Source organism: Neoarius graeffei, chromosome 17, assembly GCF_027579695.1.
Source record: "Neoarius graeffei isolate fNeoGra1 chromosome 17, fNeoGra1.pri, whole genome shotgun sequence".
Taxonomy (NCBI): Eukaryota; Metazoa; Chordata; class Actinopteri; order Siluriformes; family Ariidae; genus Neoarius; species Neoarius graeffei.
Genome location: NC_083585.1, coordinates 4434297 through 4578475, shown reverse-complemented (window position 1 = coordinate 4578475; position 144179 = coordinate 4434297). Strand labels below are relative to the sequence as shown.

At 43.4% G+C, this 144179-nt stretch overlaps 1 protein-coding gene across 1 annotated transcript; it reads left to right on the top strand.

The window, feature by feature from the left end:
- Positions 1–59554: 59554 nt before the first annotated feature.
- On the top strand, positions 59555–123766 carry LOC132901314 (zinc finger protein 271-like). The gene is made up of 6 exons (XM_060943627.1): positions 59555–59723; positions 86204–86375; positions 89993–90264; positions 116733–116800; positions 116971–117149; positions 120667–123766. Exons 2-6 carry the CDS (start codon positions 86216–86218, stop codon positions 122913–122915), a joined length of 2928 nt encoding a protein of 975 aa, XP_060799610.1. The 5' UTR covers positions 59555–59723; positions 86204–86215; the 3' UTR covers positions 122916–123766.
- The last annotated feature ends 20413 nt before the right edge of the window (positions 123767–144179 follow it).

The window sequence follows — 144179 nt, the reverse complement described above, 5'->3', positions numbered from 1 at the left end:
CAGTCTCCGTTTCCGCAGCCCTCAGCCTCTCACATAGCTAGGGTTACAGTGGGGGGCTAGTCCTCTGGTAACCACGAGAGTTTAACTCCCCACTCGCATCTGTATTGCAGCATGCCTTGCCAGATGGTAGTAGGTACCATTTTTATAATAGTCTTTGGTATGACCCGACTGTGAATACACTGTGTGCACAATTATTAGGCAAGTGAGTACTCTGACCCTACCATTATTTCTAGGCATGTTTTCCAACCGCAAGCTAGATACACTTGAATGCTAATTGGATTTAAGCATTCTCAGGTGGTATTTATTTGTGTAATGAGGGAGGGTGTGACCTAAAGTCATTAATACCTTATATTAAGGTGTGCATAATTATTAGGCAGCTTCTTTATCTCAGGCAAAATGGGCCAAAAAAGAGATTTAACAGACACTGAAAAGACAAAAATTATAAAATGCCTATCAGAGGGATGCAGCACACTTGAAATAGCTAAGCTATAGAAATGTGAGCACAGAACAAGCAAACGTTTTGTTGCAAATAGTCAACAGGGTCGCAAAAAATGTGTGGAGAAGAAAAGACACAAATTAACCGCAAAAGACTTGAGAAGGATTAAACATGAAGCTACCAGGAACCCATTATCCTCCAGTGCCACAATATTCTAGAACTGCAACCGACCTGGAGTGTCCAGAAGGACAAGGTGTTCGGTGCTCAGAGACATGGCCAAGGTAAGGAAGGCTGAAACACGACCACCACTAAACAAGACTCACAAGTTGAAATGTCAAGATTGGGCCAAGAAATATCTGAAGACAGATTTTCCAAAGGTTTTATGGACGGATGAAATGAGAGTGACTCTGGATAGACCAGATGGATGGGCCCATAGCTGGATAACTAATGGACACAGGGCACTTTGACTCAGACACCAGCAAGGTGGTGGAGGGGTAATGGCATGGGCTGCTATTATTAAGGATGAGCTAGTTTGACCATTTCAGGTTGAAGATGGACTTAACATCAACTTCCAAACCTACTGCCAGTTTCTAAAAGATACATTCTTCAAGCAGTGGTATGGGAAGAAGTCTGCATCATTCAAGAAGGCCATGATTGTTATGCAGAACAATGCACCATCACATGCACCCAAGTACTCCACTGCTTGGCGAGCCCGCAAAGGCCTTAAAGATGACAAAGTAATGACATGGTCCCCTTCCTCACCTGACTTAAACCCTATTGAGTACTTGTGGCCCCTTCTTAAGCATGAGATTTACAGCGAGGGAAGACAATACACCACTCTGAATAGCATTTGGGAGGCCGTGGTTGCTCCTGCACAAAAAGTTGATCGTCAACAAATCAAAAAACTAACAGACTGGATGGAAGGCTCATGGCAGTTATTGAAAAGAAGGGTGGCTATATTGGTCACTGAATATTTTTGAAATGCTAGAAGTGTTTATTTGTTAATTCTGAGTTGTTTATTTGTTACACTGAAAATTAAAATAAACAAGTGAGATGGGAAACTTTAAGCTTTTCATTTAGTTGCATAATAATTCTGCACACTAAATGTTGCCTAATAATTCTGCACACTTATATATTCCCCTGAGAAGGCCTAAACTCCCCTTTCCTTTGTTAATCATTCTGGTTTTAGGTTTATTAACAATTTGGATTGACTGAGAGCACTGTATTTGTTCAATGATAAAATTAATCATCAGGAATACAACTTGCCTAATAATTGTGCACACAGTGTAAAACTCACGATCTCCCGATCGAGAGGCAGACACGCTACCACTAGGCCACTAGCCAGGTAATATTCTGAGTGGTCATGTAAAATAATGTTTTTTTTCACAACACTATGTGCAATATTTTTCCCCAAAATATGTGCAATATTTACTTTCACCATTAGGTTAGTCTTTTGCATAACTTATTTCTACTCTTAGAATGCTAACCGGGCGGTGTAGTGGTTAGCACTGTTGCCACACAGCAAGAAGGTCTGGGTTCGAGCCCTGTGGCTGGTGAGGGCTTTTTTTGTGTGGAGTCTGCGTGGGTTTCCTCTGGGTGCTCCGGTTTCCCCCACAGTCCAAAGACATGCAGGTTAGGTTAACTGGTGACTCTAAATTGACTGTAGGTGTGAGTGTGAATGGTTGTCTATGTGTCAGCCCTGTGATGACCTGGCAACTTGTCCAGGGTGTACCCCGCCTTTTGCCCGTAGTCAGCTAGGATAGGCTCCAGCTTGCCTGCGACTAGGGATGTTAACCGATAACCGTTTGACCGATGGTTGACCAAATCAATGTCAACCGGTTAATTTTTTTTTGGTTGTCGGTTAAAAAAAAAGAAAATCAATCGTTTTGAAGCTGCTGATTCTGGAGCGGAGAACCTGGAATTCTGTGTTGTAAATGCTTGGGGCATGCCATGCGGTGTAAGGACAACAGCTGACAAATCAGAAACACCCATTCAGTCATGTCCCACCCTCCCGCCCCAGTTGAAAACAGCTGACAAATCAGAAACACCCATTCAGTCATGTCCCGCCCTCCCGCCCCAGTTGAAGACAGCTGACAAATCAGAAACACCCATTCAGTCATGTCCCGCTCTCCCGCCCCAGTTGAAGACAGCTGACAAATCAGAAACACCCATTCAGTCATGTCCTGCCCTCCCGCCCCAGTTGAAGACAGCTGACACTCGGCGAAAGAAAAGTGTAGACACAGGCTTTTTAGCTTACAAATTACTATTGTGTGGGTTTTTTTAATTATTATTAGAAGGCACATCGAGTTTAGTCCTGCCTTGGCCAGTGCATTCTGAAAGTGTGTTTCGGTCTGTAGCCAACTATGCATGTTATTGCAGATCATATCTCTCCACACAAACTAAAGGCGCAGATGCTGACTTTTGGAGGGAAGGGGAGAGAATGAAATGACAGCGGTGTCTGAGGGGGAGTGACAAACGCAGCTTTTATGTCTGTGAGCCAAGTCAGTGACAGCTTCAGAGCAACTTCAATACCATGCAGTAATGGCATGTTGACATTGGTAATGGCGTTATAACGATTGTAGCTAATTAATTAGATTACCCGGCGTTATAACAGCCTTTATTTTAACGCTGTTATTCCCATCACTGAATGTTATGTACTTCTTCTAGCACTTGACTTTATTTTCAACGCCATCATGGCCAACTGAAACTGTCTCTAAGCTGGAGCCATTTGTCCTCCGCTCCAATACAAACCCCTCGACATCAGTGCCGCGTTTGACTAAATGTTTCGCGCTGTAGAAAAGGTAAATGTGAGTGGAGGGCAGCGACTGGGAGTGAATGTGCGGATGCTCGCGGTTAGATTTAGAATAGATTCTAATGCAAACGGCGCGCCTTTTGGCGGATGCCGCCTTTTTCACGGCTGAATCGTGCAAATCCGATTTTTTTTGGGGGGGGGGGTTGGAGTGTCTGAATAATTTCATCAGAGTAAATTCTGTATTAAAATTACTAAATAAGCAAATGCCGTTACAGTCCATGAAACATAGGAAGTACGAGAAGAAAACAGTAAATCAGAAAGCTGCACACATTTGCGCAGCTTCCGCGAAAACGTGCGCAGCTTTCTGATTTACTGTTTTCTTCTCATACTTATACTTCCTATGTTTCATGGACTGTAACGGCATTTGCTTATTTAGTAATTTTAATACAGAATTTACTCTGATGAAATTATTCAGACACTCCAACGCCCCCCCCCCCCCCCAAAAAAAAAAATTGGATCTGCATGATTCAGCCGTGAAAAAGGAGCGCCGTTTGCATCCCTAACTCATAGGTTAACCGACTTTAACCGGCTAATGAGGCTCGGTGTTCGGTCAAGATTTTTTTTTTAGTTTTCGCCATCCCTACCTGCAACCCTGTAGAACAGGATAAAGCGGCTAGAGATAATGAGAGATGAGATGAGAATGCTAACCATCAAGGCACTGGTATTTGCATTTTCTATTCCCCTTATGTAATGTACAATATTTCTATTATTGTTCTGTTAGGCACTATTTTTTGGCATTTCATCCTTGCACAGTTCTTATGAGGTCCCCCCAGCTTGTACTGTTGTATTTTAACTTATACTGTTTTGTTATAGAGCGACTTCTGGCACAAGAATTTCCCTCAGGATTAATAAAGTTTTATCTTACCTTAGCTTATTAACAGTACCATTCCTGGAGGTCCAGAGTCCAAGAGTTTAATGATTTTCTGGTTCAAAGACACTTGATTCAAATCACCAATTAAAGGTGTAGTCAATGATTCTAATCTAATGCACTTTGTCAAATTCAAATGGAGAAAGGGGGGCGGTAGGAGTGAAAGCAACATTAAATCTGGCACATTTTAACATGCTGAACTCCACAACATAATTGCATTTTCAAGAAGGAAAGATGGCTGAGAAACAGTTAAAGCGGAGAAGGTCAGAAGAACAAAAAAAAGAAGTGCTTTGAACAGACAAGGGCAAAGATTAAGGTGATGAGACTTCTGAGAAGAAAACCAGGGACATTTTCAGTTTGGCAGTGAAAATATCATTAAAACATCTAATGTTTTCAACTTTGTAATAAAAAGGTTTTCAAAATACATGAAAACCATTTCTGGTTTTCATGTATTTTGATCATGCATTGGATAAAAAGTGGGATTTTCCTCACTGAGTGCACTGTAGGCCTATTCTGCAACTGCTTTAGGTTAACATTAAAAGCAATGTGAAAATCTCTGGTATGGGTACATAGTTTAGATTTATAGATGCTTAAATTGTAGGCTAGCTGAAATAGATGTTTTAGACCCATGAAAGTAAATGTATGTATGTATCCCCATCAAGATAGATGAAGGGGACCTTGAACATTTTGCCTCTCCCTCTGCCTTTGGTGGCAATGTTCGCATCTCTCTCGTGCGTGCTCTGCAAGCGTTGATGTGGCCAACAAACTGCCTCGGTGGAGGAAGTGCCACCATCTGACTCTGTCCTGGGTTGCATTGTACCAATCTTGCTGCATCTGGAACAGCTTGAGATCTTCCTTGACACAATCTTTCCAGCATTTGTGTGGTCTGCCTCTTTTTCTGTTACCGTTGACTAACTCACCAAACAGGACCGTTTTGGGCAAACGGTTGTCTGGCATGTGGCAAACATGCCCAATCCAACATAGTCTACTTTTCCTGATGGTTATTTCTGTTGGTCCTGTGCCCACCCGGGTCTGTATTTCAATGTTTGTCACATGATCTTGCCATCTGATGCCGAGGAGCTGACGGAGACATCACTGCTGGAAATGAAATGCTCAATCTTCCACAAGTGGCGTGTGTGTAGCCCATGTCTCACTGCTGTATAAAAGTGTGGGTGTTATGATGGCATGGTACACTAACAGCTTTGTCTTGATTGTGAGCCCATTTCTGTCCCATACTTTGGATTTCATTGATTTCATGCTGACTTTGGAGATTCTGTTGTTGATTTCTCTGTCCAGCTGGCAGTCATCTGAGACAGTTCCTCCAAGATAGCAGAATTTGGGTGACACTGTAAGGGGGGTGTTATCCAGTGTCACTGGAGGGGGCTCATGGCAGAGCTGATGAAGAACCTCTGTCTTTTCCTTGCTGACAGTGAGACTCCACTTTTGACAGGAGGAGTTCAGGTTGTTGGTGAGATTTTGGATTGCCTGGGCTGTGTGACTTGCAAAGCCAGTGTCATCAGCATAAAGAAGCTCACTAACAATAGCTGTACTAGCTAGTTTTGTTCATGGGCGCAGCAGATTGAAGAGGTCGCCGTTCAGACGATGTCTTATTCCTATGCCGTCCTCTGGTGGTAGATCTTTAGTGGCATGTCTGACAACAAAAGCAAAGAACAGCACAAACAGGGAGGGAGCTAATATGCATCTTTGCTGTAGGCCACTGTTGACATCAAATTCATCTGTGCTGTCACCTCCAACTAGTACAGTTGCCCTCATACCTTTGTGGAAGCTTTTGATGATCTTTACTATCTCAGTTGGAATGCCAATCTGAAGCAGAATTTCCCACATTAGGTCTATTTATGTATCAAAGGCTTTGACCAGGTCAATGAATATCACGTAGCGCTCTTGTTGCTGCTCTTGGCACTTTTCTTGCAGTTGGCAAAGGACAAACATCATGTCCACTATGGAGTGGCCACCTCTAAAGCTGCATTGGGCCTCTGGTAGATGTTCTTCAATGTTGGGCCATATTCTATTGAGGATGATCTTGGCTATCAGTTTACCCATGATGGAGAGGAGGGTGATGCCACGATAATTTCTACAGGTGTATTTACAATTCTTTTTAAACAGTTTCACCAGGGTACCATTTCTGAAGTCCTGTGGGGTGGTTTCAGACTCCCAGATCTCTTTGAGCAGGTCATGGAGGCTTGAGAGGAGGACAGGACCACCATGCTTTAGGACCTCAGCTGGAATGGCATCAAGGTCAGGTGCTTTACCGGTTGCGAGTTGACCAAGAGCTGTTTTTAGTTCCTCCTCAGAGGGTAGAACTTCTAAGGAGTGGTCAACTTCTGCTTGAGGGATGTCATCTAGGACACTCATGTCAACGTGGCTGGGTTGATTTAGGAGACTGGAAAAATGTTCTTTCCATCTATTCAGAATGTCATCCTTCTGGGTAAGCCAGGGTTCTCCATGAGGGGTTTTAGAGGTGCGGGCCACCCCCCTTTCTGTGATTCCCACCCCCGTTTAATTTCTGCCGCCCCTTTACAAAAGGAAGCATACCTGCCAACCTGTATGCATCTTGCATAGCCGCTACGAATTTTTACCTCATTGTACGACTGTACGTTTTCACATTAAAAAGTACGCATATCGTCCGAACTCGCATTTCAGTCAAGTTCTCGCTGAAGTTGATACCACTGATCTGTGAGAAAACTCAAAGCCAGAATGGAACACTTTGCCCAATCCCCCCACCCCTCTTCCAGAGCGTGTGGCTCTGCCCTCTTCACCCCCTCCCCTTCCTCCTTCGCGTCTCTGACTTGAGTGCAGCGGTGCAGCCAGGTGGCTAGAGCAAGTTGGGGATTGAAACGTCGGTTAGAGATGTCGTTTTTATATTTGTAACAGAAACGGTTGTGTTTCACGTGTACTCAAGAGCTTCCTAGCCGTTATTTTGTGCATTTACAACACCAACAGTACAGGCTAGTTCTTCATTTAACTTCGAAGCAGTCACTCGAGGTTGCATATTCGATGCGGTAACCAACGAAACCTGATTACAATTCCTCTCGCACTCTCATTGAATCACTATGATAAGTACCACTTTATTGATGTGCTCAACAAAACGTAGCATGTTGTATATCTTAAGGGCAGTCGGTAACTTCTGTCAATGGTAGCCTAGAATGTTTGCAGATGATGTGAAGTCGAAAATTGGTCATCCCTCTTATGAAAAAACCTGCGTGGTACTGCAGTATCAAATGCTTTTTTATACAGTATTACTGCAGTAAATGCAATATTTCGAATGCAAATGCAATAGTTTGCACATGAAAAAGGCATACTACAAAATACTGCAGTGTACTGTATAATGCAATATTTTTACTGTATAATGCAATATACTTCCAACATGTTAAAAAATGCAAAAGTCTAAATCTATTGCATGGGAAATTTGTGCATACCATGTTTTGTGTTGAAAGTGCCTTTTTTACATACTGTATTAATTTAATGTGTTATTTATTTTGAAAGAGTGGCTCTGGTTTAATTTCATTTCATTTGCACATGTATTTAATGTTTGTTGTGCTTTTCAAAACAGAAGGAAGTTCCCAAGAGCCATCAATAACAGTTTCCTAAAGTCTATCAATAGGAATGTTTTACAAAACTGGACTATGTTCCCAAGGTCAATCAATAAAACTGGATTGAAAGTGTGTTTTTGGTCTGCTGGTTGTGGTCTGTGGGGGCGCATGCACGCTGGGTTGGGGTGAGGTTGACGCGGGGGGGGGGGGTACTCATGAAATTGTAAAATTGTACTCATAAAATTTTTTCAAGGTTGGCAGGTATGAGGAAGAGACATCCCTTTGTTTTCTTTGTGACAGATAGCCTTTCTCTGTTGGAGTACCGACAACACGACAACACCCGAGTGTGAAACTCATTTACCAGCAATTAGTTTAGTCAGTCTGACGATTATAGTCTAAGAAAAGCGTTTCACACTTCGGCATTTTTGACACATTGTTCTTGCGCCGGGAGATAACACGCCTTTATAATAACGTGTGAATCGACACCAAGTTCGAGATAACTGATTGTTATTGTCGGCAGAGAAATAAAGGATAAAAACAAAAAGTTCAAAGTTGGTGCAGCAAGCGTGATATTGCCTATAAAACCGTGAGGATATAACCTGGCTGTCAGTGTTACTGTAGCTCTTGAAGTGCGTACACTCTGTCGAAATGTCTCTTGAGCGATTCGGTTTTACGCATAAGCGTTCCACTGTCGACATCGAAAACATCGATCCAAATTGATTCCTCTATTCTAAATGATTACTATTTGAGAGTAGTTTATGCAAATTACATATGTAAATTTATGCAAATTTGTTTCAAGGTCATCCAATTGACCCCCACCCCCCTATATTTTCAATCCGTGGAGAACCCTGGTAAGCCTCACTCCGTCTGCTGAATCATTTGGGTCCAATCCAGTTGTCTTTCTGCCTGATGTGAGTTTGATGCCTTCAAACCCTTGTTTGGTGTTGTGTTTTGCATGGTCCTCAATTTCCATGGCCTGCTGTTTCCACCAATTGTTCTTCATGTGGTGGATTTCTCTCTGGCATTGATTCCTGGTTTCTCTTGTAGGTACAGTCGCTTTTAGAACTACGACAGCCCGTCTCTTTAAGAAACTACATTTCCCATCAGCCAACTTCCGCATTGACCTACGTCATGCCTGGGCAGGATTTCCAATGTCACATCCTCCATGAAAGCATAAGTAATGGAACAATGCTTCCGTCTCTCTCTCTCTCTCTAGTCTGGATTTCAAGCCATCTGGACACAGAGATACCCCACACCAGAAAACCAGATAAAGACGTCTTTTCTTTTCCTCAAGAATCAGAGTTTCGTGCTTTTCTTTCACCTTTGGCCACAGTAGATCCTAGAATCGCGCGATTTTAAACTCAGCTTGAGTTACAGCTGGTTTTGTTTATTCATTATACGTACGGACGGACTGCAGCCCAAGCAGTTAATTAATGTTAGAAGCGACCGGATCCTTCTAATTTTGAAGCGCTGTGCACATTATTCTGATCAGAGACTCTCTTTTCATCACGAGCGACCACGCGTCAGACCAAGGGATCCTCTGCTTTCTACAGAAGCGACTCACATGCTCCACAACGGCGAAACTCCAAAAGTCTCGGGACATCTTCTCATAATCTCACGTAGAGACGAGATACTGAAGTAAGACTGGCAAATTTTGGACATGAAACTAGTCTTAGGAATTAGCTTTATGAAGAAGTGTGAATTTAAACTCAGGAACTGTTTAAGTGTGCACACTGATTTTGTGTTCCATAATTGTTTTTGTTCTCTCAGTCAATTGTTTTAATAGATAGGTTACATGCTTTTCTCTATTCTTTCCTAACACTTTTAATTTCATTTTTACACATATTGTGACCTCATCAAGATTTCAGGGGATTTAGTAATGCTGTAAGCTAGGGGGCTAGCTACACAGAGCTAATCTTTTGTCTCCAACACGTGGTCAACTCCCCCATGCACAAACACACCCTAGCTAGCATTCCTTTGTCTTAGCAACCAAAGCTAACTCTCTTGTGTTACTTATGGCCCTTTTCCACTACCCTTTTTCAGCTCACTTCAGCTCGCTTCAGCTCACTTCAGCCCGACATGGCTCGCGTTTCGACTACCAAAGAACAGCACGACTCGGCTCGCTTCAGCCCTGCTTAGCCCCTAAATCTCGCACCGTTTTGGAGTGGGGCTGAAGCGAGCCAAAGCGAGCCGAGTGAGGATGGGGGCATGAGCAGACACTCCCCTGTGCACTGATTGGTGAGGAGGAGTGTCCTCACACGCCCACACACGCCCTGCAAGCACGCTGGGATCTGTAAACACCGTAAACCCGGAAGAAGAATAATTACAAATTACGAGAATTTCTGAAGTCTTATGCACCTCGCCTCATCTATACACTCTTGCCAGTATCTGTTGGTGTTGTCGGTGACAACAAGCCACAGCACCAAGACCAGCAACACTAACGACTCCATGTTTATTGTTTACTATCCGGGTCGTGAGACTACCGCTTAAAAGATCACTGATGTCATTGTTTGCGCTGCTTAACGACATCACGTGACGTCCACCCACTTTCGCTAACTCCACCCAATGTGTCCACCCACTTCCAGCCAGCACGGTTCAGCGTGGTTGTAGTCGAAATGCAACTCCAACAACCCCGCTCAGCTCGACTCAGCCCAACTCAGCCCGACTCAGCCGCGTTTGTAGTGGAAAAGCAGCATTAGAAACACGTGGTCACCAGGCCTCACACACACAAACACATCTTAATTAGCATACAAAGCTAATCTTTTGTCTTCACCACAACACACACACACACACACACCTCACTGTTTGCTGAAGATTTCAACTGTTATTATTCATTTTTATCTTTGCTATAATAAATTCAATTATTATTGAAACTGTGTGTTTTACTTGTTGTTCCAATACTTTTGAAGTCGCCCAAATCTCAAAAGAATTCCAAGGTCCATATGAGTTATGTAATATGGTAAGTGATCATAATAATTTGGAATATACTATCATTTAGCTGTTTGTAATTTATTATTAAGCACCAAAATTAATGGTATTAATTAATGAGACTGATTCCATGAGTGATTTAATGATTCAATGAGACTGATTTAATAATTATTAATGAGACCTTCAGATTTAATGAGATTGATTACTTAATTACCAATTGCACCTACACTCTGTACCTAGATCTGTTTTGTAGGGTTTCATGCTGCATCAGGGTGGTAAATGCAGCACGTTTGGAAGCAAGTAGGATCTGTATTTCTGTGTTGGTCACATCAAACCAGTCCCCGTGTTTGCGAGTCTGGTAGCCAAGCACTTCTGCTACAGATGAGTAGATGGTATCTTTGAGCGTAGACCACATTTCTTCAACTGTGCCCTGGAGTGGTGTTAGGGTCTTACTGAGCTTGCTTCTTAGTCTTTCTTGGATGTTTGCATGGCAAAGTGGCATGGTATTAATGTGTTTTACCAGTTTCCTCAGCTTCCTCTGCTTTGAGATGTGAAAACACAGATTGAGCCTGGCACACATCACCTTGTGGTCTGTCCAGCAGTCAGCACTTCTGCAAACATGGCAGTCAAGAACATCCGACCTGTGCTGCTGGGTGACTATGATGTGGTCAATCGTGCCAATTTTTTGAGCAGGGATGTTGCCATGTCCCTTTGTGGATGTCTGGATGCTGGAACAGAGTGTTGGTGATGGTAAGTCCAAAGCGAGTGCAAAGCTGCAATAGCATAACCCCCTCTTCATTGCATGCTCTAAGGCCAAACTTGCCAACAACACCTGACCATGTTTCTGTATCTGATCTGACTCTGGCATTAAAGCCACCAACCAGAAAGATGCGGTCTTCTCTTGGGACTTGAGAAAGAGCTTCAGCAAGTTGGTCAAAGAACTGAGTCTTCTCCTCAACTGGCCTCTTGAAAGTTGGTGCATAGGCACTGATGATGGTTGCATGGCATTTCTTCTTCAGAGAGAGTCTGGCTGTTATGACTCTGGAGGACACTCCTTTCCAGCTGATAATACAGGAGTGAAGGTTGGAGCAGATGGCTATGGCTACTCACTCATATTTGGGTTGGTCTTCAGGTCGGCTGGAATACAGGAAAGTATAGTCACCATCTGTAAATTCTCTAGTGTTGGGAAGGCGACATTCACTGAGGCCAACTTTGTCAATGTTTAGACACTTTAGTTCATCTGCTACCAGTGCAGAGTGTCTTTCTGGGGCTTGCTGCTTGGTGTTGTCTTCTGATAGAGTGTGGACATTCCACGCAGCCAGTTTGACCTGCATGAAGATGTTTCTCGGGGTGCACTTGGACCTATCAGGGCCAGAGGGTCCCGTGGGCTTTGCTCCTGGTCTGTCATGGGTGCGTCGACGCGATCCTGACACCTGCCGAGATGTAGATAAAGTATGGTGTTCAAGGTCTTTAGTGGATTATAAGACCACTTGGTTCAGGGTGCTGGCCTGGAACCAGTGGGCAAGCAGGCTGCCCAATTCAGTACTTGCGTTCCAGAGCTGGAAAGATGAGGGTGGATACAAAGAGCATCACAAATCACCTCAGTAAAGTCCTGCTCCAGCCGGTCATGATCTTGGGTTGAGCCAGGGGCTGACCTTTGACGTAATCTGGCCCAGGCATCCGGACAGTTGAGATGTTGAAGAGTGATCCCTTCTGCCAATGGAACAGTGGGGTGCCCAGCACATGGGTTGGATTATCACAGATTTCAGGCTTACCACTAGCTCAGACTTCTGGTGTAGAATATCAGGGATATGGAATCGTGCCAAATAGAAACTAGTCTGTTACATGTGACTGTTACATGTTGCATTAAAGTAAATATATTAAATCAATAAACATATATGCCACCAGTAATGGACAATGTATTTAAAAATATGCAAAACATAACACAATTTAAATAAACAGTTTACTTCAATCCAAGTAAGTTGAATGAATAACTTTAGTTTAGACAAAGATTCTAGTGCAGGGGCGGATCTAGGAAAATGGGAAGGGGGAAAGGGCATCAATCCAGTAAGGCCAGGGGTCTGGGGGCCGCCAGAGGCTCCCGGAAGCGCTGCAGTTTTTAAATGCCTGGAGATGCATTTTGAGCTGTCAGAGACATGTTGTAAATTAAATCTCTTCAAGAAAATTACCATATCAAACATGTTTTAAAAGTAGGAACTTTCAAAACCATTTTATTAGTCACTGAAAATCATACTTTCAGAGTTGCAGGTATATGCTTAGAACATAATTACAAATGATATATGGTCATATTTATGAAAGCTGCATTGTCATATTACCATATGACACACTACAGTGTAGTACACTGACCACAAAACACGTTATATCAATAAATTATTATTATTTTAGCAACTGCAATCAGAGCTCCTGCTCAGGATATTCAATGTACATATAAGACAGTGAATATACCCAGGTAAACTGAGGGAATGTCAGTGGCCACTTAAGACAGAGCTTAATACCGAGATAACTATAAACAAAGACTGCAAGAGTTTCATGTCTATAATACAAAGTTAGTAACTGTAATCTGAGCTCCTAAGTCTCATAGACTGAGAACTGTACAATCATTGTGTGAGTTGCATGTGAACAAGTCCTATAATAAGTCTTAGTTCCCAAGACTCAGGGGATTTCAAGCAGATTTTCTTCAGAGCCGTTACAAAAATCAGCATCTCACAAACCTATCCAGCTGCTGTCATAAAAATCAAAGTGAGACTCACCCCCGAAATGTCCCATGTCCCATGTACATACATAGGATACAGTAAGTACAGGGATACCCCATTTATGAACACGAGCAGTAGCCAGACAGCCGACACATGCATATACATTAAGCCTCCTGCAGCATCTTATCATTTTGGCATGTGAACATGCATGTTAACGATGCCATAAACATAAAAGGATGGCACACACCCTTTACATGTAGTCCACAGTGCAGTCCGGGAATACAGGATGTCATTATGTTGATGCACGAAGTTCCCACGCCCTGTTAAAATCCAACAGGACTTGCCCAGTTTGCTTTTCACTGTATTCATGTCACAAGCAAAAAAAAAAAAGCTAGGACTTACTATTAAATATAAATTTATACCATAAACTCTTCAGCTCAATCCCACATAATTTATTTTGCCTATTTTTTTTTACCTTATTAATTAAAAAATGATGGGCATATCTCGGTACTAAAACTACTTTTTTTTTTGGACAGGAAGACTCGCGCCGGGTGCCCCCCTTAAATTCACATGTCAGTAACTGCATTGAGAGCTCTAGCTCGAAACAGCCTTCAAACTTGGCTGCTCAGAACTACAACAACCAGGAGTGGGAAGACTATGGGCCAGAGGAATGAAGTTGGGTGAACTCTAAGGACATCCTGGACCCTCTCCTAACACAAGAATTCCACAGCCTGCACACCTAACAAGCCGGCACCTAGAGGGAGAGGGTGACCTAGAAAGATAGTTGGTCCCAGAGGGAGCCCCTCGGGGGGGCTGTCAGTAATGGCGTTGAGAGCTCTAGCTCGAAACAGCCTTCAAACATGGCTGCTCAGAACTACAACCAGGAGTCTCAGCAGTTGTAGTTTGCCAGGATATGCTGTTGTGATGTTAGCTATAGTAGCAGGAGACCTGTGAGTATCACTGTCTGGAGCTGGTGTGCTGGCTCTCAAACCATCTCATCCTGTCTGCATGTTAGCTGCACTGCAGCAACTGTAGCAACACTTTGTTAACCCACAACCTAGCTAATGTTTGTTACATTACTTGCTGTGTTGTTCACTGTGTATCATGGTATTTGTCCATACATTTTATGAAGGTTTTTTTTTATAGCCATGAAGACCTAAAAACATAGGTTTGGTAGCACAGTGGGATTATTTGGATTAAATGCATGAATTAAAATGCTATTCTAGGTAATGTTACCTAGAATAGCATTGTTAGCTTAGCTATAAACCTATGATCCTCTCTAAACATCCATCTGTTATCTGTAGCCATTTATCCTGTTCGACAGGGTCGCAGGCAAGCTGGAGCCTATCCCAGCTGACTATGGGTGAGAGGTGGGGTACACCCTGGACAAGTCACCAGGTTATCACAGGGCTGACAGAGACAAGCAGCCATTCACACCTATGGTCAATTTAGAGCCACCAATTAGCCTAACCTGCATGTCTTTGGATTGTGGAGGAAAACAGAGCACCTGGTGGAAACCCATGCAGACACGGGGAGAAAGCCCCTCGCCAGCTGCTGGGCTCGAACCCAGGACCTTCTTGCTATGAGGTGATTGTGCTAACCACTACACCACCTGCAATTTAAACAAAGAGTTAGTTGTTTAAATTGCAGAAGGCACGGTGGTGTAGTGGTTAGCACAGTCCCCTCACAGCAAGAAGGTCCTGGGTTGTCTTATTGCACTGTTTTCAGATGCTGTTTGTGTGCTTATATGATGTTCATTTGATATCTTTTATATTATGTTTGTTTTGCTTCAGCTATGAGAGACTTCATCCTCCTATATTTCTGGGACATCTCCACTGTCAAGTATTGGCTTTCGGTCTTTGTCCAAAAGGTGAGGTAAACTGTTCCAATTAGATATTTGGCTTTTGATTCCTCTTTTTGTAACCACTTTAATCTCTCAATCTGCAGACACTCTGGATTCTGACATTTCTCTTTGGTCAACTAGCCCAGTTGTGCATGTTATTTGCCTCAGCAACATCCATGAATCTGGGGGGGGGGCAGAGCTTCTGAGGGAGCACTGAAGGGACCTGTGTATTTGTTTGGCTGTTGAGTTCAAATATCAACAAATTTTCTCCAGAATCACAGACCCCATCTTTAATTACCAGGTTTATTAGTAGGTGTTAAAGTGGAAAAACTGACCAAATTTAGACTTAAATAGAACACTGCAGTAGCATTATGACTGGGAAGCTGCAAGATTATTTAAATTTGTTAAAAAGGTCACGTCTAGCCTCTGAAGTTTACCGAAAGTGTATGAGTGCTATTTTCGCTCATATATGTTTTGGTACCAGAGCCATTTCTGGATTTTTTTTTAACTATTTTAGCTTACCATAAAAGTATGGCGTGTGTTTAAAATTTTGCTTTTTGTCTTCATAGAATTCTATAATTGTTTTTCTCTCTTCTAAAGTTTGAAATTAGCCAATGCTGGTGTGTAACACTTATCTTCAAAGTTAAATTTATTCCATTGAGTAGTGACTTTGATGATTGACTGCCATGTTTGACTTGGCTCTGGAGCGGTGGAAACTAGCAGTGGAGTTGGAGACAATTCAGAGCAGCTTCTCTCCCCCCCCCCCCCCCCAAATAAACTTTTTTTTTTTCTAATACATAATAGATTCAGGGTGGCACGGTGGTGTAGTGGTTAGTGCTGTCGCCTCACAGCAAGAAGGTCCTGGGTTCGAGCCCCGGGGCCAGCAAGGGCCTTTCTGTGTGGAGTTTGCATGTTCTCCCCGTGTCCGCGTGGGTTTCCTCCGGGTGCTCCGGTTTCCCCCACAGTCCAAAGACATGCAGGTTAGGTTAACTGGTGACTCTAAATTGACCGTAGGTGTGAATGGTTGTCTATGTGTTGGCCCTGTGATGACCTGGCGACTTGTCCAGGGTGTACCCCGCCTTTCGCCTGTAGTCAGCTGGGATAGGCTCCAGCTTGCCTGCGACCCTGTAGAAGGATAAAGTGGCTAGAGATAATGAGATGAATGAGATAATAGATTCACAGAAATCCAGTGCTTTTTACAAATTAAGAGTTTTAATAATGGTTAAAAATGGCATTGAAGACACAAGCAGTCAATCTTATTTTAAATATCCTAATGCACATTTTAAGCAATGTGCCACATATGGAGCTGGATCCTGTCAGTCTATAGTTATATCTATGTAACTTTTAATTATACACTATATTCATTCAGAGGTCTTCATCATAATATATAGCCACATTGGTGTATCAGCATAACTCCCTCCAAAGACATCTAACTGGTTAGAAATAAGGGAGAAGGCCATCTTGAATTAGATCAGAACACTCTTGTCTGACAGACAGAGGGGATTGGGAAAGAGGAGAAACCACATGTTAGGACTGGGACTGTTTTGGCATCTAGAGGCCGCTGTTATTTCCTGTTTTTTGTCTATGTTTGTTTTGGCCTCTAGAGGTCTCCACTGTGTCCTGTGATTTGGGTTGGTGTTGATTGCCTGTTTTCATTAGTGTCACCTGTTTCCAATTTATTTTGTGTATTTATACCCCCTTAGTTCAGTCCTCTTGTCACGGAGTCTTTGTGCTGTTACGTTTAAGCTCCAGTTACCTCTGTTCCGATTTCCTCGTCCATGTCCTCGTGTTCTTTGTATTTTTGCTTTCTTTTGGACTTTGTGGATTTTGTTTTTTGACTTTGTGAATCTTCTGAGCGTTTGGTATTTTTGCCTTTTCTTTTCTAGTTTTTTGGGCTTTTGTATTGACTTTGAACTTTTGGATTTTTTATTTTTTCCCTTAAGATCTTCTGAGCGTTTTTGATTATACTTTTTGGATTTTTGTAAATATTGTAAATAAACCTTTTGATACTTTTTCTACTTCCACCTCACGCCTCTGCATTTGCATCATCCCCCTGGTGGCCTAGTGGGGGTTTGCTGGATTATCACACCAGCGAACCAGGTTTGAATCCCAGCAAAACCCTAACAGAAAGATTCCGTCATGACTGACTCAGCAGAGGCTGCTTCAATTGTCTACCCGGCCAACCTTCAGGGAATTATGGCAGCTTTGACATGCTTCGGAGCGACCATGGAAGCTCATGGATGAACGCTCACCAGCCAACGTGAGGCCCTTGCTCACCATGAGGAACTGCTTCAGCAAATTGGGAAAACCCTGGCACAGCTGACACCTCTGCCTGCATCTCCTCATCCTGATCCAGCTCCTGCTCCAGTGCCTCCCGCCAAACTGTCTCCTTCACCTCGCGAACTCAGCCTTCCTGCACCACAGAGGTATGACGGCAAGCACGGTGAGTGCCGGGAGTTCCTTACCCAGTGCCAACTCACCTTTGAGCTACAGCCTATCATCTACACTATGGATCGCCGCAAGATCGCCTTTGTGATAACCTTGTTAGCTGGTAAGGCACGAGCTTGGGCAACAGCTATCTGGCAGAGACGGGGACCTGAGTGCTCTGATTTTGAACTATTTACTGAGGAGATGCTTCGGGTCTTCGACCAGGCGGACATCAGTACCGACGCAGCCAGAAAGCTCATGTCCATCTGGCAAGGAGGAAGCGTCGCAGATTACGCCATCTCGTTCCGGACGCTCGCAGCTGTAAGTGGATGGAACGAGACTGCCCTGGTGTCAGCCTTCCACCATGGTCTGTCTGACCCCATCAAGGACGGCCTGGCCTCTATTGGATGCCCAAGTGACCTCGAAACTCTCATCTCACATTCTACTCGTCTGGACAACAGGATGAGAGAACGCCGCCAAGTCCTGAGCCCCCCCAGCCTCCCTACCTCTACCTGGAGCCTGTCTACCTTCTCCAGTGACTGTCCAGAACCCATGCAAGTGGGTCGTACTCACCTCTCCACATCTGAGAGTGAGCGCAGAAGGAGGGACAAGTGCTGCATCTACTGTGGCAAGCCTGGTCACTTCCGAGCATCATGTCCCAAACTCTCGGGAAAAGGACCGCCCCGTCCAGCCGAGGGAGGGTTGTGACGGGGCCTACCCTCTCTCCTGAACTCTCTGGCCAAGGAATCTACATCCCGGTCTCCATCTCCTGGGGTGAGTCTGTCCACTCTTGTCAAGCTTTGTTAGACTCAGGGGCGGCTGGGAACTTTATGGATATTCACTTCACCCAAAGTATCAATGTCCCGACTGCACCTCTTGAAGTCCCACTGTCTGTGTCTGCCCTGGATGGCCAAGCCTTAGGTGATGGAAGAGTCACCCAAGTAACTTCTCCAGTCTTCCTCCAGTCACAAGGAAGAAATATCCCTGCACCTGATTCCTTCACCAGAGTTCCCAGTGATTCTAGGCCTTCCTTGGCTTACTCGCCACAACCCTCGCATAGACTGGGTAACAAGCCAGGTTGTGGAATGGGGCCCTGCATGCCATGCCTCTTGTCTGCTCTCTAGCTCTCCTGTGTCTCCTGCCGAGCCCCCTGATCTCACCGAGTTATCTCAAGTTCCCACAGAGTACTGGGATCTCAAGGAGGTCTTCAGCAAGAGCAGGGCCACCATTCTTCCTCCGCATCAGGCCTACGACTGTGCCATCGACTTACTCCCTGGGACTACCCCTCCTCGTGGCAGATTGTTTTCCCTCTCTCAGCCAGAACGCAAGGCCATGGAGGAATACCTGAAAGACGCCCTGGTCTCTGGGTTCATTCGACCCTCCACCTCACCTGCTGGTGCCGGCTTCTTCTTTGTCGGCAAGAAGGATGGGGGGCTCCGACCATGTATTGACTATAGGGGCCTGAACAAGATCACTGTGTGCAACCGATATCCCCTTCCACTGATGTCCACAGCCTTCGACCTGCTCCAAGGCGCCACCGTCTTCACCAAGTTGGATCTACGGAATGCATACCACCTCATCCGTATCCGACAGGGAGATGAGTGGAAGACTGCCTTTAACACCCCGTCTGGGCACTACGAATACCAGGTGATGCCCTTCGGACTCACCAACGCACCAGCTGTTTTTCAGGCCCTAATCAACGATGTCTTGAGGGACATGATTAACCTGTACATTTTTGTCTACCTCGACGACATCCTTATCTTTTCCAAGACCGTGCAGGAGCACTGCCACCATGTCCGCCAGGTTCTACAGAGGCTGCTACAGAACAATCTGTTCGCCAAGGCCCAGAAATGCGAATTTCATGTTCCCGAGGTCTCCTTTCTGGGTTTTATCGTACGGACAGGCCAACTCCAAATGGACCCAGCCAAGACCCTGGCCATCCAGGACTGGCCCACTCCCAAGTCCATCAAAGAGGTTCAGCGGTTCTTAGGATTTGCTAACTTCTACCGCAAGTTTATCAGGAACTTTAGTTCTGTAGCAGCACCCATGTCGGACCTCACCAAAGGGACAGGTGGATCTTATGTCTGGCCTCCTCAGGTAGAAAAGGCATTCAAAGACCTCAAGGATTGCTTCTGCATGGCACCCATTCTGGTCCTCCCGGACACCTCCCAACCATTCATCGTGGAGGTGGACGCCTCAGACAGTGGTGTCGGCGCAGTGCTCTCTCAATGTTCGGAAGGAAAGCTGCACTCCTGCGCTTACTTCTCCCACCGCCTGAGTCCTGCGGAGTCCTGGTACGATGTGGGGGATCGAGAACTGCTAGCGGTCAAATTGGCCCTTGAGGAGTGGAGGCACTGGCTGGAGGGAGCGCAACATCCATTCCTGGTTTGGACTGACCACAAGAACCTGGAGTACCTCCAGCAAGCCAAAAGACTGAACCCATGACAGGCTAGGTGGGCCCTGTTTTTCAGTCGGTTTGACTTCACCCTCTCGTACCGCCCCTGTAACTGGTGCTGGTAGGCCTGTCAATGTGACAGCCGTGAATAACATGGACCTTTTGTTTGATTATGGGTTTGTTTTTGTTGTCTGTATTATTAATTGGTTTTGTTTTTGACTAAGTATATTTTTCTTTTGGGTTGCTTTTTGCTTAACTTTTGTATTGGTTGAATCGTGTATGTCACGTGAGTTGAACATGAACTTATGACCTGGAAGCGCTAAGGCCAGGTAAAGGATTTCAATGAGTTGGCGTGCATAGCGGTGGCTACTTGCCACGCTTTATGGACACTTTATGAACTTCTGCCGCTGGTACAAGGCGTACACGGTAATTTATCTTACTTTTATATTGTATTTTTCTTTACTTATGTTTCTGTATGTTTTGGTTAAATATTAATGTGTGGTATGTGTTGTCTGTTTTGTTGGTTGCCAGTTTTCACGGTGCTCATGACGAGCAAGGAAAATAAAGAGACCAGTCATGACATCAGTTTGAAGTGTGGACCCGGGTTTATTAGTACCAGCAGTAGCTACAGTGAAAACGTCGCCTTCTGACCGAGGATTGCTGTACTCTGTAGTGGGCCGTCCTTTGGTTTCTGCTACCCTTGTTCTCGGTGGTGGGCCGGATTGATAACTCCGGTAGCCATCACGCCAGACCGTCGTGTGCAGTTGGCTCAACTCGCGTCAACTGGGTGCTTAATCGTGTGGGAGCCTTTTCGGTGGACTATGGGACAATTCATCATCATGTCTTCATCTTAGCGGACAGAAAGGACTTACCTGCTTTGTACCCTGCTTCGTCGGACTCTTTCATCTGCCGTGTCACAGGTCGTATATCATATTAAAAAAAAAAATGCTACCTTGGTTAATGTGATGACGGTTCTTTAAAGTGACATAGGAAATGCAATAGACACTTTCTTTTAATATTTCCCAGCCAATGGCTTGTTTGTAGTTGTAGGTAGGTGAATTGAATTCAGTTTGCCCAAGTGTCCTGCTGTTATATGGGAAAGGTGTTTTAAAGGAAAATATGGGTTTATGAGTAAAAAAAAAAGTAACAATTTTTATTGCTTTGTATGCCAACCTTTTTAAGATTATAAAATATCTGTAGTTGAAGAGCCAGTTGATGATGTGCTAAAAGCACATGAGTGTAGTATTTGTGGACAAACCAAAGAAGTGATTGAAGCTGAAGGTGAAAGTGTAAAGAATGTAGTTAGACATTTTTCATGTACCTTGTGCATAGGAAAGTCTGAGACCGAAAGGAAAGAGCCTAGTGCTGCCATTCCACAGGCAAGTGAAATTAGAAAGTCCTCCCGTGACAGGCGCTTAACTCCAAAAATGCAAGAATTGAAAGAGCAGGAACTCTCTCAGAAAGAAAAAACGTTTAAGTTGGCATATGAGAAATGGAAAGTCAAGGTCAGAGATGTAAGATCTGCATTGAAGACATACTGCAATGAGTCAACTTTATTCGAGATGATGGATGAAATGGAGAGGCAAGAGACTGAAATGAGAAAGTTATACGATGACATGCGGCGTAACATTGCACCAAGTCAAGAAATTAGGAGGAGAATTGATGCTTGCAGCGCAGTAACTGCAGACTTTTTGAGATTGATGAATGTACAAGCAACTGAAGAGGACATTGACTTTGATGTAGAGGCAGAGAGGGCAAGGTTGCGTTCGCTGCTCGACAATGAATATGCACGGTCAATATATGGATCTACCGCTTCTAGAGTCACAAAACATGGCCAGCTCTCCGTCCATCCTTCTGAAGCCGGGAGTATTGCTGCTCAAAGAGTAGAGGCGGCCGCACAGTTGGCAGCAAAGGAAGCTGAAGTAGAGATGGAGGATGATATAGAGGCCAAACGTCAGCAATTAAGAAAGCTTGAGCGTCACAGAGATCTTGAAGTAATGAGAGCAAGACTCAGAGTATACAAAGAGGAGGATTTAAGAGAAAAAAGTGAGCAACCTAGCCCAGCATGTGATATGAGCAATTCCAATCCAGTTCCCCCTAGTGCCGCACACCTGACAGGACAAGCTGCAAAGAATGAAACATATCTAGTGCAAGCTCTGCAGGAATCAATGGCCTTAACTCGACTTCCCGTTCCAGAACCCTCTGTATTCTCTGGGGATCCACTGCAGTTTATAGAGTGGAGTACCAGCTTCAAAGTTCTTATAGAAGGACGATGCTTCAATGCAGCAGACAAATTGTTCTATTTACAAAAGTACATTGGTGGCGAAGCAAAGTCAGTTTTAGAAGGTAGCTTCTATAGGAAAGATGAACAGGCCTATGAACAAGCATGGAAGAAGTTGCATGAGCGATATGGTCATTCCTTTGTGGTGCACCGTGCATTTAGGGAAAAACTCAACAGATGGGCAAAGATTGGCGCAAAAGAGTATATTAAGTTAAGAGAGTTTAGTGACTTTTTACAATCTTGTTGCGATGCTATGCCACACGTCAAGGGCCTTCAGGTTCTGAATGACTGTGAAGAGAACCAGAAAATGCTGACCAAACTCCCTGATTGGGTGACAAGTAGGTGGAATCGCTACGTCACAGAAGAATTGGACAAAAGCAAAGACTATCCAGGCTTTAGTGAGTTTTCTGCATTTATTGCAAAGGAGGCACGCATAGCGTATAATCCAGTGTCATCACTGCATGCAATTAAAAATACAGCGGAGAGGACAGCTAGAGAAACAAAACAGTCACAAGCAAATACCTTTGCAACAGATGTGAGCTCCTCAGAAGCAGGTTGTTCCTCGTCCAAGTCCAAGGATGGTGACACTGAAGATTTTAATTCACTTTTGACAACAGTGGCGCCTAACTTTGGATCACTTAAATGTGCATTTTGTGGAGAAAGTCATGCCACACACAAATGTCAGAAATTGATGGGAAGCTCAGAAGAAGAGAAAAGAAAATTTGTGCTTGACAATAAGCTGTGTTTTGCATGCCTAAAAAGAGGGCATATCTCCAGAGATTGCAGGAATAGAGTCACATGTGTGCTATGTAAGAAACGCCACCCTACACCATTGCACAAAGATCGTCCTGTAGCAAATGAGTCTTCACAAGCTGTTCTGCCTGTTGAAGAGAACACAGTCTCACTTTCATATTCTGTTAGTGGAGAAGCAAGCAGCAGTACATCAATGATTGTGCCAGTCTGGCTCTCATCAACCAATACAGAGACAGAGATTCTTGTTTATGCCCTATTGGATACTCAGAGCAGTCATACATTCGTTGATCGAGAAGTATGTGAAAAGCTGCAAATTGAAAAGGAACCAGTAAGATTAAAGCTCTCTACAATGATGGGAGTAAGTTCGGTTGTGGAAAGCCAAAGGGTCAGTGGACTCAAAGTCCGAGGGCTTTCATCAGATTATCCCATCCTCTTACCTCCCACCTATATGAGGGATTGTATCCCTCTAGACCGAGCACACATTCCCACTCCTGAGATAGCTAAGAGGTGGAAACATCTCGCACCCATAGCAGACAAAATTCACGGTTTGATGGAATGTGAGGTTGGACTTTTGATAGGGTATGACTGCTCTAGGGCTCTGGCACCACGGCAAGTTGTTACAGGCGGTGATTATGAGCCTTATGCGATCAAGACAGACTTGGGATGGAGCATTGTGGGAAGTGTGAAGCAGAATACTAATCCTGAGAGTGTGACGGGGTTTTGCCATCGCGTATTGGTCAAGGAAATGCCTTTAGTGACCCCAGCTTCTGTCATAAGAGCCCTGGAACTTGACTTTGCTGATACTCGCATGGGAGAGAGGAGCGTATCACAGGAGGATGTTCAGTTTCTTCAGGTCTTAAAGGAAGGTGTCAGTCAAAATGAATGTGGTCACATTGAGATGCCCCTACCTTTTAAAGCACGTCCTCATCTTCCAGACAATAAGAAGCTTGCATTAATTCATTTGAAACATCTTAAAAGGAAGTTGGAACGAGATTCTAAATTCAAGCGTGACTATGTGAGATTTATGGAAAGAAGGAAGGCTGCATTGACCCTCATTCAGCTTGCACAGCGAGCAGTGTTTGGAGAAGAGATGTGTATGCTCAGCCAAGAGGGTGGGAAGGTCAGTCGTAGCAACCCACTGTACCACCTGGACCCGTTCCTTCAAGATGGTGTATTGAGGGTGGGAGGAAGATTAAGGAGAGCAATGGCACCTTTTGAAGTAAGGCACCCAGTAATCCTTCCCAGAGATAGTCATGTTACACAGCTTGTACTTGCACACCACCATGAGAAAATCGAGCATCAGGGCAGAGGACAAACTCTCAATGAACTTCGAGCCAATGGTTATTGGATTGTTGGTGGTAGCAATGTGGTAGCTCACTACATAAGGAGATGTGTCCGGTGTAGAAGGGCTCGTGGGCCCCTAGAGCAGCAACGAATGGCAGATCTCCCTTCTGACCGCACAGATCCTTCTCCACCATTTACCTATTGTGGCATGGACTGTTTTGGTCCATTTTATACCAAGCAAGGTCGTAAGGTGCAAAAACGGTATGGCCTTCTATTCACCTGTCTATGCTCTAGAGTGGTTCATATAGAGATGCTGGAAGATATGACCACTGATGCATTCATTAATGCTTTACGATGCTTTATAGCTATCCGAGGAGTTGTGAGGCATCTTCGATCAGATCAAGGAACCAACTTTGTCAGAGCAAAAAGTGAACTGGAGAAAGCATTAAAGGAAGTTAGCAAGGAGAGAGTGGCCGCCTATTTGGCAACCAAGCAGTGCGATTTTTGTCTAAATGCACCTAGTGCAAGTCATGCTGGTGGCAGCTGGGAACGCCAGATTAGGACAGTGAGGGGTGTGATGACTTCAGTTCTTACACAATGTGCTGGGCGACTAAATGATGCTTCTCTGCGAACATTCTTTTATGAAGCAATGTCAATAGTTAACAACCGCCCTCTCACAGTGGATGGCCTAAGTGATCCCACCAGCCTAGAACCACTCACTCCAAACCACCTGCTTACCATGAAGTCATCTATTCCGCTTCCTCCACCCGGCAGGTTTGAGAAAGAAGATCTTTATGCAAGGAAACGGTGGAGGCAGGTTCAATATCTGTGTGAGCAGTTTTGGTGCAGGTGGAAGAAGGAATATCTTGCCAACATCTCTCTAAGGCAACGGTGGCATTCTCCCAGGAAGAATATACAGGTCGGGGACATTGTAATCATAAAAGATGAGGAAGTTTCTCGCAACGAATGGAAGCTGGCTAGGGTTTTGGAAGTCTGTGAGAGTGATGATGGTCTAGTACGTAAAGCTGTAATTCAAGTGGGCTCACGGAGGTTGGGAAAAAAGGGTGAGCGTGTTGCCAAGCCCTCCATTATTGAGCGGCCAATACAAAAGTTGGTCATCCTGGTAACCTCTACAATTAAAAGCTAAGTTAAAGTTTGCCATTTTATGGTGTATGCAAGTGACTCTAAACCTTTTGACGGCAGGGTTTCCTGTTCTATTGTAGGAGTTTCAGTTAAATGAAATGTTTGCTATGTCTGGTGTAAATGTTATGAATTTTTTCCTGAAATATTTGCTGTGTTTTAACCATTTTCTACATTGGGGGGTGGAGATTTTAAATGAACAGTGCGATTATGAATTAAAGGTTTCAATTATATGCTGGGTAAAATTACCATTGACTGTGATTTTACATTTTGTGTGCGATAATTCAAGGTAATTTTGGTGGGAGTGTAACTGGTGCTGGTAGGCCTGTCAATGTGACAACCGTGAATAACATGGACCTTTTGTTTGATTATGGGTTTGTTTTTGTTGTCTGTATTATTAATTGGTTTTGTTTTTGACTAAGTATATTTTTCTTTTGGGTTGCTTTTTGCTTAACTTTTGTATTGGTTGAATCGTGTATGTCACGTGAGTTGAACATGAACTTATGACCTGGAAGCGCTAAGGCCAGGTAAAGGATTTCGATGAGTTGGCGTGCATAGCGGTGGCTACTTGCCACGCTTTATGGACACTTTATGAACTTCTGCCGCTGGTACAAGGCGTACACGGTAATTTATCTTACTTTTATATTGTATTTTTCTTTACTTATGTTTCTGTATGTTTTGGTTAAATATTAATGTGTGGTATGTGTTGTCTGTTTTGTTGGTTGCCAGTTTTCACGGTGCTCATGACGAGCAAGGAAAATAAAGAGACCAGTCATGACATCAGTTTGAACCGTGGACCCGGTTTTATTAGTACCAGCAGTAGCTACAGCCCCGGCTCCAAGAACACCAAACCTGACGCACTGTCCAGGCTGTTCTCTGCCACTAACAGGGAGAGTGAAGTCGAGCCTATCATCCCTGTGTCCCGGATTGTGGCCCCTGTCCGCTGGGGTATTGAGGAGGCCATCTGACGAGCCCAAAGCCACGACCCCGGTCCTGGGACGGGGCCACCGGGCCTCTTGTATGTCCCACATCTAGCCCGGGCCAAGGTTCTCCAGTGGGGTCACTCTTCCCCTCTCACCGCCCACCCGGGAGCTTGGAGGACCCTGGACTTCCTGAAAAGACGCTTCTGGTGGCCTAACATGGAGAAGGAAGTAAGGTCATTTGTCCTGTCCTGTGAGGTCTGCACCAGAACCAAGAACCCGCGACAGCATCCCTAGGGTCTCCTGCATCCTCTGACCATTCCCCGGTGTCCCTGGTCCCACGTGGCAGTCGACTTCATCACGGGTCTCCCTGAGTGTCAAGGTAACACTGTAATTTTGGTTTTAGTCGACAGATTCTCGAAGGCCTGCCGCTTCATACCACTGTGCAAACTCCCTTCTGCACTTGAAACAGTGAAACTTATTTTTAATCATGTCTTCCGAGTCTTTGGTCTCCCACAGGACATCGTCTCAGACCGAGGGCCCCAGTTCTCCTCCCGAGTGTGGCATGGGTTCTGCAAGGTCATTGGAGCCACTGCCAGCCTCTCCTCTGGGTTTCACCCACAGTCCAACAGCCAGACGGAGAGGCTCAACCAGGACCTGGAAACCACCCTGCGAGGCCTGGCTATGGATAACCCAACATCGTGGAGCATCTGGCTGCCATGGGCAGAGTACGCCCACAACACCCTGCAGTCATCGGCCACCAAGCTGTCGCCATTCCAGTGCCAATTCGGGTTCCAGCCACCTCTGTTCCCGGACCAGGAGGAGGACGCGGGGGTGCCCTCGGTCAACCAATATGTGAGACGGTGTCGCAAGACCTGGAGCAAGGTCAGGAAGATCCTCATCCAGACCTCCAGAACCAACCAGACTCAGGCCAACCGCCATAGAAGACCTGCCCACGCTTTCCGCCCTGGGCAGCGGGTTTGGCTGTCCACTAAGGACCTTCCGCTGTGGGTGGAGAACCGCAAGCTGGCTCCTCGCTACATTGGCCCCTTCAAGGTGGTGCACAGGGTGAACCCTGTCTCCTACCGGCTCCAGTTGCCCTGGACTCTGAGGATCAACCCCATATTCCATGTTTCCCTGTTGCGGCCCGTACTGATGTCCACGTATGCCCCTGCCCCTAGGAACCCCCCACCCCCCCGCATCTTCCAGGGTCAGACTGTGTTCACCGTGCATCACCTGCTTGACTCCCGCCGGGTCTGCAGCGGGCTGCAATATCTTGTGGACTGGGAGGGCTATGGTCCTGAGGAGCGCTGCTGGGTTCCTGCTTGGGATGTCTTAGATAAAGAACTGTGTCAGGACTTCCATTCGGCCCATCTGGATCGCCCTGGGAATGTCAGGAGACGCTCCTGGGGGGGGTCCTGTTAGGACTGGGACTGTTTTGGCCTCTAGAGGCCGCTGCTATTTCCTGTTTTTGTCTATGTTTGTTTTGGCCTCTAGAGGTCGCCACTGTGTCCTGTGTTTTGGGTTGGTGTTGATTGCCTGTTTTCATTAGTGTCACCTGTTTCCAATTTATTTTGTGTATTTATACCCCCTTAGTTCAGTCCTCTTGTCACGGAGTCTTTGTGCTGTTACGTTTAAGCTCCAGTTACCTCTGTTCCGATTTCCTCGTCCATGTCCTCATGTTCTTTGTATTTTTGCTTTCTTTTGGACTTTGTGGATTTTGTTTTTTGACTTTGTGAATCTTCTGAGCGTTTGGTATTTTTGCCTTTTCTTTTCTAGTTTTTTGGGCTTTTGTATTGACTTTGAACTTTTGGATTTTTTATTTTTTCCCTTAAGATCTTCTGAGCGTTTTGATTATACTTTTTGGATTTTTGTAAATATTGTAAATAAACCTTTTGATACTTTTTCTACTTCCGCCTCATGCCTCTGCATTTGAGTCATCCCCCTGGTGGCCTAGTGGGGGGGTTTGCTGGATTATCACACCAGTGAACCAGGTTCGAATCCCAGCAAAACCCTAACACCACAAGTGTAGTTACCATTAGTTTTTGACCTGTAAGGTGGTGGGGATAAGTAATTTATGGAGAGGTAGAGAGAAATTCACTTGCTAGGGTCCTGCTGAAACAAGGTGCTCTTGGGCTTGGCAATTTATCACCATGCTCCATCAAGTCCCTTTGTTGATCACCAACACAAGCATGCACATTTGTGTACACTTGTTTTTAAAATTCACTGGACTTTTGTAAAGATGCCATATATGTAATGAGTTCAGCTCATGGCTTTTTCATGTTAAATGATCACTTTCAGTGTCAGAGTGCAGGCACTTATGGATGTATGTTCAGGGGAGTGCAGGGAAAACAGACTGGAAACAAAGCCAAAATGCAAGACTAGAATCAAGGTCATGGGACAGGTGAGGGTCAATTGATTGGTAGATGGGGTAATGCGGACAAGAGCTAGAGAATAACGAGAAGGATACAAGAGTGAGGGTAGAGAACACAAAGCAGGCAGTAGAATAAAGGCTTGGTATGACAGGAATGAGCACTGATACTTCACATCGAGTGGGAGAGGTGTTTTATATAACAGGGGCTGATGAACCAGGAACTGAGTGACAGGTGTATTTAAACAGGTGATGGAGGGTGCTGTGGTTCATGGGTGTTGTAGTTCTGAGCAGCCATATTTGTAGTTGGGTTTGGACTGGCACTCTCAATAGCATTACTGACAGCACACCCCTGAGGAGCTCCCTTCAGGAGCTACATTCTTCCTAAGATGCCCCCTCCCTCTGGGTGCAGGCTTGTTGGGGTGTTGGCTGTGGAACTTCTGAGTCAGGTGAGGGTCCAGAATGTCCCTTGCTCCTACCCAGCTTTGCTCTTCAGGTTCATAGGCCTCCCAATCTACCAGGTACTCAAGTTGACCTCTTCTGTGCCTAGAGTCTAGGGTTCTGTTTACCTGGTAGATGGGATCCCCTTCTGGACAAGGTGGTCTGAGTTGAACATGCTTTTTGGACAGATGACCTTTCATGGCAGGTTTTAGGCAGGAGACATGATACATGGGTGACAAGTGACTGTGCAGTGGGAGATCAACCCTGTAGGAGACTTCGTTGATGTGTTGAAGCACCTTCGATGTAGTGTGCCTGTAGCTTCCTACAAGTATTGGGTTCCTTGAGGTCCTTAGTTGACACCCATACCTGGTCACCAGGAGAAGACTCAGTTGCCACTCCTGTGCTTGTTGGCATATTCCTTATGCTTGGCGTTGACAGACTCAATGTGTTGATGAACTTCCTCCCAAACTGACTGGCTGCACAAGAACCATTCCTCCACTGCCTGTACCCATGCCAGTGAGTTGTCCCATGGAAATGGGGGGTTGGTAGCCAAGCATGCACTGAAAGGGTGTTAGTTGTGTAGCAGTGCTTCAGAGAGTTCTGTTCATACTCTGCTCGCAGGATGAAATGGGCCCACTCCCCCTGGTTCCACATGCAGAAGCTTCTGAGGAAACCTATCTCCTGATTAACACACTCTACTTGGCTGTTAGAGTGGGGGTGATATCTGGACATGAGGCTCACTGAAGCACCTAGCCACTCCATAAAACTGGCCCATAGATGAGAGATGAACTGAGGGCCATGGTCACTATGTCCTCAGGGATGCCAAAGTATCTGAATAAATACTGGAACAACAGTTCAGCAGTCTGGAAAGCTGTGGTGATGCTGGGTAATGGGATGAGTCTCAGTGCCTTGGAGAACCTGTCGATGATGACCAGGATGGTAGTGTTATCCTGGGATGGTGGTAGCATACATGTCAACCTATACGGAATGTCCGTATTTTATACGGATTTGATTCAATAAACGTAGTATACGGGCGTATAAATAAAGTTATACGGATTCTTTAAAAAAACTTCAATATTTATTTAGAGCTATAATCAATTCCCACGATGATAAAAGAGCGCATAACATTTGCAAACGTACTGTACACTACAGACAGCCAGTAAAGAGTCTTATGAAATCGCGCGTTATCTTGTAGTAGCGAGACTTCGTTCCACTTTTGATCATGCGCACACTGCATTGCGAGAATCCCGCCAACCGGGAAGTCATAGACATATAAACATTTTTTTTTTAGGTTTCTTTTTTTTTATTAAAGAAAAATCAATTGGCAGTACATTACACAGTAACAAAAAAGATCAATGTCATTACTAGTAATTACAAATAAGCACATTAATAAAATTGTAATTGCTATTGCTATCAGGGAGTTACAGATTTACAGGCAAGTTAAAAATATATACAGAGTTCAGTGCAAGCACTGATAGTCCTATTAGCTTTCAACATATAAACATAGACGCTGCCTTCTGCGTAGAATCATACGTCATCCTCGCCGTCATATTGGATGGGGCAAAATGGAGATTCTTCAACCGTCTCTGGTATAGCGTCTAGACAGTAGCTGAGAATAAAGATGCCTCATTCATGCGCTGTGTTTAACTGTACCAACAGGTTTACCGTCCAAACGAGATCACATGGGATTACCTTTCACAGGTAAGACTGGAAAAATACTTTTCATTGTATTTGGTCATTATAACGTAGTTTTACGAACAGATTTTCCTGACTTTGTGGCTAATATGAAGTCTCGCGCATAATAGCCGCTCGGTGAAACCTGTCTCCAAACAACAAAGTATTTCCTTCTTAACTACGCTGATAACACTTTGTGTTTTTGTCAAACATTGGAGCTTTGTATTCATTCTGAAGGTTTATTGTTATTAATATTGAATAAAAAGTAACTGGGATATATCATTGTTAATTATCATTCAAATTTTAGGTAAATTATTTTAATTTGTATCTTATACGGATTTTATAAGGGAAATACGGATTTTGGAGGTTGGTTATACAGGTTTGATTGACCAAAGGTTGACATGTATGTGGTAGGTCGGTGATCAAGTCGATAGCCAGGTGAGACCAGGGTCTCTGAGGTACAGGGAGAGGGCATAGTTTATCAGCAGGAGGTGTTTGAGGTACCTTGGCTTATGTGCACTCTGTGCATGAAGAGACAAAATGGATGATCTCAGTCAACATATTCTCCCACCAGTAATTATTCTGTAGCAGTTGGTGAGTATGATGACTGCTTGGGTGACCAGTGGCAGGAGATGCATGTGCCCAAGTGATGAGTTTACCTTGGAGATGGTTGGGGACGTACAGATGTAGAGGGACTGAAAATCCGCGATCGCGGAAAACGGACGGAAATTGCGGAATTATGCATCTGAAACGGAATTTATTGTCTGAAATGGAATCTACACATTCTAAGCTTTCTAAAACTTTTTTTCGGTTTAAAAATCCGTTAAGAATTGACTGAGATAGAGACCTGTTAAGGCAAGTCAGTTTTCAGGTTGGTACATGGCCTGTGTATGGTGTCTTGTGAAATGTTTCCATTTGCTGTCACTTGACACTAGATGGCAGCACTTGATTGAGCTACATATTTTTCTTAAATGACTTAAATAAATTATTTTATTAATAAAAATACCCAAAATTAAATAACTAAAAATGATTTAATGATAACTAATGAAAAATATACAAAAATTAGGAGAAATTAATATTTTTCAAGAATGGGTTGTTAAAATGAAATGTCAGGGGGCAGGTTAAAAAAAGGGGCTACTAAAACTTTTTAATTTCCTTGATGAGGGGGTAATAAATACTTAATTAAAATATATGAAATATTTCTTTGGGAGGGGGCAGTTAAATAATTGAATGATGAAGGCTATGGGTGACTTTTTTTGTTATAGGCCTCCCTATAATTTGTGATTTCTCATCTCATCTCATTATCTCTAAGGTACTATTGGTTCATTTATATAAATGATGGTATTTAATTACACAATAAATAATACTGATTTATTTTATATAATAGCTGTTTTTTTAAGTAAAGGTAAGTATTAAGTTTCTAGTTCCAAGATTAAAAAAAACATTTCAAGACAAATAATTTTGTAGTACACTCTGTAGCCACTAGATGGCAACATTTGGTATGAAAAAGGGAGGCAAAATTTCAACATGGCTGCTCCTAAGAAGTTGGGAAGATCTCTCCCTGCTTCACTGGCAGTAACACCTAGCCTGGGCCCGCCCATCCTAAGCGTGACGCAACACGAGGGCCTGTTGCGAGCTTAGTCTGGCCAGGCAAGCTATCTACAGCTCTTCCAAGCTCCCGAAAAATCGGGAACCAATCAACTTTGAGCATCTCCAACGGCCCTGGGTAGAGGCGTGTTCAAGGCACTGACGTAGTAGAACTGCGACCGGAAGCCATAGATTGTTTACAGAATCTATGCCGGAAGTGCTTCATTCATGCTTCCGCATCTATTACGCATAGATGCTGTATTGAAAGCGTTCAATGGGAAGTTCTCATTGAAAACGGAGCAAAGAGCAGCCCTGGAGGTATTTATTGAAAGGAAGGACGTTTTCGCCTTGCTCCCGACCGGTTTCGGTAAGAGTTTAATCTACCAGTTAGCCCCGTCGCATCGCATACGTCAGAGGAAAGAGTGATGTGATTGGTTTAAGCTTCGTCACAGCCTTTTCTGGCTTTGACCAGTAGCAAACTGAGGCATTTCAGGGAGGCGAGTCAACCACGGGCTCTGGGAAACGGTTGGGCTTAATATCTTGGCCAGACCAATAGCTCGGAGAGCTTTGAAGTCGCGTTAGCCAGGCTAAGTAACACCTAAAGAAAGAGTGAGACAGTTCCCTGAAGAATTGTATGAAGATGGGAATACCCTGTTCTGCAAATTTTGTAACCATAGTGTAGATCATGTGAGGCTAGACACAATAAAAGACCATATGAAAAGCCAGAAGCATCTAAGGCGCTGTTTACACATACCCGGGTCTTTTTAAAAACGCATATTTTCTAAACTCCGTTTTCCAAAATAACTTCGTGCACACAGCTGCGTTTTTTTTTAAAATTACGTTTATATTGATCCGCATAAATACGCTGTCAAGAGCTAAGTCTTGCGCAGTCTACCCTCATCAGCCAGGTAATAGAGTGTGCAGGCAACTTTTTTGATGACATCGACAGAAGCACACATGTGAGTACACTCACCCTGTATGTACGGACGTACCAACTCTGCAAGTGACAGGAGTGAGGATCGCGACATTCTGAAATTTTCCTGCCATTCCTCCGGGACGACAACGCCATTCTCAAAATTCTCCCACCAGATAGCAGTCCGTCCAGGTCAAACCCAAAATCGCCGATGCTGGCGGTGGTACAGTTGGGCTCTTTTGGTCACCAGAAGCTCCGCAATTGCTGCCCTCCGAGCCCTAATGCATCTCTGCTGGTCAATGAGCTTTATGAGCTTTATTCTCAAAAGCAAACAGGCGAATATAGCTCTTAATAATAGAAATGCTGCTACTCTGAGTGTTTCCATGCTTGTCATATGTACAATGGTCGCTCTTTTGTGGCGTGAAGATGGCCTAAAACTCCGTTTTGGTCTCTTTACACACAAACGCAAAACGGAGTTTTCAAAAAATCTCCACTTTTGCCGGGGTTTTTAGAAAGAATCGTTTTCAGAGGAAAAAACTCTGTTTGTGTATAAATGAAAGGCACAAACGAAGGCAAAGGTCTGCGTTTTTAAAAATACCCGGGTATGTGTAAATGCGCCTAAGAAATAAGGTAAGATTTCTTTCCTTTTTGTTATACCAAAAAATAAACTAGGATGAAGTCTGCATCCAAAATTAAAAAAAGCTTTGAAAAATAAGCTTAACTAAAATAATTTACTTATTTATTGATAGAAATTATAATTCCATTCTTGAATTTTAACCACAATCTCATCCTCTAACCAATTCATTCAACTCACTATCAACCATTTACCCACCCAAACAAAGACCTTACTACCACCCATCCACTACACTGCCACCTGCAACTACACTTATTTCACTACTTCCCACCTGTCCATCATATAAAGATGGCATCACACATCATAACCAACCACACTACCCACCTACTACATTAATATATTATTGTGAAATAAATATATATAATGCAATATATCTATTGTGAAACTCCACAATAAATCTATATTTTTATTCAATTTCAGCAATGCCAGTCCAGTAGTGCAAGCTCCAGTGTGAAGCAAGTTACACTACCATCATTCGTAGCATCTAAAGATCTCAGAGAAGAGTTTATTTTAGATTTTGTGAAGATGTGCACAATGGCTGACATTCCACTGGAAAAAACTGAAAAAATGATGCCCTTCATCATCAAGCACTGTAAACAAGGAGGGGCTCTACCCCAAAAAAATCTCTGCGACAAGTATATGTACAACACTTGTTTGACCAACACTTCACAGCCATAAAGACGATCCTAAAAGGCACCACTAATATTGCAGTAATAGCTGATGAAACAACCGACTGCAGAGATCACAGCATTATGAATGTTGTATTTGGAGTTGAAGGCAAATGTTATCTCGTCGATGTTGTCCGGATGGAAGCCTGTAATCACTCAACCATGAGCCAGGCAATAATACAGGCAGTGACCAGCTCTGAGGTCAGCTTCAACCACATCACTTCTGTTGTCACAGATAATGCTGCTTACTGTAAAAAGGCTTTCAGGGATGTTCTGTCTGCATTATTCCCAAATGCTACCCAAGTTCTCTGCATGGCACACATTTTCAATCTGGTTGGAGAGGTCTTCCAGAAATGGGGTGATTTTTCAGATGTTTCTACTCTTACTACCATGATAAAATCTGCATTCTTTATGAAACCAGGAAGAAAGTCAAAGTACCTGGCATTCTTGTCTGAATTTCTGCCAAGAGATTTGGTAACCCTACCACCAGTACCTGTTTCAACAAGATGAAACTCTTGGTTTAAGGCAGTGTGCTACCATGCATCCAGGGGCGATTTCTCAGAGACAACAAGGGAAGCCGAGCTTCCCCTAAAATTCTCTCCCCAAACTGCGGCATCTACGACGTTGAATTCTCATTAAAACAATAACTTGCATAACATAATATATGCCCAAGATTGTATTTACGTTCATAACTATCCTGTAACTTATTTGAGTAATGTCTGACGAACTTGCAGTTCGCTATGAGAATCACCTTTGCTGCCAGGCTGTAACCAGCGTTGCCAGATACTGCTGACGTTTTCCAGCCAAAATGTTCAAAACCCACCAAAATGCACTTAAAACCGCCCAATCTGGCAACACTGGCTGTAACCTTTCTTATTTCAATGGGCTCTATGGCTGGCAGCCGGGTATCCGTTGCAGCCTATGAGAGGGCTCTGAACAGCCAATTTCGGCTAGTTGTTATTGGTTAAAATTGACAAAATCGTCACTTCCAGGGAAGCCGGGCTTCTCTGGGACTAAACAAGACAGTGGGAGGGACAAGAAGCTGGGCTGATGAAGGATTATTGGAGGTAGTGTTTGAAAGACATGAGGAGGGCGGGCTCTGTACTTCGGCATCGGCGAGGAACACGGAAGTATGATCAGTCAGTCCCCAGCGGATGTCGAGAAAGTGTAGTCGTATGCCAAAGTGCTGTCCGACTTTCTTTTCAAATAAACGTTTCTTCTCATTGATGTCTCTGTATATTACTCTGTAAATAAATGTAAATATTACTCGTTGTGCTCCGTTAACTTTCATCCATTCTATCAGTTTGATCATTCGCGAATTCACTCGTTTATTTCATTTGTAGTTCAATCTGGTTGTAGGCTAGCTTGAGCCTTATTGGGATCTGCAGTGCTAGCTGCTAACAGAAATTGGTGAAGTCTCTGGAAAGCACAACCAGCTAGTATGACAGGGTCACAGACCATTTTCTGGAAAAGGAGCGGAGGGCAGAATTTGTGTATAAATAGTGTGCATCATATAATGTTCATGAATCTGAAGTGTGTATATTGTTCAGTAATGTTAAGAGAATGGTGGGCTCTGTGTTATAGGTTATACCTGGGTATAATATTCAAGGTTCTGTGTGTTGCATAGCCTACCTGGTTATGAATTTCCAGACTGTGTTGCAGAAGATGTTCAAGGATGTGTTGCACAGCTGGGTGTTGCGTTAAAGACTCTCTGTTGCATATCAGGGTATGATGTTCAAGGCTCTTCGTTGAATAGCCAGTGATTTTTGGATGTTTGATATTTTTGATTAAGGATATGAGGCACTAGCCTGGCAAGCCAGACTATAACATGAAATGTACAAGCAAAAATACTTTCTGCCACTAGGTAGGGTTGTCTAGTTCACTATGCTAATGGGGCACACCTTTCTATGCTTTGATATCCGGCCTACAGGTTTTACGATGAATGCGTAAAATGGGCTTCCCCTGTTTTAAAAACCAGCAGCCGCCACTGCATGCATCACATGTGCATGTATACAATGGCTTTTTCAAGGCTGAGAAATCAGAGAGTATGGCAGTGGATCATATACTCCACCTCACAAGTAAAACAGCTCTGCCTCAGCTAATGCTAAACCTCTCCTTCATAGCTGAGAGCAGCCAAATGTTGATGAGAAGTCTAACCAAGTTGGAAGGCACCCATAAGCCTCTGGCATGTGATGTTTACAATATCACTGAAGATCTCAGACAGTACCTGAGCCATGGGAAAACAAAACACATTTTTGGAGAGAAGACCGATGGTCAACTTGCTCAGATGAAGGCAGGTGAAAAAGCCAAAGCAGTGAAATGTTTTCATGGCATATTCAGCAAGGCTTTGGCCAAGCTGGAAAGTTATCCAGCCTTTCTGCATATCCTTTGTACAAGGCTGTACGCATTTTTGACCCAAGGCAGCTTCCAGTTATCTCCCACAACATTGATGAATATAAAACCATTTCTGCATTGGAAAGCCCAGGAAATGAGCTACTGCAGGAATGGCAGTCATATATGGAGTATAAGATTGAGGATGCTGCCCAGCCATTTTCCATTCAAGACTTCTGGTCATCCATGGTACTAACAAGGTACCCAAATCTTGGCAGAATCGCTCTGAACAACATCTGGGTTCCTGTCTGCAGCGTTGATGTTGAAAGGTCCTTCTCAAATTACAAGCACTTGTTGAATGACAGGCGTGAATCCCTCACTGATGAAAACACCAAACAACTCATAATGTTGTATTATAATAGTGATATTGAATGCAGATTTTAAAGAAACTGAAATTTTCAGTTAACCTTGTCTTACACCTTATCTGACTGTATAGCATGATTTTCTGTTCTAAATAACAACTATACATCATGATGGTTGATGTTCTATTGATTTTTAAGTACTCTGTGATGTTCAGTTGAAATTTAAGTTCAACAATTATTCATTGATGACTGATGTTCACTAGTTTATATGTTAATCACTTATCATGATGATTAATTACTTATAACTGTTCTGTTTTCTGTTTTAAATAATATTCTGTTTTGTATTCAGAGTTTGAAGACTTGGAATAAATGTTGAAATGACAAAAGTTAATGATAATTTTGTTGTTTTATTCAAGTATTTCCATACATGCAGAGGGACAAGTTAACTCTGCTTAACTAACAGGCAAAGATATAAATACATCTTCATAGCAGATTTACAGATGTTGTTTACTAATCAAGTTATTAATTGTAGCAAAATCAAAGATATAAACATCAAATAAAATATAATTTTATTGTAACATATAACAAAGTGGGCTAAATGTTTTTAAATTTTATTAGTTTTTTTCTAAATTAAATATCAAATTATCTGAAACGGAATTGAAATGGAATTCACTATCCTCCGAAACGGAATTTGCTGTTTTTTGAAACGGAAAATCAGAGGCTCTACAGATGGGCAGTTAGCTGGAGGAGTTTGTGGTTGCATTGGACACTGAATAATCTGATGGTTGGTACTTCTACAGTAGAAACACAGGCCCTCTCTCCTCTGCTGATCTCGTTCGGAGCATTTCAGACTAGTTTGTGAAACCTCCATGAGTGTGGGAGCATTGGTGGTTGAAGTGGGTGCAGCCTCCTCCTTGAGTGACCAGGCAACTGGATAGTAGATGGTCCAGCCAAATCACAAGATCAGGGCATCTAAGGTAAGATGTTCATCATGGTATGCCAGCTCACTCAATACAGCAGGGTGGAGCCCCTGGTGGAAAACAGCTTTTAGAGCTGGCTTGTTCCATCCACTGGCTGCTGCAAGAATATGGAAGTCTAGGGTACATCCAGCAACTCTCCTAGATCACTGTGTGATGGTCAATAGGCTCTTGCTGACCTCAGTTCCCTCAGGTCCATGATCAAACATGTTTGAATAGTGCAAGGAAACACTCATACAAGGTTGTGCGCCCCACCACTCCTCCACACCATGCTGGCCCACTGCTTCACCTTGTCAGTCAAGAATGAAAGAAACCTTGCAATCTTACATTTGTCAGAGATGTGTTGGATCATAGCGAAGTACATGGAACACTGAAGCAAAAATCTCTTACAGCTGCGTGCATCCCTGATGTATTTCTCCTGGCAAGGAAGCAAAAGCGTGACACTTGGGGGATTTTGGGGTGCGTTAGGAGGGCCTGTGACATCATGGCAGCTAGCTGAGCCATCTTGGTGTTGAGATTGGTGAGCATCTGCTGATGTTCCCCCAAGAAGTGCCCCCTGAGCGCTCAGAGCAGTTTGCCTTGCCTCCTCTGCTGCATCCATCATGGCAAAGTATCCTGTCAGAGTGCAGACACTTATGGATATATGTGCAGGGGAGAGCAGGGAAAGCAAGCTGGAAACAAAACCAAAATGCGAGACTAGAATCAAGGTCATGGGACAGGCAAGGATTGGTAGACGGGACAATGTGGACAGGGCTAGAGAATAACGAGAGATACAAGAGCGAGGGTCGAGAACACAATGAAGCAGGCAGTAGAATAAAGGCTCAGTATGACAGGAATGAACACCGAACGATACTTTGCATCGAGTGGGAGAGAGTGGGAGAGAGTGGGAGACCACAGACTGTACAGGTCGGCAGCAACTCCTCCAGCACCATCACACTAAACACGGGGGCCCCCCAAGGATGTGTGCTAAGCCCCCTCCTCTTCACTTTGCTGACCCACGACTGCACACCAACATCCAGCTCAAATATCTTCATTAAGTTTGCGGATGACACGACTGTGGTGGGTCTCATCAACAATGGCGATGAGACAATCTACAGGAGTGAGGTGAGCCGCTTGGCCATGTGGTGCAAGGACAACAATCTCTGTCTGAACGTGGAGAAGACGAAGGAGATTGCTGTGGACTTCAGGAGAGAGCACACCCAGCATGCTCCACTATCTATCAACGGTGCTGCAGTGGAGAGGGTGAGCAGCACCAAGTTTCTGGGTGTGAACATCTCTGAAGACTTGTCCTGGAACAACAACACCACATCACTGGCCAGAAAAGCCCAACAGCGTCTGTACTTCCTCCGCAAACTGAGGAGAGCAAGAGTCCCGGCTCCCATCATGCACACATTCTACAGAGGCACCATCGAGAACATCCTGACCAGCTGCATCACCATGTGGTACGGTGCCTGCACCGTGTCCTGCTGCAAGACTCTGCAGCGCATCGTGAGAGCAGCTGAGAAGATCATTGGTGTCTCTCTCCCTTCTCTTATGGATATCTATAACTCCCGCCTCACCCACAAAGCCATCAGGATTGCAGGTGACCCCACCCACCCATCTCACAGCCTCTTCAGCCTGCTGCCATCATGGAGGAGACTGCGGAGTCTCCGGGCCAAAACCAGCAGGCTCAAGAACAGTTTCTTTCACCAGGCGGTCAGGAGGCTCAACTCCCTCCCTGTTCTGCCTCTCCTCCCCCCTCTGCCCCCTGCCACAGATTCTGCTCGCCCACACCCCTTCAGCATCTGACATGTCATCCTCACAGTTCCCCCCCCCCCAACACACACACATATACATACATCTCATCGTTCATTAACACACTGAACTCAGGGACCGCACATCTCACTTTACCTCGCCCATTTGCACTATTCCGCACTACCTCACCTTAACAGCTGCTAGTTTATTCTGTTTATTTCATGTTTCATGTTTACCTGCTATACCTCAAGTGCCCTTGACTGTTTGGTTATTTGTACCAATTTGTGTGTGTGTGTGTGTGTGTGTGTGTGTGTTTAGTCTAGTTCATATCTAGAGTGTTTATACTGTTTATATTGTCTGAGTGTTTAGTCTGTCTTGTTCTTATCTAGTGTTTATACTGTTTATTTATACTGTTTTTATTGTTTGAGTGTTTAGTCTGTCTAGTTCCTATCTAGAGTGTTTATACTGTTTATATTGTTTGTTTTTTTCAATTATTCTATTTTTATTTATTGCATTGCCAGTTTGCACTGTGGGTCAGAGAGGACTGATATTTCATCTGTGCTGTATGTCGAGCATGTATAGCATATTTGACAATAAAGTTGACTTGACTTGATATTTATATAGCAGGGGGCTGATGAACCAGGAAATGAGTGACAGGTGTATTTAATAAACAAGTGATAGAGGGCACTGTGGTTCATGGGTGTTGTAGTTCTGAGTGGCCGTGTTTGTAGTTGGGTTTGGACTGGTGCTCTCAACAGCATTACTGACACAGAGAAATGTCAGGGTGTGCTATTAAAACAGACAAAATGGAGTATTAGAAGTGGAGAATCTGTTCCCCAAGCTAAACAAAAAATAGAAATACTCAGTTTTTTTAACCTATTTAACATAAAATTAGATCATACTGAATGTACAGCTAGATCCTTTGATAAAAAGCTGGGACTGCTGAATATTAGCTCACTTGCATCTAAAGTGCCTATTGTCAATGAAATTATTACTGATCGGGAGTTTAATGTATTGTATTTAACAAACATGGACCAAACCAAATGAATATGTAGCATTAAATGAAGGTAATCCTCCAAGATGCAGCTACACCAACCTTGGATAATTGACAGAAGGCATCACAACTATTTATAATGATCTAAGCACTGCACAAAAATATGGACATAAATTTAATAAGATTGAAGTTCTTTATACTAACATGTATTGTGTATGTATCCACAAAGTCTAGCCACTCAATTCCCCTAATTATTTACAGATCCCTGGGGCCATACTCTGAATTCCTTTGTGGATTTAATCTTGAACCTGGTTGTTTTAGACAAACCATTAATAGTTGGAGACTTTAATATTCATTTTGATAACCGGGAAGACACTTTGAAAGAAGTGTTTGCCCATTCTATATTCAGTAGGGGTTAATCACAATGTCATAAAGGTGGTTACACTCTTGAGCAAATACTAACATTTGGATTAAATAGAGAAAATATAGTCACACTTATACAGTCTGAAGCTACCACAGATCATTATCTCATTCAAAATATCAGTCAGTCAAAGTCCCTTCCCATGCCATGTGGTGTATAGGGCGGTGCTGAGCTTCATTTCCGTAGCCGTCTGCCTCTCGCCTATTACATAGCTAGGGTTGCAGTGGGGGGGCTAGTCCTCTGGTAACCGCAAGAGTTTGACTCCCCACTCGCATCTGTATTCAAAATATATCTGAGCAATAATATATGCACCTTGCCATGCTACTGTGTCAAACTCAGACACTCATGAAGGGATGACTTCATGGATTTTTTTTTCCCAACGGCAAAATTGAAAATATCAAGCAAAAAATTCAGACTATTAATTTAAAGCCAGACAATTTGATAACTATCCCTGTAAATAACAATCAAGCTATATCAGATCAGTGATTAGAATGTTTTACTCACGTTCGCGAAATTTAATTTCATGAATTTCACAAAATCATCAACTTGTTCATGAGAGACCTTCCCTACACATTTCTTCAACCAGATAATACCAGAAACAAACTTCTAAAAATTATAAATATTTCCTTTAGCATTGGCAATGTACTTAAATCCTTTAACCAAGCAGTTATCAAACCCCTGACCTCAACCCCTGTCAGCTGTCTAACTATAGGCCAATAGCAGATCTCTCCTCTACCCCAAGATCTAGGAAAGGCTGTAGCACAGTAGTTATGCTCCTACCTACTGTAGGAGCTATCCTATTACTTAGCTACTGAGATGTTTAACCAAGGATTGATCTGGTTGACACTACACTTTAGTTTGATTACCATAAGCTAGTGTTGCTTCACAGAATCCACAGGCTGTTCCAGTTTACAGGATAAAATTTGTTTTTCTTCTCTAAGTATAAAAGTGAACAATGTCCATTTACAGCTTCCAAAGGACTAAACACAACTTACAGTATACCAAACATGTTCACACCACAGCGGTCAAAAACCCTTTGCACTCTTTGGGGTCAAAATACCTGCTTCTTACCTTTATACCTGAGCACACAAGACATGTAACAGTGACACCCAGTGTTCAAACAGTGACTTAAAATTCATCTTAAAATGTTTCACACATGTTTAACAAAGGGTGGTACAGTGGTGTAGTGGTTAGCACTGTCACCTCACAGCAAAAAGGTCCTGGGTTCAAGCCCAGTGGCTGATGAGGGCCTTTCTGTGTGGGGTTTGCATGCTCTCCCTGTGTCTGTGTGGGTTTCCCCCACAGTCCAAAGGCATGCAGGTTAGGCTAATTGTTGGCTCTATATTGACTGTAGGTGTGACTGTGAATGGTTTTGTCTCTGTGTCAGCCCTGCGATGACCTGGTGACTTGTCCAGGGTGTACCCCACCTCTCGCCCATAGACAGCTGGGATAGGCACCAGCTTGCCTGTGACCCCTGTAGGACAGGATAAGCAGCTACAGATAATGGATGGATGGATGGATGGATGGATATGTTAAACAACATATTTGGTTCCTACACACCTGCCCATGGCGGCACGGTGGTGTAGTGGTTAGCGCTGTCGCCTCACAGCAAGAAGGTCCTGGGTTCGAGCCCTGGGGCCGGCGAGGGCCTTTCTGTGTGGAGTTTGCATGTTCTCCCCGTGTCCGCGTGGGTTTCCTCCGGGTGCTCCGGTTTCCCCCACAGTCCAAAGACATGCAGGTTAGGTTAACTGGTGACTCTAAATTGACCGTAGGTGTGAATGTGAGTGTGAATGGTTGTCTGTGTCTATGTGTCAGCCCTGTGATGACCTGGCGACTTGTCCAGGGTGTACCCCGCCTTTCGCCCGTAGTCAGCTGGGATAGGCTCCAGCTTGCCTGCAACCCTGTAGAAGGATAAAGCGGCTGGAGATAATGAGATGAATGAGATGAGATGACACCGGCCCATATTGTTCATGGCCAGCAGACATAATTCACACACTTTACCAAAAAAAAAGCCAAATAATGTTCTAGCACCCCATGTATAGATTAACATGTCTACATATCATGTACCAAACAGAGCTTTGTCACTGATCTTTTGATACAGTATGTTTTGCCTGTAATCTCATAGACCTCACCAGTCCATGTTTGTCAGGAAAACACCAAAACCTTGCCAAGGGGCCAGGAATCATGAGGAGCTGAAGAATCCATGACAACCACAATATTGCCAGCAGCCAAATTCCTTTTCTTCTGGTTCCAATTTTCTCTCTCTTGAAGCAGGGGCAAGTATTCCCGCATCCATCTTTTCCCAAAAAGGTCTGAGAGGTACCGTACTGCACCTGCCTCAATCATCTTCTCACATACTGGTCATGAGGGCTGAACACACCAGGTGACAAAGATAGTTTACCTTTCAGGAGAAGATGGTTGGACGTGAGTGGTTCCAGGTCATTGGGATCTTCTGAGACCTTGGTAACTGGTTGGTCATTCAAAATGGCTTCCACTTCACAGAACACTGTCTGTAGTCCATCATCCAATCTTTGCTGATGTAAAATCGAGCTGAGAACTCTTCTCACCAGGCAGATCATCCACTCCCACACACAATCATGGTGTGAACCTGCTGGTGGGTTAAAACTCCAACAGATTCCAACCTGCGACAGAACATCTTGATTTCTGTCCTGGTTCAAAGCAACAAGAGCCTCCCTCAGTTCCCTTTCCACCCCATTGAAATTGGTAGCATTGTCTGTCTGACCTTAGGTGTGTCACTTGTCCCCTTCTGCTGATAAAATGCCACAAAGCATTTATGCATGTATCAGTTTCCAGCAAAATTGCTACCTCCAGATGAACAGCCCTGCTTGCCATACAGCTAAATACAGGGGGCTGCAAAAGTAGGTCTACAGTAAGGATTATACACAAACAACAGCAGCAGGACAACTTCTACTTTCAGCAGGATGGGGGGGCCACCACACTTTGCACTCAATGTGTGTGTGTGTGCTACTTGACAAAGGATTTCCCAACAGGTGGACTGGACATCAGGGAGCCATTGACTGGCCACAACGTTTGCTGGATCTCACCGCTATGGACTTCTTTTTCTGAGGTTGTGCAAAAGAGAGGGTTTTCACATGCAAGCCAAGTTCTGTTGATGCCATGATTCAGTTCATATGGGAAGCTTGCCAGGAAATTCATCTCATCTCATCTCATTATCTCTAGCCGCTTTATCCTGTTCTACAGGGTCGCAGGCAAGCTGGAGCCTATCCCAGCTGACTACGGGCGAAAGGCGGGGTACACCCTGGACAAGTCGCCAGGTCATCACAGGGCTGACACATAGACACAGACAACCATTCACACTCACACCTACGGTCAATTTAGAGTCACCAGTTAACCTAACCTGCATGTCTTTGGACTGTGGGGGAAACCGGAGCACCCGGAGGAAACCCACGCGGACACGGGGAGAACATGCAAACTCCACACAGAAAGGCCCTCGCCGGCCCCGGGGCTCGAACCCAGGACCTTCTTGCTGTGAGGCGACAGCGCTAACCACTACACCACCGTGCCGCCCTGCCAGGAAATTGATGCTGATAAAGACCTTTTGTGCCAGTGTGCATGGGTGTCCACACTCAACTAGTAGCCTTGACTTTGCTCCATTTTGGCAACCGCTCAGGGATTAATGCATTGGACCTGAAATGCACTGGGGTTCTTTTCAGTGCAAGTTGAAGCCTGCCTTCATGGTGTCAGCTGGTTGTGTCAACTGACCCTTTTATAGTGTTTGCCAATTAATTTCACCAAGGGTGTCATCTATTTCATTTACGTTACAGAACTTTGAGAATGAGAATGCTGTCAGATTTGTGGAAATCCCTGATTCACAAATGTGGTCCCAGAATATGTTCGGTGCAGTAGATTTGATATTGTTTCCTCATCAAATGCATGCACTTCCCCCAGAACTACTGGTAATTAGCAGAAGAATAGAATGAGGTGTGTCGGGAGAAGAGAAAATATAATAGAGGGCAGCACAAGTTGCTTGGAAACCATCCATGAAGGCAGAAAACCCTTTTGCCTTCTTACACTCACAGCTAATATACCCTCCCCATCAGGGAATCAAACCCTGGTCTTCCGCCTGACAGGTAGAGATACTGGCCACTATACTAATGAGGACAAAGGTCACCACCTTGTATAGATCATGGACAGTTCCGAAAAACTAAGAAATAAAAAACCCAAGACAAGGACTGACCCTTTCAGCCTTGACTTTGCTCCATTTTGGTAATCACTCAGGGATTAATGCATTGGACCTGAAATGCACTGGGGTTCTTTTCAGTGCAAGTTGAACCCTGCCTTCAAGGTGTTAGCTGGTGGTGTCAACTGATGTTCGGTGCAGGAGATTTTATATTGTGTCTTTATTGACAGTTTGTCCCTGCTCAGAGAAATGCTGAAGATTGATTACTTAATTAAATAATAATGTGTCTTTTAGACAGCGCAGCATGTTGTTCTGCGTGGCTCTTGACTCCCATCATGGACCCCGAACGCTTCGGCACTGGCTAAAAAAGGTCTTCAGAGGCTCCATTTCCTGAGGACTCTGAGGAAAGCAAAACTGCCTCAACAGCTGCTGATGAACTTCTACAGGTGCACAATAGAGTCACTGATCACGCACTGCATCACTCGGGCTGCACCTTGGAAGATAAGAAGACCCTGCAGCGCATCATAAAAACAGCTCAGCGGATCACAGGCACTCCACTGCCATCACTGGAAGAAATCCATCACTCCCGGTGCACTTGCAGAGCCAAAAACATTATCAAGGACCCAACCCATCCTGGAGACGGACTCTTTACCCCCTGGAAAGCGCTACAGAACTCTGTACGCCCGCACAACCCGGCTGAGGAATAGTTTTTACCCCATAGCTATCCCACTACTGAACTCACAGCACTCACTGCCTCCGCCAACTAATCCACAGGTCTGAACAGCACACCTCCACTCACTCACTGCTGCTATACTACTGTGCAATACAGCCCATGGCATTTGACCGGTTCTGTATATTCTGTGCTGTATATTATTATATCAACACTAGTGCAATAACATACTAGTACAATATTCCTCTATGTGCAATACTCATGCACTTTATCATATACATAATCTTACTCCTTCATTTGTACATATTACCTCAATAATTCTGAACATCAGCACTATTTAATTTCTCCTAGGTTTGGTGAGAAAAGCAAATGCTAAACATCTTTTGCAATGCTCAGCTGTAATTGTAGAGGTACAGTTTTGGTTTACCTATGGTATTTTGGTCCAAACAGAGTGTACACCTATATACAGTTACTGTAACACAGATTTGAAAAATGATAGGCTTTAACACACCATTTATTGTGAGCATTGTGTTTATAGAAGAAAAAAGGCCTGGGAGTAGACAGTGCTGAGTGTGTTCATTAGAGCGCTGGCTGTATTTTGACAGATGGGTTTGATGTTTTGGATGTTGGTTTATTTTGCCCAACTGGTGAAATGAATAAGATTTCCCTGTAAATGAAACCTGGAGTGTAAGAATGAGGTTAGTGTTGGTGAAAATGCAGCTAATTTAGAACTTCATAGATTTTGTATTAAATTTTGCATTTGAGAGAGCTGATAAAGTAAGGTCTGATATATGTTATTGCATTCCTTTCTGTGCTGCTGCTGGTAACTTAAAGAAGTAAGTGGCATTTTAACAATGCTGGGTCATTTTAACTCAGTGAAAAGAGTTATGCATTTCACCTGGCAGGTTGGGTTACTTTAACAAGGCCATTAATTTAAATTTACGTAATCGTTGGATTCTTATTTCAACCCAATATTTTGGTTATATTGAGTGCAATGCTGGGTTAAACTTACCAAATCAACGACTTGTTGTTTTTTTATTGGCTCCTTGTTGTCCTTAATTAGTCATTAGCCTAACCATTGTTTATTCATTGTTAATCATGGCTAATCTTTAACGATAAATTATTGTTGGTCACTATTAAATTAAACGTGCTCAATCTGTAAGTGTTTACAGCTATATTGGATATACAGCTATACTGGCCTGTGCCAAATACTCTCATGATCTGACCAAATTGTGCAAGACATTACTTTCATTGTACCAGAATTTTTTCCCTCTCCTTTATTATTATCCAAACAAAACACGTCTTATTGTGATTTCCTATAGACCTTTTGCGCACAACCTGATGCATCACGTGATAATTTCACCTGGGTGACAAACAAACACAGTCTTTTGTGCAAGCAAGGCCTGGTCTGTCTTCAATATGGTTCATTTTTGCATTTTTTTTGGTTGTTCAAATCGGTCAAATCGAAAAATAGATAAAAAGGTTTATCATATGCCTGCTATCAATAAAAATGTGAAAAAGAAGCAAATGCTTCAAGAACAATGAAGAAATGAGTGGTTAGAAAGAATGCGACAAGAGGATCTAAGCCTGAAAACTCCAGAAAAGTTCATTAATACCCACGTTTGTAGCGAGCATTTTATTTCAGGTAAGAACTTGGATTAAAAAAAATAAAATAAAAATAGAAAGTTGTAAATCAGTATGGAAGAGTTTGCATAAGAATCTCATTTTATTTCTGTTCGCATTCAGGTTATCTTCTTCATGAAAGTGTTCGAATTTCTTAAAGGTGAACCAGCTTCCTTATTCGACAAGGAAAACCCAGATTGGGCCAACAAGTGAACAACTCTTTCAAAAATTCACTTTTGTTTAATTGTATTGATATAGTGCTTTGAGCGATGAATTGACATAAATGCAACGCCCACAATTCAAGAGTTCCATCAATGACCACATTCAGATTCTGTTAAGGTAATGGTCATACGCGTCCTGTCTTTCATTTGCGATGTGATTTGCTGAACATTTTGCTCATTTTGAGCATTTGTTTGACATTTGAGTATTTACAGTGCCTTGCAAAATTATTCATACCCCTTGAACTTTTTCACATTTTTCCACCTTACAACCACGAACTTAAAAGTTTTTTATTGAGATTTTATGTGATAGACCAACACAGAGTAGCACATAATTGTGAAGTGAAATGAAAATGATAAATGGTCTTCAAAATTTTAAACAAATAAAAATCTGAAAAATGTGGTGTGCATTAGTATTCAGCCCCCTGTACTCTGATACCTCTAAATACAATCCAGTGCAATCAATTGCCTTCAGAAGTCATCTAATTAGTTAATAGAGTCCTACTGTGTGTAATTTACTCTCAGCATAAATACACTTGTTCTGTGAAGGCCTCAGTGGTTTGTTAGAGAACACTGAAGAACAAACAGCATCATGAAGACCAAAGAACTCACCAGACAGGTCAGGGATAAAGTTCTGGAGAAGTTTAAAGCAGGGTTAGGTTATAAAAAAAATATCCCAAGCTCTGAACATCTCAAGAAGCACTGTTCAATCCATCATTCAAAAATGGAAAAAGTATGGCACAACTGCAAAACTACCAAGACATGGCCGTCCACCTAAACTGACAGAGCGAGCAAGGGTCGAAGAAGCATCCAAGAGGCCCATGATCACTCTGGAGGAGCTGCAGAAATCCACAGCTCAGGTGGGAGAATCTGTGCACAGGACAACTATAAGTCATACACTCCAAAAATCTGGCCTTTTTGGAAGAGTGGCAAGAAGAAAGACATTGTTGAAAGACAGGCATAAGAAGCCATGTAGGGGACACAGCAAACATGTGGAAGAAGGTGCTTTGGTCAGATGAGACCAAAGTTGAACTTTTTGGCCTAAATGCAAAGCACTGTGTGTGGTGGAAAACTAACACTGCTCATCACCCTGCACCCACCATCCCCACTGTGAAACATGGTGGTGGCAGCATCATGCTATGGGGCTGCTTTTCTTCAGCAGGGACAGGGAAGCTGGTCAGAGTTGATGGGAAGATGGATGGAGCTAAATACAGGGCAATCCTGGAAGAAAACCTGTTGGAGGCTGCAAAAGACTTGGGACTGGGAAGGAGATTCACCTTCCAGCAAGACAATGACCCTAAACATACAGCCAGAGCTACAATGGAATGGTTTAGATCAAAGAATATTCATGTGTTAGAATGGCCCAGTCAAAGTCCAGACCTAAATCACATTGAGCATCTGTGGCAAGACTTGAAAATTGCTGTTCACAGACGCTCTCCATCCAATCTGGCTGAGCTTGAGCTATTTTGCAAAGAAGAATGGGCAAAAATTTCAGTGTCTAGATGTGCAAAGCTGGTAGAGACATACCACAAAAGACTTGCAGCTGTAATTGCAGCAAAAGGTGGCTCTACAAAGTATTGATGCAGGGGGGCTGAATACTAATGCATATCACATTTTTCAGATTTTTATTTGTTTAAAATTTTGAAGACCATTTATCATTTTCGTTTCACTTCACAATTATGTGCTACTCTGTGTTGGTCTCTCACATAAAATCTCAATAAAAAACTTTTAAGTTCGTGGTTGTAAGGTGGAAAAATGTGAAAAAGTTCAAGGGGTATGAATAATTTTGCAAGGCACTGTACAAGACAGTACGTTCCTTTAGGAATATGCAGATTGGTGTGTGAGAAAATGACCCTGTGGCACTCTGAACTAACATAGCTTGATATCATTGGCCTCCGTCCGTCTTAAAGAGACGATGGGTTTCGGTCATGGTCGGCATCTTCTTTGGTGGCTGAACAAGCCAATTCTAGAGTGGCAGTCTCTGCCACATCCTGCACAACTGAATGTGGTGGTGTTGGCAGAAGGTGCCTTCTGTCGCCGCTGGTCTCTGAGTTGGGATCTGGTAGCTTCAGCTTCCTTCACCCCTGCTTTGACAATTTGTCTCCATGCTGACCGGTCAATCGCTGTTTCCTCCCATGAGTTTACGTCGATGTTAGCCAACTTAAGATCTCTCTTGCACACATCTCTGTACCTCAGGTGCGGGCGACCAGTTGGACGTGAACCGCATTCAAGCTGGCCATATAGGAGATCTTTCGGAATACGTCCTTTCCCCATACGGCGAACATGTCCAAGCCATCTCAGGCGGCGTTCACTGATCGTTGCAAATAAGGTCCTGGAACTGGACCTCTTGAGAACATCAGTTTTTGTTACCTTGTCCTTCCATTTAATTCCTAGGATCCTGAGAAGACACCGCATGTGAAAGGTATTGCGCTTTGCCTCTTGTTTGGCATATGTCGTCCATGTTTCACTGCCATAGAGGAGAGTACTTAGCACACAGGCCTAGTACACCTTTAGCTTGGTGTTTATGGTCAGGTTTTTGTTTCCCCAAACTCTTTTGTTGAGTTTGCTCATAACGGAGGCTGCTTTGCCAATTCTTGTGTTTATTTCAGCATCCAGAGACAAGTTGTTTGTGACAGTGGATCCCAGGTATGTTAATCGATCAGTCACAGCAAGCAAAGAGCCATTGATCGATATTACCAGAGGGCTTGGAGCATCTTGGGCCATCACCTCAGTCTTCTTTATGCTGATTGTTAAGGCAAACTTTTTACAGGCATTTGAGAACCTGTCCATCAGGTGTTGGAGTCCATCGGGTGTATGGCTCACAAGGGCTGCGTCATCAGCAAATAGTAGCTCCCTAAGGAGCACGCGTGTTACCTTTGTTTTGGCGCGTAAGCGGGCCAGGTTGTAAAGTTTGCCATCATGGCAGGTGTGGATGTTGACCCCATCGTCGGAGGACTGGAAGGCATACATCAAGAGCAGTGAGAAAAAGATCCTGAACAGTGTTGGGGCAAGTACACAGCCCTGTTTAACTCCACTGAGAATCGGGAAAGGCTTGGAGGTACTACCCTCAAAGCTGGCAGTGCTTTTCATGTTGCTGCTGAAGGACTTGATTATGCTGAGCAGCTTTGGTGGGCAACCTATCTTCTCAAGTAGCCTGAACCCTCCACTACAGCTTACGAGATTGAAAGCCTTTGTGAGGTCGACAAAAGCAAGGTAGAGGGGTTTCCGCTGCTCCCGACACTTTTCCTGTAACTGTCTCACTGAGAATACCATGTCGATAGTGGAGCACCCCACTCTGAACCCACATTGTGCCTCTGGGTACACACGGTCGGCTAGTACCTGTAGTCTGACAAGAACCACACAAGCGAAGACCTTCCCAACTATGTTGAGAAGCGAAATCCCATGATAGTTGTTGCAATCAGTTCTATCCCCTTTGTTTTTATACAAAGTCATAATATTGGCATCCCGCATGCTCTGTGGCACCTCACCTTCGTTCCAGCATAAGCAAAGAAGTTCATAAAGGTGTGGGAGAAGCGCTGGTTTTCCTTCCTTAACTACCTCTGGTGGGATTGCATCATTCCCTGGTGCTTTTCCACTAGAGAGGGCATCAATTGCCTTCTCTAACTCTGCCATAGTAGGCTCTGTATCTAGTTCTTCGAGGACTGTCATTGATGGAATGCTGTTTATGGCCTCCTCGGATACTGTGTTCTCCGTGGAGTACAGCTCCGAGTAATGTTCAACCCACCGATCCATCTGTCCCTGTCGGTCAGTGATGGTGTCACCAGTTTTTGCTTTTAAGGGGGCTGTTTTCTTTATGGTCGGACCAGTGGCCTGCTTAATGCCATCATACATGGCCCTAACATTGCCAGTCAAGTATGCATGTTCTATGGAGGAGCAAAGCTGTAGCCAATAGTCATTTGCGCATTTCCTTGCTAGTTTTTGACTACTAGCCTTAGCGTTCTTTAGCAAGAGTAAGTTCTGCAAAGTGGGGTCCCTCTTCCATTTAACTAATGCTTCTTTTTTGGCCCAGGTTGCTGGCTCCATAACCATAAGGTTGGCTTCGTACCAGTCAACATTTCTCTTTTCCTTCCTCCCAAATGCGGCAATAGATAGTTTTCACTGACATCACGGCATCCCGGGGAACGCCCCCCCAGCCGCCATCTTGGGGGGCAAACAAAACAGACCATTGCCACTACTGGCTACGTTATCTCGGACGAATTTATCAAGTTATATAGTCAGTTTTCTAAAATAAAGAACAATGTCGGCAAAATCAAGCAAACGGAAGTATATGGATACATTGGACGACATCTCATGACAACAGTATGCAGCCAAACTGTCCTTGATTGGGGGAATTGACCTCTATGAAGTGGACAAAGAAGCATTTTCCAGTGACTATGCAAGGCTGCCATCCATATCGTACCCTGATATTGTGAACTATTTTGTAAATACTAAAAGCACCTACACACTTGACGACCTCAAAGCATACAAGTTGCTGGAGTCATACAATTATTTTGTCTGTGGCTGGGTCCGCGAAGTCCACCATATAAAAACCAGTAAGAGCCGTGTCCTAATTACAGCCAAGGTATGTAAACATTGGAATTTTAGACCTCTCAACACTGCATATAAATATATGTGTGTGTATAATATTGAGTTGATTTTAGACAAATTTTACATCCATTAGTGGTATTACAGCACCATGTCAGTATAAACTTTGTAATATAATTAACTGGTATGTAGGCTTGTTACATTTTGTGTTTGTTATGATAAATATGACAATTTATAGGCCAGTAATAATCATATGTTTGCAGCCTTGTACCAAATGTTTTTATAAATTTAAATTTATATCATAATACATGAATATGTATATATCAAATATTCTACATAATTATAATCTAAATATAAGCCCCTAATTTTTTGGTGTGAAAATGTGAATGACAGCTTACACATTGTATTTTTCACATTTTGCAGGTAAAACATTCCCAGTGATTGAGTGACCCACCCTTATTACCATGGGCAATTGTGCAAGAGGATGGGGTCATCCTTACAGGACACTGCACATGCATGGCCGGTTTGGGTGAGGTGTGCAGTCATGTTGGGGCACTCATTTTTGCAGTTGATGCTGCAGTGCAGGTCCGAAATTCCCAAACCGTGACACAGGTGCCTGCTTACTGGCTTCTTCCAAGTAGTCTGTCGAAGGTGGAGTATAGTGAAATTCAAAACATTGACTTCCAGTCTCGCCAATCATTGAAGAGGAAGCTGGACAACACACTATCATGTGGAACACCTCAAACGCCTTCAACTGACCAAGGATCACAGAAACTTCCAGAAATCCTACAACCCACTAGTGAAGAATCTGCAGTGTTTTTAGAAAAAACTCTTTGCAACAAAAGACAATGCTGTGCTTCTGTCAGTCATGCCAAGTTATTCAGAACATTTTGTCCCATCATCACTTGGAGAAACATTCCCAGATATTCTGACAGAACTTTATAATGAAGAGTATGCTGGAGCATCAAAAGAGGAATTAATTGAACATTGTATGAACAAATTTGAAACAATAAATGTGTCTGAAAGTCAATGTATTAATGTAGAATTAGAAACGAAGGATCAGTCCTGTAGTAAATTGTGGTTTAGGTTTAGGGCTGGGAGAATCACAGCATCTCGTATGAAAGCGGTGTGTTCAACTAATGTTGAAAATCCTTCCAAGAGTCTGATCAAGGCTATCTGTTATCCAAATTCTGTATCTTTTGCCACAAAAGCAACAAAATGGGGTTGTGAACATGAAAAAATTGTACTTGATGCTTTCTGTGAAGTTATTAATAATTCTCATGAGAATTTCAAATGCGAGAAAAGTGGGCTAATGCTGAATCCGAAATATCCATATATGGGTGCAACCCCAGATGCTGTTATATCATGTAACTGCGGTGGAAATGGTATAGTAGAGGTCAAATGTCCTTATTGTTATAAGGAGTCATCATTTACAGATATTCCTGAAGAAAAGTCCTGTTTGGAACAAAGTAATAGTTCACTGATGCTCAAAAAGTTTCACCAATATTATTACCAAGTTCAAACTCAAATATTTGTTAGCAACAAAGAATTTGGTTATTTTGTTGTTTGTACAGGGAAAGACATGCATGTTGAAAGACTTGAACCAGATGAAGATTTGTGGAACAACATCATTGAAAAATCCAAGAAATTCTTTGTGCAGGTATTACTGCCTGAGCTTGTTGGCAAATTTTATTCCAGACCCCAGCCTTATAAAGTAAACATTCCTCAAGATCAGGACACATGTAACATTTTGAGAGATTTTAATGCTCATGCATTTGGTTCATTGTTTGCCTCAAAACAAATTTATTTTGTTCAACAGCCAAATGTGTCTCAAATAATCTGTTATTGTAAACAGCCATACCAGCCAACAGATGATCGAATAGTATCTTGCAGAAATGAAAACTGTGTGTATGGTTCATTCCATGTGAAATGCATGAATTATAAGTGCGTGCCAAGTATTAAAGCTGCCTGGTATTGTCCTGACTGTAGAAAACTTCCCCAGTTCAAGAAAACTAAAGGTGTGAAAAATTCCACAAAATGAACCCTGCAAGATTGTATGTATTAAATGTAATATCTTTATTCAAACCATCTGACACTTTGCACTGCATATATGTGCATCAGAAATGACCCAATATTGTTAACATTAATATACCATTCTAACATTTTGTACCTGTAAAATAAATGAACATCTTCAGTCTGTTACTCGCTGTGTTTTTTTCATTTTAATTGAAAGGCACAACAGAACCATATACATTTCCTAGACAACAACAGACCGTAACAATCTTGTCAATAGTTGGGATTTCATTTTCTGATGTCAACAAATAATCAATAGGTACCGTACCAGACAATATGGTGTACTTATTTCTCACTAACCCTATTACTCGCTCGACATGTACGCGAACATGAGAAATATTCCTTGTGTTTTCAACATTAAGTGCAGACAGTTGGGATCTACCCTTTGTGAAGGCAGGAATTTTAACCTGTGCACATTTTAGCCCGACACTGTCTGCAATGTCAAAACCCCTGTCTGCCAAAATTAGATCCCCAGGCAACAATTTCTCTAAAATTCCACTATTTTCAGTAATATGCTTGTCACTTGCACGCCCACCCCAGCCCTTTGACAAAAATGACACTGAACCCTGTGGTGTTACCCCAATGAGATATTTCACGGTGTTGTGGTGTTTATATGAAGACCAGGTTTTTGCTCTTGCTGACAAATTTGATGGTCGTTCGATAAATATCTCAAAACAATCTATAATGACACAGACTTTTACACCAAAATGTTTTCTAAACTCCATTGGCATAGATAACCGCAAATGTTCTCTCTCTGGCCAGTAAATAAAGGATTTCAATCTTTCATACATTACATGAATCACAGTGACAAAAGTCCTAGAAACAGTTGCTTGTGAAACACCAAACCTGTAACCCAAGTCTTGCACAGGAAAGTTGTGTCTTAATTTCATTGGAACCAGTAACATTTTTTGAAATTTACTTAGTGTTGATCTGGAGCTCTCTGGAATAAAAGGAGAAATAAATTCAAACAAAACAAGCAAAGTCTGAAAACTTGGAAGTCCTGTGTAATAGTTCACTTTGATGTTATTGTCACGGAAAGAGTCTGAAGATGTTATTTTTGAATCATCAACCATGGATTTCAGTTCTAAATTTTCGCTGAGCAGTCTTTGACACTCTGTTGCAGTTTTCTGGCAAATGTCAAGATTACATATGGAGGCTGCAGTGTCTTTTGTGCTTTCTGTACCCACATCCACTGTTTCTTCCTTGCATGTACTTGGTGTGGACTCGGCAAAGTGTTGAGGCTCTTCTACGAATGAAGCCAACTGTAGAAGTGCACCAGCTGCTTCAAACTGCTCCTTCTTTGCTTTCCTGGCTTTAGCCCTCTCATACCTGGTGACCTGGTTGCTCAACATGGTTGCTTTTGGATCTGGACTAACACTTTCTGCAGCCAGTTTTCGTGAAGGTGCCCAATCAGGGTTGGTTGTGTCATACAAGTCACTCGATGTTCCTGAAAAATAAATAAATTGGTGTTAAAAAAACAAAAGCAAAAGAAACAAAAAAAGACAATTTGCTAATCGTGAGACATACTGATCTGAGCCTGTTTTTTTAATTATCAATCACTTGGCACACTCGTGTATTTTACTTCCTGAAACTGTCTTACTACTATTATGAATACTGTGCAATATTACTTTGCATCTGGTGGCTGAGTAGAAGGCCCATATTTCTCGATGGTTTAATATGATTTAGCCTAACCAAACTCCAAAGCCTGAAACTGACTTCATCAAACTTTAAAGGCTGTCTGATATACAGTATACAACTTTATATATTCTAGCATTAAATAGACTGTTGAATGTTATGCAACCGTAATAAGTTGATTAAACACAAATCAAATCATACAGAATAGACCTAAAATGTTTTTCAAAAATGACCCTTGCATGAGCGATATTAGTGTACATTACAATGTAAACGTACACTCAGCGGTTCCAGTTAGGCATTCTCTAGAGATTGTTTACACGATGTTTTGGTTTCCAAAAACAAACTTAAACACAATTGATTGTTTATTTAAACAACTTACCACTTATAAAATGATCGGAGCACACTCTGCTGTGTTTGGAAGGCTGAAAATCCTTGCGGTTGATTCTCGCAAGCCATTGATTCCTCCTTTGTATGCTGAGTTTCTTTGTCTGCTCGCCTTCGTGCTCCCGTACAGTGGGAATTACATAAAAGCTCCGCTTGACTTCATCATTTGACCTATTACAACAGCCGTGAATACAACAGGTGTGCACCATTGCTAGCTTTAAATAGTAGTAATGTAACTATAAATGTAAATAATATATAAATTAATGTAACTCGTGCTCTACAATGTGTGCTCAGTGACCCGTACGGTAAGCTAGCCCCCCAAGATGGCCGCCACCAGGGAATCCCCGACTCTGTGACGTCATGTGAAAACTATCTATAGCAGACTTGTATATAGCAGCACTGAGGTGCTGCCATCGTGTTTCTGCTGACACAACATCCCTGGCCAGTCTAAGGCCGTTGATAAGGGAATGGAATTTGTTTTTGCTGTCAATGTCTTTAGTACGGGCAGTGTTTATCCTTGGGAGACTCCTAGGCCTCACATGGTGCAGCAGTTTTCTTCCTTGTAGTGCTATTTTGCTGATAACAAGGGAATGATCGGAGTCACAGTCAGCGCTGTGATAGCTCTGTGTGCTGTGCACTGTTTGGAGGGTTTTCCTTCTGGTAATGACGAGGTCAAGCTGGTGCCATCGATGTGATCTGGGTTGCATCCAGGAGACTTTGTGCTTTTCGTTGTTTGGGAAATAAGTATTTGTTATACATAAGTTCCTGCTGTTATTTTAGATAATTTTAGACTGCAGGCAGCTGCTCCACTGCTCCACTGTGTTTATCACAGAAATACCCCATAAAAAAGTAGCTTGTTTGGCCATTGCCATGCTACTTGATCAATAAAAGAGTTAAGCTACTGAAAAGCTATTTGATTTAGTAAATAGTGATGTTACTGAGAAATTTAGTTAAGTTACTAATGATGCTACTTGTAGTAACGCTACTGCCCAACACTGAATATCCCTTTGGACGGACACTTTTTGTAGACATCAACAAGATTTTGACAGAAAGCTTCTTGGGCAGGGGGCGGCACGGTGGTGTAGTGGTTAGCACTGTCGCCTCACAGCAAGAAGGTCCTGGGTTCGAGCCCAGCAGCTGATGGGGGCCTTTCTGTGTGAAGTTTGCATGTTCTCCCTGTGTCTGCATGGGTTTCCTCTGGGTGCTCCAGTTTCCCCCAAAGGCATGCAGGTTAGGCTAATTGGTGGCTCTAAATGTGAGTGTGAATGGTTGTTTGTGTCTATGTGTCGGCCCTGCAATGACCTGGCAACTTGTCCAGGGTGTACCCTGCCTCTCGCCTATAGTCAGCTGGGATAGGCTCCAGCTTGCCCGCGACCCTGCAGGACAGGATAAGCAGCAACAGATAATGGATGGATGGATGGATGGATGGATGGATGGATGGAGCTTCTTGGGCATTGGTGCAACAGAGAAGCATTCACCCTATCATCTAGAGATTGTGAGTCCAAATCCTGATGTTGTCACAAGTCAGGAAGGGAGAGGTGTCAACTGCAAGTAACACTAGCCAAATGTCTATGAGTTCCTACATATAGAAATGGGTAGATAGCAGGTGTGTGATGCTGTATGAGCAGCAGTTCAAATAGATGCTGGCTTTATGTGCCTCAGAGGAGTCTTTATTATTCCAGCCCCAGAGAATTTTAACTTCTGGCAGAAAACAAACAAACAAAAAACAAACAAAAAACCCAATTCGGACATGTTCAGAACAACCAAATGGGTCCAGGCATGCAACATGACACTTTTTAAAATTACATTATAATTGTTATTAGTAGAAGTGTGTGAGGGGCGGCATGGTGGTGTAGTGGTTAGCGCTGTCGCCTCACAGCAAGAAGGTCCTGGGTTTGAGCCCCGGGGCCGGCGAGGGCCTTTCTGTGTGGAGTTTGCATGTTCTCCCCGTGTCCGCGTGGGTTTCCTCCGGGTGCTCCGGTTTCCCCCACAGTCCAAAGACATGCAGGTTAGGTTAACTGGTGACTCTAAATTGACCGTAGGTGTGAATGTGAGTGTGAATGGTTGTCTGTGTCTATGTGTCAGCCCTGTGATGACCTGGCGACTTGTCCAGGGTGTACCCCGCCTTTCGCCCGTAGTCAGCTGGGATAGGCTCCAGCTTGCCTGCGACCCTGTAGAACAGGATAAAGCGGCTAGAGATAATGAGATGAGATGAGAAGTGTGTGAGGGTTAAGCCAGTATCTCACTGGGCTGCGACAGCCTGCGACTAGTTGGAGACACAAAAATTGTGATAAAATATATGAATTAGCGACAATTTTCACTTGGAATCACACTGAATTGATATTCACATATTTTATCGCAATTGTTGTGTCTCCAACTAGCCGCAGGCTGTCACAGCCCAGTGAGATACTGGCTGAAGAACTTGCACTTCCTGTCTCACGGAAACTGACTTGAGAAGGGTTCGTGACAGCTTTGCGACACCAACGATGCATTTGCGGCTATTTTGAGAGAAATTTTGTCACACTCATTTTTTGAACATGTTCAAAATATCAGCGATGAAGGAGCGACACTTTGCGACTCATGCGAGGAAATTGAGAAGCCCCGCGAATGTTTCGAGACACTTTTGAAACTCTCTCGCGCAGGACGTTCGCAATTTGTCGCAGCCCAGTGAGATACTGGCTTTTGGGTTCGGCTGGGATCGGCGTCCTCCACCCTGAAACTCCACTCCAGTCCAGGTGGTGGCGGTAACGCGTCCAGTAGCTGCTTCTCCAACCGCCAGAAAACACTGGAGAAGAAAAAACCGCTGCTCGTCTGAGCCGCTTTAGCCCCTCGAGATATAAAAATAAAAACACGTTATTGTGTCTGGCTCTGAGGATTTAAAACCCTTTAGCCCCTCGAGTTATAAAAATAAAAACGCGTTATTGTGTCTGGCTCTGAGGATTTAAAACCCTGAGGTAAGTTAAGCTGAAGGTGTGTGGTCGAATCCCAAATATATCTCCACTTTACTGTTTTAGGAACTCCGTTCAGTATGAAATAATGCCGTGTGCACCCTAGATAGTGCACTATTTATCCACTCAGGAGAGAGTTGTAGTTTGGCTAACCTGTTTAGTTGTATATTGAAAGTATTTAAATCTTCACTTCAAGTTCATTTCCATCGCTTTCTTTTTTCTTCTAAATTGCAACTTCCTCGCAATTCCAACTTTTTATTTCTCAAAATTCCGACTTGATTTCTCACAGACTTTTTTTTTCCTCGGGGTTTTTATTTTTTTAAATTATTATTATTATTATTATTGTTAAGCTAATCAGGCAGAACCACCCCCTCTGCAGTGTGTTGAGCAGAAAGCTTTACACACTGAAAATGAAAATGGATGAAATCATAGGGGACTGTTTTAGGCATGGTTTCCCGAACCGGGAGGTCTTGTTGTTGGAAGAATCGTATGGTGTTGAGCTCGAAGCCTCTGATCCCTGCAGAGAGAGAACTGTGTCTAACAATTAGCTCTGGCAGCAATGAAACCTCTTACTTTAACTCAGGGCTGGTTTTATACGCAGGGCTTTATTAGGCACTGCAAACTCTTCTTCTTCTGCGTGTTTCTTCTTCTTAAACTTATTCATCTTCCGTATAAATTTCGATTTCGAATAACCCAATAACCGTACATCGCACACAGACAAACAATACATCAAAACGTGCGGCTCGATCGGACTCGGTGTGCTATTACTTTGTTCAGCATTCTACGATTTTTAGTCGCGAAAAAAATCACGCAAAATTTCCCATTCATTTCTATGGGAATAAATGAAAAAAAAAAAAAATCGCACATTTTCAACGTTTTTCAAACATCCGCTGCTCTGGCATGCTTTCACCTAGAGACATGATTCAAACTTTAAAACGGAGACAAAATTCTCCTGTGTGGATCTGGCATTCAACTTTTTTGCTGGGTTGTATACTTTTTGATCAGTCGCAGATCAATCACCATGATCAATTCTGGAGAAATTCAGACTTTATAATGAGTGTCTATGCAGTCGAGCTCGAGTGTACACAGCTTTAAAAAAAATGCTCTACGTTTCTCATTAAAACTGTGTTTTCAGCCACAAATTTCACTCTCCCAGAGCATTTTTTAACATAGTTACTGGGAGACCAAATGTTCTCCCAGTGGCCAGATTTGGTCTCCTAGTCAATGCAAAACCAGCTTCACTGGGAGACCAAATTTTAAACCAAGTTATGTCTTATCATTTGGTTCAATCAGTTGCAATTAATTAACCAAGTACCATGTAAGTATACATTTAACAATGAAAACAAAGATCTATGTTATAAGATATACACACAAGATCGTGTTGGTTAAGAAAAACAAAACTAAAATTTGGTTACTGAGATGGCTGATGTCAGAATCCGATGTCATTACTGTGTAACTTTGAGTGTCTTTGACATAACACAAGGGCAAATACAGACCCAATTACATACCGTATAACGGCGCCCAAATTACGGGCTTGTCAAAAGGCCCAAAATAGAACTTATGAAAATCGCCCAAATTAGAAGAAAATATTCTGTTTCATAAGGGTGGAGAACCCAAAATATTTTTAAATTATTGTTAAATGTCATTTTTTGGCATATATATTTCAATTTGTTGTTCAGTCGCTTCATAACATGAAGTGAACATGAAATGCGTCTAGCGATTACCGCAAACCGTGTCTGAGTCTCTGACGTCTGAATGTCATAAAATATACTTCCTTTGTTTATGTTGTGAAATTCTCAACGATTCATGATAACACGTGGCTGTTGGTTTGTGGTACTGTTGATAGTATAGATTGACAAGTGGTCGTCATGCCGGGTCGTGGTAGACCTAAGACAACTGGTAAATCACATAATAAGAACAGCAGTTCATATATTCATGGAAAATGCACAATCGATGGCATTATTAAGTCTACAGGCGGGGGAATGGGGAGGTTTATCACACGACAGAACAGTCAGAAGACATCAGACGATATTGTTGACAAGGTCGAGGTCATTGACTTGTCGTCTGCAACAGCTGCCTTACAGTTGCCAGGTACGTTATGGATTTTTATTACATATTTTATGTGAGACTTTTATGTAATCTGCTTTGTACCAGCTTATTTTTAAACTTAAGTGAAAATTATTTTTATCCCATTTATGCCCAAATTAATTTATACCAAATTATATTGGAAGTTGAATTGAAATAGATGTGCGCCCAAATAGATGCTGTGATCATAATTAGGCTTACAAAATATTTTTATCTTTTTTATTTATTCAGAATGTTGGAGAAAACTTTTGACTTTTTAGATACAGCACTACTTTATACTTGCACATGATTATGTAATTTCTATTATTTTTATTGCTCCATATATTTATAATTGGTTAAAAAAATTACTAAAAATGATACGTCAAAAATTTTCGGCACGCTATGTGCAAAAATAGTAAAAAAAAATTTTAGGCTCGCCATGGTGCCCAAATTAAAAACCTGTCTTTGCCCCTGTAACATTTGTGCTTGGTAATTGCTCTTGATAGCTGTGTAGTCACTGTAGTGTGTTTGTCTGCATGGTGATTGGTGAACCATTTTGCATCACAGAATATGCCGCAGCGGTGCAGCCGCATGGACTCTGGGGCCTGTGATTGTATTGCCCAGACTATTTGGTCTTCTAGTGGAAAACCCTTAAAAAATGCTCTGCACTCTACACATATAATTTTCTCAAAAGTTGGAGTCACACTTGTCTTGATTCACACGATTTGTCTACCTAAACGATAGGATTTACAGTTTTTGCACAAGAAGCCTCAAAGTGGCAGGTTCACAGCCCAACTGCTCCATTGACTCCCATTATAATCCTGACAGTGCTTTTACTACAAAATCAGAAATGTCAGTTGTTTTCAACTCGCTCTGTTGTCCACATTTTTTACACTAGGGACAAAAAAATTACATCAATGTGTTCATGAGAGCCTTGTAGCGCTCAATGTGAAAGAATTTTGTGAATACCTCCTTTCATTTTCGTGTAAATCGCTGTTGTTCGAGGAGAAGGAAATCTGAGAAAAAGCTCTCTTTGCCTGTAATCTTACGTCTCTGCTCTGCACCTGAGCACCGTCACCAAGGCAACGAGCTCCAGTCAGGGAGCAGATGGGGGAGGGGCTGCTCTCTCTCTTTCAAACACACACATGATCATAGCATCGCAGCATCATAGCAAGTCACACATTCACACAGTACAGTACAACTCCTGCAATAGCGACTGCTACAGCCACTACATCACTCTCACGATTTCCCACAGGGGAATTGTCTAGTTAAACTTATTCATTCAGGGATGTGTTCTCTCTCCCTTACTTTTTATCCTTTATACAGATATGTGTAAGAGTGTCTATGAAAACAGGCACATTTTAAAATTTGCAGACGATACCGTCATTGTAAGTTTGTTACACAATAATGAATACAGCCATGGTCCAGTCTTGGAGGATTGTATTAGGTGGTATGATCTTTCTTTCTTGGTGCTTAATACATCCAAAACAAAGGACATGATTATTGATTTTAGAAATCAGGCTCCAAACCATGATCCCACAGTCATCAAGGGCCAATCTGTTGAACGCATGGATAATTACAAGTCTTTTGGGATTGTCATTGATGATAAATTGACTTTTAACAAGAACTGCAAAGCAGTATGCAAGAGGGGACATCAGCGGTTGTTTTATCTTTGGAAATTGTTCCATTTTAACATTGATAAAACTATGCTGACCCTATTTTATCATGCTTTTATTGAGTCATTGTTATCTTTTGCCTTCGTGTCTTGGTTTGGTAATCTGTCACTACAGGACAAAAACTCCCTGAACCAAATAAATGGGCTGGGTGGCTAATTGGGAAGCCTCAACCCACCATGTCTTCTCTTTATGACATACAGTTACAACGTAAAGCTACCTGTATTCTTAAAGATGGCTCACACCCTTTGCATGGTGAGTTCCAACTCCTTCGCTCTGGATGTCGTTTTGGGGTCCCTAAGGGAAGGACAAAACGGTACAGAAAGAGCTTTGTACCAACAGCAATTGTATTGCTGAACAGTAAGGCCCAGAGGTGAATAATTTTGTTCATACTGAACAATTGATGATGAAGCACTTTTTAAAGATCACACTTTTAAGGATTGTATGTTAGGATGTGTGCACTGTTGTTGTCTTGTCTGTTACAATGTATTTTACATAGCTGTTATTTTGTATTGGGATCGCTGAATTCCTGCCTGCACAACGAATTTACCAGTACTATGGTATGGTACAAATAAAGAAACCTTGGACCCGCCTTCCATTCTCAAACTGCTGCTAGGCCATGTCCCCACTGCCACATACCCCCACCGGTTGACTCGGGCTAGGGAGCCATCCATCCTGCAGTGGACTCCCACCATCTGTGCCCTGGCCTGTGGACCACCTCGAATGTAACCATGTAACCTCCTGGAGGGTGAGATACCAATGGGTGATCCGCACATTGGCATCCATCATGCAGTGGAGTCACTGGAGGGGCATGTGGTCCGAACAGAGAGTGAAAGGGCACCCCAGCAGGTAGTATTGGAAGGTGAGGACCGCCCACTTGATGGCCAGGCACTCCTTTTTAATGGTGCTGTACATACTTTCGTGCATCGAGAGCTTGCAGCTGATTTACAGTTCCTTGCTCTCCACCTTCTGGTACAAAACGGCCTCCAGCCTTCTGTCCGATGCGTCTGTCTGTAAAATGAAGGGGAGAGAGAAGTCAGGGGAGTGTAAAAGCCCCCACCACCACCACACACACACTGCAGCTTCAGTGTTTCCCCTAGAAAATGTTTGAAGGTGCGGTGGCAAGACCTGCGCTCAGATGTCCCACCCCAGTACGAGGATACGGGAGCATTCTGAGAAATTTTTTGACAAAACACACTCTCTAAAATGGTGACCCTTTGTTAGGGAATAAATGAATAAACCTAGTCTTGAAAGAACAAGCATAACTTGCAGAGCAAGGCAGTTTAGAAAACAGTCAGGGAGACTAAATTCCCCCCACCCCCTGAACATAAATCTCACAACACATGATTATGGGGGAAACCGGAGCACCCGGAGGAAACTAGGGGTGGGTATTGCCAACAACCTCGCGATACGATACACATCACAATACAGGGGTCACTATACGATACGTATTGCGATACATGTGCATCCCGATACATGGTCTTCAAGGCGATACGTATCCCGATTTTTCACATTACTTAACATACATTTTTAAGAAAACAGACATATGTATACCCAAATGTTATTTTTTATTTTGCTGTAGAGCAACAGTTACACTGTAGTGCATGTAAAACATGGCCTTAACAAGGTTGTAGTGCAAAAAAAGATGGCTTTGATAAAAGTAAACTTAAAACATGGCCTTAACAAGGCTGTAGTGTAGCGTGGTTCACATTCCTCAATTAGTTCTCGGAAGCCTTCGTTTTCAACTGAGCTGTACAGACGCAAGTCTTTGCATATGTAGGATAATAGTGCTGCAGTGATTTTTTTTGAGCCTATGGTGATGTTGGGGGAAATTTCGTCTGAAACCCCGCCGTCAGATTTGCTTGTGTCGTTGTGCTACCACTAGCATTCTTTACTTGCTAAATGCTAGCGTGATGTCGGGTCATGTGGAGGTGCAGATTTGTAGTATTGCCACAGTACTTAACTTTCATTCGGCAGTGTTTGCATACTGCGTGTGTCATGTCCAGGTCCGCCTTTACCTGTTGTTTGGTAAATCCAAAATGCTCCCAAATCCGTGCCTTGAATTTGGCTGGGGGCGAAAATATTTCCTCTTCACCGTCTTCGTCCATGTTGTGTGTGTGTTCACTTCTTCTACTGTTAGCAGCGCTGCCGCTTACGGCGCTACTGCCTTGTGTGGTCGAAATGCGCATTCAATGCCTGAAGGTGCGGCGGCAAAAATCAAGGTGCGGCGGCCCGCCACAGCCAATTGTACATAGCGGAAACACTGAGCTTTTACCTTGGTGAAAGCCTGTTGGCACTGCTCCGTCCACTGGACCGGATCTGGTGCTCCCTTTTTAGTGAGATCAGTCAGTGGGCTTGTGACATCTGAATAATTAGGTATGAACCTAGGATAGTAGCCAGCCAGCCCCAGGAACTTCCTCACCCCCTTTTTGGTCTTGGGCCTCGGGCAAGCCGCAATCGCAGCAGTCTTGTCAATTTGGGGATACACCTGCCCATGACCCAGATACCGTACTTCCACCCACCCAATTGCACATTTTTTGGGGGTTAGCTGTGAGACCCACATGCCTCAGTGACTCTAGGACAGCCCTAAGGTGTTCAAGGTGCCGAGGCCAATCGTTGCTGTACGCGATAATGTCGTCAAGGTACATTGCCACATTGGCAGTTTGGGGATGGAGGATATTCTCCATGAGCTGCTGGAATGTGGCGGGAGCCCCAAATAACCCAGAAAGAAGCGTTACAAACTGGTGTAATCCAAACGGTGTGGAAAAGGCCATTTTCTCTCAGGATAGAGGAGTCAAGGGGATCTGCCAGTATCCCTTTGTTAAATCCAGTGTCGAATAAAAGTGAGCAGCATCTAACCGATCAAGCAACTCATCAATGCAAGGCATTTGGTATGTGTCGAATTTAGACACCACGTTGACTTTTTTCTATAGTTTACAAAGAACCGGACTGATCTATCAGTCTTGGGTACCAGGACCGCCGGGCTGCTCGAGTCACTGTGTGATTCCTCAATCACAGACGCGGAAGGAGAATACGGGAGGACACCACTGGTGCAGTGAGCCAGCCCCCGTCTCTGTGGTGGGGGAATGGGGTGGGGACGGGAAGAGAAGGGAGAAGAGGCGACCCATCCGCCTGCTGTCGGAACCAGCATCAGATGGCCCTCCACCAACTTGATGGATTGCTCCAGGGACCCTGAGCGATGACGCTGGACCCAGTCTGCCGTTCCTTCCGGAAGTTGAGCGATAAACTGTTCCAGTGTCACCAGATCGATGATCCTGTTAGTGTCATGGTCTTCCACCCTCAGCCGCTATTGGTCGAATGCGAACAGCCGGCTGACCTCCTCCAATGTCCGTGTCCAGAAGCACTGGCGATGTTGTTCCAGAGAGTGGCCGACACACTGCAGGATGGCTCTCTTCAGGTCGGTGTATATGAGCTGGCTGCCGGCAGCGAGCTGCTGTGTGGCGGGCTGTGCCTCGCCAGTCAGGAGCGGAAGTAGGCATGCTGCGCGCTGCTCGACTGGCCACCCCCACACTTCGGCTGCTGGCTTGAAGTGAGCAATTAAAGCCTTCCGGATCGTTGTACGGGCCCATCTTTGTGAGGGTGCTGTGGGGAGGGTCCGCTGCGGTCGAGGTCCCCGACAACACAAGCAGATGCCGGAATGATTGGCGATCTTCCTGCTGGGCCAGTATCAAGGCTTCAAAGCATTGCTCTTGTTCCTTCCGGAGGGCGGTCAGCGCTTGATTCTGGTTCTGCTGGGCAGTAGCGAGGGCATGGATGAGATCCTTCAATGGGGAAGACTTCATGTGGTGGTTCCCTTCTGTTTTTTTTTTTTTGCCCCTCCTACTCAAGCGAGTAGGACGCTTCTTTGCTTTGCTCCTGCTTTCTTAATCTTTATTTCTATACTTTACTTTCTCATTGAATTTCCACTATTTTTTTTCTCATTTTATTTTTCATCTTTATAAGCTTTTAATTTTAATTTAATTTCCACTATTTTTTTTTTTTTTTTAAATGCCAGGAAGCAAAAAATCCTGCAGAAAATGCATGGAATTAGAACAGAGGATTTCTATTCTGGAATCAAAGATTAATGCTCTGCCAAAGACGGACAAATTAAAACCGATATCTCAGGAAAGGAGTACAGAAACAGTGGCTGAGAATGCAGAGATTGCACTCCGACAGACTGAGGACATTGCAGATCAAGTGGAAGAATTCATAACTCAAGCTGTGAGTACTGAAAACTGGCAAATGATGGGTGCTAAGCCCAAAAACAGAAGAGTAATTACTTCAACACCAGCTCGTTCTACAAATTACAATAGGATCTACAATCCTATGGAAAATCCACAGCCCATAAGGCTTCAGAACAAATTTGAATGCCTCAGGGATGTGGAAGAGGATTTGTCAAGTGGACAAACACATAGTAAAAAGAGATCACACCAAGATCGAAGAGCTGTGAGAAGAGGCAAAAAGCAGCTCGTAACACCACCTGATCCCACAACCCTTGTTCTTGGTGATTCCACTGTAAGACAATTAAAAGGTTATGAGATGATTATTTGTTGTCTTCCAAATGCATCCATCTCTGACACCAAAGACAGCATTTTGAAACTCATGTCCGAGCATAAAACTATTAAACGTATTGTTGCGCATGTGGGCGCAAATGATGTTTTCAGAGAACAGCTGTTTGTCCAAGATGATTTCAGAAAACTTTTTTTCTGAGCTTTATAAGACTGGAATTCAATCTTTTATCAGTGGCCCACTCCCAGTGAGAGGAAGTTTTGCTTTTTCTCGACTCTTCAGTCTTAACACCTGGCTTGGAAAAACTTGTTCTTCATTTGGTATGAACTTCATAGACAATTTTAACCTTTTTTGGAATCGCAAAGAATTTTACAAGCCAAATAGCACTGAACTCAGCTGGATTGGAGCCAAAGTCTTAGCAGACCACTACAAACTTGCAATCTTTTCTCAGCCAGCATGAGGAAAACAGTTGATAAGATGTCGCAGACTGACATAGTTACAAAGCCTAAACAATCATCTTTGCAAGTCATCATCAAGGACACACAAACATCTGACTTGCAGGCCTCCCAACATTCAAGGACAGACGACTCCACTTCTCCTCGGATGGATTTCCCAAATAGCATGAAAAAATTGCTCCCAATGGCTACACTCTCTTTTTCCAGTCCAAATCTGTCGCGACAAGCAGTGTACCCAGTTCATCAAAATTGTGTTCGTCCAGGACTTTCAGCTGGCTACAAATCTTTTTCACCATCCAAAAGATACATGTCATCTCCAATCCTTTCACCCTCAAACCAAATGGAACATTTAGAAAGTCTTGTTTGATGTACTCTGGGTCCCTGCAAATGGGTGTAGTGTTGAAAACAAGCTGGGACCCGATGTTGACACACTTCCTGTGTTGATAAGAAACAGAAAACATAGAGCACATTTAACCCTGGGGGTGAACCAATCTAATCTCCTTCCTGTTTTAAAACAGCATCAGAATGCACAACCAGATATTACTTCTAGAATTTCTGTAAAGCTAGCTCTTCTGAACATTAGATCACTTTTAAACAAGTCATTTTTAATTAATGATCTTATTTGTAAACACAATCTTGATTTTTTGCTTCTAACTGAAACCTGGCTGGATCAAGCAAATAGTGCTACCACCCTTATTGAAGCAGCTCCCCCAAATTTTAATTTTTTGAATGTTACCCGACAAGGGAAAGGTGGAGGGATCGCAAATATATTCAAAGTCTCTTTTCAATGTAAACAATCCTCACTTGGTGATTTTATGTCCTTTGAACACTTATGTGCACTTGTTACATGCTCTCCTAACATATTATTATTAACTATTTATAGGCCTCCGAGACATTCAGCCAAAGTCTTTCTTGAAGAGTTTGGTGAACTGTTATCAGTCATTTGCTTAGAGTTTGATTGTCTTATTATATCTGGGGATTTTAACTTGCATGTAGATAATACTGATAACATTTATGCCAAAGAACTACTTGCAATTATTGATAACTTTAACCTAGTACAACATGTACAGGGACCGACCCACTCTCGTGGTCATACTCTTGACCTCGTCATCACAAAGGGTCTTACTGTTTCTAATACTGTTGTTGACCTGGCCTTATCTGATCATTTCTGTGTTTTCTTTGAAGTTTCTATGTCTCCTCACATTCAGAATAGGGTCATTCCGTGCCAACTCACCTAAATTTCAGGAACTCCCCCACATCACCGTCTCAGATTTTACTCAAAAAATTCTCTAATCAAGAATCATATGTTTGTACCACACATGCAAAATATTAGCCCCCAATTATGTTGTAGTTTTGGAACTACAGGCCTTTGAAATATTGATGTCAAAACACCACGTCGAAATTGGCTCTTTCCCCAACTTCAGAGACCCATAACTTTTTATTGCAGCTATCTAGAAAGTTGTGTGTGCAGATTCTTACTGAATGATACCCACTCTTTTCAAATCTGTTGCCAGAAAGCCTCTGAAGGACATACTTTTTGCATAATAGGAAGCCAAAAATGGCATTTTGGCCAAAATCGCTTAAAATTCATTAAAACTCTAAGGGGCCTAGTAGAAATATGAAACTAGTTAGATTTTTTTCCTCATTACATAGTAATTGTAGGGTTGTTATCTGTTCACAGAAACATATTTTGCGATGAAAATTATATTCCTGAATTTTTAAAAATTTTTTTAACATCTTACGTCCTTTCCGAGGGGGCTAAAATAGGGCATTTTTGCCATCTTATTTGGTAATGTGGCTAGGGGTTTAGGATCTTCTAATTTTTTGTGAAGATGCTCTCATATAAGATGTAACTACTCCCTGATTTTTTTTAACAAACGCCCCTTGCTTCATATTTTAATAATTTGTTTTGTACATGGACAGTTTCATCATTTTTCACTTTTTTCCACATTCAGAACTCTGTAACTCTACATTGGAAAATTCCTACTAGCAGCTATTTCAGATTTACATACACTGACATACAAATTTTCATATTTTAGTAGTAGTATGCCCAAGAAATTCATATTTTTCTTTCTATTGGGACCTAAAAACAGCTATTTGGCCAAAAATGTTGACTTGATATTTTTCAAGTTCTGGAGGGAATGGGCTATTTTCCTCATAAATTAAAGATGTGGTGACTTTTTCTATCCATATATATATATATATATATATATATATATATATATATATATATATATATATATATATATATTAGCAATGATATCCTTAGCCCAATTGCACCCACTCAGCTGGAGATGAGAAGGGTTTCTTCTGATGTGGTACCATCATCGGTAGTTGACATAGGACCTGAAACCACACCAGTTTTACAGTCCCAGTTACAGGCCCCAAGCCAAATGTCCCAATCTGCACCAAATATGTACCAGCCGGGCAAATATATTGCCTGTGTTTATGACAGAAAATGGTACATTGGAAATATTGTCACCAGAAATGAAGAAGAAAATGATGTGTATGTCAATTTCATGAGACAAGGACGAGGCAACACATTCTCATGGCCACCACAAAGCAGGAAAGATGAATGTTGGGTGCCTTTGCTTCATGTCCTTTGTGTGGTAGAGGCCCCAAACATAAAAAGTGGGGGACGCCAATACCAACTAACAGAGGATGACTTCAAACTTGTGAAAGACTTAAGTTTTAACTTATGTACTACTAGATGACAGTTTATGAGTGTCTTAGCACATCACATGAAACTGTACTGCCTGTGAATGAATTACCCATTATCACGGATGCCCATATTTGACTTTAAATTATGTACAAATCTTGTGATGTTTTTCAACATCATGATCATGGATCATTGAATGTGTTAATATGTAAATAAAACCTCATTGCTAAATGTTTTGTGCTTACACAACCTTGAAGTATATTAAAAATACTACTCCAGAATTTTGTTGTTATTTTTCTATATTTTCCAAGGATATTCAACAAAAATTGCAATTATACCTAAAATTTTCTAATTGCAAAAAATACTATACAATACAGTAAAAGTTGTTCAGGAAATGTGTATGCCTAGATTAGGTTCTTATAAGCCTTAATTTGTGTGCAAAACACCCCTTCATTATTCCCTTGTTTATTAAAAGCTGCCCAGCGTTTTTGTCATTTTTGGCCAAATAGCTGTTTTTAGGTCCCAATAGAAAGAAAAATATGAATTTCTTGGGCATACTACTACTAAAATATGAAAATTTGTGTGTCAGTGTATGTAAATCTGAAATAGCTGCTAGTAGGAATCTTCCAATTTAGAGTTACAGAGTTCTGAATGTGGAAAAAAGTGAAAAATGATGAAACTGTCCATGTACAAAACAAATTATTAAAATATGAAGCAAGGGGCGTTTGTTAAAAAAAATCAGGGAGTAGTTACATCTTATATGAGAGCATCTTCACAAAAAATTAGAAGATCCTAAACCCCTAGCCACATGACCAAATAAGATGGCAAAAATGCCCTATTTTAGCCCCCTCGGAAAGGACGTAAGATGTTAAATTTTTTTTTTTAAATTCAGGAATTGAAATTTCATGGCAAAATATGTTTCTGTGAACAGATAACAACCCTACAATTACTATGTAGTGAGGAAAAAAATCTAACTAGCTTCATATTTCTACTATGCCCCCTAGAGTTTTAATGAATTTTAAGTGATTTTGGCCAAAACGTCATTTTTGGCTTCCCATTATGCAAAACGTATGTCCTTCAGAGGCTTTGTGGCAACAGATTTGAAAAGAGTGGGTATCATTCAGTAAGAATCTGCAAACACAACTGTCTAGATAGCTGCAATAAAAAGTTATGGGTCTCTGAAGTTGGGGAAAGAGCCATTTCGTCATGTGGTATTTTGACATCAAAATTTCAAAGGCCTGTAGTTCCAAAACTACAATGAATTGGGAGCTAATATTTTGCATGTGTGGTACAAACATATGATTCTTGATTATAGAATTTTTTGAGCAAAATCTGAGACGGTGATGTGGGGACCCTTAGGTGAGTTGGCACGGAATGACCCAATAGCTCAACGACTATAGGCAGGAGAGTCATAAAAGACAACATATGTGCTCTCTTTGAGCAAGCTCTCTCTCAGAACTCAACCAAAATGTCAGACTCTGTAGATGATTTACTGGAATTTTTTAATTTAAATATGACCCAAATTATGGATGATATTGCTCCATTCAAAATAAAAAGAGTCAATGATAAGCAGAAAGCACCATGGAAGCAGTACCCGGCTGTTAAACTGCTAAAGAGAGAATGTAGAAAGACTGAAAGAAAATGGCGCAAATCTAAACTTCACATCCATTATCAAATCCATAAAGAGATGCTTTGTAATTATAATTATGAAATTCATAAAGCAAGACAGTCTTTCTTCTCCAACATCATCAGCAAGAATATGAACAATGCCCGTGTGCTATTTTCAACAGTAGAGAAGCTAACTAATCCCTCACCACAATTAGCACCTGAACTTCTCTCAGTTAATAAATGCAATGAGTTTGCATCCTTTTTCAAAGGTAAAATTGATAAAATACGGCAGAATATTTCTCATAATATATCTCAGTTGCAAAAAATTGAAAAACTGCAATCACCAATGACACAGATAGATAACTTCAACACAATGTCAGAATTTTGTTTAATTGATTATGAGACTCTTGAAAAAACTGTACAAAATCTCAGTTCCTCAACATCTGAACTGGACATTCTGCCCACCAACTTTAAGTCTGTTCTTCATCTTATAATTACAGATGTGCTTCAACTTATAAATTCATCCTTGGAGACTGGCGTTGTTCCTGTGTCCCTAAAAAAAGCTGTTGTAAAGCCCCTTCTTAAAAAAATAATCTGGATCCTTCAGTGTTAAATAACTACAGGCCAATATCAAATCTACCATTCATCGGGAAAATCCTGGAAAAAATTGTCTTCAATCAATTAACTGCCTTCTTGATATCAAACAGCCGTTTTGATAATTTTCAGTCAGGATTTCATGCCAATCATAGCACTGAAACAGCGCTGATTAAAGTTATAAATGACATACGTCTTAATACTGATGCAGGCAAAACATCGGTCCTGGTATTACTGGACCTCAGTGCAGCTTTTGATACTGTTGATCACAACATACTGCTATATCGACTTGAACACTGGGTTGGATTGACTGGTAAAGTTATCAATTGGTTAAAATCATACTTAAAAGATAGAAGCTTCTTTGTTACCCTGGGAAATTGTTCCTCAACGTCAATGTCCTTGACCTGTGGTGTCCCCCAGGGGTCGATTCTTGGACCATTACTTTTCAACCTTTATATGCTCCCACTTGGGCAAATTATCAATAAAAATTCAATTTTGTATCACTGCTATGCAGATGATACCCAAATTTATTTTGCTCTGTCACCTAATGATTATGCCCCCCTTGAATGTCTCTACCAGTGTATCGATCAAATCAATAGCTGGATGTCACAAAATTTTCTTCAGCTGAACACAGATAAAACAGAAGTAATTCTATTTGGAAAAAAAGATGAAAGACTCAGGATTACCACTATTCTTGACACAAAAGGGATTAAAACTAAAGAAATGGTTAAAAATCTTGGTGTTTTCATTGACAGCGAGCTAAACTTTGACAGTCACATGAAAGCAATCACTAAAACGGCATTTTAGTGGGCCTGTTAAGCATAACAATTGTGCACAAAATGAAAAAAGCATGAAACTTTCAGGGTTTGTTCTTGAAGGCATAAGCTTTAATTTGAGACGTGGAGGCATTCTCAGTTTGACCTCTGGGGTCAGCTAGAGGTCGTTGACCTCCATGATATCACATTTCTATGCATGAAATTAGAAAAGGCTGTATCTTAACATCTAAATGTGATGTAAATGTAAAATAAATGTGTTTTTCCATGTGCCTGGACATGAAAAAATCACATATAATACTGATATTCCTCTTAGGTGTAACTTCAGGGGTCAGGTAGAGGTCATTGACCTTTGAAATTTGAAGTTTCTATGCATGAAATTCTAGACGGGTGTATCTTAGGATCTAAATGTGATCGAAATGTGAAGTTAATGTGTATTTCCTTGTTTCTGACCATGAGAAACCCATTTTTGATACTGATATTACTCTTACAGGTCATCTCTGGGGTCAGCTAGAGGTCACTGACCTCCAGCATAATGCATTTCTATGCATAAAATTAGAAACGGGTGTACCTCAGGTTCTAAATGTGATAGAAATGTAAACTAAATTTGTATTTCTATTATTCTGTACATGAGAAACCCATTTTTGATACTGATATCATTCTGAGAGGTCAACATCATGGAGAACAGGCAAGGTTGGGAAACATCCCACATTTTGATAAATCTATATAAAAATCTCATGTGTTTTGGATTGTAAGAAACAATTCCATATGAATATGAATATGACAGAAATATACTTCAACTTGTCAGAAATTATAAACTTTAACTAATCAAAAACTTAAACTACAATCAAAACTCTAAATGCAGTGTAAACAGTTGAACAGGTTCCATAAAGAACATTTTAAAATCACTATAGTATCTACATTTATTCTAAGGGCCTTGACCTTTGGGGATTACAATGTTGGCCTACAAATTGTAACTACAGAACACTGATTTAGTTGCTGCAGTCACCAGAGCATGTGCACAGTGCTGTGCACTTTAAGGCTGCCTTTTTACATCTACACTGCCCAGTACAACCCTTTTTGCAACCACAGTGCACAAGTTCATAGCAAGCCTGTGAAGCTTCAGGGAGTGTTGTCCAAAGTGGCTGCCATCCAGCATCGGTGTCAATCCATCCCCAGTCTGATGGACTGGGCAAACATGGTTGAGAAACCAAAGCAAGGTTCCATATATTAGCCTGGTACATTGCTCTTTTTATGTGTTGCCTCAAAGCATCTTGTGTAGGGGGGGATGTTTTCCAGTGATCTTGACCTCTGGGTGAAAAGATGCTTCCTTGCCTCATTCACATCTAAGCATGCACTTGTTCTGTCATACATAAGCACGACAAAACGTTCCAGTGTAGACAAAGAAAGATCACTCAACTTTTGTGGCATCTGCAACATTTCATGGAAAGCCTCTGTAACCTCTGGATATACACGCCATGTATCCCAGGCAGTCTTTTTACCACGACCACAGAATGAGGAAGTTGTGTCGCAGCCGGTGAAAGAATGAAATGCTAGAAGTGCGGGACAAGTGGAAGGACCCAGTGCAGCAGCCACCTTGTGAATGGCTATATAACAGAAATTGCTACCAGCTCCAAAGGCAATCCACATTTCTTCAAGACTGACTTTCTGAAAGACAGCCACTGCCAAGATGACCACATCAGAGTCAACAGTTCGCACCATCACCTTTCTGGCTCCCTTGTTGGCTGCATCTGCCACATGAAGAAACGGACGAGTATCAGCTTCCTCATGAGTGCATGAAACCAGGAGACTGACATCACAGCCTACAGGAGAACAGAGGACGGTGTTGCCTTTTGTGGCATAGACTTCTTTCTCAGGATTTAACTGTATATTTTCTATTTGAAGAGAGAGAAATTCAAATAATTCGGCTTTGTTTTCTTCCACAGACAAGAAGTCTTTCCAGTTATTTGGCATTAGAGTGCCTGGTTCAACTCTTCTTTGGGTCCCCTTTCCTCTCCTCTGTCTGGTCATGGCTTTCAGGCTATTTGTTTGGTACACCTCCCAAACAATGTCAATGCGTTTTGTACCTGTCAGCTGTGATAGTATGTATGGTACGAACACATTGTCAGCATAAGCCTGGAAGGTTTTAGCAGTACCTGGTTTCAACATATGTGCAGCTGCAGCACCATCAATAAATACAGCTTCTACATAGCCAACAGTGGTTTCTGATAAACCAGAATCCACTGAAGGAAATACACATTAATTTCACATTTCTATCACATTTAGATCCTACAGGGTCTCCGCGGATCCTTAAAAAGTCTTAAAAAGTCTTATTTTTAATATGTTTTTTTTAAGGTCTTAAAAAGCATTATATTTCGCTATTTTTTGAGCTATGGTATTAAATTTCACATGGGAGGTATTAAATTTCATCCGGGTAGCCTACGGTAAATGAAAAAAAAAAAACGTGTCTGGATTTTTTTTCCGCGCTAACGTTATTTATTCAACCAGCGTCGTTTGTTATCAAGATGCTGAACAAGTAGCACAAGAGCCGTTGTGTGTCTAGCACTAGTTCTAATAGCGCAGGAACCACGCCACAGGGGGCAGTGTGTTCTTTTATCCATGTAGTAGAACCATTGAGAGTAGAGCAGACGAGGAAGAAGTGGTTGAACTTGAACATGAACGGAGATGGGGAAGTGTAAGTTTAGTAACAAGTGGCTTGAGGAGCCAAAATACAAAAGTTGGCTAACAACAGCAACTTCAGAATATGAAGTGAGATGTAAGGTATGTCGGAAAGACATCAAGTTAACAACAATGGGCTGTAAAGCCCTTGACGCTCACTCGAAAGGGGAAAAGCATATGCGCTATGCTGCTAGTCGGGCAACAACAGTCCCCATGCCAATGTTCGCCTCTACGGTCACAAAAAGTGCAACGCCAGCTTTAGCGTCTCCGGGTCCCAGCACAAGTGCTTTCGCGGCATTCGCCCCAACCGCTACGCTGAAGGCAGAAATACTGTGGGTTCTGCAGACGATTACCCGACACCACTCATACACTTCAAATGAAGGTGTGGGCGCAGTCTTCCAGGCAATGTTCCCTGATTCCGAGTATGCCAAATCGTTTACTTGTGGGAAAGACAAGACATCGTATCTAGCGCGATTTGGTCTGGCTCCATTTATCAAACGTGAACTTCTGGCTACCGTCAATCAAGGCAGCTTCGTTGTCATGTTTGATGAGTCTATGAATCGAACCACCAAGCGCAAGCAGCTCGACATTCACGTGAGGTATTGGGTGACGGATGAGACTGGTTCTCGAGTGCAGTCCCGGTATCTCGGATCACAGTATATGGGCCACTCAACTGCTGAGGACTTGCTGGAAAACTTCAAGGTAGGCTTCCACCAACCTAACAAATTAAGATAAGGATAAACGTCTTGTTTTCAGTGTTTCATGTAAATGGGAAATTAATACTGTAATTGGTAAGCAACTTTTGCAACTGTTTGACTTGGTTATGAGGACCTCTAGTGAGAGTGAGTGTATGTGATGGTCTACAAAATGAAGCGGACCAGATGGCTGACAAAGCAGAAAATTCTGGTGGAACAAAAATGGCAACTCTAATAACAAAATCCAACACACTCAGACGTCGAGCCAAAGAAAAAAGGGAGGAGTTGGTTGGCCTGAAGGCTGACATTAAGGAGAAATCCGATGCACTGAGGCAGTTCGATCAGTAGTCAAACTTGCTTGTTTCCTCACTGTTTATGTTCATGGCAGTACCCTACTATTAAAATATAGAGAAGGCAGTTAATGTTCTGTTTTGTTAACTGAAGATCAATTTGTTTCCTCACTGTTTATGTTTACAGCAGTACCCTACTACTGCTGTAAACATAAACAGTGAGGAAACAAATTGATCTAAATTTGATCTAAAGCTGGCGTTTACAGCAGTACCCTACTACCCCTCCTTGAACTGCCACCTTATTGTGGTGGAGGGGTTTGTGTGCTTGAATGATCCTAGGAGCTATGTTGTCGGGGGCATTATGCCCCTGTCAGGGTTTCCCAAGGCAGACAGGTCCTAGGTGACAGGCCAGACTAAGAGCAGTTCACCAAAACCCCTATGGAGAAAAATCCGAGGACCATGACGTCGCCTGGGATGACGCAGCCGGGGCCCCACCCTGGAGCCAGGCCCGGGGTTGGGGCTCGTATGCGAGCGCTTGGTGGCCGGGCCTTTGCCCATGGGGCCCGGCCGGGCTCAGCCCGAAGAGGTGACGTGACCTCCTGTGGGTTCACCACCCACAGAGGTAGCAGTAGGGGACTGGTGCAATGTGGATTGGGTGGCAGTCGAAGGCAGGGGCCTCGACGACCTGATCCCCGGACGCAGCGGCTGGCTGTTGGGACATGGAATGTCACTTCGCTGGGGGGGAAAGAGCCTGAGCTTGTGCGGGAGGTTGAGAGGTACCGGCTAGAGATAGTCGGGCTCACCTCCACGCACAGCTTGGGCTCTGGAACCCAGCTCCTCGAGAGGGGCTGGACTCTCCACTTCTCTGGAGTCGCCCGTGGTGAGCGGCGGCGGGCTGGTGTGGGCTTGCTTATAGCTCCCCAGCTCAGCCGCCATGTGTTGGAGTTTACCCCAGTGAACGAGAGGGTCGCCTCGCTGCGCCTTCGGATTGGGGAGAGGGCTCTTGCTGTTGTTTGTGCCTATGGCCCAAATAGCAGTATAGAGTATCCGGCCTTCTTGGAGTCCCTGGGAGAGGTACTGAGGAGTGCTCAGACTGGGGACTCCATTGTGTTACTGGGGGACTTCAATGCTCACGTGGGAGATGACAGTGACACCTGGAGGGGCGTGGTTGGGAGGAACGGCCTCCCCGATCTGAACCCGAGTGGTGTTTTGTTATTGGACTTCTGTGCTAGTCACGGTTTGTCCATAACGAACACCATGTTCGAGCATAGGGGTGTCCATAAGTGCACGTGGCACCAGGACACCTTAGGTCGGAGGTCAATGATAGACTTTGTAGTCGTTTCATCTGATCTCCGGCCCTATGTCTTGGACACTCGGGTGAAGAGAGGGGCTGAGCTGTCAACTGATCACCACCTGGTGGTGAGTTGGATCCGCTGGCGGAGGAGGAAGCTGGACAGACCTGGCAGGCCCAAACGTATGGTGAGGGTCTGCTGGGAACGTCTGGCCGAGCACTCTGTCGGGGAGGTCTTTAACTCCCACCTCCGGGAGAGCTTTTCCCAGCTTCCGAGGGAGGCGGGGGACATTGAGTCTGAGTGGACCATGTTCTCTACCTCCATTGTGGACGCAGCTGTTCGGAGCTGTGGCCGCAAGGTCTCCGGTGCCTGTCGTGGCGGCAATCCCCGAACCCGGTGGTGGACACCAGAAGTAAGGGATGCCGTCAAGCTGAAGAAGGAGTCCTATCGGGCCATGTTAACCTCCAGGACTCCCGAGGCAGCTGACGGGTATCGGCAGGCCAGGCGTGCTGCAGCTCGGGCAGTTGCGGAGGCAAAAACTCGGAACTGGGAGGAGTTCGGGGAGGCCATGGAGAAGGACTATCGGTCGGCCTCGAAGAAATTCTGGCAAACCGTCCGGCGCCTCAGGAGGGGGAAGCAGTACTCTGCCAACACTGTTTACAGTGCGGGTGGGGAGCTGTTGACCTCGACTGGGGACATTGTCGGGCGGTGGAAGGAATACTTTGAGGATCTCCTCAATCCCACCGTCATGTCTTCCACTGAGGAGACTGAGGCTGATGACTCAGAGGTGGACTCGTCCATTACCCAAGCCGAAGTCACTGAGGTGGTTTGCAAGCTCCTCGGTGGCAAGGCACCGGGGGTGGATGAGATCCGCCCTGAGTATCTCAAGTCTCTGGATGTTGTGGGGCTGTCTTGGTTGACACGCCTCTGCAACATCGCGTGGCGGTCAGGGACAGTGCCTTTGGAGTGGCAGACTGGGGTGGTGGTCCCTCTTTTTAAGAAAGGGGACCGGAGAGTGTGCCCCAATTATAGGGGAATCACACTTCTCAGCCTCCCAGGGAAGGTTTACTCCAGGGTACTGGAGAGGAGAATTCGACCAATAGTCGAACCTCGGATCCAGGAGGAACAATGCGGTTTTCGTCCTGGTCGCGGAACACTGGACCAGCTCTATACCCTTCATAGGGTGCTCGAGGGTTCATGGGAGTTTGCCCAACCAGTCCACATGTGCTTTGTGGATCTGGAGAAGGCATTCGACCGTGTCCCCCGTAGTATTCTGTGGGGGGTGCTTCGGGAGTATGGGGTTCGGGGCTCTTTGCTAAGGGCTGTCCGGTCCCTGTACGAACGGAGCAGGAGTCTGGTTCGCATTACCGGCAGTAAGTCAGACCTGTTCCCAGTGCATGTTGGACTCCGGCAGGGCTGCCCTTTGTCACCGGTTCTGTTCATAATTTTTATGGACAGAATTTCTAGGCGCAGCCAGGGGCCAGAAGGAATCCTGTTTGGGAACCACAGGATTTCATCTCTGCTTTTTGCGGATGATGTTGTCCTGTTGGCTTCTTCAAACCAGGACCTTCAGCATGCACTGGGGCGGTTTGCAGTCGAGTGTGAAGCAGCTGGGATGAGAATCAGCACCTCCAAGTCCGAGGCCATGGTTCTCGACCGGAAAAGGGTGGCTTGCCCTCTCCAGGTTGGTGGAGAAGTTCTGCCTCAAGTGGAGGAGTTTAAGTATCTCGGGATCTTGTTCACGAGTGAGGGAAGGATGGAGCGTGAGATCGACAGGCGGATCGGTGCAGCCTCCGCAGTGATGCGGTCGCTTTACCGGTCCGTTGTGGTGAAGAAGGAGCTGAGCCAAAAGGCGAAGCTCTCAATTTACCGGTCGATCTACGTTCCAACTCTCACCTATGGTCATGAGCTTTGGGTAATGACCGAAAGGACAAGATCGCGGATACAAGCGGCCGAAATGAGTTTCCTTCGCAGGGTGGCTGGGCGCTCCCTTAGAGATAGGGTGAGAAGCACAGTCACTCGGGAGGAGCTCGGAGTAGAGCCGCTGCTGCTCCACATCGAGAGGAATCAGCTGAGGTGGCTCGGGCATCTTTTTCGGATGCCTCCTGGACGCCTCCCTGGGGAGGTGTTCCAGGCATGTCCCCCCGGGAGGAGGCCCCGGGGAAGACCCAGGACACGCTGGAGGGACTATGTCTCTCGGCTGGCCTGGGAACGCCTCGGTGTTCTTCCCGAGGAGCTGGCCGAGGTGTCTGGGGAAAGGGAAGTTTGGGCTTCCCTGCTTAGACTGCTGCCTCCGCGACCCGGTCCCGGATAAAGCGGAAGAAGACGAGACGAGACGAGACAGTACCCTACTATTAAAATATCGAGAAGGCAGCTAATGTTCTGTTTTGTAAACTGAAGATGCACTTCTTTATTAAAAAAAATGCTTTGAACTTAACCTAGAGTGTGCTTTTTTTTTTTTTTTTACTGTACGTATTTGTTCCGCGGTAGTGGTCTTATTTTTTATACTCAGTTGTCTTAAAATGGTCTTAAAAAGTATTATTTTTGCTGGTCAGAAATGTGCAGAGACTCTGGATCCTAAGATGCACCCGTCTAGAATGTCATGCATAGAAACTTCAAATTTCAAAGGTCAATGACCTCTACCTGACCCCTGAAGTTACCCCTAAGAGGAATATCAGTATTATATATGATTTTTTCATGCCCAGTAACATGGAAAAACACATTTATTTTACATTTACATCACATTTAGATGTTAAGATCAGGGCTTTGAACCGGTTCAAGGAACGAAAACGAAAACCGGGAACTTTTTCTATTTCACATGGAACAGAAACGAAACCAGAAACTTTATTATTTTTTATGTTCCGGAACAGAAACGCTTATTAAAAATAATGGTAACCGGTTAATACCGGTTTTTATTTCGTTCCTCAAAGTTTCCGTAGCCTACAAATAAAAAAGCCATTCTTCTCCTGCACAAGTTTCTATGACCCGCTGGGGTTCACTTCCTGTGTGACGTTCGCTGATTGAATGGAGAGAGCGGGAAGGTGGACTATCACGTCTCCATTACTGAGTGTCTGAGCAAAGAAGAGCCTGAACGATGCAACCTCCCTATTGGCTGTTTGTAAAAATGTATCAGTTGTTGCCCTTCCCACGGGAATCATCGCGGGCTCGAGAGACGAGACCTGACGAGTTAGTTCGTTGGTAGCAGAACAAAATGTCTGGACACAAATTGGGTTTTCAGAAAAGGAAAGAAAATAAACGGAGGGTTGAAAATACAAAAAAGGAGGCAGAAAATGCAAAACGAGTTTTAAGGTAGGACAAATGGTTACTTTTCTGAGGCAGCCCGCCGTGACTGCAGGCTTTCAGTTGTCATTGAATGGTTACTTTTCTGAGGCAGCCCGCCGTGGCTGCCTGCAGGCTTATTTATTATAGCCCATTTAGTTAAAATAGTTGATATAAAATGTTTATAGTTATGTGATGGTTGTCCTGATTTAGACTGGCGTTTTTTTTTTTTTTTTTTTTTTTTTTTGGGGGGGGGGTTGCGCGATGTTGCACCCGGGTCCAGATTAGGGCAGAACCGGCCCTGGCTACATTTCAGGTGTAGCTTGTTTTATGTATGTATGTACTTGCATAGATGTGTACTTGGTCTTCCAATATGGCGCCTAACGAAATCTCGCGGCGCGGTGACGTCATGTGGTAGCCCTCTATAGGGCCTGACTAGCCTTTGGTAACACACTAAACGAATTATCTTTCATTTTTGGCACTTTTTCTGTTTGTGTAGATGGGAAGACATACTGAGAATCCAAATCACCAACATTTGAAATAATAATTGTTTTGAATTATTTCTTGTCTTATTTAATGAAGGTTGTAATAGAATTAGCCTACATTTGGCTTAAGCTGGATGAGACAGAGACATAACTTTATAGCCATTTGTTAAACAGCTGACAGGGAACGTAATTAACCGTTCCGGGAACGAAATTTTTTTGTTCTAACCGGTTCGGGAACGTCTATTTAATGGTGGAACCCAAAACCGGAAACGTTAAAATTCCGTTTCTGTTCGGAACGAACCAATAGAAAAAAATTCTGGTTCAAAGCCCTGGTTAAGATACAGCCTTTTCTAATTTCATGCATAGAAATGTGCCATCATGGAGGTCAATGACCTCTAGCTGTCCCCAGAGGTCAAACTGAGGCTACGTTCACACTGCAGGCTGAAGTGACTCAAATCCGATCTTTTCGCCCATATGTGACCTGTATCCGATCTTTTATTGACAATATGAACGACACAGATCCGATTTTTTCAAATCCGACCCAGGCCGTTAGGATATGTGGTCCTAATTCCGATTCCTATCCGCTCTTTTCATATGCGACTTCAGTCTGAACCGCCAGGTCGCATTCATCCGACTTACACGTCATCAACAAGCCACAAATGTCACTATTCTGCGCTGAAGTAGGCGGTGGGTCTCTCAAAAAAAGTTACAACAACATGGCGCATAATCACGGGCGCAGATAGAGGGTGGGACTCGTCCCACCCAGATTTAAATTCACCTCGCTCGGTCCCCCCCACTTATAGGGAGGAAAAAACATCTATGCTGTCTTTCTTTGCATAAGGCAAACCTCACGGAAAAATCAAAAGACTAATTACCATTCGGTTTATTGAGGTGCACGGCAGTGTATACATAGTTGCAACAACTCACATAAAACAAAACAAAGACTGATATTCGGTTGGTTGAGCTGCGCAGACTGCACAGGTTGCGAGCTCGAGCTTGGTTGCTATGGTAACCCACAACGAGTTTGACAGGCATATCGGGGTTGGGGTTGGTTTGCTGGCAGCTTTGTCCCCCCCAGTTCAAAAAACGTATCTGTGCCCCTGCGCATGACATCAATGCGAGGGACGCTTTGGGCTGTGAAGGTTCTGAATCTTCTCAATGGAAGGACCCAGAGGTTAGGGAGCTGATTTCCATTTGGGGGGATGCAGCTATTCAAGCTAGATTGGATGGGTCATACCGCAACCGGGCGGTTTTACTTCCGTAAACACTGGCCATGCTCACTGCGTGTGACGTCGTCGTATCCTGCAATGCGCATGCGGAACACTTTTAGGTCGCTTTTCATTCATACGGAGGATCACATACAAGTCGCATATATTTGTTAATGTGAACGACCTCACAAAAAAATCGGATTTCACAAAAAAATCGGAATTGAGCATTAAGCCTTGCAGTGTGAACGTAGCGTGAGAATGCCTCCACGTCTCAAATTAAAGCTTATGCCTTCAAGAACAAACTCTGAAAGTTTCATGCTTTTTTCATTTTGTGCACAATTCTTCTGATAATAAGAGCTTAACAGCCCCACTATTTTATCACCTAAAAAACATTTCCAAACTAAGAGGACTTATGTCAAAAAATGATCTGGAAAAACTAATACATGCCTTCATCTCTAGTAGGGTTGATTACTGCAATGGCCTTTTCACAGGCTTGCCAAAAAAGACCATCAAACGTCTTCAGCTGGTTCAAAATGCAGCGGCGAGGGTTCTCACACGAACAAAAAGAACAGAGCACATTACTCCAATTCTAAGGTCCCTTCACTGGCTTCCAGTAAGCTACAGAATTGACTTTAAAGCATTGCTGCTGGTATACAAATCTCTAAATGGTACAGGGCCCAATTACCTCTCTGATATGTTGCAGCGGCCTAACCCAATCAGATCTACCAGATCGCAACAGAAAAATTTACTATTAAAACCAGTTGTTAAAAGAAAGTGTGGTGAAGCAGCTTTTAGCTACTATGCAGTACAGCTATGGAACCAACTGCCAGAGGACATTAAAAATGCTCCTGCTGTTGGCAGCTTCAAATCTAGGTTAAAGACCAAGCTGTTTTCAGATGCTTTCTGTTAAATAATTAATATTGTCTTCTTTACATTCTTTATAATCTTTACTTCTCTGCATGTTTTAAATTTACTTTAACTTTATCCTATTTTATTCTTTATTCTATTCTGCTGGGTTTTTTTTTCTTCTTTCTTTCTCATCTTATTTGAACTACTACTTCATTTTATTATTTTATTTTTACTATTGTTTAATTCTTTTCTTTTAATTTCTTTTAATTCTTTTAATTAATTGTTTTAGAATAAAAATAAAATTATTTTATGTAATTTTATTTCTCTATTTTTTACTGTTTTTGTTTTTACTTCTGTAAAGCACATTGAACTGCCATTGTGTATGAAATGTGCTATATAAATAAACTTGCCTTGCCTTGTACTCCCGGGTTTCGGCACCACTCTAATACCTCCCTCATGTGGGTGGAGTACAGAAGCATGGCAGGCGAGAGATGACATTCACACACACCTTTTTATTTTCGTGTTGTTTTTCAGCTTTAACGTCCGTTTAGGTACACAGACGTGTGTGTACACACAGTTGTGTTTTGGTCTGGGGAAATCTCTTCTGTCTGCTCTCTCCCTCTTTTTCTGTTCTCCACAGTCACTGCAACAAACACAGGCGCGCACACATTTAATTGACAACAGGTGCATTGACTTTGCCACTCACCTTCCCTGGCCCCGCCTTACATTCACAAACTGACACTAAGCCACGCCCCCACTGCCACAAATGCGTTTGAAGTTCTTCATACTAACTGTCCAGGTTTTTGTGTCATGCCGAGATAATCATTATAAAGAATCGCGATGCCTTCTCTGCCAGTTAGACGAGGCTGGTGTATATAACTGCAACCAGGAGGACTAGTTTCATTTAATGCTACAGACTCATTTGGTTTAATCCATGTTTCTGTTTAAACACAGTACATTAAACTGCTGATCAGTAAGAAGTTCATTAACAGTTTGTGCTTCAGACATAAGAGAGAAAATATTTAAGTCTTACCTTTTACAGTAGGTCAAAGGTGCTGGCAGCGGCTGTACAGTCAGTATGATCTAATTTTATATTAATTAGATTATTAGAACAAACTGAGTGAATATTTCTACTTTTTTGTATAGCTCGGGGAACAGGCACAGTCTCAATGTAATGAAACCTGTGTGATGACTCTGTGCAGGTAGCAGACAGACAGTTTAGCCTGTCTGTCTGCTCCCTGGCCTTGGCTCTGGATTGTCGTGGATTAACTAGGCCTGTTCTGAGACTATGAGCTATGCTGCGAGAAATGAGAGCAGCATCTTCCCGAGTGGGATGGATACCGTCCTGCCCTAACAGATTTGTTTGATTTTTAGCTGTGTGAGGACATGAAAACAGAGACATCCATGGATGGAGAGACCTCAGAAGCCTGTGTGAAGAAAGAGGAGACGCTGGAGCTGAATATCTACAGCTATGGAGACGATCTCGACAACCCACCTGAAGGTCTCCCCGTTAAAGTGGAAGATCCTGACGATAAAGACCATCTCTGTAAGACATTAGGCCACTCTGGTGCTCAGTAACACTCACTGTTTTTATTCTACCCTGCACACTATCTGGTGCACTAAAAGTGCAATACAGTACATTTGGCATGTAGCCTCAGTCTCTCTTATAATTTTAATCAACAATTTGACATTGAAATTTAGATTTTTTTATTGATTAAAGTATGAACTTTGTTTATAGAGCGTGTAACATGGTAGGGAGGAGTGAGAGAAACTTTGTTTGTTTGTTTATTTATTTATTTATTTAAAATACTTCAGTCGTTATAAACCGAGGATGTTAACCTGAACAAAAAAAAGCATGGAATATCACACGATGGGTGTGTATTAAAAAAAATCTATGCTGCGTGGTTTTATTTTCATATTACAGCATGGCCCAAAATGTATGATTCCCCTCAAACCATAGTGATTTGCTTGTTATTGCAATTTTGAATTTATTAATGAATGACACATTCAATGTTTAATTTGTTTCTGTTTACATTTAATGTTGCAGAATGTCTGTCATTCTCTCCAGCCACTCCTGTGTTTTATTCTGAGACAAAAAAAAAAAAATGTGGGATGTCGTGTGACTGAGAAACCAGAAAGCACAAAGTCCTCTGTCCTGAAGACTCTTCCATCTTGGGAAACTTACTGACTGATACCTGGGTCTCCTTCCATAAATGTTAAATAAATGTGTCGTAACGTCTTCACCACATTAGAAGATTATAGGTTTTTTCCCCCTTCTTTCTTCCACCCATTTGTCATCCAGTGTGGTCACCTGCTAGTATCCACCCACTAGCCAGGTCTCTCTAACCATGTGAGTGAAGGCTAACACGTACTTCCTCCAAGACATGTAAAGCCATCAAACTCCTCTTTTTCAATTGCGGCTCATGCTGTATCACATGATAGCAAAACACACGTGGAGGACAGTGTTATGTGCTCTGTTCCCCACATGCATAAGCTCGCAGAAGATCCCAACCAGCTGTGATTTAATAGGGGACAGAGAGTATGCCCCTCATTATGCCTCTGGAATGGAATGTTCAATAAGAGACAGTGGGTGTGAGAGACAGGAGTCCAAATATACGGATTTCGGGGCATCACAGTGGCGCAGCTCCGGGGTCCTGGATTCGATTTTAAGCTTGGGTTGCTGTCTGTGTGAAGTTTTGCAAGTTCTCCTCCTTGTTGGACTGCGTTGGACTATTTATTTACTTACTGTGTGGACAGAAGAAGAAGAAACTTTTTATTTGTCACATGCACACTTCAAGCACAGTGAAATTCATCCTCTGCATTTAACCCATCTAAAGCAGTGAACACATGCACACGCACACACACCCAGAGCAGTGGGCAGCCACACCAGAGTGCCTGGGGAGCAGTCAGGGGTCAGGTACCATGCTCAAGGGCACCTCAGCCCAAGGCTGTCCCACGTTAACCTAACTGCATGTCTTTGGATTGTGGGGGAAACCAGAGCACCCGGAGGAAACCCACGCAGACACGGGGAGAACATGCAAACTCCACACAGAAAGGCCCTCGCCGGCCGCTGGGTTCGAACCCAGAACCTTCTTGCTGTGAGGCAACCGTGCTAACCACTACACCACCGTGCTGCAGTTAATTTTGTTTGTACCTGCATGTGATTTTCATAACAAATTTGGGAAATTCTGTTCCCCAGAAGATAAGCAAACAAGTAGCTGAATTTAAAACAACCCTGACCAGGCAAGTCCTAAGAGAATATTGTAAATATGTCATGCAGTGCCACAGTCATGTTAATGAACATTCGTTTTATTTTGCCCTGCAAGCTTCGTATCTGACCATTTGTTTACTCCCACAAGGAAGTAAAAAAAAAATCCTCATACTCGTATCCAGTGCTGGCACAAAATATGGAAATGCCTAGGAAAAGATCGATTTTGCATACTTGAATCCTTGCAGATGACATCAGAATCTGCACTGAAGGCAACTGAAATACATTATGAAGATACAGAGACACCTTTTAACCACAATTTTATACTTTACCCATGAAAATACTAGCAGTTTTGGCCATCGTTGTGTGATAAACATCATAAAAATATTGGAAATAGCATCTCTTTTTGTTTAGTTTAGCCCCAAAAACCACCTTAATCACTCCTTGTTGGGCAATCCTACCATGATATGCTAATTATTCCACAGGTGAAAACCATTAACTAAATCATGTGGTCTCTACAAATAAGTCATTAGAAAAAGTATTTATCCTCTGACTACAGCCAGGCAACAGGCAGAAATGGCATCAGAGAGAGAAACTACAGAAGAGCAGCGTATTAGGATGAAAGTTTTGCGGGAGGAGGGCCATTCATAATGAGCCATAGCAAAGAAACTGCATGTGACCCACAGTGCTGTCTGGGAATGCCTCAAGCATCACCAGAAGACTGGGAACTTCAAGAACATTTCAGGCAGAGGAAGGAAGAAAAAGTTGACTAAAGCTGATGTCCAGTACCTCAAGACTACATCCCTACGAGAGAGGAAGAAATCCATCAAGGAACTGGCACAGGACCTCCAAGATGCTACAGGCAAGGATGGTCTCCCCACACCTGGTTAGGAAGACGCTCTCAGCAGAAGGCCTCAAAGGTCATGTGTCAGTGCGCAAAACTTTTGTTGAGAGGTGGAAATAAGCAGAAGAGACTTAACTGGGCAAAAATTCACAGGAGTTGGACTTCTGAGCAGTGGAAAAGGGTCATGTTCTCAGATGAGAAGAAATTTTGAATTATTTGGCAACGCTATGCAACAGTAAGTCAGGTGCAGAAAGGGAGAAAGATACAAGGCAAACTGTATTTCTCCCACAGTAAAACATGGCGGAGGGGTCCTGCAAGTATGGGGAGCCATCACCTACAATGGAGTTGGTCATCTCTACAAAATAGATGGGACCCTCACTGCTGACAAGTACAGACAAATCCTTATCCATCATGCTGTGCCTTCTGGAAGAGCTCTCATTGGCAACAACTTTATCTTCCAGCAAGATAATGACCCAAAACACACAGCTGGGATGGTTAAACAGTATTTACAAAACAAAGAACAAGATGGCAGCTTGGCAATTCTTGATTGGCCAGCCCAAAGTCCTGACATGAATATAATTGAGCAAGTCTGGAACTACATGGAGCGAGAGAAGGTGAAAAGGGCTCCTTCAAACCTGCCACAGCTCTGGGAAGTGTTGCAAGACATATGGAGATCAATTCCACTTGATTTTATTCATAAGTTTTATGATAGCATGCCTGATCGTGTCAGTGCACTTCAGTGTCAAGGGGTTCCATACGAAATATTGATAATATTTTAGAGTGATTTACTCTGGTTACTTGTAACATTTGTTTGTTATGATGAAAATGTTTAGTTTATTAAGAGAACTTGAGAACAAAAGGTCAAATTGTGGTGTTTTGTCATTTTGGTAGGTGTTTCCATATTTTTTTGCCAATACTGGTACTTTGTTGTGTCCTGTTTGATCCCAGTCCTGATGGACACCTAGTCTCAACCAGATGCTCAGTGAACCTTACTGGCAAGCTTTCTTAGGATAATCTTTATACAGTACTAATGTACCGTATATGGTCTTAGACACAGATTGCACACACATTTGGGCCTCATTTCTTCCTGTTGTGTTTTCTCTACTCCTAGACTGTGAAGTTTGCAAATCCTTCTTCCTCAACAAATGCGAGGTTCATGGACCACCCCTCTTCATCCCCGATACTCCTGTTCCCATGGGAGTCCCTGGCCGAGCCAGACAAACACTTCCTCCTGGGCTAGAAATCCAGAAGTCCAGTATTCCTGATGCAGGCCTGGGAGTGTTTAATAAGGGGGAGACTGTTCCAGTAGGTGCACACTTCGGCCCCTGCCAGGGAGAGCTGGTGAACCGAGAGGAAGCCAAGAACAGTGGAGACTCCTCAGTTGTGAGTTTGTCATAAATTTTATTATAAAGATTGTATATTTTTATGTAACAAAATATGATGACTAGATGAAGGTAGCTCCAATTAATATCAATTTCTTCTTGCAGATGATATGTGGAGTAGTGGTGTAAATCAAGTTTGAGCACAATGCGGTCCGACATCGGTTCTTTTAGCCAGTGTGGTGGAACTTGCCTGTTAATAAAAATACTAGTAACACCTCAGTGCTCAAGTTGTCTGTGTCTATGCGTCAGCCCTGTGATGACCTGGCGACTTGTCCAGGGTGTACCCCGCCTTTCGCCCGTAGTCAGCTGGGATAGGCTCCAGCTTACCTGCGACCCTGTAGAACAGGATGAAGCGGCTAGAGATGATGAGATGAGACAGTATATACCCGGTGTGCTGTGAGACAAAGTGAAGTGTGCTGTGGAATTTTGAGCAACCCCATGCATTTTCATGCAGGCTCATGAAATAATATTTTTTTAAAATACAACAGTGACTGTACTTTTTCGTTAAAAATGTTTGTAGGTGGTCACTTTTTTACTTTTTTTTTTTATCTAAATGGCCTTTAATTCCATTTTGAAAATACATTTGGTTCCAGGGAGGAGGATTATTATTGTAGCAACCAGAAAAGGCAGTCGCTTTAGTTGTTGCCAGTTCCACGGAGCCTTGCCAGAGTGCAAAGGCTCATGGGGCTGTTAATGTTAAAGCTTGGAGAACATTAGGGGCTAAATAGCAATGAGCCACCTTGACCAAGACTCCTGCAGTAATTGACCACCTCTGTCCAGTATTTCTGATAGGTATGTATCTTGTAGTAAAATAAAACATCTAGAACCATGTTATGTACAACCCCGATTCCAAAAAAGTTGGGACAAAATAAAAATGGAATGCAATGATTTACAAATCTCAAAAACTGATATTGTATTCACAATAGAACATAGACAACATATCAAATGTCGAAAGTGAGACATTTTGAAATTTCATGCCAAATATTGGCTCATTTGAAATTTCATGACAGCAACACATCTCAAAAAAGTTGGGACAGGGGCAATAAGAGGCTGGAAAAGTTAAAGGTACAAAAAAGGAACAGCTGGAGGCAGTGCTCGAAACTAACGGTGTCCCGACGTCCCGGGGACCATAAAAAATGTCATTGGGACACAAAATTATCATATCTGGGACAATCCCGGGACAATGGAAAAAAAATAGATCTAGAAAAAAAGTTCTACATTAATATTATTTACAAAGCCGTAACACATACATAGACATTCACCTAATTTGTCAATTTTAATTTTAAAACGTTAACAGCGAAAAATACATAGTAGCTACACTTTCGATGCACCTGCATCCGTAGGCTACAGAGCAGCGCATTCTGTTCTAGAATCTTCGGCCGGTGTCCGCATTATATGGACTTGGAATGGAATTGCTACCGCACACGCTGCGCCGACTCTTGCCAGAACAAAAATGCTTAAGTGGTTGAAGCGGACCGACCGCGGGGAAGAAACTGAAAGCCCAGACATAACGTCTCCGGGACCTTCAGGATCCAAAGTGTCATCGCCTGGTCTGCAGGCAACACTAGCAACTTAATGAACACTGTTAGACACATTATAAAATACAACAGGAATGATGTGGATGATATTGACGGAAGATACCGTTCAACAGAATAAGTGAGTTTTCTTGGTGTCTTTCTAGTTCAGAAAGTTTAGTCAGTCAGCAGCACAACTAGGCTAGGACCTGGCACTATGCTGATGTTGCTAACATTTGCACCCACGTTTCGGCAGCGAAAGTTCATAAAATGGATAACGGAAAGTTCATAAAAATGGATAACGGTAATGGATAATGGAAAGTTCATAAAAATGGATAACGGTAATGGTGAAAATTATAAGTTGGCCTTGTAAGTGCCAACAGATAATCAAGGTATAAGTAGATGAAATGAACATAAAAGGGGTCTTATTTTCAACTAAAGTGTACTGCAGATGTAGGGAGTTGAAACATTTTCTGAATGAGCTAGTTGGCCCCTTTAAATAAAAGGGTATCTATTCATACAGTGAGATCGCCAAAGTTTAATAAACTGAAAATGCAATAACTAATTTTGAAGTAGATGATGTATAGGACATGTGTCGCTTGTGTCTTGTGACTTATTGTAAAAATGATATAAAGGGTTCAAAATCGCATAGTTACAAATATAATAGTAACTTCATATGATAATATTAACCACTGGTTATTTCAGAGAGGGAAAAAATGGGGACACTATTGCTTCCATTCAGGACAATACAACACAGAATTCGGGACCACTGGGGGACACAAAGAAAAAAAGTTAATTTCGAGCCCTGGCTGGAGGACCAAATTGCAACTCATTAGGTCAATTGGCAATAGGTCATTAACATGACAGGGTATAAAAAGAGCATCTTGGAGTGGCAGCAGCTCTCAGAAGTAAAGATGGGAAGAGGATCACCAATCCCCCTAATTCTGCACCGACAAATAGTGGAGCAATATCAGAAAGGAGTTCGACAGTGTAAAATTGCAAAGAGTTTGAACATATCATCATCTACAGTGCAGAATATCATCAAAAGATTCAGAGAATCTGGAAGAATCTCTGTGCGTAAGGGTCAAGGCCGGAAAACCATACTGGGTGCCCATGATCTTCGGGCACTTAGACGGCACTGCATCACATACAGGCATGCTTCTGTATTGGAAATCACAAAATGGGCTCAGGAATATTTCCAGAGAACATTATCTGTGAACACAATTCACCGTGCCATCCACCGTTGCCAGCTAAAACTCTATAGTTCAAAGAAGAAGCCGTATCTAAACATGATCCAGAAGCGCAGACGTCTTCTCTGGGCCAAGGCTCATTTAAATGGACTGTGGCAAAGTGGAAAACTGTTCTGTGGTCAGACGAATCAAAATTTTAAGTTCTTTATGGAAATCAGGGACGCCGTGTCATTCAGACTAAAGAGGAGAAGGACGACCCAAGTTGTTATCAGCGCTCAGTTCAGAAGCCTGCATCTCTGATGGTATGGGGTTGCATTAGTGCGTGTGGCATGGGCAGCTTACACATCTGGAAAGACACCATCAATGCTGAAAGGTATATCCAGGTTCTAGAGCAACGTATGCTCCCATCCAGACGACGTCTCTTTCAGGGAAGACCTTGCATTTTCCAACATGACAATGCCAAACCACATACTGCATCAATTACAGCATCATGGCTGTGTAGAAGAAGGGTCCGGGTACTGAACTGGCCAGCCTGCAGTCCAGATCTTTCACCCATAGAAAACATTTGGCGCATCATAAAACGGAAGATACAACAAAAAAGACCTAAGACAGTCGAGCAACTAGAATCCTACGTTAGACAAGAATGGGTTAACATTCCTATCCCTGAACTTGAGCAACTTGTCTCCTCAGTCCCCAGGCGTTTACAGACTGTTGTAAAGAGAAAAGGGGATGTCTCACAGTGGTAAACATGGCCTTGTCCCAACTTTTTTGAGATGTGGTGTTGTCATGAAATTTAAAATCACCTAATTTTTCTCTTACATTTTCTCAGTTTAAACATTTGATATGTCATCTATGTTCTATTCTGAATAAAATATGGAATTTTGAAACTTCCATATCATTGCATTACGTTTTTATTTACAATTTGTACTTTGTCCCAACTTTTTTGGAATCAGGGTTGTACAGAGCATAGGAGGTCACATAAGTCAATCAGTCCCTATCCCAGTCCACCATCCCACCCTGCCTGAAGTCCTCTACCATCTTCCATTGCCAAAAAAAGACCATTAGCAGCCTGAATGACCACTGACCAGTGGCACTTACTCCCGTCATCATGAAGTGCTTTGAGCAACTGGTTCAGACTTGCATCATCTCAAGTCCCCCACCCATGTTAGACACCAGTATACTTGTAGAGCTAATGGGTCTACAGAGGACGCCATAGCAACAACTCTCCACACTGCCCTCACTCACCTTGAGCAGCAGGAGAGCTATGCTAGGCTGTTCTTTGTGGACTTTAGCTCAGCATTCAACACCATTCTCCCTCACAGACTGGTGTCCAACCTGACAGACCTGAGACTGTCTTAATCCATCTGCCTCTGGATAAAGGACTTCCTGTCTGATTGCCTCAGCAATGGCTCCTGTGGGTGCAATCAGTTAATTATTGATATTAAGTGATCAATCTCGTTAAATCAGTCTCATTAAATTTTGAAGGTCAATAATTAAAATGAATCAATCCCATTGAATCATTTAATTTGACTCGTTTGAATTGAATCATACCATAGAATCACTCTCATTTGAAGTGAATCATTCAGTGAATCGTTCAATGAATCATTTAGTGAATCATTTAGTGAATCATACCATTAATCCTGGTGCTTAATAATAAATTACCAAACAGCTAAATTATGGTACATTTCCAAATTATTAAGATCACTTACCATATTATATAACATTTGCACCCTTTTTGAATTCTTTGAGAAAATTGGGGACTTCAGATGTTGTTCACACAAATAAACACAGTTTGTTTAATAAATGAATTTATTATACAAAGATAAAAAGATAAATCAATATATACAAGCAGTGAGGTGTGTGTGTGTGTGTGTGTGTGTGTGTGAGAGAGAGAGAGAGAGAGAGAGGGAGTGTGAAGGACTTGACCATGTGTTTAGCCTCGTGTAGCTAACTACACGTGGTGGAGGCCTAGCTTGTTGGTAGCTAAACAAAAGAATGTTATCTAAACAGAACAAAGGATTAGCTCTGTGTTTAGCCTCGTGTAGCTAACTACACGTGGTGGAGGCCTAGATTAGCCTTGTGTTGCTAGTGTGTTTGTGAAAGGCCCTATGGCCTAGCTAAAGTGTGTTTGTTAGGCCTGGTGAGGCCTACTGAGCACGTGTGGCTAAAGACAAAGGGAAGCTATCTAAAGTGTATCAGGCCTGGTGAGCACGTGTTCTCAGTAACAAAAAGATTCCACACTCATAACATTACCAAACTCACTGAAACCTTGATAAGGTCAAAATGTATGATAAAGAAATTAGTGTTAGTCAGAATAAGAGAGAGAGAGAGAAGCATGCGCAGCCTATCTATTAAACAATTGAGAGAACATAGAACAAAAATAAATCAACACGCTGCGTGTCTAACAGTGTAACAGATAAACCTGGGTTTAAATTCACACTATTTCAAATAAAAGCAAATTCCTAAGACTATCCTAATTATGCCCAAATGCCAAAATCTTACTTAATCCTGCCTTTAGCAAGATATGAAGAACTATTCGCCGGTGTAGTCTCGGGCCTCGCCGTGGGAGCACGTGAGCCGCTCGTGATGGAGGCGGAGAAAACTTCCGGGTCCAGCGGAGCACTTGGGTGGTTCCCGTGAAAAGCAGAGGGTTCTTGGTCCGAATCTCAGCGTTCGTGAGGAAAAGTCTCTGATCAGAATCAGATGCACAGCGCTTTTGAGTTAAAAAGGATTCAATCGCTTCTTAACTTCTGACTGCCTGGGCTGCAGTCGTGACGTCACTTCTAATGCAAGTAAACCGGTTGTAACTCAGGCTGAGTTTAGAGATCGCGCGACTCTAGAGTTTACCTTTGCCAAGGGTAAGAAGCAAAATCGCGCTGAGTGATGGATCTTGCAAGAAAGAAGACGTCTTTTTGGGGTGGAGAGCGCCTCTTTATACGTCCAGATCCATCGGGAGCCAGCCGTGAGAGAGCAAAGATGGAAGCGTTGTCCCATTGTTTTATGTTTCCTTGTATGATGACGTAGATGATCCCGCCCACGCGTGACGTAGGTCACACGGAAGTGGACTGGGAATTGTAGTTCTGACACAAGATGGCGGCATGATACCTACAGTCCCCCTTTTGGTCTCAGGGGTATGACGGAGTCGTAGCACTGAGAGCACCGTATCGTATCATCGCCGTGTCCACAGTCCTTGAGGTAGACTTGTCCTGTGCAGTTCATGGTGTCCTGCGAAGACTGTGTAAACTTGTGAGTTCCAGTAAGACAGTTGGAGACAGAGGCATTTTGGGCATATCACTATGGGCATTTTGGGCATATAATCACTATCTAACTAGATCAAAACCACATCAAAAAAAAATTAAACATGGAACATGAAACATGTAGTGTTCAATTTCTTATGCATAAAAAAAACAAGAAAAGAGAAGAAATGAAGGAAGGAAAGAAGTATTAGTGTTTGGGTTGGCAAACCTAATCTTCTGGGAAGGTGATAGCAGTGGGGGGTCTGGCTAGAAAGCGTGCGCTACTGCGGCTAGCTGTCGGGGACACAGACCATCTTATCTAGCTAGGTGTGTAGTGTTATGTATGGGTTGCCTGGGCAGACCCAGTGGATGTCTTTCGTGAAGGTGCACATCTCTAAGTTTTGTGGATTCACAAAAGTGAGGATAGCACTGCCAAGACTATATGCCAGGTGTATTTGCGATGAATACACACTAGTAATAATGGCGGATTTTAGTATTTATCTACCATGTTATACTGAAGGGTTACTTCATTGTGTTGAAGTCTGACCGGGAATGTTAGTGTACGCTTATGGTTGAGTGATGCGTACAAGCTAAGGGGACAGGATGGGCCTAGCTGTCGTCCACCCCCTTTTGGAGTGAGGACTGTTCAAAAGGTTTGATTCGATTATCATGGAAATCGATATGAAAGCGTTTGATTAGGCCTAGATGTCCTAATGTGATACGCGACGGGGAACGGTTTTCCCACGATCGAAAGGTCTCGACCAGGGTGGTAGGAACTTCTCTGAGATTCGGGCGTAGTAGGCTTTGTGTCCTTCTACTCTCGAATCGAGATTCTTTTGGGCACCTGTAAAGATTGACTGTAGGTGGCGTTGTAGGTCGGCGACATGTTGATGTGCGGTGTATGCAATCGCGATGCTCATGGCCTCTGGTTTGTATAGGAGATGCGGGGGAAGAACCGACTCTCGCCCAGTCATCATCCCAAAGGGTGTGACTTCAGTGGCGCAATGAGGGGTGGACCGAATGGCCCTTAGCACCAAGGGGAAGTTTCACATCACAAATTTTACCATGGTTTGTGATGTACTTTTGCAGCATGCTCACAATGGTTTGAATGGCTCGTTCAGCCTGACCAGAGAATTGAGGGTGGTACGCGATATGGAATTTCACCTCGACGCCTAACATGTTCCACAGCGCAGCCATTACACCAGCGGTGAAATGGGTGTCTGAGTCGATGGACAGAGGGAGATTTTTGCCACTAGGGGGAATCGCGATGTCGGGTGTTTCGACACCGGACTCGGTGCGCAAAGACATGAACTGAAGTTCATCAGAAATTTGATCTCGCGTGGCGCTTGGTTGATCGGTGTTCGCACTAATCTCGTCGCAACGGGTTTGTGCATGTTTTGTGGGATCCAACGACTGTGGGGTTTTGTTTTGTGTGAAGTTGACTAAGTTTATGTTGCAGGGCTTGGTTGGGATTGGGTCGCCTTGTGAGAGCCATGTGTCTGAGAAATGGTGGTGAAGACTTTAGCGCACATGAGAAGTGCGTTTTGTGTGTTTGCCTTCGCCACCAGGGGGGGCCCTACATCCTGACCCTCGCCTGCTGTTTCAGAGGGATCTCCTTCCCCCTTTTACGAGATATACCCGTGGTTCCTGGCCTAGTCATGCCAGTGACTGGTCTTTTGTCATTTTTCTTGGGCTCTTGTGTTTTATCTGTTGAGGGGTCTGACGTCTCCTGTAACAGTTCTTTAATCTCAGCCAACTGGGCTTTTAAAGAGTCCAGCTCTGAGTGGAACTCACCAGGTTGGTCTGAGTCACTGTGTTGGTCGTCTCTACCCTTGCGTTTAGAGCTACGGTCGGAACGCTTCTGCCGTTTCTGGTCAGAGCGGGGATGACGGTTTTGCTGCCAACCGTTTTGTTCCCTACGACCCTTTTCATGTGATGGGCGATTGCCATCGTCACTGTGGACTCGCCCTCGGTCCCTCCTGGCCTTACCTTGTCGATTTTTCCACTCACCATTGTGATGGTTCGGCAAGGATCGGGCTGGACCGGAATTCTTCCAGGTGGGTCCCCCTTTCGGTGCTTCACCTCCTAAGGTTAGCGGGGGCTTGTCCTCACCCTGGAGACTAAGGACTCTGGGTTCATCATCATTTCCGTTTGCGGTTTTGACAATGGTCTCCCAGGTCATTTGGGCTAGTCGCCTAATTTCCCTCATCGAATAGCGACCTTGTCGACACGTCAGTGTGACATGGGTCCGCACGCTTGGGTGGAGGTTATGTAAGAAGAGAGATATGAAACCTCTATCTTCTTCCAAACCTGGTGCGCTACTACCTTGGAAATAGGCAGTACGTAGCCGTCTGTAATATTCACGAGGCGCCTCAGACCGTTTTTGTTTGATTTGTAATGCACACAATATCGCGGAGGTTTCGTCCGTGTATGGCGCATATTCTTCCCTCATGTAATTGCGAAGTTTCGAATAACTATCGCGAATGTTTGGGGGTAGTGTCTCTAAAAAGGCGCGAACGCTACTACTGGAGGTCTTCCAGATTAGTCTAAGTTTTTCACGTGTTGTGGCGTTCGGCAGGTCCATCAGGCATCGGTCAATTCCTCGTAAATAATCATTTACGTTAGTTCTTTGATTGTCGGGATCGAATTGTTTGATATCTTGGGCAAGTAGGTCAATTTGCCGTAGGCGGAGGGCTTTGTGCGCGTCCTTACGCGACGACCTTTGCTCTCCTGAGTACTCACTGTCTGAGCTACTCTGGAATCGCTCCCGCTTCGCACGAGATGCGTGGTCTGATTCATCTGGAGATGGATCAGGGAGACTGAAGCGCACTGACCTAGGTGTGCTACGGGCCTGGGCTCGGGATGAGCGCAGGGCGGCTCCATCCTGGCTAGACGACGACGACGTGTAGCAAGTTGGAGTTTGGCAGGATGTCTGGTCCTCGACCAGATCATTTACGGTGTCCGGTTCGGACGCCTCTTCCCGCTCTGAGCTTTGGCGCATTGTTGGGGGTCTTTCACGCCCCTCGCGCTGCTCTTGGGGGGTCTGCTCCTGGGCAGCCCTCTTAGCAACCATTTCGGCTTTCTCTAGCCGTTTGGTGCAATTATCAAGGGAGGTCTTCAAGAGCTCACACTCCCTATGTAAATCATTATGATCGGCTGTCAGCTTGGCGTTGCTGGTGGTCAGCCTTTCAACCTCTCCGCGAAGGCATCTGATTTCTGAATCAGCATTTTGGAAGTATGATAGGAATAGCTTACCTAGTGCCGCTTGGACACTAATAGTTGTTCTTTTTGGATCTCTCATATGTTTGTTTGAGTTATCTAAGTTGTTTTGGCATTCACTCTCACCTGTGTACTTAATGTTTGCCTTTTCGGAGGCAGAGCAGTGAACGAGGTCTGCGATGACCTCAAGGAGAGACACGTCTTGAGCGTTGTCTTCCATTTTTGAGACAAGAGGGGATGCCATTTTACTTAGGCTGGATGCTAGATAATTAATCAAGTTAATTATTAATTTAATCATTATTAATTAACTATGTAATTAATTATGAAGGTTTATTTGGAAATGCTCTCTTATCCTAAGTTGAATAGGTTATGAGTATTGGTGATATGGTTATCACACTACTGTTAACCGTTTTAACACACCTGGGGATATACCTTAGCAGTTGCTGAATTAAACTGAGTTTGTTGTTGAACAATATTCCAGAAGTCAACAAACCAATCTCCTCACACGAGGCACCAATTTAACTGTGGGTGCAATCAGTTAATTATTGATATTAAGTGATCAATCTCGTTAAATCAGTCTCATTAAATTTTGAAGGTCAATAATTAAAATGAATCAATCCCATTGAATCATTTAATTTGACTCGTTTGAATTGAATCATACCATAGAATCACTCTCATTTGAAGTGAATCATTCAGTGAATCGTTCAATGAATCATTTAGTGAATCATTTAGGGAATTGTTCAATGAATCATTTAGGGAATCGTTCAATGAATCATTTAGGGAATCATTTAGTGAATCATACCATTAATCCTGGTGCTTAATAATAAATTACCAAACAGCTAAATTATGGTACATTTCCAAATTATTAAGATCACTTACCATATTATATAACATTTGCACCCTTTTTGAATTCTTTGAGAAAACTGGGGACTTCAGATGTTGTTCACACAAATAAACACAGTTTGTTTAATAAATGAATTTATTATACAAAGATAAAAAGATAAATCAATATATACAAGCAGTGAGGTGTGTGTGTGTGTGTGAGAGAGAGAGAGAGAGAGTGTGAAGGACTTGACCATGTGTTTAGCCTCGTGTAGCTAACTACACGTGGTGGAGGCCTAGCTTGTTGGTAGCTAAACAAAAGAATGTTATCTAAACAGAACAAAGGATTAGCTCTGTGTTTAGCCTCGTGTAGCTAACTACACGTGGTGGAGGCCTAGATTAGCCTTGTGTTGCTAGTGTGTTTGTGAAAGGCCCTATGGCCTAGCTAAAGTGTGTTTGTTAGGCCTGGTGAGGCCTACTGAGCACGTGTGGCTAAAGACAAAGGGAAGCTATCTAAAGTGTATCAGGCCTGGTGAGCACGTGTTCTCAGTAACAAAAAGATTCCACACTCATAACATTACCAAACTCACTGAAACCTTGATAAGGTCAAAATGTATGATAAAGAAATTAGTGTTAGTCAGAATAAGAGAGAGAGAGAAGCATGCGCAGCCTATCTATTAAACAATTGAGAGAACATAGAACAAAAATAAATCAACACGCTGCGTGTCTAACAGTGTAACAGATAAACCTGGGTTTAAATTCACACTATTTCAAATAAAAGCAAATTCCTAAGACTATCCTAATTATGCCCAAATGCCAAAATCTTACTTAATCCTGCCTTTAGCAAGATATGAAGAACTATTCGCCGGTGTAGTCTCGGGCCTCGCCGTGGGAGCACGTGAGCCGCTCGTGATGGAGGCGGAGAAAACTTCCGGGTCCAGCGGAGCACTTGGGTGGTTCCCGTGAAAAGCAGAGGGTTCTTGGTCCGAATCTCAGCGTTCGTGAGGAAAAGTCTCTGATCAGAATCAGATGCACAGCGCTTTTGAGTTAAAAAGGATTCAATCGCTTCTTAACTTCTGACTGCCTGGGCTGCAGTCGTGACGTCACTTCTAATGCAAGTAAACCGGTTGTAACTCAGGCTGAGTTTAGAGATCGCGCGACTCTAGAGTTTACCTTTGCCAAGGGTAAGAAGCAAAATCGCGCTGAGTGATGGATCTTGCAAGAAAGAAGACGTCTTTTTGGGGTGGAGAGCGCCTCTTTATACGTCCAGATCCATCGGGAGCCAGCCGTGAGAGAGCAAAGATGGAAGCGTTGTCCCATTGTTTTATGTTTCCTTGTATGATGACGTAGATGATCCCGCCCACGCGTGACGTAGGTCACACGGAAGTGGACTGGGAATTGTAGTTCTGACACAAGATGGCGGCATGATACCTACACTCCCCACTCTTCACCCTCTAGTCAAATCAAGTTTATTTGTATAGCGCTTTTAACAATAGACATTGTCGCAAAGCAGTTTTACAGAATTTGAACGACTTAAAACATGAGCTAATTTTATCTCTAATCTATCCCCAATGAGCAAACCTGTGGCAACGGTGGCAAGGAAAAACTCCCTCAGACGACATAAGAAAGAAACTTCGAGAGGAACCAGACTCAAAAGGGAATCCATCCTCATTTGGGTGATGAGAAACAATGTGATTCTAACATTTTTAACATGAAATCAGTTTTGTTGATGTTCTAACTCTTCATTGATGGAAACTTGAGTGCAAAACTGTTCATGACAACTGCAGTCCTAAAGTTAGCAAGTCAGCTGTAGTCCTCAGCCATAAAAGCATTACTGTAAGAGTCCAGAGTATCTTCCAAGTGTGATTTTCAACTGTCCATATGGGGCCATCCTCCACAGGAGCGACGTGATGAGACTCCAACCAGATGTAGGGCATCAGAATGGATCAGGCAGGTCTGAGGAGCAGAAGAGGTCAGGATTGCCATGTAACACAGAGGGACAGATGGGGGGAGGGAGAGAGAAAACACAGGTTGTTGGGTATGCCCAATGTCACCTGATGAGTAGGAACAGTATACATTTTGCACTGAGTACAAGCAGGGACTCCGGCAACTAACTATGACAGCATAACTAAAAGGGGAGAGCCAGAAGGTAGCACAGGCATGAGGGAGCCCTGGGACATAAAGCAGCAGCCACTACAGGATCAACAAACTCGAGCGAGCAAGTGAGTGGGGAACTGACAACATCCATACATCCCAGTTTACCAAAACACACTGTCTGAGGACCCTCCAGATCTACTCCTTTCCCTCATAAACACTCTTACCAAAAGGCTTGGCTAAACAGATATGCATTCAGCCTTGACTTCAACATGGACTGTTTCTGATTCCCGAACACTACTTGGAAGGCTGTTCCATAACTGTGGAGCTTTGTAAGAAAAGGCTCTGCCCCCTGATGTAGCCTTCACTATACAAGGTACCAGCAGATAGCCTGCACCTTTTGATCTAAGTAGGCGTGGTGGGTCATAGAGGAGCAGAAGTTCACTCAGGTACTGTGGCACGAGACCATTCAGTGCTTTCAAGGTCAAGAATAGTATTTTACAATTAATGTGAAATTTGATTGGGAGCCAATGCAGTGTGGATAAGACAGGGGTGATGGGGTCATATTTTCTAGTTCTAGTAAGGAGACTTGCTGCTGCATTTTGAACTAACTGGAGCTTGTTTATGCACTTATTGGAACATCCAGACAGTAAGGCATTACAATAATCCAACCTGGAGGTAACAAAAGCATGAACTAATTTTTCTGCGTCGTGTAGTGACATTGAATTTCTTCTCTTAGAAATATTTCTGAGATGAAAGAAAGCTAACCGGGTAATGTTATTGATGTGAGTTTCGAATGAAAGTCCGGGGTCAATAATCACTCCGAGGTCTTTTACTGCTGCACGTGAAGAAACAGAAAGGCCATCCAGAGTTACTGTGGAATCAGAAAACTTACTTCTAGCTGCATGTGGTCCGAGTACAAGTGCTTCAGTCTTGTCAGAGTTAAGCAGAAGGAAGTTAATAAGCATCCAGTGTCTAATGTCCTTCACACATTCCTCAATTCTATTAAGCTGGTGTCTCTCATCTGGTTTTGCAGAAACATACAACTATGTGTCATCAGCATAACAGTGGAAACTAATATGTTTATGAATAATATCACCCAGAGGTTTATATATATATATATATATATATATATATATATATATATATATATATATATATACACGGAGTGCAGAATTATTAGGCAAGTTGTATTTTTGAGGATTAGTTTTATTATTGAACAACAACTATGTTTTCAATCAAACAAAAAGACTCATAAATATCAAAGCTGAATATGTATGGAAGTTAGAGTGGGGTGTTTTTAGTTTTGGCCATTTTAGGAGAATATGTATGTGTTCAGGTAACTTTCACTGTGCAGAATTATTAGGCAACTTAATAAAAACCAAATATGTAGCCATTTCACTTATTTATTTTCACCAGGTACACTGATATGACAACTCCAGATTTGCAAATAAACATATCTGACATTCAAACATAAAACAAAAACAAATCAGTGACCAATATAGCCACCCTTCTTCATGAGGACACTCAAAAGCCTTCTATCCATAGATTCTGTCAATTTCTTTATCTGTTCACGACCAACATTGTGTGCAGCAGCAACCACGGCCTCCCAGACGCTGTTCAGAGAGGTGTACTGTTTTCCCTCTTTGTAGACCTCACGTTTTATAATGGACCACAGGTTCTCTATGGGGTTTAGGTCAGGTGAACAAGGGGGCCATGTCATTATTTTTTTCACCTTTCAGACCTTTACTGGCTAGCCACGCAGTGGAGTATTTGGACGCATGAGATGGAGCGTTATCCTGCATGAAAATCATGTTCTTCTTGAAAGATGCTGACTTTTTCCTATACCACTGCTTGAAGGTTTCTTCCAGGAACTGGCAGTAGGTCTGGGAGTTGAGTTTGAGTCCATCCTCAACTCGAAAAGGTCCAACAAGCTCGTCTTTGATGATACCAGCCCATAGCAGTACTCCACCTCCACCTTGCTGGCGTCCGAGTCGGAGTGGAGCTCTGTGCCCATTACTGATCCAGCCACAGGCCCATTCATCTGGCCCATCAAGAGTCACTCTCATCTCATCAGACCACAGCACCTTAGAAAAATCAGTCTTAAGATATTTCTTGGCCCAGTCTTGACGTTTTATCTTGTGTGCCTTACTCAGTGGTGGTCGTTTTTCAGCCTTCCTTACCTTGGCCATGTCCCTCAGTATTGCACACCTTGTACTCTTTGACACTCCAGGAATGTTGCAACTCTGGAATATGGCAGAACTGGATGCTAATGGCTGCTTGTTAGCTTCACGCTTGATTTTCCACAGATCATGTGCAGTTATTTTGCGCCTTTTTTTTCCCCACACGCTTCTTTCGACCCTGTTGACTATTTGCAATGAAACGCTTGATTGTTCGGTGATCACGTTTCAACATCTTCGCAATTTCAAGAGTGCTGCATCCGTCTGCAAGACATCTCACAATTTTATACTTTTCAAAGTCTGTCAGATCTCTCTTCTGACCCATTTTGCCAGAGGAAAAGAGGTTGCCTAATAATTATGCACACCTGATATAGGGTGTTGATGTCATTAGACCACACCCCCTCTCATTACACAGATGCACAGCACCTGATATACTTAATTGGTAGTAGGCTTTCAAGCCTAAACAGCTTGGAGTGGGACAACATGCATTAAAAGGATGTTGTGGTCAAAATACTCACTTGCCTAATAATTCTGCACTCAGTGTATATATATATATATATATATATATATATATATATATATATATATATTATAGAGTTAGGTCCATATATATTTGGACACTGACACAAATTTTTTTACCTGTTTACTGAAACATATTCAAGTTATAGTTATATAATGGACATGGACATAAAGTCCAGACTTTCAGCTTTCATTTGAGGGTATCCACATTAAAATTGGATGAAGGGTTTAGGAGTTTCAGCTCCTTAACATGTGCCACCCTGTTTTTAAAGGGACCAAAAGTAATTGGACAATTGACTCGAAGGCTATTTCATGGGCAGATGTGGGCAATTCCTTCGTTATGCCATTCTCAATTAAGCAAATAAAAGGCCTGGAGTTGATTTGAGGTGTGGTGCTTGCATTTGGAAGATTTTGCTGTGAAGAAAACATGCGGTCAAAGGAGCTCTCCATGCAGGTGAAACAAGCCATCCTTAAGCTGCGAAAACAGAAAAAAACCCATCCGAGAAATTCCTACAATATTAGGAGTGGCAAAATCTACAGTTTGGTACATCCTGAGAAAGAAAGAAAGCACTGGTGAACTCATCAATGCAAAAAGACCTGGACACTCACAGAAGACAACAGTAGTGGATGATCGCAGAATAATTTCCATGGTGAAGAGAAACCCCTTCACAACAGCCAACCAAGTGAACAACACTCTCCAGGAGGTAGGCGTATCAATATCCAAATCTACCATAAAGAGAAGACTGCATAAAAGTAAATACAGAGGGTTCTCTGCACGGTGCAAGCCACTCATAAGCCTCAAGAATAAAAAGGCTAGATTGGACTTTGCTAAAAAGCATCTAAAAAAGCCAGCACAGTTCTGGAAGAACATTCTTTGGACAGATGAAACCAAGATCAACCTCTACCAGAATGATGGAAAGAAAAAAAGTATGGCGAAGGCGTGGTACAGCTCATGATCCAAAGCATACCACATCATCTGTAAAACACAGCGGAGGCAGTGTGATGGCTTGGGCATGCATGGCTGCCAGTGGCACTGGGTCACTAGTGTTTATTTATGATGTGACACAGGACAGAAGCAGCCGGATGAATTCTGAGGTATTCAGAGACATACTGTGTGCTCAAATCCAGCCAAATGCAGCCAAACTGATTGGTCGGCGTTTCATAATACAGATGGACAATGACCCAAAACATAAAACAACCCAGGAGTTTATTAAAGCAAAGAAGTGGAATATTCTTGAATGGCCAAGTCAGTCACCTGATCTCAACCCAATTGAGCATGCATTTCACTTGTTAAAGACTAAACTTCAGACAGAAAGGCCCACAAACAAACAGCAACTGAAAACCGCTGCAGTAAAGGCCTGGCAGAGCATTAAAAAGGAGGAAACACAGCGTCTGGTGATGTCCATGAGTTCAAGACTTCAGGCAGTCATTGCCAACAAAGGGTTTTCAACCAAGTATTAGAAATGAACATTTTATTTACAATTATTTAATTTGTCCAATTACTTTTGAGCCCCTGAAATGAAGGGATTGTGTTTAATAAATGCTTTAGTTCCTCACATTTTTATGCAATCATTTTGTTCAACCCACTGAATTAAAGCTGAAAGTCTGAACTTCAACGGCATCTGAATTGTTTTGTTCAAAATTCATTGTGGTAATGTACAGAACCAAAATTAGAAAAATGTTGTCTCTGTCCAAATATTTATGGACCTAACTGTGTATGTGTATGTATAAATATGTGTGTGTGTGTATATATATATATATATATATATATATATATATATATATATATATATATATATAATAAATAAATAAATCAGGGCTTTACATTAACTTTTTTGCTCACCGGCCACTGTGGCTAGTGGTTTTGGTTTTCCTAAGTCACTAGCCATTCAGCCTTTTCACTAGCCACAATTTTATTGCCAGGAAATCGCAGTTTTTTCTTCACCATGATACTTTAAAGTTCGGAAGATCTAGATTTAATTATGAATGGCAGCGTATAATGTATCTGTACAGTAGCACTCAAGTATTCAGTGCTGTTAAGGTAGCTCCCTCTATGAAAACATGGAACCAATTCAGACAAAAATATAAGCAGAGTATTATGTTTATTGAACTCAAATTAAAGCCCCTTACAATATGAAATATCATATATGAAAAATAACATTCAGTACAACTGAACTGATTCTAATATTAAAAGTCCAATTCAAAACATTTATCATTGAAAAACATTTGATGTTTTGATATGCAAGTATTATGTGTATTATCAAGTATTATTATGTATATTATGTATTATCTATTAATTGTGTGTGTGTGAACATGTGTAGAGAGAGACATTAAATGTCCTCATTACATTCATCATCAGATTAGTCTGAATGGTCCATGAAAAATGGTCTTCGTGACCTGAGGCTTCCAGCAGGTCATAAGTTGATAGCTGGGGCGGGATCAACTTCTTTACAATCACGTGAACGTTTCTAAACGGCAGCTCCATCCTCTCCAGCTCAGCCGACTTCATGACAGCCAGGGACTGAAAGCAATGCTGTCCTGTAGTGAACCAGCTGTCTTCACCGGTTTTGATGTTATAGTACCGATGTGTGCATTTGACTTTTCGTTGTCCTTTATAGTTTCGAGTTTAAAATTACTGGTGCCTGTCTTTGCCAGACTTTCTACAGTCTTTGCAGTACATGGTATTTTTGGTTTTGCTATGAATGAGCCAATCTGGGCGGCACGGTGGTGTAGTGGTTAGCGCTGTTGCCTCACAGCAAGAAGGTTCGAGCCCTGTGGCCGGCGAGGGCCTTTCTGTGTGGAGTTTGCATGTTCTCCCCGTGTCCGCGTGGGTTTCCTCCGGGTGCTCCGGCTTCCCCCACGGTCCAAAGACATGCAGGTTAGGTTAACTGGTGACTCTAAATTGACCGTAGGTGTGAATGTGAGTGTGAATGGTTGTCTGTGTCTATGTATCAGCCCTGTGATGACCTGGCGACTTGTCCAGGGTGTACCCTACCTTTCGCCCGTAGTCAGCTGGGATAGGCTCCAGCTTGCCTGCGACCCTGTAGAACAGGATAAAGCGGCTAGAGATAATGAGATGAGATCTCTTGTGTGGTGTGTAATTCACCCCTCTCATTTAAATATGTCGAACATTTTTCGGCGCGCGCTTTGCGCATCACGAACCTCGGTGATTTTAAAATGCTGCTCCGGCTCTGCTCATTTCTGCCTCTTTTTTCCTGAGCAGCAGGGTTTGAAACTCCAGCTATATGCTGCCACACAGTGCGCTTGTCAGTCGTCAGCAACTTGGTTGCTTTGTTCATTAACCGCAGGTTACCGTGTCATTTGATTTTATCTGAGACGTTAACGAACATTCTAAACAATTCTAACATGTTGTCAGAATGTTTATGCAGGTGCTCATGGGAGTTGTAGGCATGTAATATTACATTGCAATGTGTTTATTATATCAGATGCCTTCAGAGAAAACTACAATTAAAATATATTGTCATACCACAGAATAAACCACCCGCCAAAGTGGCTAGTGAGACTAAAGTTATTACCCGCCAAAGCCGAATTTTACCCGCATTTGGCGGGTGCTAATGTAAAGCCCTGAGATATAAAAAAAAAAAAATGCAGTATGTCTAGAAAAATCACCATTTACATCAGCATACTGATAGCGATCAGTTAAATAAGAGCTGAGCCAGGAGAGGTCTGTTCCCTTAACTCCCACAACGTTTTCTAGTCTATCCAGAAGAATGGAATGATCAATGGTATCAAATGCTGCACTTAGGTCAAGCAACACAAGCAGCGAGACACAGCCCTGATCAGATGCCAACAGTTGGTCGTTTACTACTTTAACCAGCGCTGTCTCTTTCTATGATGAGGTCTAAATCCTGACCGATATATTTCATGGATGTTATTCCTATGTAAATATGAGCATAACTGCTGTGCCACGGCTTTATCTAGGATTAAACAAGTTGTTCTTCTACACTTACAACTGCACCCTGCTCGCTCCCGTAATGGCATCATCATATTTGCGGATGATACTATCATAGTGGGGCACATCTCTGGGGGGAAGGAATCTACTTATCAGCACAAGGTTGAGCAGCTGTCTGGGTGGTGCTGAGTCAACAAACCTGGTCCTCAACCACCAAAACCAAGGAGCTGATCATAAACTTCAGGAAAAAGAAAACGGACTTTCAGCCTATTCTCATCAGTGCGCAATATGTGGAGAGGATCCTGGACTTCTGGTTCCTTGGGGTGCACATAGAGGAGGAGCTGACCTGGAGCTCTAATGCCACACAAGTGATAAAGAACGCACAGAAGAGACTTTACTTCCTGATGATCCTCAGGATGAACGACCTCCCTCAAAAACTGCTTGTGTCCTTCTATTGTTGCTCCATAGAGAACATACTTGCATGCATACTGCATCAGTGTGTGGTTTGTCAGCTGCACAGGAGCAGAGAGAAAAGTTCTCCAGAGGGTTGTCACCACCACCCAGATGATCATCGGATGCCCTCTTCCCTGCCTGGAAGAGCTTGACAGTTCCTGCTGCCTCAAAAGAACCCTCAGTATATTAAAAGATCTGTCCCACCCCAGAAATTCTCTGTTTGAACTGCTGCCCTTGGGTTCAGGTCAATTAAGAAATGGACAAATAGACCCCTTGAACATGACGTTACGCATAACATGATAATTGACCCCCAGGTGAAAAGACACCAGTTTTCGTGTAAGCAAGGCTTAACCAGTCTTAAATATGGTTCATTTTTGTGCTGTTTTTGGTTGTTCCAATCATTTAAATCGAGGAATAGATAAAAGATCTTACCATTTCCCTGCTATGAAGAAAAATGTTAACAAAGAGAAGCAAATGCTTCAAGAACAATGAAGAAATGAGTGGTTAAAGAGAATACAGCGAGAGGAGCTAACCCTGAAAATTGCAGAGAAATTTGTGACTATTTAAAATGTATTTTTTTAAAAATAGACAGGTGCAACAGAGTATGGAAGAGTTTAAGAATCTCCTTTTATTTCTGCTCACATTTGAATTAGCTTTTCATGAAGGTGTTCAGACAAAATCAAATGATTTGATATGATGATATCGTCCATCGTCCATATCGTCCAAATGATGATATCGTCCATCGGCACAACCCTAATGCTGATGTTAACGTTCTCTAAGCTCAAGTTTGATGAATGCTAATTATCAATGCTAACTTCTCCATTGATGTTATCTGTTTGCTGTTTTAAATTGATAACCATCGTATTGTGTATGGACTAGTGGATGACTGGAGTGGACACTTAATGTTATCAGTCTCAAATCAAATTGTGTTTGTGTTCTGAAAATGCTTCCTTCACTCACTACAGTCTAGGTAACGCATGGAAAACACTGTAATGAGCGTTGCCTCACGTTTTTAAAAAAAATTATACAATTGCCTGTCTGATTTACCTATCTGTTTTAATAATTATTTGACAATCTGCTGTAGTGCAATCTGGGTCAAATTTTGCAAATGACTTTCTAGCCCATCATAATGTGTGTGACATTCTTCATAATCGATAGCCAACTTTTAATTTGGTGTGCCTTGACATTCTGATTTGACCTTTGATGTGCTTCAGCCCCAACAAGCTTGGAAATCTCTGGTACATATGATAGTCAGTTATGGTTGGGCAAGTTACAGCAGTTTTAAATGAACGTGCAGCCTAGCCCATCTCTAAAGTCCTTCCCGCTCCATGCAGTCAAGCACACTGGGCGGCGCTGACCTTCGTTTCCATAGCCCTCGGCCTCTCACCTATACAGCTAGGGTTACAGGGGGGCTAGTCCTCTGGTAACTGCGAGAGGCAACAGCCTAGTCTATAGCTATGTTTTAATGTCCATTTTAAGCTCTTCATTCTGGTCCTTGAAAATGGCATTGCAGGCCAATTCAGGGTGCTGATGCCCAAACAGTTTGTAGATTTTTTTTTTTTTTTAACATTTGGAAGCCTATGCCTCTAATGCCTGGTTTGTTTGTTTTTTTGGCCCCTCCTTTAATTTTTGACCTTTCCATGGCTTTTGTTTCACTGCTGCACACTGCTTTTTGCATTAGTGTAGAATGTTAGTGCGCATTAGCTAACGTGGTTGTGATTGACCGGTGAGAACACGTATGCTGTCATGTGAACCTGAAATGACAGGCCCACAGAGAGGGCCAGTAAAAGCACGGCAAAACAAAATCTCTGTTCATTATGCCCTGACGAATAAACGTGACCCAAGATAGCTGGTTCTGTTCAGACAGTCATCCTAGCTTACTTCTCAAGGGAATTTTTACAGCTAGGGGAAATATCCTGAGCAAAATCCATTCCAGTATGTTGCCTTCCCTCTTTTTCACGTTCCTGGCCGTAGTTGGGAAGCGGGAGTGAATCCGATTTGCTAGACTCGCTCACTTCCCTGCTCGCATGGCTTTCATAATGCTCCTGGATTCTAACGAGTATATGAGTCAGGACACACACATGGCATTGGTCTGAACAAAGTAACGTCTTCATATGAAAATAGCGCTCATCACCATTACAGTCATGGCTAACTCCACATACAGTGCTCAGCGTAAATGAGTACACCCCCTTTGAAAAGTAACATTTTAAACAATAGCTCAATGAACACAATTCCCAAAATGTTGACAAGACAAAGTTTAAAATAACATCTGTAACTTATGTGAAAGTAAGGTTAATAATATAACTTAGATTACACATTTTTCAGTTTTACTCAAATTAGGGTGGTGCAAAAATGAGTACACCCCACAACAAAAACTACTACATCTAGTACTTTGTATGGCCTCCATGATTTTTAATGACAGCACCAAGTCTTCTAGGCATGGAATGAACAAGTTGGCGACATTTTGCAACATCAATCTTTTTCCATTCTTCAACAATGACCTCTTTTAGTGACCGGATGCTGGATGGAGAGTGATGCTCAACTTGTCTCTTCAGAATTCCCCATAGGTGTTCGATTGGGTTCAGATCAGGAGACATACTTGGCCACTGAATCACTTTCACCCTGTTCTTCTTCAGAAATCCAACAGTGGCCTTAGATGTGTGTTTAGGATCATTGTCATGTTGGAAAAGTGCACAACGACCAAGGGCATGGAGTGATGGTAGCATCTTCTCTTTCAGTATAGAGCAATACATCTGTGAATTCATGATGCCATCAATGAAATGCAACTCCCTGACACCAGCAGCACTCATGCAGCCCCACATAAGGACACTGCCACCACCATGTTTCACTGTAGGCACCATGCATTTTTCTTTGTATTCCTCACCTTTGCAACACCATACAGGTTTGAAGCAATCAGTTCCAAAAACATTTATCTTGGTCTCCTCACTCCAGAGTACAGAGTCCCAGTAGTCTTCATCTTTGTCAGCATAGGCCCTGGCAAATTCGAGGCGGGCTTTTTTGTGCCTGGGCTTTAGGAGAGGCTTCTTTCATGGACGGCATCCATGCATGCCATTCCTCTGCAGCGTACGCCATATTGTGTCACCAGAAATAGTCACCCCAGTTTGGCTTTCTACTTCTTTAGGTAACTGCAGTGAACTTGCATGCCAATTTTCTTCAACCCTTCTCATCAGAAGACGCTTTGTACCACTTTTGCTACAGTATTCTGACTGATAAGTAAAGCTTTGCTGATCATCTTGTAGCCTTCACCTTTGTGGTGGAAATAAATTATTTTCTTTGGGGAATTCTGAAGGGACAAGTTGAGCATCACTCTCCATCCAGCATCCAGTCACTAAAAGAGGTCATTGTTGAAGAATGGAAAAAAATTGTTGCAAAATATCGCCAACTTGTTCATTCCATACCTAGAAGACTTGGTGATGTCATTAAAAATCATGGCGGCCATACAAAGTACTAGATGTAGTAGTTTTTGTTGTGGGGTGTACTCATTTTTGCACCACCCTAATTTGAGTAAAACTGAAAAAAACGTGTAATCTAAGTTATATTATTAACCTTACTTTCATGTTATAAGTTAAACATATGTTATATTACACTTTGTCTTGTCAACATTTTGGAAATTGTTTGTGTTCATTGAGAGTGTTTGCTTAAAATGTTACTTTTCAAAGGGGGTGTACTCATTTATGCTGAGTACTGTAACTTCTGCATAGTGACAAAACCAGCCATATGCTGGGGGAGAATCCGGCTAAACCCCTGCTGCAACAGGCCCTCTTAAAACTGCAGGGCATATATTACAAGTACCATGCAACTATCTGAGGAAATTATGATTAAAACATTGATAGAATTAGACTAAAATTAAAATTGAGTTCCATTGATGAAATCTTGACAAAAAAAAAAAAAGACTAAAATGTAACTACTATTTTCAGGACACAAGACTAAAAGTAAATTTAAAATCATTTAAATTAAAGATGAACACTGCTACACTGAACTAAAACAACATTGGCGCCCAAATAAATATTACTTGTACAGATCAAAAATATTTTATATAAAACCCATTTAGAGACAGAACTGACTTTTAAAGTTGTGTGTTTTTGTAGCTGTCCGTTTAGAGACCAAAACACAAGGGACAGATGGATATTTATCAGAGAGGTCTGATTCACAGCACAGCTTTGCCATGTCAGAAGTAAAGCCTTTTATGAGAAACCTTTCCTTTGCCTAAATTCTGATAAAGCCTTGCCTGCATTTTCCTATAGTTACTAAATTCATCTCGGAGCTTGTCAGCTGTTTTGTGAATCTTACGATACAGTCAAAAACCTTTAATTCAGCCTTCGTGAGGCTTAATAATATTGGCATGAGACATTGTTCTTGTTTCTGTAAACCTCATTTAAAGCCATATACAGTGGGGCAAAAAAGTATTTAGTCAGTCACCAATTGTGCAAGTTCTCCCACTTAAAGATGAGAGAGGCCTGTAATTTTCATCATAGGTATACCGCAACTATGAGAGACAAAATGAGAAAAAAAATCCAGAAAATCACATTGTCTGATTTTTAAAGAATTTATTTGCAAATTATGGTGGAAAATAAGTATTTGGTCAATAACAAAAGTTCATCTCAATACTTTGTTATATACCCTTTGTTGGCAATGACAGAGGTCAAACGTTTTCTGTAAGTCTTCACAAGGTTTTCACACACTGTTGCTGGTATTTTGGCCCATTCCTCCATGCAGATCTCCTCAAGAGCAGTGATGTTTTGGGGCTGTCGCTGGGCAACACGGACTTTCAACTCCCTCCAAAGATTTTCTATGGGGTTGAGATCTGGAGACTGGCTAGGCCACTCCAGGACCTTGAAATGCTTCTTACGAAGCCACTCCTTCGTTGCCCGGGCGGTGTGTTTGGGATCAGTGTCATGCTGAAAGACCCAGCCACGTTTCATCTTCAATGCCCTTGCTGATGGAGGGAGGTTTTCACTCAAAATCTCATGATACATGGCCCCATTCATTCTTTCCTTTACACGGATCAGTCGTCCTGGTCCCTTTGCAGAAAAACAGCCCCAAAGCATGAGGTTTCCACCCCCATGCTTCACAGTAGGTATGGTGTTCTTTGGATGCCACTCAGCATTCTTTCTCCTCCAAACACGACAAGTTGAGTTTTTACCAAAAAGTTCTATTTTGGTTTCATCTGACCATATGACATTCTCCCAATCCTCTTCTGGATCATCCAAATGCTCTCTAGCAAACTTCAGACGGGCCTGGACATGTACTGGCTTAAGCAGGGGGACACGTCTGGCACTGCAGGATTTGAGTCCCTGGCGGCGTAGTGTGTTACTGATGGTAGCCTTTGTTACTTTGGTCCCAGCTCTCTGCAGGTCATTCACTAGGTCCCCCCGTGTGGTTCTGGGATTTTTGCTCACCGTCCTTGTGATCATTTTGACCCCACGGGGTGAGATCTTGCATGGAGCCCCAGATCGAGGGAGATTATCAGTATGAAGTCTTGTATGTCCTCCATTTTCTAATAATTGCTCCCACAGTTGATTTCTTCACCGAGGATGTGATTCTTCCGGATTTTTCCGGAATTCCGTATTTTCAGGCATAAAAATGCGACCCTCATGAATCATGCAAATTCGTTTTGTTTTTGTTTTTTTGGGAGGGGGGAGTAGGACCACATTATCCATAGGCAACTCCAATGAGCCACACGTGCGCATAATAACCTACTCTAGGTTAAGCGGTACCAATAATAACTAGAGACAATTCCCCTGTGGGAAATTGTGAGAAGATGAGGTGAAGAAACTTCTGGGTGAGTGTGTGTGTGTGTGTGTGGGGGGGGGGGGGGTCCTCTCTCAGTCCAAGTTGGCTGTGTGTGTGTGTGTGGGGGGGGGGGTCCTCTCTCAGTCCAAGTTGGCTGTGTGTGTGTGTGTGTGTGTGTGTGTGTGTGTGTGTGTGTGTGTGTGTGTGTGCTAAAGCAGCCTGGATGTAGAAACACATGACACTGTTAGCTTGCAAACTAATTTAATACTTTACACACGAGTGAAGTTAGGAATTAATCAGTTTGTTAATTCATCAACAGTTTTGTTTTCCAGGTAGTAGATTTAAAGTGTGTCCCAGTTTGAATTCACTGGAAATTGTAGTTACTTACTTACTTACTTACACACACACACACACACTTACACATCTATAAACGAGCGCTGTTACGCATGCGTATGAACAGGCCGAATCCCAAACGGCTCCTGGTTGGAGACGGAGTGCACTACTGTAGAAGCCTTTTTATACTTTCTATAGGGCGGTTTTGGAGAGAGCTGGGAGGCATTTGGGATTCAGCCGCAGCTAGCTGCTCTTTTGTTAATAATAATGATAATAATAATAAACTGAATCCCAAATGCCCCCCAGCTCTCTCCAAAACTGCCCTATAGAAAGTATAAAAAGGCTTCTACAGTAGTGCACTCCGTCTTCAACCAGGAGCCGTTTGGGATTTGGCCTGTTCATAATCATGATGATAATTATGATATAATAATAATAATAATTATTATTATTATTAGACTGCACGGTGGTGTAGTGGTTAGCACTGTCGCCTCACAGCAAGAAGGTCCTGGGTTCGAGCCACGTGGCTGGCAAGGGCCTTTCTGTGTGGAGTTAAACTGCTCACCTTGAATTCCATTTGGCCATTAACGGGGTGCTGAGTCATTATAATATCTCATGGGTAAAGTTCTCTGAAACTGTCTGTTTATACCACACCACACTGCTGCCGTGTCGCATTATGGGTCTATATATTTTCCTGCTTTTTTGTCCTTGGCCAATCACATCCCTGTTCACACCAAGCTGCTTACCTATTGCAGATTCAGTCTTCCCAGCCTGGTGCAGGTCTACAATTTTGTTTCTGGTGTCCTTTGACAGCTCTTTGGTCTTGGCCATAGTGGAGTTTGGAGTGTGACTGTTTGAGGTTGTGGACAGGTGTCTTTTATACTGATAACGAGTTCAAACAGGTGCCATTAATACAGGTAACGAGTGGAGGACAAAGGAGCCTCTTAAAGAAGTTGTTACAGGTCTGTGAGAGCCAGAAATCTTGCTTGTTTGTAGGTGACCAAATACTTATTTTACCAAGGAATTTACCAATTAATTCATTAAAAATCCTACAATGTGATTTCCTGGATTCTTTCCCCCCATTCTGTCTCTCATAGCTGAAGTGTACCTATGATGGAAATTACAGGCCTCTCTCATCTTTTTAAGTGGGAGAACTTGCACAATTGGTGGCTGACTAAATACTTTTTTGCCCTACTGTATTGATTTTGTGAAAAAAAAAAAAGTAAATGTGGTATTTTTCTACAGGTATACAGGAGCATACAGTGTGAAGAATACATTGATGCCAAAAGAGAGACGCATGTGAATTGGATGAGGTGAGCAGTACACTAGCTGTTGGGTCGTTTTAGTGATTTGATTTTACAGCTCCTCATTTGTTGGAAGAACTTTATCTCTGTGTCATTGATATCTCCACCATGCTTTCTCCAAGTCTGTAACTCTGATCTGATTTTTTGCCTTTTTCTGAAACGTTGTCTCACTCTTTTAGGTATGTGAATTGTGCCCGCAATGAAGAAGAACAGAATCTTGTGGCATTTGAGTATCAAGGGGGAATTCTGTATCGTTGCTGTCGATCCATTAACCCAGGACAGGAGCTCTTGGTGTGGTATGAAGAGGAGTACACCAAAGAACTCAGTCCTGCACCTACAGGAACAACCAGACAGCAAGGTGTTACTTTTGTCTAAGAGGTTATAGAGGTTATTTTTTGCATCATTTCGTGACATTTCTGAGCCTACCAGTGTTTCTGGGATGAAAGCTGTTGTACAATGCAGTCTGCAATAACTAGAGCATTCCCCAGAGAACTCATTTTGGCCTGTTCCACCAACCAGGTAGGTCTTTTTGATCATATGACCAACCAGAGAGGGTGAAGTCTATCAGCTTCCTTTGAGACACGTGAAGTCCGCCCACTGCATATCTTGCTATTGCAAAACTGACTACAGTGGTGCTTGAAAGTTTGTGAACCCTTTAGAATTTTCGATATTTCTGCATAAATATGACCTAAAACATCATCAGATTTTCACCCAAGTCCTAAAAGTAGATAAAGAGAACCCAGTTAAACAAATGAGACAAAAATATTATACTTGGTCATTTATTTATTGAGGAAAATGATCCAATATTACATATCTGTAAGTGGCAAAAATATGTGAACCTTTGCTTTCAGTATCTGGTGTGACCCCCTTGTGCAGCAACAACTGCAACTAAACATTTCCGGTAACTCTTGATCAGTCCTGCATGCCGGCTTGGAGGAATTTTAGCCCATTCCTCCGTACAGAACAGCTTCAACTCTGGGATGTTGGTGGGTTTCCTCACGTGAACTGCTTGCTTCAGGTCCTTCCACAACATTTTGATTGGATTAAGGTCAGGACTTTGACTTGGCCATTCCAAAACATGAACTTTATTCTTCTTTAACCATTCTTTGGTAGAACAACTTGTGTGCTTAGGGTCGTTGTCTTGCTGCATGACCCACCTTCTCTTGAGATTCAGTTCATGGACAGATGTCCTGACATTTTCCTTTAGAATTCACTGGTCTAATTCAGAATTCATAGTTCCATCAATGATGGCAAGCTGTCCTGGCCCAGATGCATCAAAACAGGCCCAAACCATGATAGTACCACCACCATGTTTCACAGATGGGATAAGGTTCTTATGCTGGAATGCAGTGTTTTCCTTTCTCCAAACATAATGCTTCTCATTTAAACCAAAAAGTTCTATTTTGGTCTCATCCATCACAAACTTTCAAGCACCACTGTATATAGTAAACCACAAGATATTGTTGTAGTTTTATTCATCATGCCCAGTTTAACCAGAAGTAGCGTAAAATGCATGCCCTGTGGATCCCGAGTGGCACAGCAGAAGTGTATTGTCCCCGTCATCCTCCCCATCATCCAGATATTGCCACTTTCAAATCCTTATGACGCCACAATCATCTGTGGTTGGGAGCTCAAGAGAGCAAAATTGTCTGGGCTCTCTGGGAGGGAGAGATGGCATGCTCTCTCTTCTCTGCCCTGTCAGTTACACTGGCCAGTCATGGGTGTGTGAGAGCACATTTAATAGGAAGTAAGTGGATTGGGCTTTTGTCCGAGTGTGCTTTGCCGCCCCCTGACATTGTATGAGTAAAACGTGGTCAACTGGTGTTTCTTGCCTTGGAGGAAGCACATGATAACCCTCCCTGGTTGGTAGCTGTTATGTGATACTGGAGAGGAGTCTGATGGGTGGGAATTGGCCATGGCTAAATTAGGGAGAAAATTGGGGGGAATTCCCTGTCACAGCAAACACATAATATAGGATAATGTCATACCTCCCCATATTACAGAAACACTGGGGGGGGGGGCTCATTATAATACCTTCAGTGCAATATAAACAGCTGGCTGGAAAGAAGTTAGTTGAAAACACACATGCAGTGTGTCTGAACCAAGCGAAGTTGTTAATTGGATAATGCAGATGTCAGTCAAACCCATCAACCATTATAAAAATCAATTGCAACACATTTGCTTTATTTCAGGAGCATATGTGATGGTTATATTATCAAGCAATTTAACAAGCAATACAATTTTAGTATTTTTATGGAATTCAATAATTCCACAAGAGTCATACCATGGAGAACTTATCTTTTTAATTATGTTAAATTTTAGCTCCTTAAAGTGCATATCACGGGTAAATTCAGGAGCAAGATCAATGTAATTCTCCTATTTTATATTAAACTTTGGTCAAATATCTATAACATTCTGCATTCTCTGAAATTTTTTTACCTTGCGCAATACCAGAAAAATTCAGTTGAAATCAAGCCATTTGAGGCGAATCGGTCCGCCTCTGGAAAAACTTGGCATTTGAATTTCCCGGGAAACACTGATTTTCGTGATGTCGCGTGCGTGACGCCTCCCTCTGAATCCTACGTCAGCGCTGGTTTGTTTATGAGAAAACGACCTGGTGGTTTTCTGCAAATTTCTTCAACGTCATCACGTAATTATTAAAATGGTTAACAGATGTATCGTAGGAGGGTGTAGCAACACCCATCATGATGGGATTAGTACTCATCGTTTCCCAAAAGACTGGACAAAGAGAGAAATGGGAGCGCTTGGTATTCGCAGGCTGTGCACTGAAACCGTGCAATCTCTCTCAGCCTGCTGGTGCTTCCGCAGGTGACGTCACGAATCTGGCTCCAGACTCCCTTGGGATTTTTCCAGATGCGTTTTATTTTATTTTTTTCTGCTGTCGACAGATGGCCTTGTGCAAAATTACCCTTCTGGATGAGTGTGTAAAGGGACATACTTTTCATATATAAAAAAATAAATTGTTCCAGGATATGCACTTTAAACTCTTGCAGCTGAAGAACTTCAACATGTTAAGGAACAAATAGTGTCTGATGAATTAACGAACAATTAAACACATGGAGGTTTGGTTGCTTTATTACTACAAATCACACCGTGGCGTTCTTCAAATACTGCAGTAAGGAAATTCCTACTGCTGCAGACCTACTTGAATGCCATCTGAACCGATGCAGTGTGTCCCTTTTTTTTTTATACGCCTACATTTAAATTAAATGGCTATTGTTATATGTCTTAATTTATGGATGTTGGCTTGCTTTCATCAGTTACATTAATATGAATCATGGGGCTTCACAAAATCCCACAAAACTTAATTTCATGAAATTAGTGTGTAATCGAAATAAGTGTTTTTAAACTTGACAACCTAATCCATATAAAAAATCCAGATAGAAAATACATATTTGCTTGTGTAAATGCTACTAGAAACTATTTGCAAATAAATCTATCCATATCGAGTTTGATAAATAAAGCCCATTTTTGGATCTTTTAGAACCTTGAATGTGAGGGCTGAGCTTCCTTCTCAATCCTGGATGAGATGTAAATAAGGCTAGGCTTGCCATTACCTAGACTTGACATGATGTTCAACAGGAACCAACAACTCCCCTTTGGTCTCTCAGACCCACGGGGCTATGGCCAATGCTGTGCATAGCTGCTGTTCCAGGACCTTATTGAATCTCCCAGTATTCCAAGCTAGAGGCTGCTATATCTTAGTCCGCAACCTTTTGTTTTTGTCTCAGTCTTAATTCATGTAGAATCTTGATTTTCAGTAAAAGCACTCCTTACATTGGGTTAGTGTTATATTTTATAATCTTGCTGCATTTTATGTTCAATTTGTTATTTTTGTCCTTTCATTTCTCCAGAAGTAAAGAACGCTCTGCTGCAAGTCTTTTCATGCTCCACATGCCCTCGTTCCGATGCATCTCAAATTTACCTCGACAAGCATATCCAGAGATGCCACTATGAAGAGTATGTGAGACTGCGAGAATCAGGAGAGATGAAATACAAGCTTCAGATCCCCTCCAAATGCTCCAGTCGTCAACCAACATCAACTGATATTATCCATTCTGATACTTCCTATAATGATATACAGAAGGAAATTCACCACTGCTCAGATAGTGGAAAGAGTTTTAGTTATCAGAATGCACTCAAGACACGCCAGCGCATTCACACAGGGGAAAAGCCGTATCACTGCTCACAGTGTGGAAAGAGTTTTACTCATCAGCGTAATCTCCAACGACACCAGCGCATTCACACAGGAGAGAAGCTGTATCACTGCTCACATTGTGGGAAGAGTTTTACTCGTCAGAGTGCTCTCCAAAAACACCAGCGCATTCACACAGGAGAGAAGCCATATCAATGCTCACAGTGTGGGAAGAGTTTTACTCAGCAGAGTAATCTCCGACTACACCAGCGCATTCACACAGGAGAGAAGCCATATCACTGCTCACAGTGTGGGAAGAGTTTTACTCGTCAGAGTGATCTCCAAAAACACCAGCGCATTCACACAGGAGAGAAGCCGTTTCACTGCTCACAGTGTGGGAAGAGTTTTACTCAGCAGAGTAATCTCCGACTACACCAGCGCATTCACACAGGAGAGAAGCCATATCACTGCTCACAGTGTGGGAAGAGTTTTACTCGTCAGAGTGATCTCCAAAAACACCAGCGCATTCACACAGGAGAGAAGCCGTTTCACTGCTCACAGTGTGGGAAGAGTTTTACTCAGCAGAGTGCTCTCCAAACACACCAGCGCATTCACACAGGAGAGAAGTCGTATCACTGCTCACAGTGTGGAAAGAGTTTTACTCAGCAGAGTGATCTCCAAAAACACCAGCGCATTCACACAGGAGAGAAGCCGTATCACTGCTCACAGTGTGGGAAGAGTTTTACTTATCAGAGTAATCTCCAACGACACCAGCGCATTCACACAGGAGAGAAGCCGTATCACTGCTCACAGTGTGGGAAGAGTTTTACTTATCAGAGTAATCTCCAACGACACCAGCGCATTCACACAGGAGAGAAGCCGTATCACTGCTCACAGTGTGGAAAGAGTTTTACTCAGCAGAGTGATCTCCAAAAACACCAGCGCATTCACACAGGAGAGAAGCCATTTCACTGCTCACAGTGTGGGAAGAGTTTTACTCAGCAGAGTGCTCTTCAAACACACCAGCACATTCACACAGGAGAGAAGCCACATCACTGCTCACAGTGTGGGAAGAGTTTTACTCGTCAGAGTCATCTCCAACTACACCAGCGCATTCACACAGGAGAGAAGCCGTATCACTGCTCACAGTGTGGGAAGAGTTTTACTCGTCAGAGTGATCTCCAACTACACCAGCGCATTCACACAGGAGAGAAGCCGTTTCACTGCTCACAGTGTGGGAAGAGTTTTACTCATCAGAGTGCTCTCCAAACACACCAGCGCATTCACACAGGAGAGAAGCCGTATCACTGCTCACAGTGTGGGAAGAGTTTTACTCGTCAGAGTCATCTCCAACTACACCAGCGCATTCACACAGGAGAGAAGCCGTATCACTGCTCACAGTGTGGGAAGAGATTTACTCATCAGAGTCATCTCCAACGACACCAGCGCATTCACACAGGAGAGAAGCCGTATCACTGCTCACAGTGTGGAAAGAGTTTTACTCAGCAGAGTGATCTCCAAAAACACCAGCGCATTCACACAGGAGAGAAGCCGTATCACTGCTCACAGTGTGGAAAGAGTTTTACTCAGCAGAGTGATCTCCAAAAACACCAGCGCATTCACACAGGAGAGAAGTCGTATCACTGCTCACAGTGTGGAAAGAGTTTTACTCATCAGAGTAATCTCCAACGACACCAGCGCATTCACACAGGAGAGAAGCCGTATCACTGCTCACAGTGTGGGAAGAGTTTTACTTATCAGAGTAATCTCCAACGACACCAGCGCATTCACACAGGAGAGAAGCCGTATCACTGCTCACAGTGTGGAAAGAGTTTTACTCAGCAGAGTGATCTCCAAAAACACCAGCGCATTCACACAGGAGAGAAGCCGTATCACTGCTCACAGTGTGGAAAGAGTTTTACTCATCAGAGTAATCTCCAACGACACCAGCGCATTCACACAGGATAGAAGCCGTATCACTGCTCACAGTGTGGGAAGATGTTTGCTTATTTAGTTACATTTAAGACCTTCAAGTGCACTAACTCAGAGACATTGCATGATTTAAAGTTGTCAAATTAAATATGGTTGTTACAGTTTTGACTGAAAATGACCTGTACTTTGAACTTTATTGTTCATGTTACACTGGTCAACAATTTTTCAGAAGTTGTCTGCTTCAGAGATGAAGTTGGCTGTTATGAAATTTGGTGTGTTAAATTAGAAGTGACAGTTAATCAGCTGATTGGCTATGGCTTCCAAGATATTTAAGATTTTAAATTTTATACTTATGTACATTGTATAGATCGTAATGTTTTAAATATAAATTGTATAACTAGGTCTCTTCGTGTGTTTATGGTCCGTTTACATGATATTTCACCTATTCTCTTTATGTAACACTAGAAAATCAGCAAAAAGTTTATATAAATAAAATGTATTATGAACCAAACTGCAAAAACCAATTATGTGTAAGTACTGAATAGGTTTCGTCCTTATTCTGTGTGTACACAGTGGGTTTTTATTTATTTATTGGCAGCTTGTCGCTTGTATTCATGAAACGGAGCATCTCTTGTCAAGCAAAGACTTGATCTCGAGTGCATAGCACTGTATGATTTTTTTTTTTTTTTTTGAGCTGATATAAGACCAGTTTGTTCAGCAGAGTGATGTCAGTTGACTTATGAATGCATCATCAGTGACTTCTAGGAATAACCTAATGTCATGTATGATGCAATACCAGCTTCAGATTGCATCATTCATTGTTTTGCCAAAAAAGTAAGTACTATCCAAACCCACTCATAGATTTATTCATAGAGCCAATCTTGAAAACGAGCCAATGAACAATTTTATGTTTCATTTTCGTTCTCAGCGATCCAGAATTAGTAAAGTTTGTCTTTATTTATTTCAGAAGCATTTTGGCTGTAGACCAGTGTTCTATGACTGTTTTAAAATCTGTAACCTTATAGTGATGTTTAAAATGAGACTGTTAATGTTTTCTTTTGCTCTTAAGTTGTCATTAATTACCGCCATACAAATAATGATTTAACTGTAACACTTATCAGTGTAGTACTGCAGCATGAGACTAATTGTTCGTGGAATTATTACTGATCAGGATTTAAATGTTTAATGGAAATGTCGATCAAACCAAATGAGTACGGAGCACTTAAATGAAGCTCATCCAACTATATGCATCCACCTCGTCTCACTGGTTGAGGAGAAGGCATCAAAGTTGTTTATAATAATCTAGGAATTGTACAAAAACCTGAACAAAAATTCAGTATGCTTGAAGTTCTTTATCCTAATGTATGTAGCTAAAAAAAAAAAAATCTACGCAGTTGATTCAACTAATTATTTACAGACCCGTGGTTTAACCCTTTGGTGACTGACCCCTTGAAAATGGTTCCTCCAGGAACGATGACGTTTCAGTTGTCAAGACAACGGAAAAACTAAAATACAAAAACAGAAAGATACGTCACAATGCTCTTGTGCACAAAACAAAATGCTCTTGTATTTGTATTTGTATTTTAGTTTTTCCATTGTCTTGACAACTGAAATGTCATGGTTCCTGGAGGAACCATTTTCAAGGGGTCAGTCACCAAAGGGTTAAATTCTGAAGTTGTTTCTGAATTTGCGGAATTTCTCAAACCTGGTTGTGTCTTTAGACAACAAATTAATTGTTAGAGACATTGATCACCTGGAAGACTCTGAGAACAGCATCCATGTCCATTCTAGATTCAGTAGGGGTGAATCAGAATGTCATAGGACCTAACCCTATTTTTGTTCAGGTTTTTGTATGATTCCTAGTGGCCACACTCTCAATCTAGCACTTGCATTTGTATTAAATATAGAAAATGTAGTCATACTTCCACAGTCTGATTCTCCCTCAGACCATTATCTCATCTTTTTTGAAATGTCTTAATAATATATTGCACCTTACACACCATCACATCAAAAGTACATTCACAGCAACTACTGCATAAAGTTTTATCAGTAGTTTCCCAGAGTTATCGACTATGATTGGATCCCCATTAGACCTCACAGAACTTGATCAGACAACTGAATGCTTCGAGTCAACATTCTGCTTTACTTTAGATAATGTAGCTCCACTTAAAAGAAAATAATTCAGGAGAAAAAAAACCTAGCACCTTGGTATAACAATCACACGTGCACCTTAAAACATACAAAACACATGTAAAATTAGAAAATGGTGTCAAACAAAATTGATAGTATTCCAATTAGCATGGAATGAGAGCCACTGGAACTCCAGAGACAAGCTTCTAATGCTGCTTGTTCAATGTTTCTCTCCACCATAATAGAAGATAACAAAAATAATTTTAAATTTTTATGGAATACTTTTGCGAAATTAACTAGGAATAAGACCACCACAGAAACATCCAAACCTTCAATATATAGTAGCGATGGCTTAATGAAGTTTTTTTTCAATGGCAAAATTGAAAATATCAGGCAAAAATATCAAACTATTAATTTGAAACTAGACAATTTGATAAGTATCCAACACTATGACTATGAGCAATGATTTTTTTTACACTCCTTAAAGTGACCGAACTAATTTCACTTATTCAATCAAAATCTTCAACTTGTGGGGATTTTTTTTTTACCCCTTACCTATATGATTCTTTAAACAAATAACACCAGAAGCAAACAAACCTCTTTGAAAAGCAATCAGTTATTCTTTTAGCAATGGCTATGTACCTAAATCCTTTTACCTAGCAGTTGTCAGACTCGATTAAAGAACCTACCTCAACCCTTGTCAGCTGTCCCATTATAGGCCAATATCAAACCTCCCTTTTATCTCCAAAATCCTAGAAAAAACTGTGGCATAACAGTTATGCTCATATCTACATGGGAATAACATCCATAAAAGGTATCAGTCAGGATTTAGATCTCATCATAGCAGAGCCACAGCACTGGTTAAAGTAGTAAATGACCAACTAATGGCTCCTGATCAGGGGTGTGTCTCCTTGCTTGTGCTGCTTAACCTTAGTGCAGCTTTTGACACCACTGATCATTCCATTCTGCTGGATAGACAAGAAAATGTCATTGGAGGTAAAGGAATGGTCCTCTGCTGGCTCAGGTCTTATTTAACTGATCATTGTCAGTTTGTATGCGTAAATGGTGACTTTCGTATGCATGCTAAAGTAAAGTTTGGTGTTCCAAAAGGTGCTATCTTTGGCCCACTCCCCAAAATAGGCTACCTCTGGTTAGGATTAGGGTAGGGTGAGGGTGAAAGTTTTCCGTTGCCCCAGCAAAAGCTGGGGCCTGCGTTCTGCACGGGCCTGTCCAAAGTCCATCTACTCTCTCACCCCCCACAGCCCAGACACCACACTCCCGAGCAAACAATCTTTCTGTACCTTAATCTGGATGTTGGTCAAAGGGGTTGGTGATCAGTCTGATGGTCCTCAACCAGGGTTCGGGAACGGGATGAGGGGAAGGTCTAGATCCAAGATTTGATCTTAGTGGTTGAGATTAGGTTTAAGGGTTGGGAGGTTAGGGGTTGGGGTTAGGTACTGGGATCACGGTTAAGTTTAGGTGTAGAGGTTGTGGTTAGGTTCGGGGGTTGTGGGGAATAGCCCTTAAAACAAGTCTGATTGACTGGATACCCCCACTAGGCTTAATTGTCTGCTTACACTCGGACCCTTCTAATTCTGTATACAATACCTTGACCCCTTTACTGTTTTAACCTCAAAACCTTCTAATTCTTGACCTATGACCTTAACCACTTAACTAGCCATAACTTCGTTCTTAAACTCTAAATGTTCTGCTTCTTAACCCAAAACCTTCACCACTGATCAGCAATGATTGCGATTTTTTACCTCAAAATTCTCTGTTTCCCAAGCCAACCCCTTGACCAATGACGGATACAAGATAGATAGATAGATAGATAGATGGATGGATGGATGGATGGATGGATGCCTGCCCACCCGCCCCTCCCTCTCTCTCTCCCTCTCTCTGGTGGGTCCAGAGTTGGAATTTGTACTCAAAAGAATAATCCCTGAATCGGGAAAATTCAGTATCAAAAAATTATGCTCTATAGCAATTTAGTTTCTTGTGACGTTCTTGGGGATTCATACGCCATCCCCTATGTTGTGCATTGACCATTTCTAAGACGAACCAAGCCTTCTGTTGCAGCATAGGCTCCAGCTTGCCTGCGACCCTGTAGAACAGGATAAAGCGGCTAGAGATGATATGAGTTGTTGGCCTTAAGTGGAGCCCGGTACATGAAAGGGTTAATTGGTTCACCTGCGCTAATTAGCGGAGCGCGCGTGAGTGCTCAAGGGTGTATGGAAAGTTTAGAAGCTGGGAGATGCCAGCAGGCACACGGTTTTGGAAGATTGGAAGCTGCGTTGTCGCAAGCTTGTGGATTACTTGTCGGGAGTTCGTGGATGTGGATTTATGTGCTTGTAGGATTGACTGACTTTTCTGGTTGGTGAGAATAAGGCTGAACTGCTGAACGGGCCGCCGTGCGCACTTTACAAACTGAACCGGCCTTTGCACGCACTGCCTTTCGCCTTTCCTACTGCGCTGTGTTCAACCTTTTTAAGTTAGTAATGAACTTTTGTGTTTAAAGCTTTTGAGTTAAGTTTCAGTATGACTGAGGAAGAGACTGAAGACCAGGATTTCTCAAATGAACAACAACTGTTTAAGTTAATTGCAACATGCAGAGGGAAGCTTGGTGTTCTAACACATAAACGTAACGAAATCAACAGCCTTATTGAATCCGGCCCAGATAAAGAAACTGTTGAGAAACAAATTAAGTTATTTGAGGGATTTTTCGTTGAGTTTAATAACTTGCAAGCATCAGTACAGAGATTGATAAAAGAGGACTATGAAAGAGAGGCCGATCATACAGACTGGTACGAACCAAAATTTCAGTTTTACAAAGCCTTCTTGGATGGCGTTATAAAATGGGTTCAGTGCGAACAAAGTGATGAAAAGGAGGAAGCGGGTGACAAGGAAGAAGAGGGACAGTGTGAATGTGCCTTCAATATTAAACCCCAGGATAGTACATCTCAAACAGCTCCCAGTGTTCCGCAGAGCTATAAAGCGACACGCGTTCTCAGGGGCGCCGCCAGAAATTTTGGGCCCCATGAAAGATTAGAATTTTGGGCCCCCCAACTTTGCCCACCCTCGTCACAATTGCACTATTGTCATTATTTGACTTTTGATAGCCCATGGACCTTGAATTTGTGACTTTGTTATTACATTTTATGTATTAACCTACCAGGGACTAGATGAAAACTGGTCATGCCTTCTTGTGCTAGGACAATTGGTAGTGAAATGTGTGATGTGACTGCTAATAAATCATAGAAAAAGTTTTCTACCCAGCATCAAAATACCTATGGAAATCCCATGGATTGTTATGTGTTAGGTAGAAAGCTGTGTGTACTGTTCTGCAAAAGAAATATGTTCAAAGCAAAGTGTGTCTAGACAGAAATTTGAGAATAAACAGAGTTAGACTATTGGTTGTCCCTCCATGGACCAAAAGTTGTTAGGACTGGGACTGTTTTGGCCTCTAGAGGCCGCTGTTATTTCCTTTTCTGGTCATGTTTGTTTTGGCCTCTAGAGGTCACCACTGTGTTTTGTTTTTGTCTTATTGCCTGTTTCCTGCCCCGCCCTGTCCTTAATTAGTTTGTGTATTTATACCCCTGAGTTCAGTCCTCTTGTCACGGAGTCTTTGTGCTGTTATGTTTAGCTCCAGTGTCCTCTGTACCGTGTTCCTTGTCTTTTTGGTTTTGCACTTTGTTTTGCTTTGCTTTTTGGACTTTTTTTACCTAGTATTTACTGTTTTTTGGATCTTCTGAGCGTTGGTATTTTTGCCTTTTCTTTTCTGTTTTTTTGGCTTTTGTTTTGTACTTTGGATATTTATTTTTCCCTTCATCTTCTGAGCATTTTGGTTTATTTTCGTTGGACTGTATATATTGTAAATAAACCATTTGATACTTTTCTACTTCTGCCTCATGCCTCTGCATTTGAGTCATCCCCCTGGTGGCCTAGTGGGGGTTTGCTGGATTATCACACCAGCGAACCAGGTTCGAATCCCAGCAAAACCCTAACAGAAAGACTATGGACGCTCATGGATGTACGCTCACCAGCCAACATGAGGCCCTTGCTCGCCACGAGGAACTGCTTCAGCAAATTGTGAAAACCCTGGCACAGCTGACACCACTGCCTGCATCTCCTGATCCTGCTCCTGCTCCAGTGCCTCCTGCCACACTGTCTCCTTCACCTCGCGAACCCAGCCTTCCTGCACCACAGAGGTATGACGGCAAGCACGGTGAGTGCCGGGAGTTCCTTACCCAGTGCCAACTTACCTTTGAGCTCCAGCCTACCACCTACACTACGGATCGCCGCAAGATTGCCTTTGTGATAACCTTGTTAGCTGGTAAGGCACGAGCTTGGGCAACGGCCATCTGGCAAAGACAGGGACCTGAGTGTTCTGACTTCAAGCTATTTACGGAGGAGATGCTTCGGGTTTTCGATCAGGCAGACATCAGTAAAGATGCAGCCAGGAAGCTCATGTCTGGCCGACAAGAGGGAAGTGTTGCAGACTACGCCATCTCTTTCCGGACCCTCGCAGCAGTAAGTGGATGGAATGAGACTGCCCTGGTGTCAGCCTTCCACCATGGTCTGTCTGACCCCATCAAAGACGGTCTGGCTTCTATCGGATGCCCAAGTGACCTCGAAACTCTGATCTCACATTCTACTCGCCTTGACAACAGGATGAGAGAACGCCACCAAGTCCTGAGCCTCCCCGGCCTCCCTGCCTCTACCTGGAGCCTGTCTACCTCCTCCAGTGACTGTCCAGAGCCCATACAAGTTGGCCATACTCGTCTCTCCGTAGCCGAGAGTGAGCACAGAAGGAGGGACAAGTGCTGCATCTACTGTGGCAAGCCTGGTCACTTCCAAGCATCATGTCCCGAGCTCTTGGGAAAAGGACCGCCCCGTCCAGCCGAGGGAGGGTTGTGACGGGGCCTACCCTCTCTCCCGGACTCCCTGGCCAAGGAATCTACATCCCGGTCTCCATCTCCTGGGGTGAGTCTGTCCACTCTTGTCAAGCCTTGTTAGACTCAGGGGCGGCTGGAAACTTTATGGATATCCACTTCGCCCAAAGCATCAATGTCCCGACTGCGCCTCTTGAAGTCCCACTGTCTGTGTCTGCCCTCGATGGCCAAGCGTTAGGTGATGGAAGAGTCACCCAAGTTACTTCTCCAGTCTTCCTCCAGTCTCAAGGTCACAAGGAAGAAATATCCCTGCACCTGATTCCTTCACCTGAGTTCCCAGTTATTCTAGGTCTTCCTTGGCTTACCCGCCACAACCCTCGTATAGACTGGGTCACTAGCCAGGTTGTGGAGTGGGGTCCTGCTTGCTATGCCTCTTGTCTGCTCTCTAGCTCTCCTGTGTCTCCTGCCAAGCCTCCCGATCTCACCGAGTTATCTCAAGTTCCCACAGAGTACTGGGATCTCAAGGAAGTTTTCAGTAAGAGCAGGGCCACCGTTCTCCCTCCGCACCATGCCTACGACTGTGCCATCGACTTGCTCCCTGGGACTACCCCTCCTCGTGGCAGACTGTTTTCCCTCTCTCAGCCAGAACGCAAGGCCATGGAGGAGTACATCAAGGAGGCCTTGGCCTCTGGGTTCATTCGACCCTCCACCTCACCCGCTGGTGCCGGCTTCTTCTTTGTCGGCAAGAAGGATGGGGGTCTCCGGCCATGTATTGATTATAGGGGCCTGAACAAGATCACTGTGCGCAACCGCTATCCCCTTCCGCTGATGTCCACAGCATTCGACCTGCTCCAAGGCGCCACCATCTTCACCAAGTTGGACTTACGGAACGCATACCATCTCGTCCGTATCCGACAGGGAGACGAGTGGAAGACCACCTTTAACACCCCGTCAGGGCACTACGAGTACCAGGTCATGCCCTTCGGACTCATCAATGCACCAGCTGTTTTTCAGGCCCTTATCAACGACGTCTTGAGGGATATGATTAATCAATACGTTTTCGTCTACCTCGACGACATCCTGATATTCTCCAAGACCTTACAGGAGCACCGCCACCATGTCCGCCAAGTCCTCCAGAGTCTTTTACAGATTAATCTGTTTGCTAAAGTCCAGAAATGCGAGTTTCATGTCCCTGAGGTCTCCTTCCTGGGATTTATTGTACGAATGGGGCAACTCCAAATGGACCCAGCCAAGACCCTGGCCGTCCAGGACTGGCCTACTCCCAAGTCCGTTAAGGAGGTTCAGCGGTTCTTAGGATTTGCTAACTTCTACCGCAAGTTCATCAGGAACTTCAGCTCCATAGCAGCACCTATGTCGGACCTCACTAAAAGGACTGGTGGTTCCTATGTCTGGTCCCCTCAGGCGGAAAAGGCGTTTAATGACCTCAAACACCGCTTTTGCACGGCACCTATTCTGGTTCTCCCGGACACCTCCCAACCATTCATCGTGGAGGTGAACGCCTCGGACAGTGGTGTTGGCGCGGTGCTCTCTCAATGCTCGGAAGGGAAGCTGCACCCTTGCGCTTACTTCTCCCACCACCTGAGCCCTGCGGAGTTCCGCTATGATGTGGGGAATCGGGAACTGCTAGCGGTTAAACGAGCCCTTGAGGAGTGGAGGCACTGGCTGGAGGGAGCGCAACATCCATTCCTGGTGTGGACGGACCATAAGAACCTGGAGTACCTCCAGCGAGCCAAGAGGCTGAACCCACGACAGGCTAGGTGGGCTTTGTTTTTCAGCCGTTTCAATTTCACCTTATCATACCGCCCGGGCTCTAAGAACGCCAAACCGGATGTGCTCTCCAGGCTGTTCTCACCCAACAACAGGGAGAGTGAAGTTGGGCCTATTATCCCTGTATCCCGGATTGTGGCTCCTGTCCGCTGGGGTATTGAGGAGACCGTTCGACAAGCTCAACGCCGGGACCCTGATCCTGGGATGGGGCCACCGGGCCTCCTGTACGTCCCTTGTCAAGCCCGGACCAAGGTTCCCCAGTGGGGTCACTCTTCCCCTCTCACCGCCCAGCCGGGAGCTTGGAGGGCCCTGGACTTCCTGAAAAGACGCTTCTGGTGGCCTAACATGGAGAAGGAAGTAAAATCATTTGTCCTGTCCTGTGAGGTCTGCACCAGAACCAAGAACCCGCGACAGCGTCCCCAGGGTCTCCTGCATCCTCTGCCCATTCCCCGGCGTCCCTGGTCCCACGTGGCGGTCGACTTCATCACAGGTCTCCCTGAGTCTCAAGGTAACACTGTCATTTTGGTCATTGTGGACAGATTCTCGAAGGCCTGCCGCTTTATACCACTGTGCAAACTCCCTTCTGCCCTTGACACTGCTAAATTGCTATTTAATCACATCTTCCGAGTCTTTGGTCTTCCACAGGACATCGTCTCTGACCGGGGGCCCCAGTTCTCCTCCCGAGTGTGGCACGGCTTCTGCAAGCTCATCGGGGCCACTGCCAGCCTCTCCTCTGGGTTCCACCCCCAGTCCAATGGCCAGACGGAGAGGCTCAACCAAGACCTGGAAACCACCCTGCGAGGCCTGGCTATGGATAACCCGACATCGTGGAGCACCTGGCTGCCATGGGCTGAGTACGCCCACAACACCCTGCAGTCATCGGCCACCAAGCTGTCGCCGTTCCAGTGCCAATTCGGGTTCCAGCCACCTCTGTTCCCGGACCAGGAGGAGGACGCTGGGGTGCCCTCGGTCAACCAATACGTGAGACGGTGTCGCAAGACCTGGAGCAAGGTCAGGAGGACACTCATCCAGACCTTCAGTACCAACCAGACTCAGGCCAACCGCCATAGGAGACCTGCCCACACTTTCTGCCCTGGGCAGCGGGTTTGGCTGTCCACCAAGGACCGTCCGCTGTGGGTGGAGAACTGCAAGCTTGCTCCTCGCTACATTGGCCCCTTCAAGGTTGTACGCAGAGTTAACCCTGTCTCCTACCAGCTCCAGTTACCACGTACGCTAAGGATTAACCCCACATTCCATGTTTCCCTGTTGCGGCCCGTACTGACGTCCACGTATGCCCCTGCCCCTAGGAACCCCCCCCCCCCCCCCCCGCATCTTCCAGGGTCAGACTGTTTTCACCGTGTGCCGCCTGCTGGACTCCCGCCGGGTTCGCGGGGGTCTCCAATATCTTGTGGACTGGGAGGGCTATGGCCCTGAGGAGCGCTGCTGGGTCCCAGCTCGGGACATACTTGACAAAGAACTTTGTCGGGACTTCCATTCAGCCCATCCTGATCGTCCTGGGAACGTCAGGAGACGCTCCTGGGGGGGGTCCTGTTAGGACTGGGACTGTTTTGGCCTCTAGAGGCCACTGTTATTTCCTTTTCTGGTCATGTTTGTTTTGGCCTCTAGAGGTCACCACTGTGTTTTGTTTTTGTCTTATTGCCTGTTTCCTGCCCCGCCTTTCCTTAATTAGTTTGTGTATTTATACCCCTGAGTTCAGTCCTCTTGTCACGGAGTCTTTGTGCTGTTATGTTTAGCTCCAGTTTCCTCTGTACCGTGTTCCTTGTCTTTTTGGTTTTGCACTTTGCTTTGCTTTTTGGACTTTTTTTTACCTAGTATTTACTGTTTTTTGGATCTTCTGAGCATTGGTATTTTTGCCTTTTCTGGTTTTTTGGCCTTTGTTTTGTACTTTGGATATTTCTTATTTTTCCCTTCATCTTCTGAGCATTTTGGTTTATTTTCGTTGGACTGTATATATTGTAAATAAACCTTTTGATACTTTTCTACTTCCGCCTCACGCCTCTGCATTTGAGTCATCCCCCTGGTGGCCTAGTGGGGGTTTGCTGGATTATCACACCAGCGAACCAGGTTTGAATCCCAACAAAACCCTAACAGGAGTGTGTCCGTTATTAGCAACACTTTAATCTAGCAAACTGTATATGGTGCTCGCTCATTAAAAACTTCAATCCTAAAGCATTTATGGGTTGTATTGCTGCTTACCTCCTTCTCCAAAGGGGGGTGGTTCAGTGGTTTGGTAGGGCAGAGGTCCCCCTGAGGCTGAATGTGTGCATATTTAGGGCACCCCATTAGTTATGAAACTGGTTATTAGCACCAGCATAACGTAATATTTCATCTTGTTTATCACACAAGTCAGTTCAGTTATTACAATGGAAAAAATGTCACTGTACAAACTGTAAAAGTGTTCTCTTGATAGGCTAATCCAACCACGTTCATATTGTTCATTTACCATTCGCTAATATTTTGAACACACATGTGAGCGATAGCTACCTTTCTTTGGGAAAAACTGAGTGACCAGTTGCCTGCCTTTCCGGTCCCTCTCAGCTTTCAGCTGCCTTTCTTTACGTTTTTGACAGCCACTCTTCATATTTAGCGATCATAGACTGTACGCACTCCACTGCTGGCTGGCTGGCTGCTGCACCACGACACAGCAGCAACTTGCCAGCAAGTAGCATTGCACTGATCAGCACACAGATTTAACGCATCGTGCTTCTACCAGAACTGGACCGTACCATTTTGCAAAAAGGGGAGGGTTAAATGACAATATGTTGAAGAACTCAAGAAATAGACAACCTTGTTCAATTAGCTAATTTTACCAGATGGAATATTGCATTGTTGTTATTTCAAAAGTCTTATTAAAATCATTAAAAGCATATTATCAGCCCCTTAAAGGGCCCCATGGCAGTGCTGGGCCCCTAGAATTGTTCTAACCTTTCCCCCCCGGCGGCGCCCATGCGTCATGGTGCGTTTACACGTAGCCGGATATCTATGAAGACACATATTTATTTATGCAGTTGCATCTCTCATTTACACGTAAAAGGAGGTTTCGGTCACTGAAAACGGATATCTTTGAAAACTCCGGGCAAAGTGGAGATTTCTGAAAACTCCGTTTTCATGCCTGCGTGTAAATAGTGGAAAACAGAGTTTTAGGTTTTCCCGACATCACGATATGCGTCACAGAACAATATTTGCGTCAGGCGCTCAATATTTTGGTTTGATGGTCTCATGGATGCAACACAGGTGGTCGTCCTTTTTACATATTTGCAAACACTTTTGGTTTGTTTGCATTTGCAAATAGGACTACAACTGCTTTATGAGGAGCAGAGGAGAAGAACTCCGAGGAGGGTCGCAGTTTTTGAGGCACTTTTCCTCCCACCAAGACAAAGGCTTGCTGCTTACCAACATCGCCGCTTTTGGATCCGACCTGGGCAAACTGCTGGTGGCTAAACTTCACAAATGAAGTTGTTCTCCCGGAGGAATGGCACGAGAACTTCCGAATGTCGCAGTCATCGCTGCTCTCGCTTGCGGAGTTACTGCATCTCTACATTGAAGGCCAGACGACTGTCATGCGGAGCCCAGTCAGTGTATTGACAAAAGTAGCCTTCACCCTATATTATTTAGCTGATGAGGGTAGAATACAGAAAATGGCAAATACAGTCGGGCTCTCTTGGTCGATGGTTTCCATAATAATCAGACAAGTGTGTAAAGCGATTACTGTGCATCTTGGTCCTAAGTACATACGACTGCCGGCAACAGAAACTGCTGTCCAACAGCTTGTGCACGGATTTCAGCAAGCGCACGGCCTCCCCGGTGTCTAGGTGCTGTAGACGGCGCACACACACAGAGATAAAACAACCTTCAGCCAATTCTACAGATTACATTAACAGGAAAGGCAGGTATACATTAAATATTCAAGCTACCTGTGACTACAAATATCCATTCATGGAGGTGGTGGTGAAAGGTTCAAGGTATTTGTAATGTCCCCTGAGGGCAATTAACTTTGCAGCCAGCAAAAAAAAACACGCACCAACAATAAATACAGTCACAATTGAGACATAAACCAACTATAAATAATTAGAGCAATAAAAACATTCAAGAAGAAGTGTTTAAAAGGACGGTTACAGCAGGTAAAAATGAGTTTTTGAATCTGTTGGTTCTACAACCTTTTAAAACAAATCTGCGCCTGGATGGAAAAAAGGGAGAACTCTGAGAACGGGGTGACTGGGGTCAGCTAAAATTGCCTGTGCTTTTTCAAGTTATCTGATTTTATGGAGAGTGGAGATATTGTTCAGGGGAGTATTGGCAATTTTTCTACAGAGACTGATAATGTTAAAAATACGGTTCTTGTTTTTCTGTGTCAGCAACCCAAACCAGCAGATAAAAAGTAAGAACAGATTCAGTAAAACAACTGTAAAACATTCTCATAAAACTGCCGTCCATGTTAAAATTCCTCAGTTTATGATAAAAATGCATACGTTGGTGAGCTTTCTTGTATACATTGTCCACATGTTTGTCAAAAGTAAATCTATAGTCGATTATGGTACCCAAGTATTTATACTCCTCCACAACTTCAACTACCTGATCACTAATATATACAGGGGAGATGACATCTTTGTTTTTTCTAAAATCAATGATCATTTCTTTAGTTTTGCTGACGTTTATGTCTAAAAAGGATGACTTACACCAGTTAATAAAATCAGACACCACTGAGCCATAATCAGGATCATCTGACTTTAAAAGAGACACAATAACAGAGTTGTTAGCAAACTTTAAAATATGCCATCCTGTGTGCTAGCTTTGACACAAATTTGTGTATAAAACAAATAAAAGGGGGGAGAGAACACAACCCTGTGGTGAACCAGTGGAGGAGAGCTGAGCATCAGATAAAACATCGTTGACCCTGACATGTTGGGATCTGGTGGTTTAAAAATCCATCAACCAAGAAATAAGACCAGGGTCAATGTTATGTGTGTTCTTTAACCTATTAGCTAAAATATGTGGCTGGATACAGTTAAAAGCAGAGGAAAAATCAATAAAAACAAGACATGCAAAGATGTTAGCTGCCTCAAGGTGTGAGAGCACCAAGTTCAGTAAAGTGCATATGGCATCGTCCACCCCTCTACCTGGCCTATAGGCGAATTGCAATGGGTCCAAGCTGGTTTTCACAGTGGATAATAGTGCATTCTTAACTATCTTTTCAAATGACTTCATAACAAGCGATGTAAGGGCAACAGGCCTGTAGTCATTCAGCTGTTTTGGAGCTCTGTTTTTAGGGACGGGGACAATAATGGAATCTTTCCATGAGCAAGGGACCTTATTGAGATGGAGGGAGCATCTAAAAATATAGCAAAAAATATCAGATAACTGATCTGCGCAATTCTTGAGTAAGTGGCCACTGATACCATCAGGACCTGGAATTTTCCTCTCCTTCACACCCTGGAAAAGTCTCCGGACCATACCCTCCTCAATGTGGATGGGATTTTGGCCCACTGTCACAGCCTTAAAATGGGATTGTTCCACTGCAAAGTTGTGTGTATTAAAACAGTTATAAAAAACATTCAGTTCATGGTCAGACATGTTGCCATGGGAAATAGGACATTTTTTGGTTTTCATTTCCATCATGGATTTCACCCCTTCCCATGCAGGGCGGGAGCGACTGGCACAAAGCAAGTCCTCCACTCTATCTTTATAGCTACACTTGGCAAGCTTAAGTTCTTTCTTAACTTGTTTTTGTAGCTCTCTATACTTAGTAGTGTCCCCCTGATAAAAACAAATGCTATGCTGATTTATTAAGTTTTTAACTGATTTTGAAATCCATGGTTTGTTGTTCGGAAAGAAAGAAACCTGTTTGAGTGGAATAACCAAGTCCTCACAGAAGATTGCATATGCTGACACAGTCTCTGTGAGATCATCTAGATCAGTACAGACCTCCTTAAACAAGGCCCAGTCTGTACAGCTGTAGCAGTCCTGTAGACTTTGTATTGAGTCCTCCGACCAAACCGGAACCAAACATTTCACTGGCTTGTGTTCCTTCAGGACTGGTTTATAGGACGGAAGTAAATACACGGCGTTGTGATCTGACAAACCAAGTGGGGCTCTGCGCACGGACTTGTAAGCACCCTTCACAGAACCGTAACAGAGGTCCAGACATTTTCCATGGCGAGTCGGACAAGTCACATACTGGTAAAAATTACACAGGGACTTCCCTGGTTTACAATGGTTAAAATTGCCCATGATAAGGACCGGCGCATCCGGGGAAATCCCTTGTAGCCACTGCAGCACCTTGACTATAACCTGGGTTGCTAACTCGGCATTAGCTTTCAGGTGAATGTAGACAAGTGTTACAAATAACTGTGGAAATTCTCTTGGTAAATAAAATGGACGAAGGGACAACAGTTCAATGTCGGGGGTACATAGTGACTCTCTGATTATCACCGTGCTGCACCAGTTCTTATTAACATAGAGACATAAGCCTCCCCCCAGTGATTTACCTGTCACTGAGGCATCTCTGTCCAAGTGAACAGGCTCCCCAAAGCTGTCGATCCCCAAATCGGACTGGGGATCATGATCTTTGAGCCATGTCTCAGTCAAGGCAAGGAGACAAGCGTTCTTATACTCATGTGAAAACTTGACGTTTGCCTGGAGCTCGTCAATCTTGTTGCGAAGTGACTGGACCCATGTGTGCTCCACCCACACGTATTGAACCGTTACAGTGGTGCTGAAACCCTGGATCCAGAGTGGAGCACCAACCGATCAGCCCCATGGAGTCCTCCCCGTTTGCCGACCTGGTCCACACCCTCGCCATGGCCCAGCAAAGCCAGCACCAGGCGCTTGTCACCCTCCGGAAGGAACAAGAGCGGCGCTTCGAAGCCCTGGTGCTGGCCCAGCAGGAAGACCACGAGGCGTTCCGGCACCTCCTCGCGTCGGCGGGGTCCACCAGCGCTCTGGCCGCGGGCCCGTCTCCCCTGTAATCAGACCTCAATTCACCAAAGCCTGATGCAAAACGAGGCATTGGGGGGAGCACAGGGGGTGAAGGTGTTGTGTGTGCACGGGGATGTTCACAGCTACCCTTTGGTGTCGGTCCACATTTTTTTCAGAGGGGAAAAATTTATAGTGAAGGCGGCGGTTAATCCTCGCCTTACCCACTCTTTAATTTTGGGGACTGATTGGCCAGGATTTCGGGGGTTAATGACACGCTTAGTAAAGAGTGGGTCCTGCCATTTGACAGGGGGAGGTCCCGGTGTCGCTTTGGCAGGAGCAGCTGTCACAGAGCCGTCTAAGTCATCTCCGCGTCAGAGTGAGGAGCCGCCGGCTCCTCCTCTCTCTATTGGGGAATCCCTTGCAGATTTCCCATTAGAAAAATCGCGAGATGAGACTCTGCGACATGCGTTTGACCAAGTGAGAGTAATCGATGGTCAAACGCTCCAGCCAAATGCCACCCCGTTCTTCCCCTACTTTGTAATTATGAAGGATAGGTTATACCGAGTGACGCAGGACACTCAAACTAAAGAGCGAGTCACGCAGCTTTTGATTCCGAAGAGCTGCCGGGAATTGGTATTCCAGGCGGCTCACTTTAATCCCATGGCTGGACACTTAGGGCAGGATAAGACACTAGCCCGAATAATGGCCCGATTCTATTGGCCGGGGATTCGCGGCGATGTGCGTAGGTGGTGTACGGCATGCCGCAAATGCCAGTTAGTAAATCCAGCGGCCATTCCAAAAGCGCCTTTGCGCCCTCTTCCATTGATCGAGACCCCGTTTGAGAGAATTGGGATGGATCTCGTCAGGCCATTAGATCGGTCAGCACGAGGGTACCGCTTTATATTAGTTCTGGTGGACTATGCAACGCGATACCCAGAAGCAGTGCCTCTGCGCAATATCTCAGCACGCAGTATTGCAGAGGCACTCTTCCGGGTTATCTCCCGAGTCAAAATCCCGAAAGAGATTCTGACTGATCAAGGCACTACATTCATGTCACGAACACTGCGTGAACTGTATGGGTTATTGGGGATTAAGCCGAGCCACACCAGTGTGTATCACCCACAAATGGACGGTTTAGTGGAACGGTTCAATTGCACCCTCAAAAATATCATTAAAAAATTCGTAAGTGAGGATGCACATGATTGGGATAAGTGGCTCGAGCCCTTGTTGTTCTCAGTGTGAGAGGTTCCCCAAGCCTCCACAGGGTTCTCCCCATTCGAAGTATTATATGGGCGTAAGCCGCGCAGCATCCTAGACGTGCTGCGGGAAAATTGGGAGAATGGACCTTCACAAAGCAAGAACGAAATTCAATACGTTATGGACCTGTGCGCAAAACTCCACACGCTCACCCACCTAACTCAGGAGAATTTGCGGCAGGCCCAGGAACGGCAAGCCTGCCTGTACAACAAGGGTACGCGCCTTAGGGAGTTCACCCAGGGAGATAAAGTACTCGTACTGTTGCCCACTTCGAGCTCCAAATTGATCAAGTGGCAAGGGCCCTTTGAGGTCACACGGCGAGTCGGGGACGTCGACTATGAGGTGAGGCGAACAGACAGGGGTGGGGCACTACAAATTTACCACCTCAACCTGCTTAAACTCTGGAATGAGGAGGTCCCCGTGGCATTGGTGTCGGTGGTTCCGGAGAAAGCGGAGCTGGGACCGGAGGTTCAAAAGAGGGTATTGGCATCACGCACCTCTCCGGTCCCCTGTGGAGACCACCTCTCCCCGACCCAACTCACGGAGGTCGCCCAGTTGCAGACTGAGTTTTCGGATGTGTTCTCGCCCCTGCCCGGTCGCACCAACCTCATAGAGCACCACATAGAGACGCCCCCGGGGGTAGTAGTGTGTAGCCGCCCTTACAGGTTACCCGAACACAAAAAAAAAGGTGGTTTGGGAAGAACTTGAAACCATGCTCGAAATGGGCATCGTCGAGGAGTCCCACAGTGACTAGAGCAGCCTGATGGTCTTGGTACCCAAGGCCGACGGGTCAGTCCGGTTCTGTGTGGACTACAGAAAAGTCAACGCGGTGTCTAAATTCGATGCGTACCCGATGCCTCGTATTGATGAGTTGCTCGATCTACTCGGCACTGCTCGCTTTTATTCGACGCTGGATTTGACGAAGGGATATTGGTAGATCCCCTTGACTCCACTATCCCGAGAGAAAACGGCCTTTTCCACACCGTTTGGTTTACACCAATTCGTCACCCTTCCGTTTGGGCTGTTTGGGGCACCCGCTACGTTTCAGCGGCTGATGGACAGAGTCCTCCGCCCTCACGCCACTTATGTGGCTGCCTTCTGGATGATATCATCTATAGTAATGACTGGCAGAGGCACCTCGAACATCTGAGGGCCGTCCTTAGGTCGCTGATACGAGCGGGGCTCACAGCCAACCCAAAGAAGTGTGCGATTGGGCAGGTGGAAGTACGGTATCTGGGCTTCCACTTGGGCAACGGGCAGGTGCGTCCCCAAATTAATAAGACTGCAGCGATTGCGGCCTGCCCGAGGCCCAAGACCAAAAAGGGGGTGAGACAGTTCCTGGGGCTGGCTGGCTATCACCGTAGGTTTATACCTAATTATTCAGACGTCACCAGCCCGCTGACTGACCTCACTAAAAAGGGGGCACCAGATCCAGTCCAGTGGACGGAGCAATGCCAGCGGGCTTTTTCTGAAGTGAAGGCTGCACTGTGTGGGGGGCCACTTTTACACTCCCCTGACTTTTCTCTCCCCTTTGTGTTGCAGACCGATGCGTCAGACAGAGGGCTGGGGGCGGTTTTGTCCCAGGAGGTGGAGGGGGAGGATCGCCCCGTCCTGTACAATAGCAGGAAGCTGTCAGTGCATGAGGGGCGCTACAGCACGATCGAGAAAGAGTGTCTGGCGATCAAGTGGGTGGTCCTCGCCCTCCGTTACTACCTGCTGGGGTGCCCTTTCACCCTCTGTTCGGACCACGCGCCCCTCCAGTGGCTCCACCGCATGAAAGATGCCAACGCGCAGATCACCCGTTGGTATCTGCACTCCAACCCTTCAATTTCAAGGTGGTCCACAGGCCGGGGGCGCAGATGGTCGTGGCGGACTTCCTCTCCCATCAAGGAGGGGGGGGCAGTCGGCTGCAGGCCGGACGGCCACCCGGCCTGAGTCGGGCGGTGGGGGTATGTGGCAGCGGGGGCGTGGTCAAGCGCTGGTCTGTGACAGGAGGGCGGAGTCAGAGAAGGTAAGTGGCAGAATCACTACACCTGACGGCAATTAACCTGTGTTTGTGTGTGTCTTCCCAGTGACCGCGCCCTATTTAAGGAGGGAGAGCAAGAGCAGAGAGGTCATCCCTGGACGAGATGCTGGTGTGTGTGTGTCTGGGTGTTTGAAATATACGGTATATATTGTTAGACTGAAAAGTGTGGCAATAAAGCCTCTGTTTACACCTGATCTCTGTCCTGCCGTCCTCTGTGCTCCACCCACACGTACTGAACCGTTACAATGATCAAAATACATAAAACAGAAATGTACCCCCTTTTTATTACAAAGTTGTACTGATCGGTCAGCATTTTCACCAATTTGGACAGAGAAATCCTGTTTGCTGTAGCAGAAAGAAACCGTTGCTCCAAGTTGTCACCGTTTCTAGCCAGTGGACCACTGATGACCCATCCCAGCAATGTCCTAATGGCATATGGACCATTCCCACAGCTGCTGATGACCTCCCAAGGTTCCATTATCTTGGGAGCATTGCTACCAATTAACAGCACAACATTTGCCTTAATGCTTGGGATGTGCACCTTTGACAAATATGGCCAATTAGTCAGGTATTCAGGAGTTACCAGATCATCTACAGTGACAGGCATTTCCTTCTGTGTAAAAACCTTGAGAAGGATGTGAAAATCATTGCTGTCCAGACCAGTTATCTCTTAACCAGTCAAAGAATAGGCTGGAACAATCTTTTCTTACCCATAGTCTGCAACAGGAGGCTAGTTCTTCTGCCTGCAACATTCAATTTCTGTATTAGATGTTCTGAGTAAAATGTAGCCAAGCTACCAGCATCCAGGAAGGCATATGTATGTATAATTTGATTCCCCTTTGTTAATTTCACCTTTCCAGGTAAAATGGATAGAGCACCTCGGTCCTTACCGGCCCCTGTTGGGCTACATGTTTTGAGTGGGGTCAACTGATCACTGGATGGTTCCTTTGATTGTTCCAGAGTTGCAAGATGCCCCTTAATATGAAGCACAGTAGGATGAGTTTGACTGCATGCTTTAGACATCAAGCACTGCTGGCAATTATGACTCATAAGCCCAGAACGTAAACATGCAAAGCAAACTCCCCTTTCCTTCAGGAAGATTATCTTTTCCTTGTGCCCCTTTCTCTGAAATTTCTTACAATCATCCAAAGTGTGACCACAAGCACAAAAAAGACATTCAACTCCTTTAGATGTCTCTAAATCTGAAGTTGGTTCAAGAACTCCCTCAGACAAATCCATAGATGTTACTATTGTGGTGACAATATTTCCTTTTATTCGATCCCTGGGCTGCAATTTAAACTTGTTGGGATTCTTTTCCCCTACGGCACCAAATGATGGATCCTATATGTCACCAAACAAAGGATCGGAGAGAATTTTGACTCGTCGTTCAATGAATGTAACCAGATCACTGAAACGAGCTCTATGGTTAGTTGTTTCCATTATTTCATGTGCTTTAGTCCTCCATTTCTCCCTCATCTTAAAAGGTAACTTTGAGATGATGGTTCTCATATTCACTGGCATGTCCTGCTCTTGCACATATGGCAGCTCCTCTATTACATTACAGCAACCATGCAAGAATAAGGAGTAGGCTTGAAGTGATTTAACATCCTCACATTTTATTGTTTGCCATGCCAGAGCTCTTTCCATATAGGCAGTTGCAATTTTCTATGGATCCCCAAAGCGTTCCTGTAAAAGACCCCTTGCCACTATATACAGTGCTCAGCGTAAATGAGTACACCCCCTTTGAAAAGTAACAATATTTCAATGAACACAAACAATTTCCAAAATGTTAACGAGACAAAGTTTTATATAACATCTGTTTAACTTATAACGTGAAAGTAAGGTTAATAATATAACTTAGATTACACTTTTTTTTTTCAGTTTTACTCAAATTAGGGTGGGGGCAAAAATGAGTACACCCCACAACAAAAACTACTATATCTAGTACTTTGTATGGCCTCCATGATTTTTAATGATAGCGCCAAGTCTTCTAGGCATGGAATGAACAAGTTGGTGACATTTTGCAACATCAATCTTTTTCCATTCTTCAACAATGACCTCTTTTAGTGACTGGATGCTGGATGGAGAGTGATGCTCAACTTGTCCCTTCAGAATTCCCCAAAGAAAATAATTTCTTTACACCACAAAGGTGAAGGATACAAGAAGATCAGCAAAGCTTTACTTATCAGTCAGAATACTGTAGAAAAAGTGGTACAAAATTTTAAGAAAGATGGAACTGCAACCATCTCACAGAGACGTCCAGGTTGTCCA

What these genes read in the sequence shown, in the direction of transcription:
- LOC132901314 (XM_060943627.1), top strand. Translation starts at nt 86,216, where the DNA reads ATGAAAACAGAGACATCCATGGATGGAGAGACCTCAGAAGCCTGTGTG. An exon ending in TGACGATAAAGACCATCTCT is followed by an intron (nt 86,376 to 89,992) that starts GTAAGACATTAG and finishes CTCTACTCCTAG; the next exon opens with ACTGTGAAGTTTGCAAATCC. An exon ending in ACGCATGTGAATTGGATGAG is followed by an intron (nt 116,801 to 116,970) that starts GTGAGCAGTACA and finishes TCACTCTTTTAG; the next exon opens with GTATGTGAATTGTGCCCGCA.